This window comes from Hevea brasiliensis, chromosome 3, assembly GCF_030052815.1.
Source record: "Hevea brasiliensis isolate MT/VB/25A 57/8 chromosome 3, ASM3005281v1, whole genome shotgun sequence".
NCBI classification, from domain to species: Eukaryota; Viridiplantae; Streptophyta; class Magnoliopsida; order Malpighiales; family Euphorbiaceae; genus Hevea; species Hevea brasiliensis.
In genome coordinates this window covers 107,242,608-107,366,397 of record NC_079495.1, presented here as the reverse complement: position 1 = coordinate 107,366,397, position 123,790 = coordinate 107,242,608, and the positions used below count along the sequence as shown (strand labels likewise).

General features: G+C 33.6%; 12 protein-coding genes, 1 long non-coding RNA gene and 1 other non-coding gene across 31 annotated transcripts; 6 read left to right on the top strand and 8 right to left on the bottom strand.

Moving 5' to 3' along the window:
• The first annotated feature begins 20,578 nt into the window (after positions 1–20,578).
• LOC110668153 (probable linoleate 9S-lipoxygenase 5) lies at positions 20,579–24,466 on the top strand. 2 transcript variants are annotated; one of them, XM_021829280.2, is made up of 9 exons: positions 20,579–20,956; positions 21,075–21,367; positions 21,555–21,783; positions 21,881–22,201; positions 22,319–22,404; positions 22,494–22,601; positions 22,716–23,023; positions 23,114–23,377; positions 23,584–24,466. In XM_021829280.2, the coding sequence occupies exons 1-9, from the start codon at positions 20,752–20,754 to the stop codon at positions 24,332–24,334; spliced, it is 2,565 nt and encodes an 854-aa protein (XP_021684972.2). In that variant the 5' UTR covers positions 20,579–20,751; the 3' UTR covers positions 24,335–24,466. The 2 variants fall into 2 exon arrangements, with proteins under 2 accessions (XP_021684972.2, XP_021684973.2); XM_021829281.2 differs by having other exon boundaries at positions 20,605–20,956; positions 21,078–21,367.
• A 492-nt stretch (positions 24,467–24,958) lies between these two features.
• On the bottom strand, positions 24,959–31,141 carry LOC110668154 (protein PHR1-LIKE 1). Of its 7 annotated transcripts, XM_058144449.1 has the most exons (9): positions 30,986–31,126; positions 29,887–30,047; positions 29,070–29,679; positions 28,445–28,634; positions 28,278–28,354; positions 28,132–28,171; positions 27,753–27,810; positions 26,348–26,417; positions 24,959–25,678 (listed from the first exon to the last, which is right to left on the bottom strand). In XM_058144449.1, the coding sequence occupies exons 3-9, from the start codon at positions 29,649–29,651 to the stop codon at positions 25,310–25,312; spliced, it is 1,386 nt and encodes a 461-aa protein (XP_058000432.1). In that variant the 5' UTR covers positions 29,652–29,679; positions 29,887–30,047; positions 30,986–31,126; the 3' UTR covers positions 24,959–25,309. The 7 variants fall into 7 exon arrangements, with proteins under 7 accessions (XP_058000432.1, XP_021684974.2, XP_058000431.1 ...); XM_021829282.2 differs by lacking the exon at positions 29,887–30,047; XM_058144448.1 differs by lacking the exon at positions 30,986–31,126 and having other exon boundaries at positions 29,887–30,960.
• Positions 31,142–32,087: 946 nt separating this feature from the next.
• TRNAA-UGC (transfer RNA alanine (anticodon UGC)) lies at positions 32,088–32,160 on the bottom strand. Its single transcript has one exon. It is a non-coding gene; the product is annotated as a tRNA-Ala (tRNA).
• Positions 32,161–32,835: 675 nt separating this feature from the next.
• LOC110668178 (probable disease resistance protein At4g27220) lies at positions 32,836–40,917 on the bottom strand. The gene is made up of 6 exons (XM_058144446.1): positions 36,923–40,917; positions 36,042–36,557; positions 35,130–35,915; positions 34,017–34,673; positions 33,349–33,529; positions 32,836–33,091 (listed from the first exon to the last, which is right to left on the bottom strand). The coding sequence occupies exons 1-5, from the start codon at positions 39,806–39,808 to the stop codon at positions 33,527–33,529; spliced, it is 4,848 nt and encodes a 1,615-aa protein (XP_058000429.1). The 5' UTR covers positions 39,809–40,917; the 3' UTR covers positions 32,836–33,091; positions 33,349–33,526.
• Positions 40,918–44,956: 4,039 nt separating this feature from the next.
• On the top strand, positions 44,957–46,160 carry LOC110668157 (uncharacterized). Its single transcript, XM_021829287.2, has one exon. The coding sequence runs from the start codon at positions 45,033–45,035 to the stop codon at positions 46,158–46,160; it is 1,128 nt and encodes a 375-aa protein (XP_021684979.2). The 5' UTR covers positions 44,957–45,032.
• Positions 46,161–46,803: 643 nt separating this feature from the next.
• Positions 46,804–47,736, top strand: LOC110668158 (zinc-finger homeodomain protein 1). Its single transcript, XM_021829288.2, has one exon. It carries the CDS (start codon positions 46,966–46,968, stop codon positions 47,452–47,454), a length of 489 nt encoding a protein of 162 aa, XP_021684980.1. The 5' UTR covers positions 46,804–46,965; the 3' UTR covers positions 47,455–47,736.
• Positions 47,737–47,914: 178 nt separating this feature from the next.
• On the bottom strand, positions 47,915–52,205 carry LOC110668155 (F-box/FBD/LRR-repeat protein At1g13570). Of its 2 annotated transcripts, none has more exons than XM_021829286.2 (5): positions 52,182–52,205; positions 50,938–51,011; positions 49,057–49,874; positions 48,815–48,973; positions 47,915–48,716 (listed from the first exon to the last, which is right to left on the bottom strand). In XM_021829286.2, exons 3-5 carry the CDS (start codon positions 49,846–49,848, stop codon positions 48,354–48,356), a joined length of 1,314 nt encoding a protein of 437 aa, XP_021684978.2. In that variant the 5' UTR covers positions 49,849–49,874; positions 50,938–51,011; positions 52,182–52,205; the 3' UTR covers positions 47,915–48,353. The 2 variants fall into 2 exon arrangements, with proteins under 2 accessions (XP_021684978.2, XP_021684977.2); XM_021829285.2 differs by lacking the exon at positions 52,182–52,205 and adding an exon at positions 51,172–51,414.
• A 4,287-nt stretch (positions 52,206–56,492) lies between these two features.
• On the top strand, positions 56,493–60,185 carry LOC110668159 (hypothetical protein At1g04090). 2 transcript variants are annotated; one of them, XM_021829291.2, is made up of 3 exons: positions 56,493–56,861; positions 58,148–59,715; positions 59,811–60,185. In XM_021829291.2, the coding sequence occupies exons 1-3, from the start codon at positions 56,759–56,761 to the stop codon at positions 59,817–59,819; spliced, it is 1,680 nt and encodes a 559-aa protein (XP_021684983.2). In that variant the 5' UTR covers positions 56,493–56,758; the 3' UTR covers positions 59,820–60,185. The 2 variants fall into 2 exon arrangements, with proteins under 2 accessions (XP_021684983.2, XP_021684982.2); XM_021829290.2 differs by having other exon boundaries at positions 56,495–56,861; positions 58,148–60,185.
• Positions 60,186–62,169: 1,984 nt separating this feature from the next.
• LOC110668160 (protein CHROMATIN REMODELING 20) lies at positions 62,170–77,560 on the bottom strand. Of its 5 annotated transcripts, XM_021829292.2 has the most exons (27): positions 77,410–77,500; positions 75,722–75,832; positions 75,385–75,550; positions 74,853–74,915; positions 74,662–74,757; positions 74,482–74,574; positions 73,849–74,039; positions 73,525–73,771; positions 72,947–73,060; positions 72,193–72,276; positions 71,221–71,736; positions 69,734–70,023; positions 69,450–69,537; positions 69,147–69,362; positions 68,695–68,814; positions 67,894–68,060; positions 67,665–67,806; positions 66,324–66,473; positions 66,183–66,238; positions 65,799–66,099; positions 65,082–65,214; positions 64,516–64,577; positions 64,038–64,264; positions 63,700–63,903; positions 63,529–63,607; positions 63,195–63,451; positions 62,170–62,883 (listed from the first exon to the last, which is right to left on the bottom strand). In XM_021829292.2, the coding sequence occupies exons 3-27, from the start codon at positions 75,502–75,504 to the stop codon at positions 62,445–62,447; spliced, it is 4,455 nt and encodes a 1,484-aa protein (XP_021684984.2). In that variant the 5' UTR covers positions 75,505–75,550; positions 75,722–75,832; positions 77,410–77,500; the 3' UTR covers positions 62,170–62,444. The 5 variants fall into 5 exon arrangements, with proteins under 5 accessions (XP_021684984.2, XP_021684986.2, XP_021684987.2 ...); XM_021829294.2 differs by lacking the exon at positions 75,722–75,832 and having other exon boundaries at positions 77,410–77,560; XM_021829295.2 differs by lacking the exon at positions 75,722–75,832 and having other exon boundaries at positions 67,894–67,961; positions 77,410–77,560.
• Positions 77,561–79,307: 1,747 nt separating this feature from the next.
• On the bottom strand, positions 79,308–81,998 carry LOC110668169 (uncharacterized). Of its 3 annotated transcripts, none has more exons than XM_021829308.2 (5): positions 81,680–81,998; positions 81,505–81,598; positions 80,810–81,077; positions 79,814–79,958; positions 79,308–79,582 (listed from the first exon to the last, which is right to left on the bottom strand). In XM_021829308.2, exons 1-5 carry the CDS (start codon positions 81,685–81,687, stop codon positions 79,570–79,572), a joined length of 528 nt encoding a protein of 175 aa, XP_021685000.2. In that variant the 5' UTR covers positions 81,688–81,998; the 3' UTR covers positions 79,308–79,569. The 3 variants fall into 3 exon arrangements, with proteins under 3 accessions (XP_021685000.2, XP_021685002.2, XP_021685001.2); XM_021829310.2 differs by having other exon boundaries at positions 81,725–81,998; XM_021829309.2 differs by having other exon boundaries at positions 81,695–81,994.
• A 9,310-nt stretch (positions 81,999–91,308) lies between these two features.
• LOC110668180 (inositol phosphorylceramide glucuronosyltransferase 1) lies at positions 91,309–95,981 on the top strand. Of its 2 annotated transcripts, none has more exons than XM_021829332.2 (10): positions 91,309–91,782; positions 92,350–92,470; positions 92,988–93,173; positions 93,757–93,920; positions 94,331–94,438; positions 94,543–94,680; positions 94,774–94,890; positions 95,070–95,334; positions 95,419–95,542; positions 95,677–95,981. In XM_021829332.2, exons 1-10 carry the CDS (start codon positions 91,543–91,545, stop codon positions 95,810–95,812), a joined length of 1,599 nt encoding a protein of 532 aa, XP_021685024.1. In that variant the 5' UTR covers positions 91,309–91,542; the 3' UTR covers positions 95,813–95,981. The 2 variants fall into 2 exon arrangements, with proteins under 2 accessions (XP_021685024.1, XP_021685022.1); XM_021829330.2 differs by having other exon boundaries at positions 91,310–91,782; positions 95,052–95,334.
• A 2,544-nt stretch (positions 95,982–98,525) lies between these two features.
• Positions 98,526–99,393, bottom strand: LOC110668116 (uncharacterized). Its single transcript, XR_002497464.2, has 2 exons — positions 99,024–99,393; positions 98,526–98,868 (listed from the first exon to the last, which is right to left on the bottom strand). It is a non-coding gene; the product is annotated as an uncharacterized LOC110668116 (long non-coding RNA).
• A 2,928-nt stretch (positions 99,394–102,321) lies between these two features.
• LOC110668123 (bifunctional TH2 protein, mitochondrial) lies at positions 102,322–109,623 on the bottom strand. 2 transcript variants are annotated; one of them, XM_058144443.1, is made up of 6 exons: positions 109,160–109,623; positions 108,077–108,188; positions 104,951–105,241; positions 104,377–104,791; positions 103,975–104,238; positions 102,322–103,160 (listed from the first exon to the last, which is right to left on the bottom strand). In XM_058144443.1, the coding sequence occupies exons 1-6, from the start codon at positions 109,525–109,527 to the stop codon at positions 102,745–102,747; spliced, it is 1,866 nt and encodes a 621-aa protein (XP_058000426.1). In that variant the 5' UTR covers positions 109,528–109,623; the 3' UTR covers positions 102,322–102,744. The 2 variants fall into 2 exon arrangements, with proteins under 2 accessions (XP_058000426.1, XP_058000427.1); XM_058144444.1 differs by having other exon boundaries at positions 102,322–103,157; positions 109,160–109,622.
• A 3,631-nt stretch (positions 109,624–113,254) lies between these two features.
• LOC110668111 (protein CANDIDATE G-PROTEIN COUPLED RECEPTOR 7-like) lies at positions 113,255–114,730 on the top strand. The gene has a single exon (XM_021829210.2). The coding sequence runs from the start codon at positions 113,288–113,290 to the stop codon at positions 114,632–114,634; it is 1,347 nt and encodes a 448-aa protein (XP_021684902.2). The 5' UTR covers positions 113,255–113,287; the 3' UTR covers positions 114,635–114,730.
• Positions 114,731–123,790: the final 9,060 nt, after the last annotated feature.

Here is a 123,790-nt window from a genome sequence, read left to right as displayed (position 1 = left end):
ATTTTACATTGCAAGTTGAGACATGCAGCTGTTGACTCAGTTTGTTAACTGGTTTGCTAAAATTTTTAGTTTGCTAATGTGTTTGCTAAAAAAATTAGTTTACTAACCAGTTTACTGACTGCTACCATTATTTCATTAGTTTACTAATTGATCAGAGCTGCTCAACTTCGCACAAAATGATAAAATAACGGCCATTTTATCTTGGACAGTGTGTATAACGTTTCAAAAGGTTTTCAAACGGCCTAAAATGATTTGGAACTATAAATACACTTTCTTTACTTCATTTACACTTGATGAAAGCTTACATTTGAACTCCAACTTTGATTTTTCATTTATTGCTTTCATTCAAGAGCTTTAAAGTCTTTGAGCTACTATTAGCAAATCAACTCATCTCTTCTTTATAGTTTGATTTGTATTGAGTAAGAGTGAGTGTTACAACATTAAATTGCATTTAAGAGAGGTTGTGCAAGCACCTATTGAAGCTTGAGAGAGTAAGTGCTTGTGATAGCACTTGTGAAGGTTTCAAGCTACCTTGGTGAAAGCTTGGTGTTGAAAAGTTGTAAAGGGCTTTTAGTCTCTTGCCTTCAAAAGAGCAAATAGTGGAGAGAAGACTCAAAGAGGGTTCTTTGAGAGAGTGGATGTAGGCTAGTTAAGCCGAACCACTATAAAAATCGTTGTGTTTGATCTCTCTAACCTTAACCTCCTTATTTTTGTGCAATTTAGATTTTACCTTCTATACATGATATTGAATGTTGGTTGAATTGATTGAATTGATAAATTTGTGGACTTATTGAATGAGTTGAGAAATTAGTTATATATTGTATGATGTATGCTTTGTTAGATATTGCCATAAATATTGATTGAGGATTGAATTGCAACTTAGGAACACATTGTTGAAACACATATCACTATTATTTTATATAGAGAAGCATCTAGTTGAACAAAGCCACAATTTTTTATTAGGCTACAAGCAAGAGCCGAAAAATTGTTAAAATCCAATTCACCCCCCTCTTGGACTATTTTGGGACAACAATGTATCAGAGCCTGGTTCTCTTGCTTAGGGTGTTACAACCTTAGAGTGATCCATAATGGCTAGTTCATGTAGTAATAGTGCCGGTATACCCGCACCATTAGCTGAAGGCTACTCAATCACTAGACCACCACTCTTCAATGGCACTAATTATTCATTTTGGAAAGTAAGAATGAGAAATTTCATACAATCTATAGATATTGATGCATGGAGAATTATTAAAAATGGTCCACATGTTCCTCAAAAGAATGGTCCAGGAACTACAAAAGTTCCAAAACTTGAAGATGAATATGATGACAATGATTGGAAGAAAATCTCTATAAATGTTAAAGCTATTAATATTTTGCATTGCTCACTTGACCTAAATGAATACAATCGTGTTTCAGGATGTCAATCTACTAAGGAAATTTGGGATAAGCTTGAAGTCACTTATGAAGGAACTGATGTCGTCAAAGAGTTCAAAGCAAACCTTCTTATTCGAGATTATGAGCTGTTTGAAATGAGGCCAGGAGAATCAATTGGGAATATGAGTATAAGGTTTACTGATCTTGTAAATCTTCTCAAAGCGCTTAGTAAAAGATTTGAGGAAGCTGAACTTGTGAAGAAAATTCTTAGATCACTTCCAAAATCTTGGGAAGCAAAGACTACAGTTATCCAAGATACCAAGGATTTTAAAACATTCACTTATGATGAACTCATTGGATCTCTCATTGCACATGAGATGGTATATAAGAAAGATGAAGTTGAAGATGAGCAAAAAAAGAAGAAAAGCATTGCTCTTAAGTCAAACAAGGATGAAGATAAGAAGAAAGGAGTTGCATTCAAAGTTGACTCAAGTGACAACTCAAGTGCTTCTAGTGATGATGATGATGATGAAATGGTTATGCTTGCAAGAAAATTTAAAAGAGCTTTCAAGAAGGGAGGAAGCAAATACAAGAAATTCTTGAAAAAGTATACTCCCAAGGATAAACACATCAGAGATTCAAAAGAAGAAATTGTATATTATGAGTGTCACAAACCTGGACATCAAGCCCAAATGTCCATTACTCAAAAAGAAGAAGGAAAAGAAGATAGAAGCATATGGAGCAACAGTCAAGAATCTTCAAATGATGAATCAAGTGACAAAGAAACTGCTCTTCTTTGTATGATGGCACTTGAAGAGAAAGTCGAGAGTTCACAAAAGGAAGAAGAAAGTGACAATGAGGTAAATTCTTATGAATCTCCTAATGTAGAAGAACTTGAACTTGCTTTTGCTAGAGTATATGATGAGTATAGAAATTACAAGAGAAAATGCACTAAAATGAATTTAGAAATTGAATCATTGAGATCACAAAATATTGCCATGTCCAATGTGTATAAAGAAAATGAATTTTACAAAGGACAAATTGCCTTGTTTAAAGAACTAGATTTAGAGTTGAAAATCTCAAAAGAAACATGTGAAATGCTTATTGAGAAAAATAAAGTTCTTGAAGCTAAAGTAGAGTCTTTGACAAATGATTTGGCAAAATTTACAAAAGGAAAAGAAACTCTAGATGTACTTCTTGGAAACCAAAGAATTTCAAATGAAAAGTATGGAATTGGTTTTGATGGTTTCATGAACTATGACAAATATAAGAATCATTTCATTAAAGCATCTACATCTTCCTTGCCTAATGTTACATGTTATTATTGCAATAAAAGAGGTCATATGATTAGTTCTTGTGCACTTAGGAAAGGTCTTCTTAAGGTAAAGAAGGTATGGGTACCAAAGGGAACCTTACCTAAGGTCACTAACCCCCAAGGACCCAAAGTTGCTTGGGTACCTAAAGTTCAATGATTAAATTTCAGGTTTGTTTCAAAGGGATGAAGGAAAGTGAAAAATGGTATATAGATAGTGGTTGTTCAAAGCACGTGACTGGTGAAAAGGACAAGTTTTCAAAAATCACAATGAAAGATGAAGGATATGTAAAATTTGGAGATAAAGGGAAAGGAAAAATAATTGGAAATGGCACAATTAGAACCAAACCTTGTATTGAAGATGTATCGCTTGTTGAAGGTTTGAAATACAACTTGCTAAGTATAAGCCAACTGTGTGATAAAGGTTTTGAGGTAAAGTTTACTTCTTCTCTATGTACAATCAATAACTTAGATAATGACACATTGTTCATTGCAAATAGATCAAATAATGTTTACTTGCTTGACATGAATAATTTTGAAACTAATCATGATACATGTCCAGTATCTCTTGATAACTCTAGTTATTTGTGGCATAGAAGACTGGGTCATGCAAGCATGCATACACTCTCAAATTTGTCTAAGAAAGAACTTGTTAATGGTCTTCCTAAGATTAATTATGAAAATGAATTTCAATGTAGAGCATGTGCACTAGGAAAGCATACTAGAGCATTTTTTTAAATCTAAAAATATTGTGTCTACCACTAGGCCACTATAATTGCTTCATCTTGATTTATTTGGACCCGTAACTCCTACTAGTCTTGGTGGGAAGTCATATGCTTTAGTTATTGTTGATGACTATTCAAGATATATATGGACATTTTTCCTTGCTCACAAAGATAAAACTTTTGAAAAATTCACCTCTTTTAGTAAAATGGTTCAAAATGAAAAAAAGGCTTTTGCATCTCATCTATAAGAAGTGACCATGGAACTGAATTTGAAAATCATTTATTTGAGAAATATTGTGATAAATATGGAATCAACCATAATTTTTCAGCTCCTAGAACACCACAACAAAATGGGGTAGTAGAAAGGAAAAATAGGACTTTGCAAAAAATGACTAGAACTATGTTGAGTGAAAATAATTTGCCAAAGTACTTTTGAGCTGAAGCTGTTAATACATCTTGCTATGTGTTGAATAGAATTTTGATTAGACCAATTTTGAAAAAGACCCCCTATGAGCTATGGAAAGGAAGAAAACCAAATATCTCATATTTCAAAGCATTTGGTTGTAAGTGCTATATTTTAAATAACAAGAAGGATAACTTAAAGAAATTTGATGCCAAATCCGATGAAGGAATCTTTCTTAGGTATTCAACAAAGAGTAAAGCCTATAGAGTGTTCAATAGAAGAACCTTGGTTATTGAGGAAACTATTCATGTTTTGTTTGATGAGACTAACCCTTCTATCAGAAGGAAAAATGTTTGTGATGATAATAATGAGCAGGTTTTTGGAAAAGAAAATATAATATCAAGTCAAGAAATGGAACAAATTGATGAAAAAGATGAAGAAACTCAAGGAGAAACTACAATAGATGTCCATGATGCCAACGAAGATCAAATCAATGAAAAAATGCCAAATTTGGAAGAATTACAAGTAAATGAGCCCCAACATGAAGATTTACCTAAAGAATGGAGATTCCATAGAAATCATCCCCAAGAAGACATTATTGATGATTCATCTCAGAGGATGATGACTAGAGCACAATTGAGAAGATATTTTGGTAATGTTGCTTTTGTTTCACAAATTGAACCTAAATGTTTTGAAGATGCTCAAAATGATGAAAGTTGGATTCTTGCCATGCAAGAAGAATTAAATCAATTTGAGAGAAATAAAGTTTGGAATTTAGTGCCTAAACCAAAAGATCATTCAATTATTGGTACTAAATGGGTTTTTAGAAACAAAATGGATGAAAAAGGCAATGTTGTTAGGAACAAAGCTAGACTAGTGACTCAAGGCTACAACCAAGAGGAAGGAATTGATTTTGATGAAACCTTTGCTCCGGTTGCTAGAATTGAAGCTATTAGAATGTTGTGTGCCTTTGCATGTTACAAGGACTTTATGCTTTATCAAATGGATGTCAAGAGTGCATTTTTAAATGGTTATATTGATGAGGAAGTGTATGTTGCACAACCTCCAGGCTTTGAAAATCATGAGCATCCAAACCATGTTTATAAACTTACTAAAGCCCTATATGGTTTAAAACAAGCTCCTAGAGCATGGTATGAAAGGCTTAGGGAATTCCTTTTACAAAATGATTTTCAAAGAGGCAAAGTGGATACAACACTTTTTGTTAAGAAGCATCATAATGATATGCTCATTGTGCAAATTTATGTTGATGATATAATTTTTGGTGCTACTAACGAATCTCTTTGCAAGAAATTTTCTAAGATTATGCAGAATGAATTTGAAATGAGCATGATGGTTGAGCTCACATTTTTCCTTGGACTTCAAATTAAGCAAATGAAAGATGGCATCTTCATAAATCAATCAAAGTACATCAAGGATATGCTAAAGAAATTTAAAATGGAAGATTTGAAGAGCATGGGCACTCCTATGAGTTCAACAATTAAAATGGACAATGATGAAAAAGGTAAAGAAGTAGATACCAAGCTTTATAGAGGTATGATTGGCTCTCTTTTGTACCTTACTGCATCTAGACCAGACATACACTTTAGTGTTTACTTGTGTGCAAGATTTCAATCATGTCCAAAAGAATCCCATCTAAGTGCAGTTAAAAGGATCTTTAGATATCTCATTGGCACATACTCAATTGGTTTATGGTATCCAAAATGTGAATAATTTAATCTTGTTGGTTATAGTGATTCTGATTTTGCTGGAAGTAGACTGGATAGAAAAAGTACTTCAGGTACTTGTCAATTTCTTGGTCTTGCACTAGTTTCTTGACACAGTAAGAAACAAACTTCAGTAGCTTTATCTACAAATTGAGCGTAATATATAGCTGCTGGTAGTTGTGTTGCTCAAATCTTATGGATGAAACAACAATTGGAAGATTTTGGTTTAAAATATAATCTTGTTCCAATTAAGTGTGACAACACAAGTGCCATAAACTTGATCAAAAATCCAGTCCAACATTCAAGAACAAAACATATTGAGATCAGACATCATTTTATTAGAGATCATGTTCAAAATAGAAATATCAAAATAGAGTTTGTTGCCTCTGAAAATCAACTTGCTGACATTTTTACAAAACCACTTAATGAAGAAACCTTTTGTAGAATTAGAAGGAAAATTGGTATGTGTGAACCACTTGCTTGAAATGTAAGTCATAATAATTTCATGTTTTACATTTTGTTTAATATGTGTGTGATCTGTTGTAATATAAGTTTGCTAAGAAATCTTTAAAGAATATTAGATAACTTGTTTGTGTACTCGTAAAATTAGTTTACTAAGTTGTATGCTAATATTGCGTGACTAAAATTAGTTTGCTATATCATGTACTGTTCAAATTTCAAACCAAAAGGTGATTGTGCTTGAAATTCTCTGCGTGTCCAGCAATACATTTATCTTTTCGCATTTGATATCACATTCTCAGTGCTGTGTCAGACATGTAGAAATATATATTTGTGCATATAAAGATAGATAGACTTGTTTGAAATAATAAAAAAAAAAAGGAGAAAACAGGTTCAGAGAAAGTACACTGAAATAGAAAAGCGCGGGACTCAAGAGAACTTAAAAACCTCTGCCACACGAAACCGTCACCCTCTCTCTCCTCTGCTTCGGTTCACGACACCTCCAAAATAGACCCATTTTCTTTCCGGCAAAATTTATCCAAACCCATCAGACCTCTCGTCTCTCCTTTCTTCTCCACTCCTAACACACCGAAAAACCAGTGTTCAAATTCACCAACTTTTTTTTTCGTCAATGGCTCATGCTAAATGGAAGCCCTCTGTTGCTGCGGCTGCTTCGTCTTCCTCGTCAGCCTCCGATGACATCCCTACCGCGACATTACGAAAGAAATTGAAAGGGAAGAAAAACTTACCTGAATCGAAATCAACCAGTGCCTCTTCCAACCCATCCAAGGCTGTCGAACCTACTGCATCGGCACCAGATGAGAAAAAGAAGCGACATAAGTCAGGGATTGATACCCAACGAAAAATGCGAGCCGTAAAATCTTTGGGCTTAGTGGATAAAGCACTGTTAGATTGCAAATTTATCAAATGGGAGTACTTTAATCAGGTAAACTTTCAATTCAAAGACCTTTTTGAATTTCAAGGTTGGATGGATGTGTGTGAATGTACAAATGAGTATTACCCTAGGCTTGTTCAAGAGTTTTATAGGACCTTAAGAACAGTTAATGATGAGGACAAATTTGAGGTTGTTTTGAATGACAGTGTATATGGTGTCTCTGTTGAATTGATCGCTACGGCTTTAAACTTGCCTAATGATGGAAATAAAATTTCCACACATAAGGATGTTGCTAGGGTGGCAGGTTTCAATTTGGTTGAGTTTGAAAACGAAGTGTTCCCTGCTAACACTGCCACAAATGAAAAGTCCACTAGCACCAAAGCTTTCTAACATATCAAAATCATTCACAGTATGGTGAACTACATTTTCTGTCCTAAATCTGGTAGCTATGGTTATTTGAGTCATCTGGACATGTGTATTATGTGGCACATTGTTAACAAATTAAGGCTGAATTTGGCTTATTTAATTTTCAAGAACATGTGCAAAGCTTATGGGATTGGAAAACTGCCTTATGCACATCTTTTGACTGCTGTGTTTAAAGACCTGAATGTGAATGTCTCTAAGGAAAGCTCTAGGACTGATTTGATTGTGCTCAGAGAAATTCACTTTGACACTGACGGGAGAAAGAAAAGGTTTGAAAAGGGTGGTTCTTCCTCTGCTAAGGTTGGTTCTGATTCTGCTAGTGAATTTTTGAGTGAGATTCAAGGGCTAAAAGCTACTGTTAATGATCAATTCAATTCAACCCATCAGTCCATTGAACTTTTGCGAAAATTTGTGGATGTGGTTGACTACAAAGTGAGTCACCTGCTTACTCAAAATGAGGAATTAAAAAGGCTAATTGTGGATCTTCAGCAGGCCAAGGAATCTGGTTTCCCAACTAAAGTTGAGGCTGCTACTCAAGTCTCTGCTCATAGTACTGGTAAGGGTGAAAGTAATAAGGTTGATGAGTCTCCAGTTGCTATGGCACATGAAAGTGACCAAGTAGCTGAACCTGAGCTTGAACCTGCAGTAGAAGCTCCTGTTGACCATGCTAGTGAACAGGTTATTGAACCTGAAATTGGTCCTGCAACTGGTGTACCTACTGAGCATGATGGTGAAAAGGTTGTAGAACCTGAAGGTGAGCTACCTGTTGAACCTCCAAGTGCACCACCTGTTGAAACTACTGCTGCCCCTACGCAGCAAAAGGAAGCTTCTCTCAAGGATCACTAAGAGAGTGCTCCAACTTAGCTATCTGCAGTTGCTGCCCCTACAGCCAAGAAAGGGAGAAAAAGGACTAAATCTACTGTGTCAAATCCATACCAGTCCCTAGCTGCTGCTCTTCAACCACCATCTGATGAAGATGAGCCACCAAAGGATGATCAAGTGGCTAACCAAGGATCTCAGCCCCCTGTTGCTAAACCAACCAGGAAGAAGTTGGTGCCTTCCAAATCCACTCGCAAGAGCAAAAGACTAAAATGATTTCCATCTAATCTGGATTTTTAGTTTCCTATATGCAATTTTAGTTTACTAGTCTATTTGCTACTATTGGTTCTTAGTTTGCTACTGTTCCCCTTACTGCGTTTACATTTGGGCTAACATGATTCTTTTTTGTTATTTTCTCCTATTTCCTTTTTGATTGATGACAAAAAGGGGGAGAATGGACATGGATTTGGATATGTGAATATGAATATGTGTTTATTTGGATATGTGAATATGTGTTTATAGGATGGATATGAATGTGTTGATACTTATGTTGATGAATATGTGTTTATACTTGTGTCTATACTTGTGACAACTGGAAATGCTTTTTGAGAATATTGTGAACATGCCTTATAGCATAAACTCAGGGGGAGCTTAAAACTCAACTCAACTCAACTAAGCCTTTATCCCAAAAATTTGGGGTCGGCTATATGGATTCGCTTTTTCCACTCTGAACGATTTTGGGTTAAATCCTCAGAAATGTTTAATGCTTCTAAGTCATGTTGTACTACTCTCCTCCAAGTTAATTTAGGTCTACCCCTTTTTTTCTTTCTATCCTCTAACCTAATGTGCTCTACTTGTCTAACTGGAGCCTCCGTATGTCTACGCTTCACATGACCAAACCACCTCAATCTCCCTTCTCTCAACTTATCTTCAATTGGCACCACTCCTACCTTTTCTCTAATACTCTCATTACGGACTTTATCTAGTCTAGTATGTCCACTCATCCACCTTAACATTCTCATCTCTGCAACTCTTATCTTAGATGCATACGACTCTTTCAGTGCCCAACACTCACTACCATATAACATAGCCGGTCGTATGGCTGTACGGTAAAATTTTCCTTTTAATTTATTGGGAATCTTATGATCACATAAAACTCCCATGGCACGTCTCCACTTCAACCATCCGGCTTTAATCCTATGACTAACATCCTCCTCACATCCCCCATCTACTTGAAGGACTGAGCCTAGATATTTAAAGTGATTACTTTGGGACAGTAACACTCCATTCAAACTAACTCCTTCCCTATCATCAGTTTGGCATTCATTGAACTTGCAATGCATGTATTCTGCCTTCGTTCTACTTAACTTAAAACCCTTTGACTCTAGAGTACTTCTCCAAAGTTCTAGCTTCCTATTTACTCCTTCTCGTGTCTCATCTATCAGAACAATATCATCCGCAAACATCATGCACCAAGGAATACTCTCTTGTATATGTTTCGTCAGTTCATCTAAAACTAATGTAAAAAGGTAAGGGCTAATGGCTGATCCTTGGTGTAATCCAATTGAGATCGGAAAATCACTCATGTCCCCTCCCACTGTGCGCACAATAGTAGTTGCTCCTTCATACATATCTTTCAATACTTGTATGTACCTAATAGATACCCTCTTTTGTTCTAACACATTCCATAAGACCTCTCTTGGAACACTATCATAAGCCTTCTCCAAATCAATAAAAACCATGTGTAGATCTTTCTTCACATCTCTATATTTCTCCATCAAGCTTCTAATGAGAAAGATCGCTTCCATAGTTGAACGACCGGGCATGAAACCAAATTGATTGAGAGAGATAGAAGTATCATGACGTAGTCGATGCTCCACAACTCTCTCCCACAACTTCATAGTATGGCTCATGAGTTTAATTCCCCTATAGTTTGAGCAACTCTGTATGTCTCCCTTATTTTTAAAAATAGGTACTAAAATACTCTTCCTCCATTCATCAGGCATTTTCTTTGAGTTTAGAATCTTATTAAATAATTTAGTTAACCATGCCACTCCCATATCTCCCAAATACTTCCACACTTCAATTGGGGGAGCTTATGTACAGAAAATAGATTTCTTGGAATTTATATGTATACATTTAGGGGGAGCATTTTCGGCATACTATACTTGGTTTTACATACTCACATAAACTTTCACACACTTTTATTTTTTATTGTTGATTCAATTGAGTTTTGTCATCATCAAAAAGGGGGAGATTGTTGACCCCGTGTAGCTCAAAATGAGCATTGATTTTGATGATAATAAAACTCAAACAGAATCTATCTAACCCAACTTTAAAGTGATGTGTAGATTCTTTGTCTTATTCCTAAAGTATTTTTGAAGTTGCATCTAAGGAGAAAGGATACTCAAAGGCATTTCAAGACAAATCCAAAATAAGAAAAGAACAAGACTATGGAAGCCAAGACTCAATGTCACATCTTACCCCTCTGTAAGGCATAACATAATCCCGTAGAATACCTAATGAACTACCGAACTTCACCTACCGATAACTCATTAAGTACTCCACAAGGGATTTTAAACAATTTTCTTACTTTTGACAAGTGGTGAGCATTTTCTAATAGGTATTTAAAACATATGATTAAAAGTAAATCTAATTAATATTTTTGGTCCATTTTAGTTTTTCGCAAATTTTATAAAAATTTTGATAGAGTTCTGTCTGTATTTTGAGAAACCAGTTCTTCAAATACCTATAAAAAGCACTTCTAAAAATTTTTCTCAACAACTGCTTCAATTTCACAATCAAACTCAATCAATTTCACAATCATTTCAATAAATTTCTCAAGTTCAAAATTCAATAATCCTCAGCATACTAGCAATACATTTCATTTAAATTAAATAAAATAGTTGTACTCATATTTCATTAGAGACAACACAATTTATGTACATTCTTACAAAATTTACATCAAAAGAAATACAAACTAAACTTTATTACAAACTTCATACAAATTTTTGTACAAGCTGCTCAAGACCCATTTGCACGTCCATACATTTATATGCAATACATACATGAAAAGAAATATTTTCAATTAGGGTATAAATTATACCCGATGACTTTAAGCTGATAGCTCTTCACCTCAAGAAATACTCTGCTGCTCCTCTAGTCTCTCAGATGACAAAGAATAAGCCATCACGAGTACTAGGACTCAGTGGTGCACAACATACTAAAATGATCTTTATGCAGAATATAATCACATTTATTCAAAAATTTGACTAAACATAAGCATTAAACACAAAACATGAATTATGAAATTTTAATGCAAACCAAGTTCATTTCAAAGTATCAAAACACATTTCATAAAAACTCACAGTTAGATCATGCCATTCGAAACAAATAGAATCTCAATAGCCAGAGGCTAAAGAGAAATCACATCACAAGGCTAGCTAGCTCAAATATATGGATATCCATTCACATCCTCTTCTACTGACACACCTAAACACTTCTCCAGAGAAGGAATCAAAATTCGAAACTGATGACCCCCACTAGTCATTCTAGTGAGGTGTTCAAATATATGGTCATGACACTGTGGTTTCAAAACTTATCTTAACAATTTGCTAAACATTGTTATTTCAAATATACACAATAACTTTCACAGTTTAAATCAAAACATCATAAATAATGTCACAAATAAACTTTCAACAATTCAAAGCAAAAGTAAAATACATATTTCATTCACTTTATCAATGAATTTTAAAGTATAGTGATGTTGTGCACAAACCTCAAGCGAGTCGCCTCTTGGCCTTGACTCGGTTCCTCGGATTTTTTCCCGGTATTCTTTTCAACTGAAACACACAATTTTACAATGTTTCAGTACTAGAACTTAACATAAATCCAAAATAAATTTAGCTTCATATTTACCTAATTTTAACGTGTTAAATTCGACGTTCTCGAAATTTTTGTGTTTTAGGTTACTATTCACTATACTATTTAAGTCAAATAGTTGACTTTCTAAGGCTTAATAGGTATGGGAACTCCAACTTCACCCACATACCACATTTTGGTCACTAAACTTATTGGTTTTGGTTGTTTACTCAAATCCTAAGTCTTTTAGGCAAATTTGGTAAATTTTAGTTTTGGAGTCCTAAGTTGCACTGTTCCATTGGTCACTTTATTGTTGGAATTTGGCAAAACTTTCTTCATAGAAAATGTTCCCCATTGTCTTAAGTTTATTCTCCTTTTTGAATCACCCCAATTGGAGTTTTGTAGCTTAAGTTATAGCCAAAATACAGTTACTGTTCACGTGCATTGTTCATGCTGCAGATTTTGGTTCTGGTAGATTTTTTATCCAACTTCGTTCAATAATTTGATCAAGTTAAGTCCATAATTTGGTCTAATTTCCTTCATACAAAATGTTCTACTATGTCTTAGGTTTCCATCGGTTCAAGAATTGCCTAAATCGGAGTTTTCTAGAGAGAGTTATAGCCATTGAAACTTTACTGTTTAAATGGCAATTCTGCAGTTTTGCAGGTTCAGTAACTCAACTTTGCTCAATAATTTGATTAGGTTAATGGCATAATTTGGGTTGGTGTTCTTCATAAAAGTTTTAGATCTATATTTTATCTAATTACTGGTAAAATTTCAGGTCATTTTGACCTTCCTAGCTCGAGTTATGACCAAATGAACAAATATTGTTCATTTGGTCAGTTTATGCAGTGGCAGCCTGCACTTATCCAACTTTGGTCAATTGGTTCACTAGGTTTTGGTCAGTTTTTGGGCATGGTTCCTTAATGAAAATTGTGTCATTTTATGTCTATTTTCATCCCCAATTGGTGGCATATCAATTGGACTTGTAAAATTTCTGTTTTGGTCCTTCAAATTTGGCTTGGTCATGCTGCTAGCAGCATGACCATTTACCCTACGAATTTGACTTCCATTCTAACAATTCCCATACATCTCCTTTGGTCATTATTGACCATTTTTCACTTCACAATAGGTCAAACACACAATTTACTCACTTTTTCAAATTTTTGCTTCAAAACCCTAAGTCCCAAAACCCTAACTCACTTAATTTATTGCATTTTACTAATTCCAACCATACAAACACAATTCCTCAACTTATTCAAGCTTTCTAATATATTTCATTCAATCAAACTCATGCAATACTCACCCCTACATAGGCTGGACGAAAATTCAGTTTGGTCCTTCCCCATATTTTTATTTCATTTTAAGTTTATTTACAAGCTCTTGATGCCACACTAACACTAATTAAACAAAAAAAATTGAAGTTTATAGTACTAACCTTGAGCAGGATTTTCTTCCTCCTTTTCTTCAAATTTTTCTTTTCTTTCTTTCCCTTAGATCTTGTTTTCTAGTTGCCCAAACAAGTCTTATATATGGTAGACTATTTTTTTGTGGTAGGATTTTTAGTTCTTCAAGCTCACATTAGAGCTTTCATGGTGGTTTTGTGAGGGAGAGAAGAGAGTGACATTTTTGGGAGAAGATGAAGATGAGATTTTTCTATTTTTTTTTCTTTTGTTTTCTTTTATAATTTTTGCTTATGGAAGACCACAAAAGCTAATTTAATAAATAATTTAATTAATTTAGTTATGGCATCATGTATGAGGTCATGCATGATGTCATCACCTTTTTACTTTTTGATTTTCCTCTCTTTTTTTTTTTCTATTAGTTCTTTAATTTAATTCTCGATTCCGAAATTTTTTTTTCTCTGATTTTATTTGACAGTTAGGTCAGGAGTCAGCTCTTGGGGTCAATTGACCAAATTGCCCCTCGCCGGTTCATCCCGGTTTGCAAATAATTCTATATTTCTTCCGGCTCCCTGATCTAATTATTTGACTGGCTTAACAGTTCTTTTTTATGATTTTCTCTTTTCCACTGTGTTCATAAGGGTCCTAAGGACCGCAGCGTCACTTTTTACTGTTCAAAATTTGAGTTTAAAATGACTTCGCAGTCATTCTCGAGAAGGTCACCCATCGCTGTGACTCTCGGCTCGTTTAACTTCTTCTGTTCTGTTTTTCTTATTTATACTTAACTAATTGAACATTACTAATTATTTGTGTTTATGGCTTCTCTAATTAACTTAAGTGTGGTTCTAATCCCCTTAATTGTCTGGACAGACACCGGTCACCGGAACAGTGAAATATACCAGGTTATTCAAATAGGGGTGTTACACTCAAAGAAAATGTATGAAAGGCATAGTGTTAGAAATTAAGTCTTAGGTCTTTTGTGAAAACAATGGATGAGAATTTAGTCATATGGAGCTCAAAAATGAAATTTTATTTTCTGATTACTTTTTCTCATCATGACCTTGGACACTACTATTGAAACATTTTTCTAAGGTTTAAATTATTTTACATTGCAAGTTGAGACATGCAGCTGTTGACTTAGTTTGCTAATTGGTTTGCTAAAATTTTTAGTTTGCTAATATGTTTGCTAGAAACATTAGTTTACTAACCAGTTTACTGACTGCTACCATTATTTCATTAGTTTACTAATTGATCAGAGCTGCTCAACTTCGCACAAAAGGACAAAATAATGGCCATTTTGTCTTGGACAGTGTTTATAACGTTCCAAAAGAGTTTCAAACGGCCTAAAATGATTTGGAACTATAAATACACTTTCTTTACTTCATTTACACTTGATGAAAGCTTACATTTGAACTTCAACTTTGATTTTTCATTTATTGCTTTCATTCAAGAGCTTTAAAGTCTTTGAGCTACCATTGGCAAATCAACTCATCTCTTCTTTATAGTTTGATTTGTATTGAGTAAGAGTGAGTGTTACAACATTAAATTGCATTTAAGAGAGGTTGTGCAAGCACCTATTGAAGCTTGAGAGAGTAAGTGCTTGTGATAGCACTTGTGAAGGTTTCAAGCTACCTTGGTGAAAGCTCGGTGTTGAAAAGTTGTAAAGGGCTTTTAGTCTCTTGCCTTCAAAAGAGCAAATAGTGGAGAGAAGACTCAAAGAGGGTTCTTTGAGAGAGTGGATGTAGGCTAGTTAAACCGAACCACTATAAAAATCGTTGTGTTTGATCTCTCTAACATTGACCTCCTTATTTTTGTGCAATTTAGATTTTACCTTCTATACATGATATTGAATGTTGGTTGAATTGATTGAATTGATAAATTTGTGGACTTATTGAGTGAGTTGAGAAATTAGTTATATATTGTATGATGTATGCTTTGTTAGATATTGCCATAAATATTGATTGAGAATTGAATTATAACTTATGAATACATTGTTGAAACACATATCACTATCATTTTATATAGAGAAGCATCTAGTTGAACAAAACCATAATTTTTTATTAGGCTACAAGCAAGAGCCGAAAAATTATTAAAGTCCAATTCACCCCTCTTGGACTATTTTGGGCAACAATTCCCTTCCCTAAGGTCTGACTTGTTTTGATGATCCTCCGCCTGTTCTTTCTTTGGATATGCAAGGCCCCGGCCTAGAATAATTGTGTGCTAGTTGTTTTTTTCCCTATTCTTTCCAAAAAAAAAAATTATTAAAAAAAGTTGAGCTCAATATAATATGTTTTCTGCAAAATCATAATTAAAAAAAAAAACAATAGCTTAATTTCAAATTTAAGCTATGAACTAATACCCTTTAGGATTTTTTTTAAATAATTAATGTACCAGAAAAAAAAATTAATTTTTTTAAATAAATGTTTTTCTAAATTAAAAAAATTAAATTCTTTCACGCTTATCATAGATAAAACATCTTTCCCTCTATCTTCCCCCTTTTCTTCACTCATTAAAGCTCAATTACAGAAAGTTTAATTTAGCATTTTTTTAAATTTTTTGTTGAATTTAACTTAAAAATTTTAATTTTAATTTAATTTAGTTTAAAAATCAAGAAAATTAATACATTAAACTTCTTAAATTTTAAAATTAAATCAAGAAATTAAGAAATTTAATTTTAAATTTAAGAAATTAAATTTCTTAATTTTTTATTAATTTTCTTGATTTTTAAGTTAAATTAAATTTGAATTAAAATTTTTAAATTAATTTTTTTAAAAAATATAAGAGTTAAATCGAATATTTTGCTGAAAATAAATAGTAGTAGCGGCCATTGAATGGTGACCATAAATCGGCAATAGTGATAGTCTTTATTGTGATGAAACGTAAATGAAACAATAAAAATATATATATTTTATATATATTGATAATTATACTAATGAAAATACATGATATAATTAATCATTATTTTATTATATAAATAAATAAAATAATAAAAATATAATATAATTGCAATTATATTATCCTACCAATAGATGTACCCATATGAAAATTTTCACTAAAAAGAATAAAATTAAAGCATTACTATTAAAGAAAAGAAAAATAAGGGAAATATTTTAAAGTTCTAAAGGCAAAAGAGACACTACCAAACAGAGAGAAATAGAAAAGCAAACATGCAATGAGAATGGTAGTATACTAGTGAGATGAGCAATTTGTTGATATGGTGGCAGTAGAGTTGAGAGATCAACGGGAGTGTAGAATAGCACTGGAAGCAGAAGTATTGAGAGGCTGAGTTCGCTTCGATCGCGCGATGGAAGAAAATTAGAGAATCGAGAATTGTGCCCTAGTAGTTCACTGACTCATTTTGTCTTGGAGGCAAAGGTGGGTTCAGTATCAATCTATGCACCTTCACATGAATGTAAACAAGGTATGAAAACAGGAAATTGCTTTGAGCTTTGCAATGGAAGTGAATGGCCGTCTCTTTGGGGGAGAAGGGGAATGTTTGCTTACAATAATTAGCAGGTTTTTGTTTTGCCAAACACTTCTTTATGTAGAGTGTGGAACAAACAAGCACGTCTAATGGGACTTAAATCGCCTGATTAGAAAAGTTTTATACTATTTCGGCCGCGAGATTTGAATTGGGCCACATTAGACGTGGCCTAAAAGTAGGGGTGTGTAAAAGGTCGGTTCAGTTTTGAATCGAATCGAACCGATAAAATTAAAAATTAAAAATTTAAAAATTGAATCAAACCGATTAATAAGAGAAAATCGAACCAAATCGAATCGATAAATATCGATTTGGTTTGGTTTTAAACCGATCAAATCAAAATTTATAAAATTTCATATTTTTAACATTAAATCTAAATAATAAAAACATAAAAACAATAAAAATTAGAAATCAAAACTAAAAAATCTTAAGGTTCGGTTCGGTTTTCTTTGATTTCGGTTTGGTTCGATTCAATTCGGTTCAATTTTCTTTGATTTCCTATGTATATTAATAATTTCAGTTCCGTTCGTTTTTTTTTTTTTTTTTATGAAAATAACCGAACCGATTAATCGAAATTATCAAAATTATAAACCGAACTGAACCGATTGAATTTTAAAACTGAACTGATTGAACCAAATTAAATCAATTTGATTTGATTTTTCAGTTTAAATCGAAAACCGCTCTCCATGCTTACCTAAAAGTTCAGGAATGAGTTCAACTCCATGCCTAAATTTAAGCTAAAAACACGTCACAACGTGTAATGACAACAAATTGAATTTTTACAGAAATTATCATATTTTAATTTAATTAATATTTTTAAAATTTAAATTTATTTTAAATTTAATTAAAATTTATTATTAACTATCTAAATTCGTTCTAATCTTAAATATTATTATCTAAAAATACACGAACTTATTTAATTTTATATATTTTAATTAAAATATATATATATATATAAATTTATTTTTATTAATAATTTATATTTTAAAATTTTAATAATTCTATAAAATATTTTAATTTTATATTATATAAAATAAAATATATGAAAATTTATAAATATTCTTATAAAAAATATATATTTTATATTTAATTAAATATTTATATAAACAGATTTGGATAACGGATACCTAATATGTAAAATTTAAATTTGACTCGAATCCATCACGGATATTAAATTTTTGCCCAAACCTATTCTATTATAATTTGAACCAATCAAATACCTATAAAAATCCAATATGTTGCCATAACCATCTACAACCTTCAAGTCTCCTCAACCTAACAAAATCAAAACCCATAGATAGTTCATCCATGAAGAACAAATTCATAAAAACCATATTTTGACACTAATTCTCTAAATCTATTTTCCCATGTCAAATGTCGTGCTAGTAATTAAAATAAAATTTATACTTTTAAAAGTAAAAGTATTCATAAAAAAATTAATTAAGCTATGGATTTTAAAAAATGAGACTATTTTTTTTAGTGCAGATGCATTGGTGCACTCAATAATTTCCCCCATATTCCTTTATCTTCATTGTGTTAGCCATTGACCAATCAACCGCTTTGCCCTCTGCCTAATTATAGTAATGAACAAAATGGACCTTGCTAATCCCTCCCAGCTAAAATTTTGACTCTTAGAATCTCATGCATATATGTCATCACTTTAATTACAAGAAGCCAATCAGTGAGATTCTTGACATATATATATATATTAACAACAAGCTGAACTCAACCTACAGCAGGAATGGAGAATTTCTCAACAAAGAGAATACACACACCGAACTAGGATTTTGAAAATCCACTCAGGGTAATGTTTATCATTGACAAAAGCCTAGCCGTAACGATTGATCCTGTTATTTTGGAAGGATTCATTTGTTGAAGATGATTCTGGAGAGTGTGACTGCATGTGATGCTTGTGAGAATAGAAGGAATCCAGATCTTGCTGTTTATTACTACGAGGACTGCAAGTACATTGCACATATTGAATTTGTGCTCTCTGAACCTCACGTGAAGATAATGAATTTATCACGTGTGCAGTATACTTTCATCCACCAACCAGACTACACTAAGCAAATTGCAAAATTATTAAATGTTCCCTTGAAATGTTGAAAAAATACTTGTCATAGTTTTAATAGTGATTCAATCTTATCACTAATTTGACTATCGATTATATATATTCTTTTATTTGATAAAAAAAATTAAATTCAGAGTAAGATTATATATATATCTATATATGAAAAGAAGTAAAAAGTCTTATATGATTTTATAAAATAGTGAATAAATACAACTGGCAATGTATGCCATGGCAGACTCGGAGTCCAACGCGGCGCAGCACATGCTCAACTTCAAGCAATTTATCCCTATAAACAAATTTCAACTATAAAATTTGGAGAAATCAAAGCCATTGCCAGTTGTAATTCTTCATTATTTTATAAACTAAAATCATATGACTTGTTTTTTTTTTCTTTTCTTAATTTTTTTTATAGAAAATTGAGAGTTAATTTGAATTTATTTAATGAATAGTATATTTTCAATCATTTAATATACATAGTATATTCTAATATTGATTCACCTTAATTCTACATCACGAGAAATGTTATATAATTGAAACAATAAATCACATTAATTAAATTAAATTAAACTATATTAGCTTTCCTATTAATAGATTTGGTTAAGGACCCATTTAGAATCAAATTCTAATCAATTTAACCCTGAATTGAAACTTGATTGAAATCAATCAAAATAAGATTTATTAAAATCAAGTAGATCATTGCTGTGGGCTGAAACCCATACTGACACAGCTGATTTAATTGAAATTTTTGAAAACTGAGCTTATAATTGAGTTGACGACTTGGTTTGATATATCACATGGATGAGACAGATTTCAATTAATTTTTTTTATTTAAAACGATGTTGTTTTGCACTGAAATGGGGTCATTTTCTAAAGGGTAGAGAATATAACATAATATTTTTTTTTATATATATATTTTTACATCTCAAATGCGATGGTGATTACCATTGATGAAATTTATTATCGGTAAATTTAAATAAATGACTGTCTAATAAAATTTAAGTAATATTAATTGTAATTTATAAAATATTATTTTTATTAATTTAATATGCTAAATTACAGATTAAAATAGTGCTATACAATATAATTATCCAGTAAAAATAAAAAATAATTAATTATGGTAGAAATTAAAACAATAAATAATATTAATTAACCAATGTTAAAAAAAAAAAACCCAGCTTGAAAGTGAGGCAAAGGGGAGATCCCAATTTGTCGGTGGCTCAATGTTTCATAGGACTGGGAGCGGGGACTACTTTTAACAAATCCAACTTAATAGAATTTTTAATCGATAAAAAAATTAAAAATAATTATTTAAATTATTAATATATTACAATAAAATTATACATATATATATATATATATTAAATTAATATATATAAAATATATATATTATTCACATATTTATATTTTAAATTCATATAAATTTTTCCCATATCACAAGCCACAGCTTCTAAGTCTTGGCTAACTGCAGCTAGTTGCTACTTTCTTATCCCGAAATCACAAGCTCTAAGCTAACACTTTCTTCCTTCCTTCCTTATTTCTTTTTAAAAGTTGACGAAGACCTTATTTTTTTTTCCAATTAAATTGAAAAGGACAAATACCTTATCTGAAGTCATTCTGGTAGATGGATACAATTAATTCAGGACTTTCCTGGAAGTCTTTAACAAATGCAAATGAGTAGGACTTTCCCTGGTGAGGCATTCTCAGAGTCTAGATTAATTCCCCATAAGTAGCCAAAGCTTTGCTCAAATCAAATGCCAACCTCTCTGACAAATTAATCGTTTGTTTCTGAAGCAAAACAAATATGTCTCACAACATCATTCAAGTGGTTACTGGAGAAAATGGCAGAAAGAAAATGAAATGTGAGATAAGTCAATGCAGCAAGATTCAAGGCACTGCTATTGTTTTGATCAAGAAGAATGTTTTGAACATTCTTCATGATTTCTTTGATAAGCTGACGGGTAAAACAGTCTCCCTGCAGCTCATTAGTGCCATTAATTGTGATCCTGGTGAGATTTTCTTTTTTCCTTTCTATGTATTTCAACAAACTAGTTTCTTCTCTTCTCTCTTTCTTTCCTTTTCTTGGGAAACTTTCATCAAGTGAAGTTAATGTGCCTATGTATGCAGAAGATGGGCAGAGAGGGAAAATAGGGCGTCCAGCTTACTTGGAAAAGCGCAATACTACTATGTCTACTCCACTTAAAGAAGGTGAAGTGCAATTCCAGATTACCTTTGATTGGGAAGAGGAAATTGGAGTTCCAGGGGCATTTACTGTAAGAAATGATCACCATGATGAATTCTACCTCAAGACTCTCACACTTGAACATGTCCCTGGTCATGGCTCCATCCACTTTGATTGCAACTCGTGGGTTTACCCTGCCAAATTTTACAAAAAAGATCGTGTCTTCTTCTCTAACATGGCAAGTAAATTTTGCACTTACTGTTCATGTCAAATTGTATCTGCTGAAATAGCAGCAGATCTGTTTCTTGATAATGAGAAAAAAAAAAATAAAGGTGATCCGTTCTTTTTTTTCCCCAGTTCTGGGTTTATTGAAGCAGTAGATAGGTTTTATGTCAATAATGCTTAATTTTATATTAATGGTGCAGACATACCTTCCCTATAAGACTCCAATGCCATTGCGAAAGTACAGAGAAGAAGAACTAGAGATTTTAAGAGGAGATGGAAAAGGAGAGCTCCAGGAAGCTGACAGGGTCTATGACTATGCTTATTACAATGACCTTGGAGATCAGAAACATGCTCGTCCAGTTCTAGGAGGGTCTACTGATCACCCTTATCCTCGCAGAGTGAGAACAGGCAGGGGACCAGTGGATTCAGGTTAGAGCGTATAATTATCCTTTAAGAAAGCTGAGATTATTGTATCATTTTATGTTAATAACTTGGTCTTATAAAATTATAACATTTTCTTATACAGATCCTTGCAATGAGAGCAGGCTACCTCTTCCTGAGAGCTTAAGCATTTATGTGCCAAGGGATGAACGATTTAGTCCCTCCAAGAACAAAGACTTCCTTGTTAATTCATTGAAATCTATACGTCAATTGATTGGACCTGAGCTAAAATCTCTATTTGATAGAGAGTTTGACTCCTACAAAGATGTGTTAACTATCTATGAAGAAGGAATTAAGCTACCTGACGGTCCTTTGCACATCAGCAAAGGAAAAAACATTACCCTGGAAATACTTAATGTGATATTTGGAAGCGATAGGAAATTTCCTATGCCTCAAGTGATTCAAGGTACTATGTTTTGTTTGGCAGTCAAATTATGAAAAGATTTTGGAGTTTGATACTTGGCCCTTTACTTGGTTTTCTTTCCCATGCCATTTAATTGTAATGTTCTAATGATCGGAGCAGTGAATGAGTTAGCTTGGAGTTCTGATGAGGAATTTGCTAGAGAACTGCTTGCTGGTGTAAATCCTGTTAGCATTCGTTGTCTTGAGGTTAGCAGAAGCTGCCCTGGCAATTTTTCCTTACTCCTTTTTTCTGCATAGAAAAGCTACATACGTACAAGAGAAATTTGGTTTTGCAGGAATTCCCTCCAAAAAGCAAGCTAAACTATAAACAATTTGGCGATCAGAACAGTTCAATAACAAAAGAACATATAGAGAATAAATTACATGGAATGAGTTTAGATGAGGTAATGTTTCCCAATGTACTTTTTCCATAACAGAATTCTTCTATTTATTAGTCTGTGCATGCTTTAATCAAATGTCATAAACTAACACACCTGGAAAGTATTTTGATTGAACAGGCAATAGAGAAGAACAAGTTATTCATATTGGATTACCATGATGTGCTGATGCCATACCTGAGGCTGATAAATGAGGAAACTTCCACAAAGATTTATGCATCAAGAACACTCCTTTTCTTGAAAGAAGATGGAACCCTGAAGCCACTTGCAATTGAATTAAGTTTGCCTCATCCTGAGGGAGATCAATTTGGAGCAGTAAGCAATGTATACACACCTGCTGAACATGGAATTGAAGGCTCCATCTGGAAACTGGCTAAAGCTTATGTGGCTGTAAATGACTCAGGATGTCATCAGCTGATTAGTCACTGGTACGAGTTTCAGATTTTGAATAAAGCTGACCCGTGACATTATACTGATGCAGTTTCCAAATTAAAGAGTCTTTATGACTTGTGTCATAGGTTGAACACGCATGCAGTGATTGAACCATTTGTGATTGCAACAAATAGGCAGCTAAGTGTTCTGCATCCTGTTTACAAGCTTTTGCATCCTCATTTCCGCGACACGCTGTACATAAATGCACTAGCTAGGCAGGTACTCATTAATGCTGAAGGAGTACTGGAGGCTACTGTTTTTCCTGGAAAATATTCCATGGAGATGTCTTCTGCAATTTACAAAGATTGGATTTTCACCGATCAAGCACTGCCTGAGGATCTCAAGAAGAGGTAACTAAATCCAAGTCTAATCCACATTGAGAAAGGAATAATTCATGAACTTGCAGGCAACTGAGACAAACTAATAGTTTGATTTGTTCTGAAACATATTAAGGAAATTAGTGGATAGAATTAAGTAGATTGATATAAAAAAAAATTTCACACATATGTAAGGTTACGATTACATGTCACTCATTTTCTTGCTTTGATTTATTTAGAGGAATGGCAATTGAGGATGAGAATTCACCCAATGGTCTTCGCCTGATGATAGAAGACTACCCATTTGCTGTTGATGGGCTTGAGATATGGTCAGCAATCAAGAAATTGGTTAAACAATACTGTTCCTTCTATTACAAGACAAATGACATGGTTAGACAGGACTCTGAACTGCAATCCTGGTGGAAGGAAATCCAAGAGAAGGGTCATGGTGACAAGAAAGGTGAACTATGGTGGCCCAGGATGCAAACTTTTGATGAGCTAATTGAAACATGCACTATCATCATATGGATAGCTTCTGCCCTTCATGCAGCCATCAATTTTGGACAATATCCTTATGGAGGTTACCTCCCCAACCGCCCAACCATAAGTCGCAGGTTGATGCCTGAAAAAGGTTCTGCTGAGTACAGGGAGCTTGAGACCAATTTTGAAGAGGCTTTCTTCAAAACCATCACTGCCAAGCCACAGGCACTTCTTGGTATTTCCCTTGTAGAAATCTTGTCAATGCATTCACCAGATGAGGAATATCTTGGGCAGCGAGCCCCTGGATGGACTTCAGATACAGAACCATTGCAAGCATTTAAGAAATTTCAGGAGACACTGGAAGGAATTGGGAAAAGAATCTCGGACAGGAACATAGATACAAAATTGAAGAACCGTATTGGACCTGTCAATATGCCATACACTCTCCTCTTTCCAACAAGCGAAGAAGGACTTACAGGAAAGGGCATCCCCAACAGTATTTCTATTTAAAGCTACTCTGCAAGGCTTCTTGTTTTTACTGTTGCTTTAGTTTACCATTAGATGTTCTTCACAATGTGGATTAATAATGAAATGAATAATTGTTTAGCCACCTAATCAATTGGTCATCCTTATTTTGATTGATTTTTCACCTGTTGGTTTCGCAAACTCGTTAGTTTAATGCTGAAGTTTCTGCTAACAAATGCATCAACTGAGGTCCTGAGGATGATTCGGCTGCTAAATGCTTCAGCCTACCATTTGATTTTTGTGAGAACATTGGAAACGTTTGATAAGCTAAAGCATAGTGCATACTTCGCAATTACTTCATCCTCATCCATTTCAACGGTTGAGTTTAGAATAACTAGAATTTATCCTCCCTTGCCAATTTCATATCAAATTTTGCTTTCAATTTACCGTTATTAACAGTGAAGTGCTGACACTTTCATCAAGCTCAATTCAAAGTTATGCTTGCAGTAACAATGTATCCTTCACTACCATTCTCAGACCACAGTTGAAAGTTCCAGCTATGCATTTCCATATTATAGTGAAATTCAATTTTGAGATGCTTCAAAACGTTGAGAATGCTGAAAGATCTTGTAGCTCAATTCTATCTGAAATTACAGAGCACATAGGGCATAGAGTTAAAGTTCAGGAAATACATTATTCAATTGGAAATTACTATTGTTTTTTAACAGTCAACATTGCACAAACATTTACAACCTCCATCTTCCAGCACCAGTTCCTAATTCAAATTCCAACCAAGATTGGAAAGGTCAGTAGTCAGGAAACTCATTTTGCATCTTTTGATTCTAGCTAGATGGAAAATGAAGGCAAGACCTTGAGTTCCAAAAATTCTTTGATTCCATCAATGATCATGCCTCACCACAAGGCACATAACCGAATCCATTTCCAGGCTTAACAAATGACACATCTAGGATAAGTAAAATGTCATTTGTATAAAATGATCAATTAAATGCAGAGGGTTGATTATAATGCAGTTTCATCTGCTTTAGGTCGCTTTGTTGATGCGGGACTAGATTCATCATCTTTTGGGTCAAGATTATTGTCAGTTCTGTTTTCTAGAGCCTTGTGCTTTCTGCCTACACTTAGGGAGCTTTCTTCCAGTGCAACACCACCATCGCTTCTATCAACCGCAATTTTGGCATGATCTGGCTCTAAGACTTCCATTTTATTATTACTGGATGGCTGCACTGCATTTGACTGTGGAAGTGAAGGGTCATCCATGGAGGAGGAAGAAGCCTTCGACTTCTCATCCTCCATCTTTCTTTGTTTCTCAAACATCATTTGTAGATACCTTCCTTGTTCCTCAATTCTCAACTGTAAATTCCTCTGAATCTGTCAGGATAAGATAACATCAATATCAGCATATATCACAAAACTTTAGTTGTGGAAACCATGCATGCATATGTTGCTTTTGTGCATATATTTAAGTATTGTAAAAAATAATGCTCATCTAGTGCCAGTCATCATTAAGCTCCTTTCCGACCAATGTTAATGAGAAGCTCAATTTGAACCAGCAATCTCCACTTCTTAACATCTTGATTATAATAAACCAACTTAACCAGCTTTTTTGGCTGTATATGATATCAGCAGAAAGAGGTTAGAAAAGCTAGAAAATGCACCATGAGAGCTTATACAAAAATTAGTTCTTATCTAGGGTAAGGGGAGCATAAGAAGAAGCACAACAAATGTAAATTTTCATTGAAGATTCCTAGAAATAGAAGCAAAAGGGACAAGTGAATCCTATGAGCTATTCCACAGGCTAACTTGAACATGAAGCAAAGTGGATTAAAAATTTCATGGTTTACTGTACTTGAGAGCTAGCAGGCTTTACAGGGAGACTAAGGTACCCAAATTTTGATATTATGCAGGTTTTCAAAAAGAAAGGAATCCATGCCAAAATGCTAAGCATATGAATAAGAATAAATGGTTGTGTTGTATTGAATTAAGATACCGCAAAACTAGCAAGAGACAGAAATCGGAGTTCGAATATCAATAGCATACCTCAAGCTGTTCATGGAGTCGCTTCTGAACCTCCATTTGCAATTGCAATGCTTCAGTGATACCCATGCTCCTGTTATTGAACCAAAGTTCAGCATAAAATCAGCTCAAGTTCCATTGGCATACCAAATGAAATACAAAGAATTTCTAGAGTATCTATCATGACATAAAAAAGTCCAAATGCATAAAGCCCAATGTAACCAATGTTCAGCATTAAATATGCCCACATTCCATTAATATACAAATTTTAAAAAAAAATCTAGAGTAGCTATTAGCGCATAAGGGGTGAAAACATTTAAAAACCCCCTGCATCATTCCCACACAAGTAGAAGTAGACATCCATTTGAAAAGATCATGAGAGATTATCATGAAAAGAAAACGTTTATAGCATCATTGCCACACAAATGACTTGAGAAGAAACTGATTATGAGAGATGATCATCAAAAAATTAAAAAAAAAAAAGATGAAATAAAAGAGAGATGACATCAATAATAGAGAATGCAACATGCTCTGCAAGAATGAAGGAATTAATTTGAATGAGAAAATGGAATTCATTAAAGGGAGAAAAGGCAAGCATACAGGTCTTCTTTACTCGTCTCTAATACAGAATTAAGTATATGGTTTAGACTAGTTCTCTGGTTTGGGATGATTGGAAGGAAAGAATAAGAAATAGGAGGAACTGGTACTACTTCACTCTAGGTTTAGGTGAACATGTGCATGAGGAAGAAGGATATCAACTTTAATCCTACTGCTTAACCAAAACTCAACCAATCAAAAGTTCAAAAATTGGAGTGAAAAGGGCCAGAAAGCAGGTTTTTACTTTTTACCCATTGTACTAACAAATACACCCACGACCCATTTTTCACAACTTCCTCTATAACCAAAATGACTAGAAAATCATTGTTCTGCACATTATTCAACAGAGAAAAGGGAAATCAAAAGTCCTTCTTGCCCAACTCTTCCTTAATTTCTACCCATCCTCAAAACCTTCCTCCAACCATAAAAAGAGTAGAAAAAAGGTGCTTGGATCTCTCCTTGATTTTTTTTTCTTCACCATAGTATATAAAGAAAGTAATGAAAAACAAAAAAATTAATAAGCCTATTAAGGATAATCTAATAGACTAATATCAATTGTTTCTGCTCATCTATTAGAGGAAGTCTAGTTATTGTATGTAGAGGTACAGGCACATGGAAATTTTTACACTTGAAAGCAAAGTGTTAAAAACCGAAAAAATTAAAATGTGAAAGGGCCTTGAATCATCACACTTAATAATCTATAGGTATAAATTGCAGGCATATAGCTGAACTTCGATCATCACATTTTTCTCAAATAGTACATCAGTAAGTTTTTCAACCAAAAACAGGAGATGATTACATTGTGAAACTATCGGTGAAGGAAAGAACTTACGTTTTCATGTCTAAAGATTTCATTTCGTCAATGGAACTCAACTTCTTCTCTGAAGTTCCTAAAAAATGGAGAGAACAACCAGCTTCAAACAATTGCAATATAACAATAAAACTCATATGCAAACCTACGAAGGAGAGAAGGATCCCATGAAAATTAATGCATAGCATTCTTCTATAATATTATACACTAAAAATACAGTAAGCAAAAATAACAAAGAAATGCAAATATTAATGCATTACATTCTTCTAATATTACACACTAAAAATATGGTAAGCAAAAATAACAAAGAAATGCAAATATTAATGCATTACATTCTTCTAATATTAGAGGCAAGTAAATGTCACGTTAGAAAGAAGAAAAAGGAGCTAATCAGAGTTACCTTCAGATGATTCTGGTTTATATCTGGCCGTTCTGTACTTCTGAAATTTAAAAAATATGCTACCTAAATCAATAACCTTATAACTAGCTTCTGAAAGGAAACAGAAAACACGGTCAAGTGTTTAAGATGAAAGAAAATTCACATACCTGCAGGTGGCTTTTAACATGGTAAATGGTCAAGCCTTCAACATTGATGAGCTTTAAAACACCCTTTGGAGTTGCTCCTGTAATTTAAAACTCTTAGTCAACATGACAACAATTTTCCAGTCCCTAAGATTTGTAAATAGCATACTATAACCAGGAGAACTACGAACTTTCACTACCACCAAGCTTATTGACAGCTTCTACAAAAGCCTCATGAAGTTCTGGTGTCCAGCGCATTCGGGGCTTTGTTGAGGGTGCAGTACAAATTGGGTTAGAAACAGAATATGGTTCTCCATTATTTGCATGTTGATGCTGATGAATTTGGCGTTGCACTGAGATTTCAGAAGATGATTTCAGCACCTGATACATCACTTACAATTTTAAAGAAAAGTAACAAGAAAATGATATAACAAAGAAAAGGATGTTTGGCAGCTTAAAGAGCTGGTTCAGATGGTTATCAGACAATACTAAAATACAAAATGAACTTAAAACTAATCTTAGAAATTAACTCAATCAGTGGTCAAGCAAAATTTACCAAAACATAAACTCTAACAGTAGCCTTACTATTCACAGATGAAGTACTATATAGTTTCCCAAACACCTCCTAAAGTTGTTGAAATTTTATTTTATTTTGTTTTATTTTATTTTTGAGAGAGAGAGTACAGAGTAGTTCTACTTTATAACATTAGACACCATATAGATGGATGGAATGAGATGTATGCCTCCATATGCAAACATTAAATTTACTGCATGCACAGATTATATACAGTAAAACCACATTATAAAGAGGACAACCTTTTGTTTGACATCTGTTGGATTAGCATCATTAAGAAGTTCACTCCAATTTGGGTCCAGATCATCATCAACAGAGATCAACTGATCTGCCCACTCGTGCCAATCTGTTCTCTTAGAAAGATCCTCCGCTGTAATGACACCAATATTGCTTTCCACTTCACCATTCTCAACAGTTACATTTTCAGGAAAATAAAGCAAGTCATGAAGTTGATCCATAGACCAGGACATATCCTTATTTTCTTCAGAGTGACTAATCAGTGCTGTGGATTGCACTTCAGAATGGGCAGACTGGGTTGGTGCTACTGGCAAGGTTCCCTGATTCCTTGATGACTGAGAAATGAATGGAGAATTTTGAGACTGCCCACCTCGTGGTGAAACCAAAGAAGCATTTAATTCATTCGGATATCTCAAAGATGAAGAAAACAAGTGTCCAATGGTCCCACTATTTGGACCCAATGGAGATGCCTGTTGGATTATAGGGTTTCTTGTCAGTTCCCGTTCTGAAACAACCTGAAAAGAATCAGACAACTTGGAGTACTTATCTTCAAGAGAAGTAGGAAGAACTGAAAAAGATGAAGACATAGCTAGTCAATTTCTTTGCCCCCAATCCCTGAGTATAAAAAACACAGCACACATTCATTATGGCTGTATGCAGAGAATCAAAAACAGTGTCAACATCGCAACCACTTGCTCAAACTTCATGTGAACAACTCAAATGTAACAAAATACGAAACAAGTTGTCATGCATAGTAACGCATTAATAGCAGACGAACACCACTCAAAATTGGAATTTTGGCATCTGTGAGAAGAAAATTACAGAATCCAAAATGGCAAAAATGATGCTGCTCAAAGATGCTGATAACTGGAAAAATTGCTTGTAACACTTGAAAATTTACAAGCCCAACTTATTGCCACAACTGATATCCACTATTAGCCAGGAAATGGAGAAGCAAATTTGATAAGATGACCACATAATGACTGCCACAAGAGACCAAATTAGAAATGAAACAGTTAAGTCTCACATCTCAACATTTTAGTGCATTCAGCAGGTGATATATACCATATAAGATATCATTAGCCAAGGAAAATATTTTGTACGAATGGTAATTTTGAATTACATATATGTTTGAGAATATTTCTACTACAACAGGAATTAGATGAACCAGCCTTAAGCAGAAATATAACTTATAAAAGAATGGAACTGCGCAACAGGAATGATGGAAAGCCATATAGCTTAAACCAAAAACACTCTCACACAAAAACAATAAGAATACAAAATCGTATCCAACCAGTTCTAATTCTTACATAACTCCACAGCACACACACATCCCAACTATCAGGTAATTTAAAGTGCTCAAAACAATCACTAAAACTAACAAATTTATGCTGAAGCAAGCCCAAATTTGAACTTGTAGGATCACCATTAGAAATTCAAATCTATCTTTATCACCATTTAAGTCCAAAGAAGTGAAAAATGAATAAAAAACCATCCAAAAATTAACTTATGAGTAGATAAAACCATCGTGTTTAACACATCAAAACCACAATTTTTGCATCCAGCACACCACGCCAACTCCAACCACAAATTCTCACCCAATCCATAAAAAATATATAAAAAAAAAAAAAAACCCAAAAGACAGAACACCCTAAAGAACCTCAAATCCTTGAAGAAAACAACCAAAGCAACTCTACAATACAAGACAGATAAAATAGCTTATTCTCTATCAAGAATCAAAGCCTCACAAAAGGAACAAACTAAATTCACTACAAGAAACGGAAGAATGATTGGTGTTTTTAGGGGGTGGGGGGCATCCCAGGCAAGAAACCAAAATGGTCATATCAATCAAAATTATGAAAAATACGTGAACTTGAAAATCTGGAACTCAAACTCAAAAATGGGTAGCTAAAAAAGTTACCAAAAATTGCGAAAAATCGAGAATTGAGTATCGACAAGCCGGTGATTGGATAAGAACCCAATGTTTTGGACGCTAAAACGCAAGCAAAGGAAGAATATCGACTCACGATACTACTATTTCTAGCAGAATTCAGCAATTGCACGAATTCTGTGTCCCAATCTCTGTGTGCCAGCCAAGGCCCAAAGAGAGCTTCATGTGTCTCATCATCATTGATAGGAATGTTTTTGCACTTGTCAATTATGTACGATTAATTATTAGCCGCTGTTTCGTTCAGGCCCCCGTGAGATGGGAAATTTTAGTTATATATTTGACGGTGGTGATTGGAGTAGGAAGTGAACAAAGCATAGGTGTTGATGTGGGTGATTGTGAAAGGCCGTCAAAGGGATAGTGGGGCCCAATAAAAGTGGTGATTTCTTTTGGTACTCGATTGGCAATAGCATTTTTTCCAAATCCACGTGACCATTGGCCCATTGTCTTGCTTTTTAAGAAACTTGGTCAAATTTATTGTTATTGTTACGTCTTCAACCAGAAACTGAATTTTGCTTCAGCTGCCTGTTATTACATAATATTAGATTTTTATTTTTTTAAAAAAATCAAATAAGCATTTTTATTTTTAGTTGAGAATTAAATAAATTCAAAATTTTGTTTTAAATCAAATAAATTACTGTACTTTATAATTAAAGCTAAATAAATTCTTACGTAATAAAATTTATATTTTTTAATTTTTAAATATTAAAAATTATTTATTATTTGTAATAAATAAAATAAAAAATTAAAAAATATAATAAAAAATTATTTAATATTAAAATTATTATTTTTAATATTTTATTATTAAAAAATAATATTTTATTACCCTTAAAATTTAATTTTAAATTTATTTAAGTTTGATCGAAAATATATAATTTATTTATTTACTTTTTTAAAAAAAATTTAAAAGAGTGAAATTCGAGAAGATTTTTTTTTTTTTTTTTGCATATTACAAAATATTCTTTTTAATTCAAAGTATCAAGTAATATTTATTTCTATCCCATTTTAATTAAGTGCATATTGTTTGACGGGTGTCGATTGTTGACAACAATAAAAGAGTTGCGAATTAAGAAATTGGAGATGCAGGGGATCGAACCCTGTACCTCTCGCATGCAAAGCGAGCGCTCTACCATTTGAGCTACATCCCCATACGTGTACATGTTTAGACCAATAAATATATATCATGATGAGATTATTTTATCTTTTGCTCTCCTTCCTGCGGAAGATCAAATATGAGTCCAAGGAATGTTGGTTCTTTTGTCTACTTTATGGATGCTTGATTATTATTATTATTATTATTATTTTATTTTTTTTATGGAAGAAGAGGAACATATCCACTTTGTCATTTCATATATTAATGTGGGACTAACAAAAATTAAATCATAAGCTTCCTTAAAAATTCAATTAAAGCAGCTTATTTTTATATTCATAAATACTTGTGAGTCATAAATGGGTGTTTCAATATATTTGTGTGAGAAAAATGCATTATTTTCATACTTTTTTATATGCACTAAATACATTAAAAGGGGTATTTTGGAGGAAAGATGTGGAAGTAATTGAAAAATCAAGAATTTGTTACTTGAGATTAAAAAAATGGGTTAACTTCCTGTCATTAAAGACATATTACTCATCTTATTGAGTCAGGTTTATGTCTTCAATCCCCTACTTAAAAAAAATATTGACACTCTGAATATACAATAATTCAATGTCTTGGTGGAGTTTAACATTCTTACTAATTCCCTGTTTTAATTATCCGACAAATAATTGACTAAGCAACAACTAGTGGAATGAAGTTTTTATGCCTAGCAAAACAAAACAAAACAAAGACAAACCATGAAAAATTTAAGTGAAAAAACACATAACATACTAATACAATTTGGCAGGATTTTTAGACCCATTTTTGTTCTGTAACAACATCACAACAATTCAATCTGTTTAGCACATAAAGAAAACTGAAAAATTGGACGGAAGTTTCTCCTGCCATTATTCTACTCTCTCATCATATTCGACACGTACAGAACAAAGAGCAATGCTTTCCTCCAGCTCCAGTGCAACACAAATGCCGCTGACGACATTATTCTGCAGTAAATTATCACATGATATTGCATCAGACGAGGAAAGAACTCAGAAGTAGAACTTTATTTTTAATGAACAACCGTTGGTTGTCTCAACAGATCTTTATTTTTTCTTATCCTCACCAGAAAGGTTGATCTGCCTATTGGGGGTCAAAAAACTCTCAGTCTACTCTCAATAGTTAAGCCAAACACACCCTTGATCAAATCTAGTAATAGAAAGTGACAGAGTCTAGAATAATCCAGAATTAAATGGTGTCTCACCATTTGATCCCAAAAGAAGTGAGACACAAGTATTATAACTCTTTCAACTTCCATTGCTGGTGAAGAATGCAAGGTGCTCAGATTTTTTGAAAAACTATGCATGGGAAATTATTATGCTGCTTCAGAAAAAGAAGAACCTCATTTTCCTCCAAAATTTGAGATACATTGTCACTGTGGATTACTGCATATTGAAGAGAGAGAGAGAGAGAGAGAGAGAGAGACAGAAAGAGAGAAACAAAAAAACAAAAGATCATTAGAAACAGTTGAGCATAGCAAAGAAGAAACAATATGTGCGCTAGCATGACGGCGTGTGTGTGTGTTCTATCATTTTAGATGCTGCAGAAAGGCAAAGAAGCGAGAAAAGAACGTAAACTAGGTGATACTCAATATCTTATGCTATCTTAAATATTGGTCAGCAAAAATATCTGTTATTTTATGTAGTCCTGGTTAAAAATGCGGATTAAAGAAAAGGATAATATTTCTGCTTTTATGAGATGTTTGTTATCTACTTTCAATTCTTGACTTAAGCTTGCAAGGAAGGATTTCTACAAAGTTCATTGTGGGCACCTCTTGCAGCAAAGAGAGCAAAATACTAGCATTAGCAGCTATTTTGCTTAGATTGCACAAACTAAATGAGAAAGAAGGAAATACGTTCAATGAATACATACCAAAACAATGGCCAATTGTCCTATGGTGGCATCTAGGTTGCCCTCCCAGTGCCACTTATCTTCTTCTTCTGATATATAGACTCTATCTAGCTTTGGTGTATCAAGGACTCCCTTGCAGAAAGCTTGCATCTGGGGGCAATGGTTTACAATTACTTTTTCCAGCGACGGGAAAATCAAGGACTGGTATCCTGCACAAAAGCTTGTAAGGATTGGCAAATAATGAAGTTCCAAAGACTTGAGCTGACTGAAAACAATCTCATCTTCTGCCTCGCCTGTCTCATAATTGACAATTTCTGTCATCATTCTGCATTCACTTATACACATTCTTGTAAGGTGCATCATACTTGCAGCTGTTGAGGGCATGATCAAATTTGTCAATCCATCACAATTTGATACTTCCAGAGCAGTCAAAAGTTTGAATGAAACCGAGGATGGTACTAAAGATTTCAAGAGGCCACAATATGATATTTCTAAAGTTTCCAGATTTTGAAAAATTAGGCCTAGGCAAGAGTCTTCTTTCCATAGATATTTCAGCCTAGACAGCTTCAATTTTCTTAACTGTGAGAAAAAGAACTCTGCTAGAAACTCGCTATGCCATGTCTCCATCATTACACTGTTACCATCCAAGCTCAGTTCCTCTAAGTTCTGGAATGTATCCTTAAAAAAAAAAAGCAATGTAAAAAGATCGGAATGGATCTTTGTACTTCTAGAAAAGGAAAAAAAAAAAAAAAAAAAAAAAACAATATAAGGTAAATGCGAAGTCATAATGCCACATTACCAAGTTTCAATAAACTGGTATATGTGAGAATTTTTGCAACAATAATTATAACATAATTCTAGAATATGCAGCATACATCAGACTGCCTATCAATATGCAACTTATGTAGATAAGAATGCATCCCAGTGGCAAGATAATTATCTTGTACCAAAACACAGATCATAGAATGCAACATGTAGCAACTAATTTTTATTTGATGGTGTTAAGATTCACATCTTCAGAATGTAATATTATGTATATTTAATCAGATATCCTACATTATAAGCCAACTTGTAAATGTAAAATATTGTCAACTCATAATACGGTCTTTCTCTGAAGTATCTCTAGGCACATACCTTTTCAACCAAGAATAGAGGATGTGAAATTGGTATTTCAAAGTGGCCTGCCCCAAGCATTTCTTGGAAGCTATGATAATCCAAAGCGACTATTTCCACTTTATGACATCCATTCACTTCCAATTTTTTCAACGATGGCCATTCTGAAATATGTAGCCCAGGATAGAAACTCCTGAGTTCCGGTAAAGCTTGAAGTCGCAAGTAGGTTACATGAGGAAACACGAACCTAGCTGCTATTTCTAGTCCTTCTTCCTCAGCAACCAATTCATCCACCATGCATGACATTTCCACTGCTTCTTCCTTAGCAACAATTTCCTTTACAGCGCACGAGTCTATCTCCAGCTGCTTGAGTTGAAGAAGATCTTTGGCAACAGAGGCAGGAAAAAGACTTTTCAGGCTTGGGCAAATGGAAACACTTACCGTGTGTAGACTTGTATATGTAAGAACTCCCCCAGGATCCTTACTCCAAACATGTCTCAGTTTTGGCAGATGAGATAAATATAAGCTTCTTAACCGAGCAGCTGCCACAATATGTGTTTCCTCAACTTTCACGTCTTGCACTTCAAATACATTTTCTAGGGAATCACAATCAATTGCTGTCAGTGACTCAAGACTTTTTGATCTTCTAAATGCATTAGAAGGGAAAATAGCCTGTAGTTTCCCACAGTGCTTAACTTTCACGGCCTTTAATTTGCAAAAAGAATTTTCAGTGGCTTGGTTGCTCCAAAGCATCTTCAAGCTATGCAAGTGGGCGATTTTCATTACTTTCAAGGATGGAAGTGAAACCTGTGGAAAGAACTTCATTGAGTTATGTAACTTTGTTTTTAATCCGGATTAAAATTTGATTCTCAAAGAACAAACAGTCATGAACTCATGATAACAGAGAACAAATAGATGAAAGAAGGAACATACCTTTTCACTGAAGAGAGGCTTTATAGCAGTGTGGAGGTTATTCCCCATGCACGTTCCATCTAGTTCCTTTTCAACTGTTATGTCAGCAGTTGTAGGGCTGAAAATGAATTCCTTCAATTCCGGGCAATGTTTTATGTACAATTTGTTCAAGGATGGAAATACAGCAGAATTTCCCCAACAGAATCTTGTGACATGGGGAAGATCTTTTAGGCTCAAGAATTCAAGTTGAGGGAATGACAATGTCCCCATCCATGCCTCCCCCGATGTAACAAATATGTCTTTGATAGCAGTGCATTTGTGAACCTCAAGACGTTTGAGTTTGATAAGACTTACTGAAGCAGAGGATGATAACAGATAACTCAAATTATGACAGCTCTTCACACGCAACAATGTTAGGTTTTGGAAGCTGGATATTACTTGTGGGTATCCAGCAGTACTTCTCAGAGTTTGATCTTGCCATAACCGTTGAGAGCCAATTGCAATGAGATTCAAAAACTCCAAGTTGGAGAACTCAATCTACATGCACAAATCAGAAACTTAGAAATAAAGGTTTGCCTACTCTAAAGCAACTAGAAGTCATTTTGCAATAAGTTTAAGGAATGATAAAATTTAGCAAAAATCATATCTAGAGCATTTCACAATGTCATATAATAGTGCAAGGAAACAATTCGTGTATTAGAACTGAGTTCAGGTTTTTTCCATGTTAGATGCAAGAATGATTCACGAACCATTTTCAATTGAGTTTTACATGCAATTCATAAGACAAAGTTATGTGACATATTTTCCTCTCAATTTTCTTCTTTTCTATTCTGTTCATCTCGTGTTTCATTCTAAGTATATAGGAAATATATAAATCAACATGATCCTGACAGCAAGCATACCTTGTCACTGAAAAGTGGTGTGGAAGTATCTAGCTCATTCTGCAAAATTGTTTCTTCAGAACACAGGTCTTCTGTTGGTGTCTTCTTCCTCCATGGAGACACGGTTGCCTCTGTCACTTTGGAGCAGAAACTCGTGAGCTTGGGTAGACATTCTAGTTCCAAGGAGTGTAAATGCAAAAACTGAATCTCAGCACTAGTTTCCTTGTCATTGATATCCTCCTCTCCCTCCTTAGTTACAATCTCATGCATGACCTTGCAATCAGCTACTTTGATTTCTTGAAGTTGCACAAGGTCTCTAACCATGGAAAATGAAAATAGGTTCTTCAACCTGTCACAGTTTTCTACCTTCACAATTCTTAACTTATGGAAAGACATTGTTGTTAGCTGGCCATGGCATATCATCTCTAAGTTAATCAATCTGTGAAGAACCAATGACTCTAGGATAGGAAAAGCAGTGCAAGGATCCCCCTCCATTGAATCAATGAGATATTGAATCTCATTGCTGTTTTGAACATGAAGATGCTTCAAACGTGGAAAACCTTCACTGTCTAATTCGCAAACTACATTCCTCAGCCCCTCCAGTCCATCCAAATATAGATCTTCAGCGCTCTTCAACAGCATGACAGCTCGCCCCTGCTGAATGCTTGTATCAAGTTTGAGCTTCAAGGTTCTTGATGTTTCATTCTCACCAGACCAATCCCAGATATCACCAATAAATATTCTGTATCTTGTCAACCTTTCAAAGAGGTAGTCTTTTGGCATAACCTTGGCATCCGGAATGTGTACATCTAAATAGACCAAGTTAGGCAGTTGCTTCAACTCAGCAATGCTAGCATTACCCCTTTGAGTGTTGATTGGATCCTCCCATCCAACAAAGCTATTTGCCATATGTAACTCTTCTAATTGGAACAAGCTTGAAATGACATTGGGCGGTATGACTTTGAGTTTCATACAATTGCTCAAATCCAACAACTTTAGCCGAGTCAGTTGCCTGATCTCCCTTGGCAACTGTGTAATATCAGATCCAGCAAAGCTAAGAATGGCTAATTTCTTCAGCTCTCCAACTATCGCTACATCTCCCAGCACACATTGATGAAGACATAAAGTTCGGAGGCTTCCCAGAAAACAAAGTGATGAAGGCAGGGCAGGAAAATGCACTTTTGCAATGTGTAAGACTTTGAGTGCATTCAATCCCTTGAAAAAATTTTCTGGAATTTTCAGAGAAGGATCCTCACATCCCATATAAAAGAACTTAAGCTTGGGGCAGTGCAACCGATCAGGTAGCTCTCTAATATCGCAATACTGAAGAGAGATTGCAGTGCACTTGTTCAATGTATCCTCATCTGGCCATTCCACCAACTCAACATCATCTCTCACTACAAATACGTGATTTTCCCTAGATGCAATTGACATGGCAACATCACGAACCACATCATGCATACTAAAACCATCAGTGCTAGTACCATCTACCAACAAACATGAAGCCTTGAGATTGCGGACCAGCGTATAAACTCTGTCCCGCGCTTCTTCAGTTGTATAAACATCTTGTAGTAAGCCCAAACCCATGCCATACTTCAGCAAATCCTGGATAGAAGCATTATAATTCATCAGACCGCAAAGCAAGAAAGTTGACTTGAGTTCCTCACTTTCTAATTGATGGTAACTCAATTCTAGAGTTGAATATATGACTGCCTGCATTCCCCTTATGTTTCTTGAGTTGGGCCTTTTTAGTTGTCGTGAGGCGTTCTTCCACTCAAATGAATTTTTATTACGCAGTGCTCTTGCAACGGTTACAATTGCAACTGGCAGACCTGCACATTCCTTAGCTATCTCAACTGCTGTAGATTGCAGGTCAGGATCTTCAACAGAATCGCCTGCCATCTTTTTGAAAAGATCCCAAGCTTCCTGATCTGTTAATACTCCAACTGCAAAAGTTTTTTGGGCATCCATTTCAGTGGATAACACATCCAAACTTCTTGAAGCCAGCAATATCTTGCATCCTTTATGAGCATTTCCATAAGGAATTCCAACTTCCTCCAAATCAAGCCTTGCCCAAATATCATCTAGAATCACAAGGATTTTCTTCTCCTTCTTTAACCTCTCACGCAGATGACCTGCTCTTCCAGCGACAGACTCCTCATCGAATCTCAGGCCCAGCTTATCTGCAATTTCTCCTTGAATTTTTTTCAAGTCTGGATTCTGAGTAACAGTTGCCATAACCACATCATCAAATAACTTGTTTTCCAAAGCCAGCCTACCAAGCTCTTTAAGTAGTGTGGTCTTCCCCACACCTCCCATTCCATACACTCCAATTGTGGTGATGGATTCATTTCTAAATGCTGCCATAATCTTCCTGGAAGTTGACATTCTAGAGTCGAAGGCCTTATAACCTTCAACAGGCGCAAAACCTTTCCAACGTGGCGTGACAGAGTAGGAAACTCTATCAAATCTACCATCTTCCTGGAGTTCATCGACGATCTTCACCATTTCCACCGCCTTCTTGCTTAGTTGGTAGTGGGAGTTGAAATTAGGAAATAACCCACAAAAAATTCTCCTCTGTGCATTTGCTTCAACCTCGAAAAATCTGTTTGATTCTTCAATGATTTCACGCACACTCTTCAACCACTTCTGCACATCAGATTCTATCTCTTCCCCATTTCTTTCAGCTTCATCAACCATATGTTTCACCCTCTCACTTACAAGCATCAACTTCTCAATTTCTTTCCTCAGGCCCTGACAGTTGCTCTTGTAGTAGTAGATACAAGTAATCGCACTTGCAATGGGACCAAGCAAGTACTCAACAACCATAGGTCCAATGGGAGCAACTAAGTACTCGATCAAGTAGCCCGCAATCATGCATGCTACCGAAAGCAAGATACCAGCCATTTTCTACTTTGTTCTTTGCTGTTCCTTTTCCTTTTTTTTTTTTCTGTGATTGGGAGACCGAGAGCCAAATAACAAAGTAAAATTAAACTATAGTGATTTCAAGAATTAGATGGGAAATTGAAAGACCCTCAAAGGTTTCAACTCTTTGGAGATCAAAAGGGGACAGTAGGACAGAAGTGAAAAATGAAATCCAAAGAAAAATACTTAGCAGAAATAAATTGTTCTTGGATCTGTGTTGCTAAAATAAAAACCAAATCCAGATCTAGTAACAGAAAAAATTGACACCAACTGTAAAGGGAGTTTCTTTTTCTTTTCTTTTGGTAGGAAGTTTAGAATTCATATGGAAATGTTCTTCTTCGGTGGGTGACTGGTTTAGAAGTGTCTTGGAAAACTAGAATCGAATGATATTGGTGAACAAAATGAGTAATAGCAATGATCTGACAGTTAATATTGAATAGCAAATGGAGAACAAAGTGTTTCAGGATCAAACGACACTGTTGAGAAAAGGGATTCAGCCGATGGCAGCAAAAATGATAAGATACTAAAACATCAATAACAAAAAGAAATGTAACTGTTTAAAAATCAAATGACAAGTGACGAGAAGTTCTACAAGGGTAACTCTCCTTGCAAGCAACAAAAGAAGAAGAATTTGATTTCACCTTTCTCCCGGCTAACACTGATTAGCAGATAGAAGCTAAATGAAAGTAAATGAAAAAACTGCCACCTGCAACTGCAAGTATATGCATAGAACAGATAGTAGCCATGAATCTACCTAGCAAAAAATATAAATATTGGAAGAAAGCATAGCCTGAATATTTGGCTTGGGAATAAAGCAGTAATGCACGTTGTGAGACAAAAAGCAGGCAGCATGAATTAGGATGGGTAGCCTTAATTTTTCTCAATGACTGAGAAAATCAGGATCTTAGGTAACATCCATCAAGGACAGCTTAATCACAGCCGTGCATCATATTAAAATACACTACTCCAAATCTTGAGAATCGACTTCATGCCCCTCTCTACACAATCGGATTTCCTGATTTGATTGTCACTATAACGGTATGTGACAGGCATGTTATGCTACAATAATTTTTTTTTCTTTTCTAACTTTATTTTTCAGACCTTGTTCCAAGTCCACATGAATATATTATAATAGAGCAGACTGGGTGATCATGTGTTATCAGATGAATGGATTCCCTAATGCACCGATAGAAAGAAACAAGCCAACGTGGGGCCACATATCAAAATATGTCTGAAATTAAAAACTAAGCAATTTAAGTTTGAACAAGACTTGTTGGAGAGATATTCTCTTCCATCTCTAGAACTTTGAGCTTTTCTTAAAAATAAGCAATTGCACAAAAGATGATTTGTAAAGTAGCAAGACTAAGCACAAGAGCTTTCATGTATATTCTATAGTGTGAATGGAAGATTTGGGCCATGTGCTGCTGTGCCCTACACTAAACCATTCAAATGCAACTCTCTTATAAAATAATCTCAGCTTTAATTTTACAGCTTGTTGGGAGAAAGTTCTTAAAAATAAAAAATGATTTTTTAAAATGTCATGCTTAATTTTTTAATTCATTAAATTATTGAATTAGTAAATTTTTATTACCTTACTTTTCATTTTTATAAAATCTTCACTCACCTATCAAATAAATTTCAAGAATCATCCATAAATTTTAAGAGTTACAATAGAATTATCTTTAAACTTAAAAATATAATTTAAATCCTTCTAAATTTTAAAATTTTATATAATAAATTTTTTTAATTTTTAATAACCAATTTATGTAATTCAGAATAAAAATAACATAAATAATTTTTTCTCTTTTATATAATAGTGATAAAATTAACTATAATTTTTTTTATAAATTAACTATCAAAAAATTTCAATCATATAAAATAATAAAATACTAAATATATAATAATTAATTAAAGAGATTTTATGTAACACCCCTGATTTTTTTATATATTATTATTGGGCTTCGTGTAGGTATCCTCAATTCGCGGAAATTCAACAGCTTCAAATTTCGGAAAAGTCTCCGAATTGGACCGAGGTTTTGGCTAGCCCCCCATTGTCAGACGTCCCGAGTGCGTCTCCGAAGTCAGAATCGGCAAAGGTAAACCCGAACCTTGCTTTTTCGTAATTTTCTAGTGCTTAAATAGGATTAAAAATTCATAAAATATTCGTGGTAGCTTAGAAAATTACGATTCTTTTTGCAATAGCTTAGTAATATTGCTAAGGACCGCGGGGCAAAGTTTTATAATTTTTAGAGCTTGTTTGGGCAGTTTTTGCAAAAATAATCAATAATAAGGACTAAATTGAAATTTTTGCGTATTGTGATGGATGACTGATTTGATAGGCCCAGGAGGGGCTGTGTGATATGATTGAACTGTGGATATATGGATTGTGAATATAGAAGTGTGTTTTGAGCCATTTTGCAGGTTTGGTAGGTCCTAGGTATAGGGGAGATTCTGTCAGATTTTCGGCACGACTTAGGACGTATTGGTCTTTTTCTTTGTTTGTATTGAGTCAAATTTATTAAATGATTGTAATAAAATTGTCAGGTGAGCCGGGACAGCCTTCTTCCTCCGCCCAGCCGCCTCAGTGACCATTGTCAAGTCTGTGAGTAGAATATTAATTTTAATTGTAATTTCGATATTATTATATGTTCAAGCATGCCTATGCATCACTTATATGCATATATTTATGTAGTTAAACTCTAGGCACGATTTATGTTGCATTCATAACTGTTGATGTGCCATGGATGTTGTTGTGGTAATTTGGAGCAGTGTGCGTGCGTTGGCGTGCGTGTGATGTGGTGTGGACTATGGATAGGACGGGGTAGTCACGGCTTGAGTAATTCGCTGGGACCTGATCCTTCGAGGGGTAGTCACGGCTTGAGTAATTCGCTGGGACCCTCGATTTGGTTATTAAGTGGAAGTCCGAGCTTGAGTAATTCGCTGGCACCAGGTTGGATTTAAGAGAGTCAGAGGGATCGGCCATATGTTATGATTGATACTACAGGGTGTGTGAGTGCTCCAAATTACCTTTTTGATGTTATGATGTGAAAATGTTGTTGATGTTGCATTTCACTCTACAGGGTGCATTAGTTTTAGATAGTTATAGAGATTATGGTTAAAATTGATATTTTACTCTCACATCTGTTCAATGAGTCAATTATTCTTGTTTGTATAAACTTGTTAAATTAGAATTAGCATGTGTTAGAAATGTTATTTGATTTGGGTGCAGTAACTAAATTATTATTTTGGGACTTTAAACTTAATATACTATATGTTTGATGGATTGGATGAGGAGAGAAGCTCCATTTATTATTATGTTGATGAGTATGTGGAGGTGGAAGGGCCCCCAATTTGATATATATATTGTGTTTAATTAGGTGGTGAAAAAAAAACTCTGGTAAGTCCATTTTATGGCGGACTTGTCGTTTTGTTTTTTTTGATATATTGCCCAAAAATGGGCAGAATGGTGTATGATGAGATGAGCTTACTAAGGCACTACTTTAGGGTTAGTGGCTTGTCTGTGGTCCTAGGTCGAGTATAGTGGGGGTCGTGACATTTTACCAATAATAATAATAATAATATATTATTTTATTTATATTATATATTAACATTATTAACATACTATATATAAATAAGTGATTATTAAGAGTAAAAAAAATTATTATATAAAATTTTAAAATTTAAAAAATTTTATATTATATTTTTAAATTTAAATTAAAAATAACTATTAAAATTTATCCCCCACCTGTCTAAGTGTAGTGTTTAATGTCAGTATCAACTTGGGTCAAGTGTGAACGCAAAACAGATGACTAGACTGACAATTTTTTATGCACGTAAAGATGACAATCAAGGTCCACAGTTCAAAACCTGATTGCATAAAATATTAAATTTTTGATAGCTGTTTCTCTAATACCTTTTTTTTTTTTCAAAACCCATATAAACCTCGTACAATTATTTGTTTTTTCTCCGATCATGCTCAGTAGCATAGTGATCTTCCCAAAGCATTTAAAAAAAGGTATGCAGAAACCATGTCCATGATAGTGTCAGTGATGGCCTAACTTCCAAGTTTTTAAAATTAAATTACACAAACGTAGCTATGGAGTGCAGAAAATACATGATCACGCCCACACATCTAACCTTTCCAGAAATGCTTGAGGGAAGCTTTACTTAGGGTTTGGTAATAGGGGATGACCTAACATTGTCATCTGGGAAAATATGTATAAATAATCTAGCAGAAGTATTAAGCATTTAATTAGGCCATAGTTGTCGAAAAAAAATAGTGATAAAGAAGAAATATTTTATTAAATAAATAATACAAAATAATTATTAATATTTATAACTGTGTTTTTCGAATAGAACATAAATTTATAAATATATGGCAAAGATATAATTAAGAACTAATTATAGTTTATTTTTCTTAATTCTTGCTATTAAAATAAACTTTATCACTTTATTTAAAAAAAATTGATAAAATAAATTAATTACTTAATTTCTGTTTAAAAAATATTTTATTTAGTCCTTATTAGAATTTATAATTAAGGTGTAGCCGACTATATTTGATTTCATTAAATTTTGTCTCATTTATCATTTAAATAATTTTCTTTATTTGACTTTAATTGATGTTTAAACTCGAACACTTTGATGGGTGATATTTAAATGATATTAATTATAGTTATATGTAACAATAAAATAAAATAACTATAAAAAATCTGAATAAAAATTTTGACTAAAGAGAAGATAATTAATGAAAGGGTTAACAAAAATGTGTTAATTTGGAAGTGTTGAACCAAAGTAATCACAGGTTGGATGTGTATCTGAAATCTCTGGAGAAGAGGCAAAGCCGCAGAGACAAGTCTTATGTAGTAGTCATCATCCTTAAAAAAACATGGTCTAAAAGTAGACAAAACACAAGCAATACCACCCTTGCATTTCGCTGTCTTCTTCGTTCTCAACCCCAAACCCTTCTCCTCAAATTAATACTCCATACTCTTACGTACATATGCACCTTGCCCCACCCTTTCAGCTCGGGCGGCGAGTGGAGATTTTCTCTCCTCTTCTATTTCCTTTTTTTTTTTCTTTCAATTTTTTTTCACGGCCACCTACCACCCCACCACACCGCCGCTGCCCCAACAACCAACGTAACTTGATTAACGAACACACCAATAATTAACCAACGTTATTGTAGGAATAACGGTAATTAACCATCATGACTTGCAATGCACACCCTTTTCAGCTTTTAGAGATAAATGTTGTATCTGCTCAGGATTTGGCTCCTGTGTCCAAATCCATGCGTACCTATGCAGTCGTTTGGGTTCATCCTGAAAGAAAATTGACCACCAGGATCGATCAGAATGGCCACACGAACCCACAATGGAATGAGAAGTTTGTGTTTCGGGTAGATGATACGTTCTTGAATGCTGAAACCTCGTCTATTATGATTGAAATCTATGCTGCAGCTTGGCTTCGTGACGTGCAGATTGGTTCTGTTAGAGTTCTGATTAGCAACTTGTTTCCTTCGAATAATAATAACTCGAAAATGAGGTTCGTTGCGCTTCAGATTCGCCGCCCATCAGGGAGGCCTCAGGGAATCCTGAATATGGGTGTGCAGCTCCTAGACAATACCATGCGAAGTATGCCTTTGTATACTGAGCTCAGCGCTTCTGCTGTTGGGTTCAATGACCTTATCGATGCCAAGACCAATAAACAGAGCATCGAGGAGAAGACGTCGAATTTGCGCAGAACCAAGAGTGACCATACTGATTTCACTACCACAGCGGATGAATTTGGCGTGAAAGGAAGTCTCAACGCCAAGTCATCGGTGGTAAATGGTGGTTCAATGGTGAATTCTTCCACAATAAAATCCACCAGTAAAGAAAAAGATACTGGGATCGGCGGAAATGGCAACGGAAGCATGGTGAACGGATCACTTTGCTCCGACGTGGGGCCTTCTGCTTCTGTAGTAGCAGCAGCAATAGCAAAAGGACTAATTAAAACGCCAGGAAATGCAGGTAGTCAAAACAAAACCGGAGGAAGCAGCTCCATTATTGAGGATTGGACAGATAACGATAGTGTGGAAGGCCTAAGAACAAAGCTGGAAAGATGGAGAACGGAACTTCCAGCCATTTACGATAACGATGCTAATAAAATGATGTTAAAAAGCAGAAAGAAGCATCACCGGAGGAGAAGATCGGATAATCCGGGGTTGTTTACATGTTTTGGTAATGTTTTCGGATGTGAGATTTCGATTACTTGTGGAGGAGGCAGCAACAAGAAGAAGTACGGAAATAAAAAGGTTTGTCACTTAAGTTCTGTGGACAGTGAATCATATTTGTGAGAAAGAAAGAAAGAAATTGATAATGGGTCTTGAGCTTCCATCAGCTGGTAAACAACACAAGTTGAACAAAGCAGGAATTAATTTGCTGTTGCTGGAGATTGCAAATGCTGAGGATGTATACGGTGATCAATTGCAGGGATATTTCTTGGGTTTACTGGGGGAATATATATCACTGCGCATAGGTCAAGGGAAAGGGTGGAATCAGAGGATGCGCACTGGTGAGGAATGATGGGAAGATTATCAGAGTTTTTCTTTCTTTTTCATTTTGTACATTCTTTCCAGTAAATCATAAAAATTATAATCCCCGAATTGCATGGGCTACATTATCTTTATTCCCTACCCTGGCATTAATCCAAGCCTATTTGGAAGTTAGATTGACAATGACAAGAAATGCCATATTGTCAAAGAGAGGAGATTGCAAAAGGGCTAAGAAACCTGATCAAATTAATAATTCTCCTGGCAATGTATATATTTCTGTGAAGAATCAATTTCTTCATCAACCCCCTGAAGGTTAGACTGTCTAAATCAATCCAAAAGCATAATTTGAAAAATCTGACTAACGCTATCTAACTGTCGAAATAAATCCATTTGGCAAAATGAGACTTTTAATTATCTTTGACACTTGCATCCTGATTCCTTTACTCTCAACAAACCATCATCGCCCTTTTGTCAGCCATACAGGGAAGTAGGACCACACATAGAGACGATAAAAAAGAGGAACTCTACGAGCCAAATTGTAGAAGGCAACCCTCCACCCAACTCTCTCTCTCTCTCTCTCTCTCTCCTCTTTTCTTTCTGATGTCTCATGGCTAATAGTGAATCAGATTCTAAACAACTCAATGAAGAATCATCAAGGGAAACCACTGTTAAGTACAGAGAGTGTAGGCGTAACCATGCAATCTTGATTGGTGGCTATGCAGCAGATGGTTGTGGAGAGTTCATAGCAAAAGGTGATCAAGGTACTAAAGAAGCTCTTCTTTGTGAGGCCTGTGATTGTCACAGAAATTTTCATCGAAAAGAGTTGATCAAGAAAGGTACACCGCTTCTTGGCAGCCACCTTTTTCCTCCTCCATATGCACTGCCCTATCCTCTGTGGAAACAGAGGAATGCTTCTGGGTTTCATCCATTGCCTGCAGTTTCTTCAGAGCCTTCGCCTTGTCCTTATTGTCACCACCATTACTGTCCGCAAAATGTGCAGAGTTTGATCAGTGATGAAGAGTCGGTGATATATAATGGAAGCCAGAATGAGAAAAAGATGAAGGCAGGGAAGAGGCCTAAAAGGGAACATTTATAAATGCCAAACAACAAAAAGATGCCATTATGATCACCACCGCCAAATTGGCCTTTTAGTTGGTGTGGAGTCTCCAAAAAGACAAGGGGCTTTGCCCTTTCGTTGAAATGTCAATGGTCGTTCCCTTTCAGCTAATTGTGCTTAGGGTTGTGTGCGTGAAGCCTTTCAGTTTGGGCTCGTTTGCTTAGTTCCAATTGCTCTTTTTTTTTTTTTTTTAGATTTTTATTAAAGCCCAATTTTTCTGTGGCATGGAGGAAAGCACAATTTAGCATTACATTGCTCCAATTGCACTTCTTCATTTTTTTTTCACCCAAAAACCCAGTTCTGTAGATTTGCAGGAGTCAGTCCACAAAATATTTTCCAAGCTAATATCTCGGGGACTAAGATGTTATATTGAATCTCCATGTATAGAGATTTAAATGTCATGCATTCATCATTTAATAAAAACATTAAACCAAACGGATAAAAAATAATACTAGTCTTTCATTACATGGATATGCATTTTGCCACAAAAGAGGATAACTGCAAGGAACCTCTAAAGAGATGTTCTTCTTTATTCAGGCCCCAGTGCGGAGCTTAAGAAGGGGCAGACTGAGGGACGTTTGTTTTCCAGCAGTAGGTTGAAGACGATCGGGGCAGAAATGAAAGAATAGAGAAAGACAAGTGCATAATATGTGCAAGCAAATGCATTCGTCAACTTATTCATATAAACTTTAAACAGCAACAAGTAATGCAACTCTCTCCCTCTCTAACTCGATTCACTCTCCCATGTAATGCAATTCTAAGTTCAAAACCAAAGTTAATCTCCCTAAACGTTTATGCGCAAAAACTTGAGATCAGACGTCATTCTTTTTCAGCGTTGGCTTCTCCCCTTTGAAAATCAGAACAAGGATACCAGGAAACTAATCGCTATCAGAAGAGTATGAACTATTCGAGTTGTCATCGGAATCCGAGGAATAATCACTGCTGGAATCAGAGTTTCCTCCAACGAAATTGAATTTTGTTGGAGCCGGGCAAATCACTGCCAAATGTTCCTTTATTTCATCCTGGTTGAAGTCAGGATCCTTCATGCATTCAACAGTAATCTCCTCAAGCATAGGTGAATTTTCCAGCACAAATTCGACAAACTTCTTCTCAAATTCTTTACCATGGAAAGATCTCACTGTCACTTTCTGCAATTGATTCAGGGAAAAAGGAGAATGATATTGCTCTTCCCAAAATTGTAGAATAGGTTCAGAGACAGCTTCATTTTTGCAGCCACATGCCTACACAATAAAATGAGATCATCAACAGTTCTACAATGATCCAGAGGATGAGTGTTTCACAAAGAAATAGAGTTGTCATCTAGCTACTTTGCACTCACTTTTATATCAAGAATTTGCAAGTTGAAGGCACTTCCAATCAAAGAGAGGAGACTTGAGACTTCGTCCACCTTCTCAAAACAAAATGCATTTATTCCAAGGGTCCTCAGATGGCTATAAGTAGTTGCAACTTCTGTAAATGTATCACCTGCAGCCAAGAACTAGAAGCAAAAGCAGAGACTAACAAAATCAGCAACATCATTTTCTAAAAATGTGCCCAACACAATCTAAGAAGTTTTCTCACCTTCTGAAATTGACATCGCACAAAAAGCTCCTTAATTGCAGGTGGCAGACCACGGAATTTGAATCTTAGATCAAACTGGTTATTCTCAGAACCAATCCGATATAAATTGATAGACAAAACCTCAAGAAGTGGAGTGTCGAAACAAATAGATTTGAATTCTCCATCAAAGCAAAAATACTTGAGATTGAGGACATTGATGTGAAGATGATCAATACAGCTCAAATTTCTTACAATCAATCGTTCAAGCAGTGGGCAGCCAGAAATAAGCCTTTCAAAATCAGCAGTTGCAATGTTAACTTTGTTCAACTGAAGGCTAATAAGATTATGAAATCCTTTGAATGAATGTACCCATTTAATCTCAAAATGACGGAGGTTTAACCTCCTCAACTGCTGACAAGAAAACAAACCAGATGGTACTTCGTTGCGCCGACCTCTCCGGATAATAAGAGACAGTTCCTGAATTGACTTCTGATATAGCCTCCAAATCCACAACTTCAAGTTGTAACAGTCTTTCACTTTTTCAACAGACACAGAAAATTTCTCAATTTTCCCTTCATGTCTAGTAAGGATATAATTGATTATACCCTCAAGCTTCCGTTGTGACCTTTCATGAAAAAAGTTCTCATCAACTATAATATGCGGCACCGCATGCCATTTTTCCCTCCAATTCTTTGACAAGGTACTGGTCCTCACAGCATCTTTTAATGGCAAACATGCGAGGATGTGGTCTATTACATTGCTTGGAAGATCACTGATTCTATCTAAACCAGAACTAAGACCAATTCTCTCCATAATAGTTTATGTGCTAAAATCCAAGCCTGCAATTGAAACAGACCAAATCAATTATCTTTTGGACAGTTTTTCTTAGATGACACAAACATTGGCATTGCAGATTAACACTTTCATGAATTAGATCCCAAAAGCACAAAGAAAAAGAGACAATCATCATCTACAGGTTGTCCACAACATAGAGTGATAAACAATATAACATCACAACTTAGTTGTCAGGTCCTTCCACATTAACATAATTGGATTCTCTTCTCAAAGAAAAAAAAAATAACTAATTGGATTCGCCTAAAAACATTTCATCTTTCTTTGTCACAACTCCACTTACATGTTCAACTTGAATCTTGGTGATTAATTATTAAGTAATTTATCAAAAATATTAATCCAAACATTCATGAACAAAGAATGCAGCTGCAATCATAATAGCTCAGCTCATGTACTTCTTTCTTATTATTAGAGTTAGAACAAGAAGAAAACAAATTATCATATGTTTGAATGGCTCCCTCATTAGCTGTGTCTTAAAAGTGTTCAAAAGTTGCATCCAGTTTCCAATTTAATCAAGTCCGTCTTTCCTCATTGCTAATCCAACTACCAGATTCCTACAATACCAATATTTAATATCCATCAAGATATTAGTTACAGCATGCATTAAGGCACTAAATAGTTATAGTACGAACAGATTGTTTCCAAGAACAATATTCTTAAAAATAAAAAAGAAAAAAGAAATTTAGTTTTCCTGGAAAATTTTTCGTTTTTGACTTTCCAATGAAACAAGAAAGTGCGCGTACGGCAGAAAAATGCTTCTCATTATCCGAAAATACTTCCGCAGAAATAATCATCAACTCGATAACCATAAAAAAAAAAAAAAAGAAATGTTTAATTTCAATCAATTGAAAAGCTAAAGAGATAAGAACCCTAGAAATCAAAGTGTATCATGGATCTGATCTTTTCAAGAATGAAACCGAAGATAACACAACAACAGAAACATGCATCTTAGCTCTCCAAATTTGGTTTCTATCTCCAAGAATTATTTGGAAAACAAGCTCAAAATTGATAAAAATAAATAAATAAAATAAAATAAGATCATAAGAGTACCTGGATTATGTTCTGAAAATTTGCGGCTTTAAATGCCCCTAGTAAGGTCACTGGACTTGAATCGGTTGCTATTCCTATAACGATTTAAAGGCAAAGGCGAAAATGGTGAGTTATATAGAAGGGAATCAGAGCAAAGAAATTTCCTGATGCCCACACCACAAGGTGTTTGCAATTTCCAGGAGTCTTACTAAAACGAAAGTCAAATCTTTTTCAACAATATCCTCCAATACCCACCTCCTGTAACTGCTGATTATGAAGACAGAAACCAATACCCTCATCACGCAAATTCATTCGCACACAAGGAACTGTATAAGTCCAATAAACTATCAAGCAGCTCACTCACACACAAGTATTTGGTACTCCACACACACGCACAAGCAAACAGCGCACTCACACACAAGTATTTGGTCCTGCACAAACACACAAAGAACACAAATATTTATGTCGGTGGGAGGCTACAAGAAAACCTAATCATGTCTAGTGAGCAGTAATCATGCTTATCATTTAGATCTAAATTGTCGTTATGTGAATTGTTCTTAAATTAATGATCTTAATAGTTTTAATTTATTTTTTATTTATGATAATAATAATTATCTAATTATTATTAAATTTTTAATTATAATAATAATTAAAAAATTATGATAATATTTATTAAATTTTAAAATTAAATTTTTAAATTTATAAATTATCAGTATCAAATTTAATTACAATAAATTATAGTAAATATATTTAAAAATATTCTTTAATTTTTTTTAAATAAATTAGATTTTAATTTTAAAAATTAAGAAATGACATTTAGTAATTAATATTTTTTTATATTTATATTTATAATGATAAAATAAAAATATTTAAAAATTAAATAAAAATATATAATTAAATACTTAACATAAAAATAATAATTATAAAATATAATAATTTTTATATAATATATATCACATAACAAAATAAAAAGAAAATATTTTCGTATGATAAATTTTTTTTTTAAATAAAATATTATGTACCAGCGCTGCAAAAAAAAACTTTATATATACATATTTCAATTACTTCTTAAAAAAAATAAATAAAATCGTAAGAAAAACAAGGGTTGGGTTTTTTTCAAATAAAGTGAAATAGATGGCTTAGCTATGGCCACCCTCGGTGTGATTGAGCTATGGAGGCCATAAGAGAATGGAAAAGGTAAAGAGTAAGAATAGAAATAGAAGCCATCAAAGGAGATAAGGTATCCTATGGAGAGCTTCACTGACCTCTTCTTCCTCTTCCTCTTCCTCTTCCTCTTCCTCCAATGGTGGTTAATTCTCCCTTGTGTTTGTGCAAATGAAAATTGAGTGAAGATGGAAACGAGTGCGAAGTGATTTGCCAATTTATGGGGATGGGGTTAAAGGGGCTGCTTAGCGAGTAAGCTAATGGAAATTAGTGATTAGGCTTGGCTTGAAAGCTGGACGGTGGAGCCGGGGCCTTGGTGGGAGAGGGTCCAATCCAGTCCTTAGGCGGCAAGTTGGACTTGGAGAGGTGGAAATTTGTGCTCTCCAGATTTGAGTCCGATACAAACTTGTAGGCTATGATATGGCGGCGGGTTTAACTTTAAAAGCAAAATGTTTAATTTAATTTTTGTATTTATTGAAAATTTTTAATTTATTTTATTTTTTAATTTTATTTAAATTAATTTAAAATTTTTAATTTAAATTTAATTTAGTTTAAATATTAAAATTTATAATCTAATTTTTTTGAGTTAAATTAAAATTTTTGAATTCTTAATTTAAGTCTAAAAATCAAGAATTTCAATTTCTTGATAATATATAATTTATAAGATAAGATATTTATACTTTTAAAAAATATGTTATATAATAAATATTATATAATAAAGATATTTTCAATATAATAAATATTTTAAATACAATAACAAGTATTTTAATTTTATTTTATTTAAATATTTTATTTAAAATATTTATTATATTTGAAATAAATATATTTTATATATTTAAATATGATATATATAATTATTTAAATGATATATATATATATATATATATATATATATATTAAATTAGATCAATATCATATAAAAAATATTTTCAAGTAAATATATTTAAATTCAAATTATATAAAATATTTTAACATGCAAAACCCACTTCTAACTATCAACAGCAGCAAGGAAGGGCAATCTACATGGAATTATAACAAATCTACATGACAATCTAATAAGAAATATATATATATATATATATATATATATTTCAAAAATAATAAATATTTTAAATTAAATATTTAAATTAAATGAAATTAAAAATTTTATTATTATATTTAAAATGTTTATATTGAAAATTTATTTATTATATAAATAAATATTTAAAATATGTAAATATATTATCTTATAAATTATATTTGTTATATATGATAAATATAAAATATATTAACTATTTAAATATAAAGTTTAGAGCTAAGGAATTATTTTTGTAGATTTCACAAAATCTCAGAAAATAAATTGTTTCAAATCGAAAATAGAATTAAGGGTATTTTGATTATTTTACTTATAAGAAAAACTAATATGTGTATATATTCAAATTAAAGAGACTAAACCTATTTGTTGTTATTGTTATAACTGTTATTGAAAAAATTACTTTTTTAAATATATTAGTTAAAGAATATTAAAAAATAATTTAAAATTAAATTTAATAAATTTAATCCATGCTAAAATAAAAAAATAATTTTTTCAAGCTACTTTTTTTAATAATATTTGTATTCAAAAAACAATTTCAGTCTTCAAAAGCAGTGTCAAATAGGCACTAAATTATTTAATTTTAAAAATATAAATATTAAATTATAAATTTTATCAAACTTTAAAAATTGAATTATAATTTATCTTTTTAAGTTTTGAACATAATAATTAACTCTTAATTATAAATTAATTTGAATCAATTATATAAATTATTTTTGGCTAATTAGTTTTGCTTAGACATCATATTAATATCCAGCAAAATTTGAATGAAAACAACCACAAAATTCTTGGAGAATCGTTATCTCTACTTCTTTTTTTTTTTTTTAAGAAAAATTTGTCTAACCCAAATTCTCATGGGCCAATGTTGCACTCTTAAATATCAATGAAGTCAAGCTTCAAAGCCCAATTTGAATTTGGGAATATGAAAATCATTCCCTAGGCACTCTTTGGGCTTTTTACAATACAAACAACAGATAAAAAAAAAATTAAAAGTATTTTTTTATGATCTCATAAAAGAGCACATTTATGAATTTTATATCATATTAAATTTAAAATTTTAAAATAATAAAATTATTTTTTTTTATATAAAAATTTTATATTTACATATTTTTAATAAATATGTTAAATTATTAAATTTAATTTTTATATTATCATTAATAAAAAAAAATAAAAGCTTTCAAGACTCTTTCTGTTCTATTTCAAATGTCTTTTAATATTTTTGTATAAAAATTAAAAAAAATAATTAAATAACCTTATTTTTATAAAAAAAATATTAATGATTGATTAATGTATTTTTATAGTAAGTTTAGAATGCAGAAAGGCTATAAGAAATGATCAAAATAATAATAGACAGACAAAATTTAAAAAAAATAATATTTTTTTTAAAATTTTTAAAATAATAAATAAAATAATTTTGAAAAACTTAATTTCAAATCTCAAAATTTTTAAAATAATTTTATATCATTATTTATAATTTATATTTTTTTATTAAAAAAAAAGAAGAAGAGGGATTAAATATGAATTTTAAAATTTAAAATAATTCTTATTAACAGTCCTTTTCCCCGTCATGTTGCAATTGATGTCGATTCATGATTTCCACGTCATCATTAAATCTTAATCCACATAAAAAAAATAAAAAAAAATGTATTTTTCAAAATATTTATTGTGCAGGGAAGGAGGGAGGGAGGGAGGGAGGGTCGGCCCAAAAGTCAGGACCACAAAAGCCGCCCAATTAGACTTGGAAATGTCAAATTTTGTCCACGCATGGATATTATTTTTATTTTTATTATTATTATTTTGGAAACGTGGAGAATATTGCTATTAAATACTATTACTTAACAATAATTATGATTAAAAGTTCAATAATTTTTATATAATTTTTATATTAATTGTTATATTATTTATTAATATAATTAAATGGAATCTATGATTGCTATTATAATGATTAAATCTCATCAATGCTAATTTTTTTTTATATTTATAATATAATTAAAAAAATAAATTCTCTTTACTATTATTATTATTATTTTAATTAATTAAAAATATATACACACATGGGATAGAAAACACACACAATTTAATAAAATTATAGCAATTTAGTGAATAAACATGTTGATAAATTTCAAATAGGTAACACCCATAAATAAATTTTTATTTTAATTTTCTTGTATAATTAGGTCTAATTATGGATAACATTATTATTATTATTATAAGGATGGGTTGTCTAATTAATTTATTTAAATAATTATTTTCAATTAATTTATTTATTGGAATAAAAAAGGATTTCTTAATTTATTGTTTGTTTCTTTATTTCACGTGAAGGGCAAGGAACCAACCTTCTTCTTCTGTTCCTGACGATTAGGTTAGCTTTTTATTAATCGCGAGTGAAAAAAAATATATATAAATTAAAAAAAAATTGACAAATGGCATACCCACGCGAGTGCCAGTTGTTGACTTTTGCTCCCATTCACGAATTGGTGGCTTAGATTTTAAATAATTAAAAGCATACCTTCACCGAATAATTTCCTTGCATAATTTTATTCAAAAATTTATGTATGCATTTATAAATCTATATATACAAAATAATTTCTATAATAATTTATGTTAATAAAATATATATTAAAAATTTACAATTTAGTCATTGAATTTAATCTTATATTATGTTTTAATTACTAAATTTCAAAAAATTAATTCTTTAATCTCTTACTTTTATACTATATTACATTTTAATTTTTAAATTTTAAAAAATAAATTATTTAGCACCTTTAATTTTTATATATAAAATAATTTAATTCTTATAACATTAATGTTTATAATAATTTTATTTATTAGCATAAAAATTAAATTATTCAATATATTAAAATTTCAGTGATTAATTTGTGGTATAGTGTAAAACTTAAAACTAAATAAATAATTTTTAAAAATTTAAGACTAAATTGTCATATAGTAAAAAATTTAAGAACTAAATAATTAATTTTTTAAAATTTAAGAATTAAAGTGTAATGTAGAATAAAATTATAAATTTTCTAATAAATATTAAAGTAATGAGAAAATTAGAGGTGTAATGGTAAATTCAATTTAAAACTAAAGTGAATTAATAAAATTAAATCTTTAAAAAAATAAAATAAAATAAAAATTAATTTTAATAAAGAATTGAATTAATGGAATATAGATGTTGTATTAATGTTTGAATGTGCTATATAAATAAAATATTAATAGAGTAAGTGGTGAAGAAGTAAGAAGCCTTCCTTCAAGTGAAGGAAGATCACAAGCAGACAAAGCCTTTAGCGCCATTTACCCTCCAAAGAGGAAAACAAAACTAAACCAAACTACCAAACAAATAATTAAAACATCATTAACCATAACTGTTTCTCTCTCTCTCTCTTGTCTGGGTCTTGATTAAAGTCTCTGAGACTCGCTGGTTCATAAATAAATGCAGATTCATTGAGAGAGGGTGGTAAAGGGAAATAAATAAGCCTTCTTTGCTCTCTCTCTCTCTCTCTCTCTCTCTCTCTGGGTTTTCTTTGAAATTGCAACAGGCATTTGGAAAAAGAATTTTTTGGTTTTGGTGGCTCTTTGATTCTTTTTAGTTAGAGACTTGTAAGGATGTTTGGGTGTGATTGTTTTTACTGGAGCCAAGTTATTGATTTCTACTCACCTGAGCCTCAACCTTTCTCTTTGCCTGCTCCAATTCCCCAGTGGCCTCCAGGTATGAACTCTTAACCTCCCAAAAAAAAAAGCCTGCAGTTGATTATACTTTTCTCTTTTCAATTATTTTTTGGAACATATAATTTCTGGGTTTTGGGAGTTCTTTACAGTAAATGATTAGGAATTGCTTGTTTCAAATATCAGAACATCCCTGATGATCCTAACTAACAGAACGTCCCTTATATATGGTGTAGCTATATCCCCTCTCAATATCTCTGTGCGCGCGCTAAGAAAGGTAGTTAATTTTGGGTCATCTAGGTGGATCAACTAACAACCAAGTCACAGTCTCATATTTTAGCTATTCCTTCCCTCCCTCCCGTTTTCTCTCTCTCTCTCTCTCTCTCAATAGATGAAAAAGGTATCTTTGTTATCTGAAAGCTCAAAATTTGAACTTTAATGGCTGCTACTAATTGATTTGCTTTTATCTTTTATTACATCTTTGGTCAATATTGGCTGGCTTTGCTAAATATTTTTGGGGAAAGAAGTCGAATAATAGAGAAGACTCCTTAAAGATTTAAACTAAGTAATGGAATGCTATAAGGATCTTTTCCATTAACTTTGCTTGCCTCTGCGCATCAAAAGATTGCGATCCTTATTTTTTCCTGTGATGAGTTTAAATTTTTAGATTCAAGTTATTGTCTTGCCCAGGCTTTGGAGAAGTTTGTTCAAACAAATTCAGGAACTGTCAAATCTTAGAGAATCTGGCATGCCTTGAAAGCAGAGGCTTGCATGGCATTTGAAGCTTTGGAAATATAAAAATCATAAAGTGTATGCTGCTTACGGCACATATCCTCTTTCTTCTTTTTGAAGTGGTGGATTTTTTTTTCTTTTGATTTTTGGGTTTCCAAATTTTGTGTTTTTGGTTGTGGTTTAAGCAATGGAGGAACATCTATTCGTTTTTGGTACTTAAAAAGAAGAAATTTGATGTCTGTTGCATAGGGGTACAGCCTTTTTAAATGGAATGAGATGCTTTTGGGGAAATTTTTTTTCCCCAAAGTATGGAATTAATGTATTGTTCCCAAGGGCAAACACTATATCATCAATGCTTATTATATCTTTAAACATCCGTTGACTGGTAGTCTAAAGACTTTTTGCTCATTATGTTTACGTTTGTATTGTTGGTTGGCTTTCTTATGGGAAACACATACAGTTTCTGATTTATTTAGTCAATCATTTGATTAAACCATGAATTCAAACCTGAATTGGCCAACTATGCTTTTGATGCAATGATGTCCGCATCATTCAATCTTTCAATTCATACAAAATAACTTGCCCCTGTATTCCCAGGTCAAGGATTTGCTACTGGAAGAATAAACCTAGGAGAACTAGAAATCATCAAAATTACACAATTTGAAAGTGTCTGGAGCAGCAACCAGTTGCATGGCAAAAAAAATGGAGTCGCATTTTATAGACCTGTTGGGATCCCTGATGGTTTTTATTGCCTTGGCCACTACTGTCAGTCCAATGACCAACCATTGAGAGGGTATGTTGTCATGGCTTGTGACGCCAACGAGCAGAAACCTGAAGTTTGCCAGCTCTGTGACTCAAAATCAGGCTCTCCAGCTCTAAAGCAGCCCCTTAACTACTCATTGATTTGGAGTACCAATTCACATGATGATGATTGTGGTTACTTTTGGCTACCAAACCCCCCATATGGTTATAAGGCAATGGGTGTTGTGGTCACTAACAAGCCAGAGGAGCCTAGCATTGAAGAAGTTAGATGTGTTCGAGTAGATCTTACAGAAAAATGTGAAACTTGTGATTTAATAATTTCCACAGATTCAAAAACTTTCAAGAATCAATTTCAGGTCTGGAACACAAGACCCTGCAAAAGGGGAATGTTTGCTAAAGGTGTTTCCGTTGGGACATTCTACTGCAGCACCTACTTGAGTTCTGGTGATGATCTGCTAGATGTAGCATGCTTGAAGAATCTTGACTACACCCTACACGCAATGCCAAATCTAGACCAGATTCATGCACTCATTAATCACTATGGCCCTACTGTATTCTTCCATCCTGATGAAGATTACATGCCATCATCAGTACAGTGGTTCTTCAAAAATGGAGCACTTTTGTATCAAGATGGCAAGGATGAGGGTCAACCTATTGATTATAGGGGTTCAAACTTGCCTAATGGAGGTCAAAATGATGGGGGATATTGGATTGATTTGCCAAATGATGATGATGCAAGAATTAATATCAAAAGAGGAGATTTAGAGAGTGCTGAGTTTTATATTCATGTGAAACCAGCACTCGGAGGAACTTTCACTGATATTGCAATTTGGGTATTTTGTCCCTTCAATGGACCAGCCACCCTTAAAGTTGGGTTAATGAATATACCTATGACTAAGATTGGGCAACATGTGGGCGATTGGGAGCACTTCACTCTTCGTGTAAGCAACTTCACAGGAGAACTATGGCAAGTCTTCTTCTCTCAGCATAGTGGTGGCCAATGGGTGAATGCTTCTGATTTGGAATTCATTGAAGGTAATAGGCCAATTGTTTATTCGTCAAAACATGGTCATGCTAGTTTCCCTCATCCTGGTACTTACCTTCAAGGATCAACAAAGCTTGCAATTGGAGTGAGAAATGATACTGCTCGAAGCAAATACTATGTGGATTCAAGCACAAAGTATCAGCTTATTGCAGCTGAGTATCTTGGAGATGGAGTTGTCAGAGAGCCATGTTGGCTGCAATTTATGAGAGAATGGGGTCCAACCATCGTATATGACTCAAGATCTGAACTAGATAAGATTATCAGTCTCCTCCCATTCTTCGTTAGATTCTCAGTGGAGAACATCTTTGACCTGTTCCCAACAGAGCTTTACGGCGAGGAGGGGCCAACTGGACCTAAGGTAAAAGATAACTGGTTGGGAGATGAAATATGCTAGTTTCGTGGCGTCCAAATCCTGCATTGTGCTTATTACTATCTCTATTTATCACCGTCTAGGCATGTTGATAGATGGTTTGGCAAAGCTATGGATCTGCAGCTGGATCATCACCTATAGCTTTTTACTGTGCTGGATTGCTGTATAGAGGGCACTTGAAAATTATGATTTGCCTTTTGTGTTCACAAGAAGCAAGAAATTCTGTCTAGACTACAGAGCTAGAAGAGGTGTTCATACCACAGCCAAACATGAGATCAGTTCACAATTATGCTTCACTGAGATCAACAGCATTGATTGCCAACATTGGCTGAATTTTTATTTTTTATTTATTTTTTTTTTGCATCATTTGAAGTCTCTAGTGCAGTGTTTGCTATTGTAATGAAAGCTGTTAAAAAATGGAATTTGTCAATGAATTGCTTGGAAGAATTTAATTTAAATTTTTTAAATTTTTATATTTAAAAACATAATACAACTCAATTCAACTAAACTTTTATCCCAAAAATTTGGGGTCTGCTATATGGATTCGCATTTTCCACTCTAAACGATTTTGGGGGTTAAATCCTCAGAAATTTGTAATACTTCTAGGTCGTGTTGTGTTACTCTCCTCTAAGTCAATTTAGGTCTACCTTTTTTTTTCTTTTTATCCTCTAACTTAATGTGCTCTACTTGTCTAACTGGATCCTCCGTATGTCTACGCTTTACATGACCAAATCATCTCAATCTTCCTTCTCTCAACTTATCCTCAATTGGTACCACTTCTACCTTTTCTCTAATACTCTCATTACGGACTTTATCTAGTCTGGTATGGTTACTCATCCACTTTAACATTCTCATATCTGCAACTCTTATCTTAGACGCATACGACTCCTTCAATGTTCAACAATCACTACAATATAACATAGCCGGTCGTATGGCTGTACGGTAAAATTTCCTTTCAACTTATTGGGAATTTTGTGATCACATAAAACTTCCGTGGCACTTCTCCACTTCAAACCATCCGGCTTTAATCCTATGACTAACATCCTTCTCACATGTGATTACTTTGGGACAGTACCATTTCATCCAAACTAACTTATTCCCTATCACCAGTTTGGCCTTCACTGAACTTGCAATGCATGTATTTTGTCTTCGTTCAACTTAATTTAAAGCTCTTTGACTCTAGAGTACTTCTCCAAAGCTCTAGCTTTCTATTGACTCCTTCTCGCATCTCATCTATCAGAACAATATCATCCGCAAACATCATGCACCAAGGAATACTCTCTTGTATATGTTTCGTCAATTCATCTAAAAGTAATGTAAAAAGGTAAGAGCTTATAGCTGATATTTGGTGTAATCCAATTGAGATCGGAAAATCTCTTGTGTCCCCTCCCACTGTGAGCACAATAGTAATTGCTCCTTCATACATATCTTTCAATACTTATATGTACCTAATAGATACCCCCTTTTGTTCTAACACATTCCATAGGACATCTTTTGGAACACTATCATAAGCCTTCTCCAAATCAATAAAAATCATGTGTAGATCTTTCTTCACATATCTATATTTCTCCATCAAGCTTCTAATGAGAAAGATCGCTTCCATAGTTGAACGACCAGGCATGAAGCCAAATTGATTGAGAAATATAGAAGTATCACGAGTTAGTCGATGCTCCACAACTCTCTCCCACAACTTCATAGTATGGCTTATGAGTTTAATTCTCCTATAGTTCGAGCAACTCTATATGTCTCCCTTATTTTTAAAAATAGGTACTAAAATACTCATCCTCCATTCATCAGGCATTTTCTTTGAGTTTAGAATCTTATTAAATAATTTAGTTAAAAATGTCACTCACATATCTCCCAAACACTTACACACTTTAATTGGTATTCTATCGGGTCCACAGGCTTTACCCACTTTCATTCTCTTAAGTGTTTCCTTTAATTCTAAAGATCTAATTCTTCTAGTATAATTCACATTTTTTTTCTATCACTCTATAGTCTATATTCACGCTATTATCATTTTGACTATTATTAAAAACATAATAAGAGAGAAAAAAAAAACTTTTAAATTAAAAAAGAATTTATTATTAAAAAATAAAAGTGAGCGACAATCGTGAAATTTCATTCAATAAATGAACATGCCCTCCAAATTAATGCAGAAGTTAGATTTTTTATTTTTATTTGGCATTAACCCAGTTTTTTTATTTAGCATTAACCCCCAGTCATTACCTTTCCGAAAATCTAAGTAACTTGAACGCTTGAATGCTGATGACTTCCCTCATGAAGCCTTCACCAAATGAGTTCCCAAATCAAAAGGACTCAGGATTAACATAATTCTAGAAAAATAAATGAGATTAAAAAAAAAAAAGATGTAATTTTCATAAATCATGAAAAAAATTAGCAGGGTTAGATTTGTAGATTTGTGCAAACACTTTCAACCCATAAGAATAAGATTTGGCTTTCTTGACAACTACACGTTAAGGAAAATATGACCTCAAATTTACAAAGGCCTAATTTCCTTTGGTGTAAATTTACAAAATTCCCTATATTGCTGTGCCCCTCTACGATAAATTTAAGAAAAGAAAAGGATTAGACAGGATTTTAGCTGTCAATACCTACCAAAATGAATAAAATGGATACTACAGCGGCTGCCCTTTACAATCACAACAAATTACATTAGAATTAGCGTGTATGAACACAAGAGATGATGGCATTTCTCATCGTGCCGCCCTGCCATCTCTGTTCAGATCCTCCCAGCTTATCTCCTGGGCGCATTCCCCACATACAGTAGTGCAACCAACTTTTGTGCCCTGACTTCGGAGTGTCAGCAAGTGAGAAAGATTAGTGCATTTTCTCTGCAACATGCGACTCCTAAAATTGCCCTTGTAATGTGTAACGTTGGAATTAGAAGCCTCAGGTGCAGGAGGGGCCATGCTTGAAGTAGGCAAGCTGCTTGTCTCTGGTGCAGAAGGAACAACACTTGGCATGGGTGGCTTTCGCTCGAATGTGGATTCATCAAGAGAAACTCGTTGCACTTCCTCCCACTCTAATGATCTCCTATATACTTCCCAAGCCATGTCTTGCTCCTCCTTTGTTAGCTTTTCCTCTTCATTCTCTTGCAAAAGGGTTTCATGCTCATGGTAATTCGCAATCCACCTAAAAGGGAGTAAAAGAATAAGGTATTGTCTATAGTCCATCCCGTTTCCGCAGTCCAGCAGATTGTAGCACTAGGTGGTTCATTAAGAATCTAAAATATCTTAAATGAAGAATGAAAGCCACAACTAAAAACAGCATTTAATAATTGCTATAAATTCATAAGGGCCCTACTATAAATTCGAGAAATATATTCTTGCTAATAGAATACTACCTAATCCCACTTTCAGCAATGCGTGCAAATGTCCAAGATGATCCACATTGAGTTATCTAAAATCTAAATATTAAAAGGAAAAAAAAAAAAAAAAAAAAACCTTGGATGGTGCTTGCTGAGTAAGCTCTCCATTAATTTGTCTGAAGAGCAGCCGCCATGAGAAAGAGGAACCCTCTGTTTCAGTGAATCTCCCACTTGGCAGCTCATGTCACGGTCATCTGCTTGGCCAAGCTCAGTTAGAGGGTCAGAATTCTCATCATCACCAAATTCAAAAAGATGCAACATTTCTTCTTTAGAAATGGTCCTGTGTACTTGTTGTCTATCGACTACCCTTGCAGCAAGCCCCTCCTTTGTCACCTGTTCATAACACTCTTCATCAAAATTCCTTCCAGAAAATACAACTAATTTAATGATGCGATTTGTTATTCCATTACCTGACGCTTGTAGATTTTTTCTTCCATAGTTCCATGTGCCATCAATCTGTAAGCAAACACTGGTTTTTTCTGGCCATACCTGAAGAATTGGAAAATAATTCTATTAGCTTCTGTTTGATGTAAAAATGATGTTTCAATTAAGGGGGAAAAAAGACATCAGTCAAAGCTGACCTCCAAGCTCTATAAATGGCCTGAAGATCATATGTTGGATTCCAAGAACCATCAACAATAACTACACGGTTCGCAGCATGAAGATTAATCCCTAGAGATCCAGCTCGAGTAGAAATCAGAGTGCATTTGACTCTTTTATTCTCAGGATCATTAAACTTCTCAACTAGTCTTTGCCTTTCAGAACTCTCTGTTCTTCCATCTAGCCTGTTGGGCAAATCAAAATGAACTTCACAATTCTTTTCATTTCAATTACAAAGGACATCATGTTCATATCAAGAACTTTAAGCCAAAACTAAGAACCCCTGGGTGATGACAGGTTCATGGCGACATATGCCTACCTGTACCAATCTTTTCCTTTTCTCCAGAACTTTCCTCTTTTTCCATGTCGAGGCAATCTTGAAAGATAAAATTCAATGAGATCTAAAGTGGGAATGCTTTGGCTAAAAACCAATGCCTTATCACCCACATGAGAACACATGCTTAAAATGTCCATCAGCAATACCATTTTGCCACTGTAATCAAGCTCTTTAAAATTATTTTCATGAAGAAGATCATTCCACCAATCCTAGAGAGACAAAAACAACAATTATCCATCAACAGATTACCCAAAGAAAAAAGGAACCTATACAAAAAGGAAACAAATCATGATGAGATTCAAAGCAAATTGAGACTTCTGAATAAGAGTGAAGATATAAAATTAGATGATGATTAAAGGGGCACACCATGTGGATGCATCTCTTAACAATATAAAACAATTTTGGCAAACTGTAGGAGCATATATTAATACACTACAAGCATAATTTGTTGCATTTGTACCTTCTGAAAAAATCCACCATTGCTTTTCCCGTGCATAAAATCATTTGCACTTCTTGGCTTCTCTGTTCAGCAATAAAAATAAACATTAAATACAAATGCACGTAGAATTATGAAGGAAGGAGGAAAGAGGAAAATTTTTAAATAACAGCCAACAAGTAACATATAACAGAAAATAAGGCTACCAAAACAAGTTTTAATGTAAGCTATTGAGATTTCATAATATTCAGTTTTATGCTTTCAAATTAGGCTTATATCCAATTAAATAGTGCAGGCCAAATTAAAATCCAAACAAAAACTTGATATATTAGTTTTGTTTAGTTCTTTTTTACTCTTCTAGATAGATTTTTTTTTTCAGTTTAAATAAAATTCAAACTTCCATCAAATCACAAAAAATATAAAGATTAGCCAATGGTAGATTAATTCAAGAATAACTAGCAATAATTTGCAGCTGTAAAAAATAATTCAACCTACAAACCAATATGTTGACAACATATCTAATATGCACTACTATCAAGGCATCAAACAATCAAGAAACAAGAATGAATAGTAACAAAGTTAAAGTGTACCTCCAACAATATTATTGTAATCTATATTTTCATCACTAGAACTTTCATCTGCAATAAAATTCTCAACAGTTTCCTCATGACTAACGTAATCTCTATCTTTTCTCAATTGCAGAATCCCAGGATGGTTCCATATCTGGCAAACATGGTAAAACTTTTTGTTAAAGGAAGCAAACATAGATAAAAAAAAGCAATTATTTGAAAGAAAATAAAATGATGCATCAATATATGCATCAAGGACTAATCCAGCTCTTCTCCTTCATTTGTGATTACTCAATCATTTTCACAAACATCCACTTTTCATACACCCAAGAAATATATGGCAAAATGATGCAGATTTTATCAAATAGCAAATTTTTTAAATAAAATATTGTTAGATGAATTAATGCATCAGACGCCTTCATTCCTTCACCACTTGGCTAAAGCCCAAGCATGGTTTTAAATAACAATCATTTTGTATTGGTTTTTTGACCTACTGTTACTTTACACGCCATTTCAGGACATTGACAGGGGAAGCATGGATGAAACAAACCGTTAATCTTTGCCTGCTAGCATGTAGCAACTTCTTTTGCGACTTCCAGCTAGCTTTCTTGTATGTATGGTTGTATATGATAAATAAAATAGCAGACTCTTGACACTTTAATTCTTGAGTGCATATTATATTTATGGTGAATGAATCAAGGAGCTAAGACAACACAAAAAGTATAGTCGAGAATACACCTGAGCCAGTGCCTGGTATCCAGCGAAAAAACTCTTCCTAATCTTTTCATTGGAAATCTTATCATTTGTGAATCCATGCACAACAAGGAACCTCTTGTATAATTTCCTTTGCAATGGAGACAGCTTTACAGCTATTACAAAAACAGTTTTAGGTGGCAAGTCCTTCTTCACCACAGTCATGTCCATTCTTTGGACAAATCCTTTTAATTGTTCATAAAGGATATGAGATCTCTGATTCATAATTTTCACATCATTGGTAGTTGTATTAGTATGCTGTCCGTTCTCTATAGGGTTTTGGAACCTGCAACCAAGGGAAAATACAATTAAGATAAAACAAGTAAAAAGGACATAATAACCAGAAGAGAGTAGGGGAAGAAGTCTTGCCGGTTCCTAAACTCATGGCTGCTTCCAAGAAAACCTTCTCTTACAAAATCGACCATCTGTTTCAGATATAAAACTGATCAGAATCATAACAGTAAACTAATATATGAACAACTTGTGGAGTTACTCCGTTCAAAAACATACACAATAATACTCCATTAGATTGTTTTGAAGAGGTGATCCAGTTAATGCAATCCTCCTCTGGCATTTCACTTGCTTCAATGCTTGGGTTGTATCCGCCCTGGTGTTCTTAATCATATGGGCTTCATCACAAACAAGTATATCAGGTCCATCCTGATAATTGAAAAGAAATTTTCATCAACAAATCTAACATTTAAAAGTTTATGCCATGATTCATCATTAGTCTTGGTGATACAAAGTATCCACCCATAACAAATTACTGAAATCTAAGATTTATGAAAGTGATACTCTCTAATGAGGAAAATGCCATTACAAACTGATAAAAGATTCTTTTATGAGTATCTGGTGCAGTTATGAGTTTGATTCATCCATCAGATAAGATAATATCTGCCAATTCAACAGATCTAGTAGGTATAATCATTAAACTTTAAATAAAAAGCATTCCACAACTTTTTTAATCTTTTAAGGATTTCACAAGTCTGAGAATTATAGAAAAAGATTGGTTCCAACTTCCAATGCGTTTTGGATAATTTCTTTAACAAAGCCAACTATCACTTATGTAAATTCAGCATAAAATAAAGGCTTTACTTCTCTAGTTTTCACCTTTTCCTTATATGTTGTGTGTATTGAGTCTTGATTAGAATATGATGATCCTTTATTTCTTCCCATCGTAAACTTCTCTCCTCCAAAACGCAACAATTTTCTCCAACAATCTTATTCACAAATACTCCTCAATATTTGTATCAATAAAAATTCCATACTTCGAGGAACATTCAACTTAAATCCATGTCCTTTGGTCTAACAGATAATGCACAAAATCATACCCACTATATCATTAGTCTGGCTATCAACTGAAGAATATTAAAATTTGATTAACAATGACACCAACAAAACAACAAATTTTCTACTTAACACTACAAAGGCCATCAGAAAGCCTTATTCCCTCCCAATTTAAACTAGTCAACTACTAGCCTTTTTTTGGTACAATAGGTTTTGGCTGGGATCTCAAACTCAAGACCTCACAGCCTTTGAGATAACTTTAGTAACCACTGAGCTAATGCATAAGAAAGAAACAGAGTCACTATGATTTTCTCATATAATCATAAAGAATAACTATCCAAGACAATGCAATAAGCGTATGTAAAATCATCAAACAAAAACTAAGTTTTTCCTTTTTGAGCAAAAACAAACACCAAGCCGAATGAATTGATATCAACAAAAGTTTTGTAAGCAGAGGTTCCTCAACTCAATAATTTTGAATCCAAATAATCCACATGAATCATAAAACTTGATGAAAATCCTTAACTAATGCAACAACAGACGATTTCAGGGACTGTGACGAACCTGCAAAGCATAACAAATTTCCCTAGCCATGTTTCGATCCTTTACATTCTTTCCAAAAGATAAGTTTCGAAAAGCAGTGTAACCAATAAGAAAAACTCCGCCCTTAGCCCTCCATTTTGCAAACAATTCTGCTCTTCTGTCCCTAATGCCAGCAAAAGGAACCACATAAAACTTATTTATTCTTCATAAAATCGAATGGAAGAAGGGGAAAAGAAGTATATAATTAAACCTTGAAACGTCTTCAAGCATGAAAACACGAAGGGGCTTTACTTCTGAGGGCCTCCACTTCAAGAATTCCTGCCGCCAGTTATGAAGTACATTCACAGGGGTAACAATAAGTACAGTTCTTAATCCCAAATCAACATTTCTCATAGCAGTGTACAGGAACGCTATGACCTGGAGATAGAATTGACAATCAGGAAAATTGTATGTTGTTGTTGAATTAATAACACTATGATCTGCCATATGAGAATAATTTATAGCATTGCAAGCACAATAGTTAACTGCCCTCTGTTATTAATATTACCATTTACCAATAATAGTGGTTTTTATTAAGAAACAGGAGGTATTATTCAAAACCCCCAAAGCCATGGAGGGCATAGAGGCCGGAGAGACTGGGAAAGCTAGATGATGAGGCTTGGCTATTTTCTTGAGCTTCTTCCAGTACTTCTACTTGCCTCTCCATTTTCTACTCGCATTTTCATTTTGTCTTCTGTACTTCTTTCTTCTACTTTTATTATTTGAGAGGCTTTGTGGAAGGAGCTGGTGCTAGAACTACATTGGTGGTTAAATTAATTGGTGATTGATTCATATGAAAAATATATTTCAAGTTACGATAGCAGTCAATTTGCTTTGTTATAGTCATCTGAGTCTAGCTTTATTTTTGGAGTTGTAGATGCAATGGACCATGCTCTCTTTTTCCCTATATTTTAATTTTATTTTATATGGTCTTTTGTTTCCAATGCACATTCTGTTAATCCAAATTAATGAATAAAAACAGAAATGACAAATAGAGACGCTGAGTTAATACCTGAAAAGTTTTACCCAGGCCCATCGTGTGAGCCAAAATGCAACCAAGACCTCTATCTCCAGATTTCACTTTCCCAATTGACTGAATAATATTCTCCCACATGAATCGTATCCCTGCCACCTGCAATTTCAATTTTCAAATAAACTTCAGGGAAACAACATAACAACACCTTTATAACAAAATTAAAACAATGATCAAAGACTATCATCAGCAAAAAGCTTTAAATGTCAGTAATGGAGTTAGCACATAGGGATCTCCATGGAGGGGCTCATTCCCACAATCAAGCTCCAATAATTTCACATTCCAATACCAAACGTAATGAATGGCTTAATTTCTGAAATCACATACAAAAGAGGAACAGGAAACATTAAACAAAATGTGAAACTACTTGGCTGAACAACAGCAACACAAATATGGCTGTGTTGAGAACTCCATTAAAATAAAAAGAAAACCTGATGGGCTTTCAATTTGGCTGATATGCTTGGAGGAATCCTCACAGCCTCTTCACCTTTTTCCCTCACAACATTCACTATATAACCTGTTGCGGCATCACCAAGTACTTCAACATTTGCACCTTCAGGTAAGCTTCCATTGCAGCTTGCAGAGCTCATCATCTTGGATTTGTCAGTAAACTGTACTTTCAGAGACTTCAAACGTTCTTGACGTTCCTACGTAACATGGCAATATAATACATATGTTAGTGATAACATACCAGATTTGAGCATTTGGCTCAATAAATTACAAACGTAAGGCACCTTTTCGATTGCAATTTTCCTTTGGGTCTCTTCTCCTAATTCAGCATCATCAAGGATCCTTCGTATCTTCTTCTTCCTCTTTCTCTTACTGACAATACAAAAAAAAAAAAAGATTTAACAATTATGTCAAGAGACAAAGTTGATAACAAACCTTTGAATGATAAGGAAACAAAATGTTTTTCTTGGAAGTAACACACTTTATCAAATGGAATTTGAATAACTTATTCTCATAAATCTAGACAAAAGAAGAAAATAATAAACTACTGATATCAGTAATAATGTACCTGATTGCAACAAGGGTATCTGCATCTGAGTTTTCTGATTCACTATCAGAGCTTGAAACCATCAGATCTTCAGATTCCATGGCTTTCTCCAATTCTGATGTCAATCTTTGTAGTTGACTTGGCAAACAACAACAACATTGCCACCCAGAAGCTTGTACCTTAGACAAGAAATCTTCACCGATATTCCTCTTTATACAAGTGGCACAGAATAATGTTTTGCACGACTTGCAACTTACTAAGTCATTGCTTTTTCCACACCATGCACAATAGCATTCAGAACAATCAGGATCCTGCAACAAGTAATTAGCTCAACAAAACCTCCAAAATATTAAAAGACAAGAACTTTTATTCAAAAAACAAGTCACCAAGCAATCCATAGCAATGGAGTTTTTTTTATAGTACTTACAAGTACAAGCAATTACAAAAACAAAAAGAACAACAATGCACTAGTGATCTTGCACTGTTGCAATTAAATTGCACCAGGCAAGTTAGTCTAGCAGTTTACTTTGAAAAATTTCAATAATTTCACAAAATTTTGCAAGGATCAACTAAATGAAGAAAAGTCTGATTTCATTGTCCCCATTGATGCTCAACACTTATATAGTGAAAGAGTAGGAAAGATTTGGATTACTGTGGGGAAAATGATAATTGTAATCCAAATTCCTTTACCAGGCAAGATAAAATTTTGCAAAAGATTCAGAGTTAGTATGGGGAGGACTTTACCAACATATTTCACATAAAAAGAGTAATAGTTTTTGTTTCATACAAATGTCTTCCTATTCCTAGTGGAAACAATCTTTGGTGAAAATAACTTGAATGCATGTCCTATTCCATGTTTGGCATGCACAAAAAATTGTTATGGTTGTCGAAGCAGACTCTGGTTTTCAGCTACTTGAGATTGTAGCCGATAGTGATGGTTGTTGCATGACCATAATGCCAAAATAACATTTTCGGACATTACCCTCCATGAATTTCAAAAAAAGAAAACCTTTTGTTTGCAATCTCATGCTAGGTGTCATGAGTAGAAAACCCAAATAAAATTGCTCGTTTCCAAGTGTAACTGCTACACTGCAACCTCAGACTGCAGTCATATCATTTAGGTAAAGATTCATCCACCAATTATTGTTGAACTTAGTATCTTTGTCACTCTAAAAACAAGAATATTTTATTCCCAATATGTACATGAGTATTGTTGTTGGCTTTTCTTATTTTTAAATAAACTTAATATGGACCATAAATTGGAAAAAGAAAGAAAAAAAAAAAAACATATGAAAAGAGAGGCCCCAACAGAATTGGAATGGTGAATGCCACTCTTAACAATATTATAACATTCCAAAAGAAATTTACTTATAGAACAAAAATTGATGTATGACATACTTCAAATACATATAATAAAAATAATAATGTACTTTAGCATTCAATCATAAATCATTATGGTCTAATTGAATCAACTTAATTAAAAGATTAGGTATTATCAAAATCCAAACCTTCAATTGCATCTTGTCCTCTATTAAGCTTTTGCAATCCTTGCAAACAATTACTTTCAAAAGTGGATGTGAATGCACTTCGAGAGCAATTATATCACAGGCAGTACAATGAAACTCCTCATTCACACCAAGCACAAGATGGCTATCAGCACTAGAGTCCCCAATGTTTTCTTGCAAAATTGATTGATCCTCCACTTTACTGGCATTGCAAACTGATTGACGCATCCCAATATCAGCTTCATCGTCACTGTCTATGATAACTGGTCGAATCTTCTTAGCATCAATTTTTGGCTCCTCACTTTCATTTGCACGCTTAGACCTTCTGGATTCAATTATATCAGGCTCAGAAAACACTGAATTGCCATTGCTCATTGCTTGTTCCGCATCCAAGATCTTAGAAATTTCAGAAACATCTTTCATCAAATTTTCACTTGGCATATCTTCCCCATGTTCATGAGTTTTCTCATCAGAAATATCACATGGAGACAACAGACCATTGGCTTTGCCTTCCATCACCTGATTGATATAGACAAGGAACTAAACCTCAGACAATCACTTAAACCACCAGAACAAATACAGGTTTTTTTTCCCCTTTGAGAGGGGGAACCTTGAGAGTTTATATTTCTCTTATTTAACCTTTGAGAAAAAACATGAAATATTAAAACAAAAGGAACTAAACCACAATCACTTACAATGCCAAGACCTTTTTTGAACAGCAAAAGTTGGATATAAAATCATTCCAAAATACAAAACTTCATAACAGAACATCAAATTTGCTTTGCTTAATAGACTAAAAGGTGGAAAACATAAAAAAAAAAAAAAAAGAACCCAGGATTCTAGCAACATAGTTTGAATTCTATCATCCAACCACCCAAAGAGTGAACACTGAACAGCCAGAATCCACAATTAAAAAATTCAAATGGAAATGTAAACCAAATCAAACAACAAAATTGAATTGCACAAAATGAACACCTGTTTAGATCTCTTACGACGTCTCCTTTGCTTCAAATGATGATGAAGTTTCTGATCAATTCTTGCATCATCTTCCTCTTTGACCTTTGAATGTACAAAGATAAGAACCACACAAATTCAGATATTGTCTGTTCGTATGATCAGAACATTGACAATCACTGTGATGAACAAAAAAAATGAGTTTCATGAAGTCCCAATAGGTCTTAACTTTCAAGATCACACTTAGGGATAGTGCATGGAAAAAATGAAAAAGACACAAAAAGGTGAAGCCAAGGGGCAAGTGCTAAAAGCCTTTCGTCAACACCAATTGTTGCACATGTTACATTACAAAAGCATATGACGCTAAGCAGCTTACAATTAAACATATCAAAGCACCCATCACTTCCTTACAAGCTTTACAATTGAAATCAAGCAAAAAAAGAAAAAAAATTTGAAACCCAAGAGTTACTAGCAGCTCAATAAAATTGCTAATTCACTACATTACAAACTACCATCAAGACATAGATAAAAGGTCCAGCAGCAATCCCTATCAAGTGCTTGAATAACAATCCAAACACTAAACTAGACGAATCCCTAACAAAATCAGCAATCTTTTTTTTTTTCTTTTTTGGATAAGATGGAAAGTCTAACAAATTTAGTTAATTTGAAGAAGGCTTCAGATGATAGAAAAAATGATTGATTCCATATCCCAAATATTTGTTAGAAACTACAGGAACGATCAACACAAACATGGTGCAAAACAAAATTGACAAACCTTTCTATAATTTTTTCTCTGTTCTTCAGAAAGAATTAGTTCCTTTTCATTTGCTATGGCATCAGCAATGAATGGATCACTAGAACTGCCATCGATGTCTTCAATCTCCTCGACCTGAAAAACATCACATCTCAAAAAACTAGCAAAAGGAGAACACAAATTGCAACAAGTTCCTGATAAAAAAATTTTGTTCATTTTTAACTGCAGTACAAGGGCAATAAGAGGAGGAAAAAAAGACAGAATTAAGAAGGAAAAAAAAAGCACAAATACATAAGCCACATCACCACAACTGTTAAATATTTGTCAGTCAATCTATTCAAGGGCCTATTTCTCTTGTCATGTTGTTGGAAAAGAAACTTCTTTCCTATTGATAACAAAGGAAATAGAATAAAAGAGGATTGTGTTTCCAAGGAGTAACCATATCCACTGATCAAACTAAATCATATCCATTTGAGATGCATCCTCAAGTAAAGTTCATTAATCAAATTGCAAGAAGGCTTAAAACCCAACTATTGATCATCTAGATAAGCAGAAATGTCACAACATAGCAAATTATGCATCAGACTTAAATATGAGACCTCGTTGACTCCAGGAAATTTGAGTCCCATCTCTGCAGCTTCCTGAGGAGTGCTAGCCAGGTAAACAGCAGCCCAATGCTTACTACCAAATGAAGCAACATCCTTAGAAAGGCCACCTGAAAATAGTTTCTTGAGAGAGTCCCAATCTACGTCTCCATTTTCTGCTACATCTCCCTTGCTTCCATCTGTAGAAAGTTTTTTCTCCAGAAATCCGCTAGCACCCTCCTCCAAAAGTTTCCCATGCCGTCTGAAAGAACATCATGGATCCACTTCAATTAAACTTAAAAATTGAAGAATTCACCATATAACATGGGCAAAAAATACCTTCTCACAGGCCTGTGGCTCTGAAGATACTTCTCAGCATCAGCTACTACCTCTATGATTTCACTGGTCACGTGAGATCCTACCCAGTGTGCCCTTCTTTTCCAAGCTTCAGTCTGGCAACCATTTGGAACCTGACTTTCAATCCATTTATACAAGCTTGATAACTCAATACCGGCACCATCAAGTTGTTCCTGTTAAGAGAAGATTGCAAATGGAAGACATCAAGACATGAAAAGGAAAACAACAACAACAACAAACTATCAGAGACGAGGAGTTAACTGCAACTGACACAAGAAGCAAGCACATCACTTAACTTATAATTGCAACTTATATAACCACAAGTAATGAGAGTTTATCCTAATGCAAAGCTCATTATATTGACCCAATAATTGAATTCTAAAAGATGAAGTAGATGAAGAGAATTGCCATTCAATGCTGAGGACAAGGTTGGAAAGGGTTCATGGATAAGGTTGGACAAGATAACCATGATCCTAAATCTGTAGAAGTATTCTTTCTTAACATCGAGAGATGTTTCAATTGATATAACAAGAACTGCAGTCCCAAGATAAATGCAGGCATTGAAATTTATAATAAGAACCAAAGATTTTACTCAAATTGAAGGAAGAAGCAGACCAACAAGTGAGCACTTTCAGTCTCTAGCTCATCAAGCACAGCTTCCCATTCCTCCTTGAAAGTAGTCATCTCATTTTGAACAGCCGCCTCCAGCTAATGTTATGGATAACAAAAATGGATTAGTGACGCGAAAATTTGATAGAATCCAAAGAAAGGTAGACAACAGCAGAAAGAACTAACATCATCAGCATGAAGAGTTTGTGCCAACTCCTCTCTCACATCACTCTCCACTTTGAAAAGAGACTCCTTCTCAAGTGCTTCTTGAGCCTCTGCAGCCTAAAAATGAGTATCAGCTAACCTTCTAACATATAACCAAAATGGTACATTGGAGCTCAACAGCTCAAGCAAAAAAAATTTGTGATAACTGATACCTTGCTCTCAACTTCCATGAACTCAGCAACTAGCTCTTCTATTTCTTGCTCAGTCAAAGGTTCCTGCAAAATGGAAGCAAAAACAAACTGAACTCCAAGGAAAGGTCCATAAATTTTAAGCATATGTGAGTGATTAGTAATCGATATTGATTGGATGTAACCTTCATTATGGGTTTACAGAGTATGAGTATAATTGCTAGGTTGACCTTATGCTTATGCCATTATTATTATTATTGCTGCTGTTCTTGCCCATAGGCTAAGCCATTTTCTACGTTAATTACAATTTCACTATGCCAGCAATTCAGGATCATTCAGTAACTCCATATTGGTTAGGTTTGTAGTATTGCTGACCAAATATAGTATAAAGTTATTGGCACCTCAATCAAGTAGTTTAAACTTTCGGAATATGAATTGGAAGCTCTCACAGAAAGAATTAATAGAGCGTGATAATAAAAAATATATTTGATGCACTGTGAGCAGGAGGAAGTAGAAAAGAAAGAATAAGAAGAGGAAAACATCTGCAATGATATACCTCAAGATGTATTCCATCATCTTCTCCAGATGTAGATGGTTCGTCAACATCTGAATCAGCAATAAAAGAATCACTAGAAGCACTCTCAACATCTTCAACATGCTCTTGTTTTTCTTCCATCTTCTCCAAGTCACATCAGATAGAAAGTAGCACTCTAAATGAATACCTGCACAATGGAATTAACCGTATCAATTACTTAAACAAAGATAATCTTGTGTCATCTAACTAAGATCCTTTGCCGACACTTAGTGATGTAGAGCCCAAGTTCTCACACACAAAATACTAATTTAATTCCACCCTAGTGGGCTCTAGGGAGGATTGATGTAGGTAGCCTTACCCTTGCTTTGCAAAGAGACTGTTTCTTAGTTCGAATTGTGACCTCTGGGTCATAAATGGAGTAACTTTACCATTACAACAAAGCCACAAAAGCCACCCTCTAGGCTACAACCTTATATAGAGAAATAAAAATTAGGAATTTGCTAAATAGTCCTTCTAAAATATAAAACTTTGTAAACATTATTTATCAAATTTCTGACTACTAAAATAAGCATAATACAAATAGGAATTTGCTAAACAGTCCTACTAAAATATAAAACTTTCTAAACATTATTTATTAAATTTCTTACTAAAAAAACATAATAATTGTTAAGATGCCCTTTTCTCCAAGATTGGTTTGGATCACAACTAGGACTAAGACTAAACCTTTGGGGAGGAACTAATACTGCATCAATTAGCAAACAGGCAACCAAAGGAAACTGGAAAAGTACGTCATGCCCCAGAAACACTTCTGCACAGCCATTGACAAACTTCCATTTAGATTTTCAAAATGCCATCACTTTCTCATAGCATTTATAAAAAAAAAATAAAATGCAATCATGACCTCTCACGCACTTAATACTTAGAACCCTTGAGCAGAGTTCAACAGAGAATTAAGGCCCTACTTGTATACTAGGAATACGAATTAAAAACCAGGAATCAATACTTCAATTCCACTTCCCAGGCATTTGGCAATCTATTATTCATAAAAAAAGGAAGAGGAAACTAAAAGAGAGGGAGGAGTTGTTGTGGGGGGGGGGGCCGCCGGGGCGGTGGGGGTGTTGTTATTTGTTGCATGATTTTCATTACCACATTAGAAACTAGAATGGCCATAAGATATCAGTACTACTTCACTATCCCAGATTCTAGTTAATTGAAAGGGCCAAATCACTTTAAATTTTTATTAACCAATACAATCAACCACAACTTTACCAGAAAGCAATTTAAATATGGGAGTAAATTTAAAATAGATCATCAAACAGTCCATTATAAGGTTCTATAATCCTTGGTCGCATGCAAACAGGCTAAATTTAATAAGATTTATGTAAGCTCAATGAATCATGAAAATTACCCTATATTGAAACAAGAGAATAACCAATTCACCCCACAACACCATGACAGAAATCAAATTAAAATGCAACGCAAACCCCTTGTTATATCACAGTAAAATGGCAAAACTTAACCTCGGCAAAGGAGAAACTGGAAAGGCAAAACCGAATTCCATTTCTCTATATCTCTGTGAGCTTGCTTTTAAGTTGATGAACAAACTATTTGATTAACGTCCACAAAAAAACAAGAGCGCAAATCAATAAAATAAGCATTTAATTACCCATTTAAAGATAAACAAAATTAAATTGAACAGCCAGTGTCACACTTCCAAGCGCATTTTGTTTCTACTCTCAAAAACAATTAAAACATCACCACAAAAGCTGAACCCAGCTTTCCTAACTTTCCCATCTCTCGCTTAAAAAAGCAAGCAAACCCAACAAAATTAATCTAACTCATGTATCAAACCCCATAAAAGCGAAACCAGCAGAACAAATCAAGCGATTCAATGTTCCTAAATTTCGACTCAGCAATACTTTAGGCAGTTCAGCATCCAACAAAAAATTGAGGAAAATAAAAGAGAAACAGAGCACTTCAAATCTAAAATGACATGAAAATCGATGATGAACAGCAATGAAGAGGGATTTGGAGTTGGTGACTAACCTGGGAGCGCTAGGGCAGTATCGAATCGAGCCTGGGTTTTAGGGGGAGAAAGTAAGAAATTTTTTTTAATATTTTGGGATTTTTTTTATCAGAGAGAGAAAATCAAGGGGTGGATACTGATTGGGCACTGTAATGGGTTTGGTTATTCATTAGTTGGGGGGTTTGGTAATTTTTAAATTTCGCTGTGGGGTTTTTTGAATTTTTACGTTTAGTAGGAGGTAGTGGGTGCCAAATGTTCAGGTTGGGACCCACTACATGGCGAAGTGGGCCATCGTCCATCCTAATAACAAACAATTTTCGCGGCAAATTATATCCTCTATGCATGTATAATGGAAATTCAATATGTTTAAAATTCAAATTTCAATTTAAAAATATAATATATGCTGAATAATATAATATATATTGTGCAGGTATTTTCATATTGTCACATAAAATTACAAAATTATGTAAAATAATAATTTGTTTATAAAATATAATTTATTTAATTTTATTAATTTTATTAATTAGTTACTCAATTACTTGAATTATAATTAAGTTATTGATTTTTTAATTATGTATATATAAGTTATAAATTTTTTAATAGTTATTTTTTTAATATTATAATAAATAATTATTATTATAACATAAGTTACAATATATTAACATATATTTATTACATATACATGTAATTTTATATAGTATATATATAATTTTATTTCTTTTTTTCACTTTATTTATACTTTTTCATATTATTAATATTGCTTTTAAAAATAATACTAATATTTAGTGAATAAGGATAATATTTAAATATATTATATTTTTTTAATATATTAAGAAAATATAATAAAATTTTAATATCTAAGATATAAAAATAATCACTAATCAACTTCCAATAATTTTATATTTTTAATCAATTATTATATTAAATTATTATATTTTTACTATTTTTATTATAAAATCTTCATTAAGAAGTTTGACATTAAAGGCTGATAATCATTATGACCCTACGAAAAAATTTCTCTCTATCAATAGCGTTTGGTAATTAATGTGCCAAAAATTAAGTTAAATCGAGAACGATACCCAATTAATAGCTTAAAATTGAATAGAGAGATAATTAATACAATTAATAGCAACTTTTATAGTCTTGTGTATACAGCCCTCGAGAGCGAAAATTGGTATTACCTTAATTCATATTTGAATAGAACAATGGATACCATTTGGGTTGGTTATTAATAATGGTGGATAATTAGTAAATTTTTAATTAATAAATGTAATTACTTAATAAAACATTAATTAATTATTATTATTGTTGTTGTTAACAATCCTCATACCATTTCTTTATTTGTTGGATCTTGTTTTTCCATCTGCTCAAATTTGTTTTTGAAATTTTGAAGCTAGGACTTTATTCGCTTGTTCTCTTGCTTTGCTAGGAAAAGTTGAGAGAACAAGAACAATCACTACTGTGCTTTGGAATCGCATCTAATGTTGTGAGATTACAAGAATTTACCTTTTCATAAAAAAAATCTGGCAGCATCGTGATGTATAATCTCACATCATATGCCCGACCAACAAAAAATTGGCATGATTGATTGTATTTCATTTCTAGGCATCATCCAAAATTCCCAACAAGCACAAAGAAATAAGAGGGTGTTTCATAAACCCGACGAGAGATCCAACAAAACATACGAGCAATAAAGGGTTATGCAAGTGTTAAGCATCTCAGAATATAGCCACTTGAGTTATTATGTCATATGTATGTCAGTCATGAAACATTTTTGCAAAGAAAATTGCAAGCTGTCTTCGGTGGCCAAGCAGCAAAACAACACATTGCATGAACTATATTTTAGCATCTACTGTCCACATACAAGTTTTCAAAAGCAACAATTTACCAACTTTAGATTCAAAATCAGAGGTGAATATATGCAATTAATGACATAAGATGCTTGTATTTATTTGACTAGCCTCTCAAAGTAGAACCAAAAAATAAGTTAAAGACATACAAAATGCACACATCCATAACTTGTTCCTCATTGGAAGTTCATATGTTTAGAAGAATACTGCAATTGGTAGCACAATGAGATAAACATTCAGAAGGAAGCAATTCTAGAAGTTGCCACACAGTTATCTTACAGCAGTAGAATGTGAATGCTCCAAATGGTGGGCTGAATGATAAAATGAAGCTCAATCCTGTTCTCTGTTGAAAGGGATGACAGAAAAACATGACAATTCAGAAATTATTATTGCGTTGAACAGCTTTATGTTGTTAATTATTTTCTTTATCTCAAGTCACCTATTGGAGGACACCTCATTCTCCTCAGTATAACCATCCCCAGCATTTTACTTATTGATAAATTCATCCTTTATCTTTTGGGGAAACAAAGAGGAAGAAAAGGAGAGAACGTTTACTCTGTGTGGCAAAACTTACTTTGGTTTATCTGTTAACGTTACCAGAGATCTGAGCACACCAGGACTAATTTTGTCAGCAAGGGCACCCTTTTCTGAAATAAAAAAAGACTTCTCCTTTACATAGCTTTGTAGTTTGTTAGCCTCATAGTCAAGTCGTGCTTGATCTGCATTGCATCAAGGATAAGATTTGGGGAATTCATTATTCAAAAGTTATAAATTTCATGGAAAGAAATTTAATATGGTAAAGGAATTTTATTTACAAGGAACTAATGTTTATGTTTCGAAAATGATTGTTTCATTAATATTCATCAATCAGCAAAAATTTAAGATTAAGAAAGTCATATTTTCCAATAAAAATTTCAACAAAAAAAAAAGAAAGAGAGAAAGCAGGGAATTTAAAAAGGAAATATCAGTTCATGCTGAGAAGCTCAATGATTTGGAAGAATCTTTTATTACTTTCAATTTCACCAGAACATTGTTCAATTTTTTGAGCAGCCCTTGCTCAACAGCTATGCCAGAGATATTGATGAATGCCAGTCTATGGTAGGATGTCCCCAGTTCAAAAGCTCCCCTCCTTTTAGGAGTTGGGAGAGGATCAGCTATTGTACAGAGCCTTCCCCTGCTTTTTGCAACAGCTGTTTCCATGACTCATCTCCTAATGAATGCCAGTTACTGAAACTTGATTTCCATTTAAGTTTCACATAACAGAGCTTTTTATTGCTACTAAAAATGAGTAGCATTCCACAAGTAACACTTTCAGTTGATTTCTTAAAGTTTCACCACCTACAAACTGCCCAAACTCAAGCAGGAAGATTTGGGGAAAATTATATTTCCACGGCTAGCACATTCTACTAGAGTAATTTTAGCAGCAGCTCAACTATTCTGCAAGAGTATCCAGTCCCAGCACTATTTACAACTGAACTAAGAAATTTTATATGTGACAACGTCTTTCTAGTTAATTAGCATATTGATGAACTCACACATAACTGTATTGAAATAAAGTTCTAGAGACAACCTGCTTCCAAAATAGTGTGAGCAGCATGAAATGGTATACTAGCAAAGACATCAGTTCCTTGGAAGATCATCCATGTGCCCTCATCTGAATTGTGATTGCCACAGGTTGCACATACCTCGCTAACCAATGGCCTTGATGCAGACCTCCCAATATCCTTCATCATTGACTCAAAAGGAGAAGGAATACTGGTTTTGGTTGTCCGAGCCCTCTTCCTCAGTGCAGTAAGCGCTTCCCTATTCCCATTTCTCATTTTATCATTTTCAATCACCTGCACTTTCATCACTAAAAGTTACTGAAAAACTTGGTTTCTGACGAAAAAAAATTCTCAAAGAAAGAAGAAACATAAATAAGATATCTACAGCCACATGCAAAGTAACTTCAACAATTAGATTGAACAAAAACTTTGATTTCTCAAAATTCCTTATAATAATTGACCTAAAAAGTAGATGGCAACGTGTTCATTTCCCATCCTCACAAACTTTTGTACTCTGTGGTTTCAATTATCGAACCTTATTTTTCTTTACTTTCTCAAACAGGACAAATGTTTTTGGGGATGCATCACATAATTCCAATGGAGATTTTTCTTTTCCCTCCCAGTTTCTCGGAAAACAAACAAAATTGTTACATGTGAGATTAGACAAACATACACAAGTGTTATTTGAAGATACATAAGAGTTAAAAGGGGCACAAATGACCTGATGCCGGGCTAAAAGGAGGTGCTCAGCTTCGATTTCAAGCTCAACCAAGTTTTCCTGAAATTGCTTCATCGTCTCATCCATCTTTTGAATCCTTTATCAGAAACCTCAAATGAATAAATCATTTAAACATATCATAACTGCTTAAATAAAGCTAAGAAAACTCATTATTAACGTAAGCATAGCTGACTTGGCGGCCGGATTCTCGCCGGAAATAGACCTTCCGCCCTTCCTTCCCTCAAATTCTTTCTTAACTCTCGCCTCCGAAACCCTAGCGTCCTGCACTGCTGTTTGTTTCCTTGCAAAAATTTGTGAGTCAGAGGAGTGGGAGAGCGAGAGAAGCGACTGAAAAGCGGTAAAAGTCTCCTGAAGCTCGAAGCTCTTTCGATACTACAAAAACGCGTCGTTTGAGTACAATAAAACGGCATTGCATTGTCAACACTGCATGCCGTTTAATTAGCCCCATGGTGCCTGCACATTTGCGAAACGATGGTCGTGGTCGCGACTATAATCCGGGAACAACGAACCAAAATAATATGATGATGCTTGATTTTGATTATTATAATTATGGGTAATTTATTGTTTGATGTTTAATGATTTGATTTTTTTTAATGAAAATTTGATGGAACATAAGAATTTTTTGTTTTTTTATAATTACTTTTTTTTCTTTTATAAATAGTCTATATTATTCATATAGTAAGAGAGTGAAAAGGAAATCTGTAAGCAATTTTCTAAAATTTTAAAACCAAAATAATAAACTATTTTTAGTTTTTGAGAGATGAAAACCATAAACAAAAAATGTTACAGTTTTAGTTTTTATATTTTAAAAATTATGATATTTAATCTATTCATTTTATTTTAATTAAATTGTTTAATCATTTTATTAAATTTTTTTATTAGTTAATTAATTTTAATATCAGTCAAATTATCATTTAGTTGTTTTATTTTAAAATATAAAAATAAAATAATTAATTTTATTAAAATATAAAAATTTATAGTTAATTTTATTAAAATATAAATATTAAATAATAATTTTTTTCTTAAAATTAATATTAAATTACACTGTAATAAATTAGTTCCATTTATAATCATTTCTTTTAATAAATTTTTTTAAAACATTATCTATTGAATTTAATTAAAACTAAAATAAACTAAAATTATATTCAATACAAGATTAGAATTGAAAAAACTATAAGAATCAATTCCAATCCCTTAATCAATTCCAATCCCTAAATCATTAAATCAGATTCAAACTTGATCTTACCTGTCTCCGTTAGAATACATAAACTTTTTTTAGAATAAATTATATGTAATAAAATAATAAAATTAAATTTTCTGATTTCTATTTTATAAAAAAATTAAATTAAAATAATTTAATTATTTCACTTATTATTTTTCTAAATATTATAATTTAGAAAAATAAAATTAATTGAATTAAATTATTATAAACCTTTAATTTGCAAACAGGTTGAAATACTTCAATTCTCAAAAAAAATTAAACAATATAAAAAGAGTGGTTAAAAAAATATTATATTTTAAGTATATAAATGTATAAGTATATTTTATATTTAATTATTTGAATATAAATAATAAGATAAAACGGAAGGTAATATATTTAACACATAAACTAGATAATGTACATTAATGTAAATATTTATGTTTTATATAATATCAGAAAAACAATTATTCTTTTTTATTTGAAATTAATCACGTCATTTTATTTCTTTAAATATAAGATAATTGTTATGCTCATTTTATTACAATATATTAAATTTAATATATATATATATATATATATATCAAATAATATTTATATTTGTTAAAAATATTTCAATATCTTTTTTTTATTAATATTTCGATATTTTCATAGTTTAAAAGCCTCAATATATTTAGGGAAATTGATATTGAAGTCTTTGCTTATACTTCTCTTCTTTATTTACTTTTACATTCGCATAGCTTGATTTACACAGGAAAGAAAATAATGAGGATAAAAAAAAAAAGTAATGATTAATGAAGATAATAATCTTTTTATTTTATGTTTGAATTATGAGGTAAAATATTAAAAGGAATTTTAAATTTTTGACTAATAAAGTTATAATTCTATTAGTAAATGTTAAAAAAAAATCTAAAAAATATAAGAATAATTTTGTAAATTTTAAACATTTTCTTCTGAATTTCTTTTTAATTTAAAAAGGAAATAGGAATAAAATTTAACGTTTATCTTCTTTTCAAAATTTTCTTTTCTTTTTATTTTTCTCTTTAACAAATCATAGATTTAGTAGAAAATAAAGTTATTTTCCTTTCAAATTTCATTTTCTACCTTATTTTCCTTTAATTCAAACATAACATTAATGACTGCTTTATGAGATTGCTCATCATTATCGCTATTAATATATGAACATTATAATGACTATGAAATGTATCATTGGATAATAATAGAAGAACATATGATATGTGATTATATAAAGTAATTATTGTTTATATTCGTTTAATTTTATATATTCGTATAAAATAATATATTTTAATTAATAATTTATTTTTTATATTTTATTTATACTTATTTAAAAAATAATATTTAATAAATTATAATTATTAACGTAAATATATTTTATATTTAATTACTCATTTATATAAGAAATTCAAATAATAAATTTTCATTATATAAAAATTAAATTTAATATAATATTATTATTTATTTTAAATTATTTTAAACCTGATTATATATTTAAAAAATTAATTTTATCAAAATCGAATTGATCCTGAAAATACTTTAACCATTATTGTAGACATCATATTTTGACCGACCTTCGAAGGCAATGTTTTTTTTTAAATTGAAACTTTATTATCTGTTCTCAACCGATGTCCCGATCACAGGTAGCTTTTTTCAAACTTACTGATGGCTTGTCCCTGGAACAAATCGATCTCATGCTCAAGATAGATTGCTTTCCGATCCCTTGGTCTTTATCAGATGAGTTCGAGTAAATATTGGATCTCCGAACCATCCAATCTTGCCTGCTGTTGTTCTCCGATCTCTCTATGTACAAATATCGCAAAATTCCATTTGACTAATGTTGTAAATGGGCTTCTCACTTGAATTGCCTAAATATTCCTCAAAATAAAGTTAAGGTTTTTATCCGGTCTAATAATGGTTCCAACCTTAAAAGTTAAAGTCAGTGTCAAATCTTTGCAATTTTAATATTCTAAAGTTCCATTCGGTATTTGGTCATGGCTCCGTCCGATCTCATGTTCGCTTGTAATATTTTTCCAATCTCTTTGAGTAATTTGATATCTTTTGATTAATACTCGCTCTTAGGTTTAATATTCAACTGCATTCAATCAATTAAGTACTCAGACAATTTGGTTTGGATGCTTTCCGATCTTATTAAGAAATTGAACATAAAAGACTTCAATTCATTTCAAAATAAAAATGTACAAGTCATTCGGCAGGAGAGTTTCCCCTAACCTGCTCTCCGAGTACAGTATCAGTTCTATCATCCTCTCTCTCTCTCTCAGGCTCCTCCTCGCTCTCCTCTTCACCTCTGGGACATGATCCACCATCCAGGAGAAGTCTTTCTCAGGATAGCTCCTTACAAGCTCGGCCAGAAGATCGCCATGAGCATTCACATAAGCACCAGCTTTCCTCGCCACGACCTTTTCTTCTTTCACTTTGATCTCCTCGATAAGGCGATTGACATCGGCAGTTCAGTAGGCCCGAGCTTCTTCAAGTTCCCGCTCCAGTTCAGCTATCCTATCCTTATAAGATTTCATTCGACCCTCAATCTCAGCGATGTAGTCCTGAGCAGACAAAAGTTGAGTTTTGGCGGAAGTAGCGTCTTGGACCGCCTTCAGAATTTCTTGTCTCAAAAGATGAGCCTTTTATCTGATTATATGTTGATTCACAAGGCTCTCTACGCTCAAGCTCATCGTTTGAGCCAGGAGGTCGTCAATGCTATCCGGAGTCAGCCTATTCCGGTCATCCTGAAAGCAGATGTTGGCACCCAAAACCTTGGCTAGGCCAAGATTCCTCCGAACCGAGCGATTCTTCTCTAGTGAGTGGATGAGGACCTGGACACCTTGAGAGAGGGTCCTCACAGCAGGTTGGGAAGACCCTCCTTCCACACTTGAAGAAACCGGCGGAGGTGGTGGTTCATCTTGTCGAGGAGGGGAAGGAGCGATCTCTATCTCTGAGGTCGGCTGTCCCGAAGGTTGGGACGAAGAGCCCGGCACTTCTATCGAGTCTCGCCCTGGAGTCTGGGATACAGCAGCAATTTTCATTTCTTGCACTTTCCGGGCGACCTCCCTTTTTCCCTTACGGCTCTCCTTTGCGCCCTCGCCTCCATCCATACCTGCACAAAAAATGAGTTAGTGAGATCACCTAAATCAGGAGGCTAAAGATTTTGGTTATACCAATCCCGGGTCCAAGGTCAGAGAGCTGCAGCTCATAATCCTCATGGGCGATCATTTGCATTAGCCACCACTTAAGTTCGGCCATAACTGCATCTAAACATGAATACTTGTGAGTAGCCGCCTGACCCTTCAGCTCTTTTACCATGACATCCTCGTCTCTATTTAGGGTGATCTTCTTTGGAACTGAAGGGACCAGGTGCTGCCAACTGCGCGGGATACCCTCAAAGCCATTCGGGATCTTACTCCTCAATATGAAGAACCGATTCTTCCAATTCTTCAATGAAGAAGGAAGATTGGTAAAAAGCCCACAATACGGCTTGGCTTGGAAAAACCAATACTCGTCGTCCTTTCACCAAGTGAGCCTATGCAACTCAGCAAAAACCTTTACTGTAGGCTCGAGCTTCTTAGCTCGGCATAAGCCTCTGAAAGCCATCAGAGTCCGCTAAGAGTTCAGGTGCACTTAAGCTACACAGACATGATGGAACTTCAGAACGGCTCTAAAGAATTCATCTAGGGGGAACCGAAGCCCGGCCTTCAATTGTTCTTCATATACCATGAGCATATCATTTTCTTCAAAGAAATGGTCAACTCGAAGATCGCTATGACATCTGATGAGCTCGAAAGAGTCAGTCCGAAGGTTGTATTCTTGACTAATAGACTGCATATTGGTTTCCTTGAGGACCGACGGTAACTAATCCACGGGTAAGTTTTCTTTCCCTGAAGAAGATGCTTATTTTGACTTAGCCGCTAGATCGTAGGCTGAGACAGAGGTTGTAGAAGGTTCGGGTCGCCCGCTCAGCCTAACCACCTCAACTTCGTCTGATGTCCATGAGATATGAATGGAGAGAGGACTAGCAGCTCTCTGACCGCCGATACCGCTCATTTTCAGAAAACAAAGGTGAGAACCAACCAAGAAAATATCAAAACCCTTATCAGAGTATGAATCGGTTCTTGAAAACTTTAGAAAGAGAGAGGGAGTGTTGAAATCGCTAGGGGAAGGTCTGAAAATGACATAAGGAAACAAATGACTAACCTTTTCCCTATATATACCCGTCTGAGCATTAAATGCTTATGAAGTCTCAAGTGATGCATCGGTTAGAGGGATCGGGCTGCCTCCATGACACGTCACAAGAAGATTCCAGAAACATAGTAAAAAAGTCAGATAAATGAGATCGGTCAACAAAGGTCATTGGATTGAATAAATTTCCAAACCCACAAATCGGCGAATGGAGATTCATCTAGGGATCAAATCGAGTATATTTATCAGAGATTGAAAAATAACCAATGCAATAATAAAACAAAAACATTCAAGTAAAATTTCATTTCATTTCCAAACGATCAGATTACATCATTTGGGTGATCTCAAAAGATCAGATTACATCATTTGGGCGATCTCTCAAAATCAACACTACATTCTACCTAGCTTAAGACTACTCAGAAGCCTAGAATGCTGGCCTATGTCAAAGCCTAGTCTTGTGGCTGAATTAAAAGATGTGTTTGATATGAAAGCCAACAATAAATACTGGGCAGATGTACAACTCAGATGAGGTGACTATGACTCTCATGATATTGAGCGGCGTCATTGTTGATGTCATCGACTAGAATCGAGTTGCAGTCGGGACCCTCGAGATGGTAAAGAACCAAGTGAACTTCAAGAGGCGGTCACCGATATTAATATTGAAATTAACAGTCCTCTTGTCAGAGATCGGTCTACAAGCCATGCCGATGGGCCGACCCGAGATCGGTGCGGTAGTTAGTTTATACCTTGATCGGTTAATTAGTCTAGTTCCCTCACCATCATCGATTGACACCTTCATGAACTTCTGATCACCGGAGTTGCTCATTTTCAGGAAATGAACAAAGAAAGCATTCGAAAAAAGATTAAAGTGGCTGTCATGGGAAGGATTCTTGTTGGAAAAGCTAAGAACTGAAGAATGAAACATTGAAAATTCACAGGAGAAAGTTGTGAATATGCAAAGGAAAATCCCTCGGCATATATATAGGGCATAGGCATTTATTGCGGAACTCGAAGTGGGCTCATCAGTAACTGAATAATTTATTGTTTTGACCAATACAGGTCAGATTGAGTAGGAGGTTGGAAAATAGTGAGATCGAAAAATAAAAAGACCGGATGCAAAAGAAGATAGAGATCGGAATAACAATCTTAAGATGGGTCAGTCACAATATGATCGGAAGAAATAGGGGACGACCTATAGAGATCGGAGAATGCAAAGGGGTTAAATAACTTCCGATCAGAACTTTCAATTAACTCCCTTCACTGTCAGATCCGAGTTAGTTAAAGCATTGCAGGCATGATCAGATCCTCACCACACATCTCATTTACAAGGACGCCCTCCTAACCAGGCCCTCCTAGCCGCTATACGCCAAACGGTTAAAGCAGCCCTGTACATTCCAATCTACATCGTTGATTATAATTGTAAGGATGGATCTGGAGCCCTCAGCTTAAAAGCAAATGACAGATTCGGCGCCTTTTGTTCCCAGCCTTTGGATCCATTTCGTAAGGCGAGACCCTTGACCGTTGGATCAAGGGAAGAAAGGACAAATATTATGAATGGAATCCTGACCCTCCATTTTTATTCTCTTCAATTCTCAGACATCAGATTATATCCTTTTGAATCTAAGCCTTCCGTCTCCCCCTGATAAGATCCTGACCCTTCATTTTGAACACCCATTCCCTATAAATACCTACATGCAATACTATAGGAAGGAGGTGGTAATTATCGTGGAAAGACTCTGAACTTTGATTCAGTATTGCTGCTTGTCATTCGGAGCTTTCAAAGTGTTGAGAAACTTTGAAAACCAGTTTTTTGAAGTATTTCATTTCAAAGAGCTCTAAATCCCGTGATTTTCATTTTCAATACCTGTGCACTACCCTGTGAACCCATCTTCACTCCGCCTCATTCTCATCACTTTAATATCTGTGCATTGCCTTCTGAGCTCAACCTCATTCCACTTTATTCCTATTACCTCGGGTAAGCTCAAGCTCTTTGGCCGTCTGCTCTCAGCTCTCCAAGATTTGTGGATATCGGAATTGGCTTGCCTGCCTCCCCAACTTTCCACAGGTAAGCGTTTAAACTGTCATTTTGTTGAATATTCTTGGTTTCTTTTCTCAAGTTTTCTTTTAAAGTTTTTTTTTTATCCAGTCATACAAAATCTCATAATAGGTTATCTTAGCCTGTAGTTATTTCCTTTGTCTTCTTTTTATTCATTCGTAAATTTCATTTATCGTCACCTCGTTTTCATTCCTTTTGAGAGTAGATGTTGGAGTCATTTGTGACTCATAAATACTCTAAAAGAATATAGGTAGGAGTACTTTAACATGAGGGTTTTTGGTATGAATAAATGAAAAATGATAAAGGAAAATCGGTGTAGCAAAGGTCGAATAAGTCGGAAATAAGATTAGGTCAAACAAATAAGTTATGAGATCGGGCCTTGGAACGAGCCCAGACGATAAGACAACAGCTGGGGAATCAAGATGAGTTCAGATCTCGGACGAGCAACTAAAAAGAGATCGGATGTCACAAACTAAAGAGTTCTGACAAAACGATCATGTGGAAGATCGGCAAGGAGTTCGGCCTATCGACCGCTATCTAGTTATAAAGTCCCGTAGGCTAGGAAAAACTTTACACATGGGTTTCCTATGTCTTCGGTATTTCATTCCCATATAAAAGGAATCAAGAAAGACCCTTTGCCTTAATCCCCAGTTTGAAGTTCTTATAAAATGCCGTTCTTATCAATATATTAAGAGATCGAGGGAGAGTTCTTATTCGAACTCAGCCTAATTTTTTAATGCAATATATTAAGAGATCGAGGGAGAGTTCTTACTCGAACTCAGCCTAATTTTTTAATGCAATATATTAAGAGATTGATGGAGAGTTCTTATCCGAACTTAGCCTAATTTTTCAATGCAATATATTAAGAGATCGGGGGAGAATTCTTACCCGAACTCGGCCTAATTTTTCAACGTAATATATTAAGAGATCGGGAGAGAGTTCTTACCCGAACTCGGCCTAATTTTTTTATGCAATATATTAATAGATCGGGGGAGAGTTCTTACCCGATCTCAGCTTAATTTTTAACGCAATATATTAAGAGATCGGAAAAGAGTTCTTACCCAAATTCTTAGCCAAAATCTTAATAAAATATATAGAGGTCGGGGAAAGTTCTTACCCGAAATCATTCGCTTAAATTTTAATAGAATACATTAAGAGATCGGGAGAGAGTTCTTACCCGAATTCTCTTAACTTAGATTCAAATTAAAATATACTAAGAGATTGGGGGAGAGTTCTTACCCCAGCTCTCGAATTAAATTCTTAACACACCAAGGGATTGGCGAGAGAGTTCTTCCCAAACTATCTTGAATATTAGGTTGAGGCTCGATGGAGAGTTCTCCTCAAAGCACTCATATTTATAGGACAAAAATTTCCCCCTGAGAATATCGCAACTTCAGTATTCATATTAACCCCCTAAAAATCTATTACACAACACCTATTCACTGAAGGGTCATCTCATATACTCGTGTTATTGGGTAACAAAAAATAGTGAAATATCAAATATTCCTTTTATCCGTACAAAGGATTAACATCATCATTATAACCCCCAAATTATCAATTTATAAAGAGCACAACATTAAATCTGCTTACACTCGTTAAGGGATGAGGCGGGGTGCCTAACACCTTCCCCACTCGCATACGCACCCTGAACCTAGAATCTCTATTTTCAAAGTGATTTTTTTTTATTTTTATAAATAATTTTCTTTAATTTCCCTCAAATTAAAGTGACGACTCCTCACTTTTTTCACTTCGGTGAGAATCGTTTGGCGACCGCAAAATACTTGCGATAATTATTATTTCTAATGAAACAGGACAGAAATAACCATTATTAAAAGACTGTTTTCAGCTTAACCCTTTTACTTTTATCTAAAAAGGGTTTTTTTATTACGATTTAAAATCGAAACTAGAATTAAATTGAAATTAGAATATTAATAAGTATTTAATATAAGTTGTTTGACACTCTTATTTTTAAATGAGATCGATGATTCGATATTTATAAATTAAAAAAATATTTATTAAGAGTATTTTACCCTTTAATATGCAGACCAACGTGAATAAAATTAATCGTAATTTATTAAATTAAGGACATCTGTAAAATATATAAAAAAAATGGGAATTGGAATTATCAGTTAAATGCCTACTTGCTTCATTCTTAAATTCTTGCTGTTTTGGAACTTTTGTGTTATCAAATGTCAACAAATGATGAAGCTTCCTTGGGTACGGCTCGGGCCGCTCGGCCCACATTATGGGTAGAGACCTGAGAGCTTTTCTCTGCTTTGCCGCAGCGGATCATAAGTCATAGCCTTCTACTCTTGCAGCGGAACCGCGAAGACCGATCAAATAAGAGAAAAGTAAAAAACGACACATCGTCTAGAAGGGGGTAACAAAATCAAAACCATTTCAAAATATCAAATGCCGAAGCTCACAGGCATTCGCATTCTACTCCAAAAACCAAGAGATCATATATTTTCGGAACTTTCTCGGGAAAATCGCGACAATTTTCTCGAGAAAATCAAAGTTTTCTCTTTCAAAGTCATAATTTCTTTTTTTTTTTTTTATGATGGAATTATCAAAATTTGGAGCTCTGTTTGTGTTAGTCGCATTAGTTTGGATTCAATCTGGAGCTTCGCTTCGATCGCAGAGAACTGAACAGGCTTACGTGACGCTATTGTATGGAGATGAATTCCTGTTGGGAGTTAGGGTGTTGGGGAAGTCGATTAGAGACACTGGATCGAATAAGGACATGGTGGTTTTGGTCTCTGATGGTGTCTCTGATTACGCCATGAAGCTTCTTGAGGTAAATAATTGCGGTGATCTCTGTTTGTTTGGTTGTCTAGAAAATCCTGGTTAAGATAGAGTAAATTTTTGGCAATTGTATATGAATTTATTTTTCCATGTATTCTTGTTTGCTCCTCGAATTCAATGTGTCTTTGTAATGAAGAAAAGATAACAAAACCGTAACTCAATTAGTTAGCCGTAAGACTGGCTAAAAGGCCATTTGATTTCTATATTCATTAAAATTCTAGCTTTATTATAGGTTCTGTATGGATGCTAAGGCAGTACAAAGTGTTGTGATGCTAACTGAGTAAAATTTTTACGAAGCACTTTTTTGGATAAATGAAGCTGATTATTCAGTTTTTTATTTTTAATAAAAAGAGGTGTTTACTGAAAATGCCACTGATGCAGCTAATTGGACTAATTGAGGTGAAAATTATAGTTTTTGGTTTTACAAGAAGGGATACTGAGATACATTTTTGCATATTTTCCGAAGTTTTACTGTTGTGAAATTATTGTCTAAGCAAGGTATTGCTTAGTTTTAATCTTCTACTTTTTGTCTGGGTTTTATCGGTTGAATAATTCACAGGCTGACGGGTGGATAGTGGAGAAGATTAGCTTGTTGGCAAACCCTAATCAAGTGCGGCCAAAGAGGTTTTGGGGTGTATACACCAAGCTTAAAATCTTTAATATGACTAGCTATAAGAAAGGTAAATTTCTTCTGACCAAATTGCTTTGAGTGTATGGATGAAACTTTGCAAATGTGCATTTAAATATTCTAGATTGGTTTTTCCAACTAGCAAAGTGCTCCCAACGAAAGAAGGAAAAAAGAAAGTTGAAACTGGAAATAATACAATACTTTTTCATTATATTGGCGTGGATTTTGAAGTGCTGTTTTGAGTTTGTTTTATCTGTATACGCATGTGTATTTTGTTGGGATTCTAAATGCAAAAACTTGCGTAATATTATCTACATAAAGATTAAAGCTACTGATTCCTGCTACAAGAAGAAGATGACAATTAGTTAGAGGAAATTATGGTATCAGATTGTGTTAAATATTCAAAATCTGCCTCTGACAATTTGTTACTTTTGCTTTCCTGTGTCCTTTCAATTTTGAGTCTGAGCTGTTTGAGGTTATCTTTTATCCCTTTTTCTTCACTAACGATTGATGTGGCACTTGTTTTGATACACTTCTCTAATACATTCCTGGGTACTCCTTTTTTGCAGTTGTATATCTAGATGCGGATACTATTGTGATTAAAAGTATTGAGGATCTATTTAAATGTGGAAAGTTCTGTGCTAACCTGAAGCATTCTGAGAGATTGAATTCAGGAGTTATGGTAGTGGAGCCATCTCAATCAGTTTTCAATGACATGATGACTAAAGTGAACACTTTGCACTCTTACACTGGAGGTGAAGCATTTCATTCTATATCATTTCTAGTTATAGTCCAGTGCGAAATCACACTCATCAATTGTGATGTTTCCGTTAATTTAAATACTTCGTCTTTGCTTTTGTTAGTTGAGTATTTAACCTTTGGACCTTTAACTTTACTAAAGCCAAAGTCCTAGTGGACGTCTTTGGATTATTATGTTTGCTTCATCAAGAAGAAAAACCTTATTATTGGACCTGATCTATTACTGGGTAAAACTGGTATTTTCCTATGTGACAACAATAATGAATGGTGTCATCTTTAGGCACTTTTTGAAAATTGGACTGAATTATGGTTGCAAAGCACTTAATTTACTCAAATACAACCTTTTAGTCCTTTTCAGTTTCTATGGCTCAAGGTAATTCTCGATGCTATGTATATTTTTTATTTTATATATCCATAAGTTCATGCTGGCTACTGCTACTTCTTATGAAGGAGCTATCTAGTCTTGTTGATTTTGTTATCTTTACCAAAACCTCTCTTGTTATGTTTCTCTTTTTTATAGGTATTATCATTGAATTGTTTGGGATCTTTTTGCTTCTTTTTTTTTTTTTTTGATAACAGGAGATCAGGGGTTTCTGAACTCATATTACTCCGACTTTCCCAATGCACATGTTTTCCAGCCTAATTTACCCCAGGAAGTGTTGAATTCTAGACCTGTACCAGCTATGGAGCGACTCTCTACTCTATATAATGCAGATGTTGGTCTCTACATGCTTGCTAACAAGGTATTAGATGCATGCATATTGCAATGATTAATAACAGGTTGATAAGCCAGTTTCACTTGCCTAATTATTACTGATAGTATTGATTATTGCACCTTCGCACCCATGGGTAAAGGTGGAGTGCCAGCTGTGGTGCAATAACGTAGACTAAGTTGATAATTACACATTTTTCATTCTTCCTAGTAAAGCATGTAATCCTTATTACATAATATCTCATGGGTTGGTATTTCGCATAGAAATTTGTTAGCTAGCATGGATAGTGAAAATTTTTGTTTCTACTTTTATTTTATCAAGGGACTATTTTGTGAATCATGTAACCTTTATTTCAACTGAGAGAGCAATAATTCTACTTACTAATTTGTATTTAATTTTCAAATTGTATATCCTGACCTTTTTGTGTGTTTCATATGCAGTGGATGGTAAATGAGTCTGAACTACATGTTATTCACTATACACTTGGCCCCCTTAAGCCATGGGATTGGTGGACATCCTGGCTTTTAAAACCTGTTGATGTCTGGCAGGTTTTTACTCCTACTACCTCCAGCAAGTTAACTGTGTATTTCTCCTTTTACAACTATTTAAGAGGATTTATGGATTACCAAAATTTTCTTTGCTAATGCTGCAGACTGCCAGGGAACAACTTGATGAATCTCTTCCTGGGACTGGAGGTGGCAGAAATCCTAATGATGAACTGCTTGTCAAGTTTCTTTTTATGTTGCCATTATGTGCTGTATTCTTCAGTTGCTATCGATCATTTCTTCAGGTTAGTTGTCTAGTTATGCGTTACTCCGATGTTCTCAAGGAAGTTTTTCTTTTTTGGTCATTTGGATTTGATAGTGTATTATGTTCGGAGCAGACACGGGCATTTTGCAGAAGTTCATTATGTGATCATATGAGACACCTCTACTACAGAATTAGATCTAATGGATATGCTGGTGTTTCTTCATCATCTACCTTCAGTTCAGCCAATCATGTTAGTCTCCTCTTCCTTTCTTGCCAGTTTGATGGGGATGATTGCTCACAGCATAATTATTGTCTTAAAAATAATGGTCATGTGTGATTATTTTATGTTTCCTTTCTTCAGTTCGACAGTTCTTTATGGATCTTAAAGGTTTTTGTGGTGATGTTAAACAGTTCTCTAATGATGCGCAGTCAAAGGTGCCTGCCTGTTTGGGTGGTCTTTCCATCTGTGTGTGTTTTATGGCTGCTTTGGTGTCTCTTGCATGTAGCCTTGCAATTGTGCCTAGACAAGTGATGCCTTGGACTGGTTTGCTCTTAATGTATGAGTGGACATTCACGATCTTCTTCCTTTTATTTGGAGGTTTTCTTCGTTTGACCTATATTTGGGGAAAGATGACAGCTGCTCAAGTATCTCTTCCCTCACTTCCTGAATCTCTTGATTGTGATTCTGGAAAAGGTTTGTAGACCTGGATTACATATTTATAGCTCATTTGTTTCTTTAAACTGGTGAAGTTTGTTGATATGCTTGTAACTGTGACAGGCCATCTACGGCAAGGATCATCTTGTGATGTTGCTGCTTGGTATTATGGGTTAGGAATGGCATTTCTGGCTGTTGCTGCCCCAGCTTTGCCATGTATTTTTGGGATTACTGCTCTTTTTTTGAGGTAATTTTCTTGAGCAAAGTACTGAAAATGTCAATGCTTTGATAATCTCCTTCTTAAGAACTTGAATTTTTCTTTTGTTTTATAGAACCCTGGGAAGAAGGGAAACTGAAACATGGTATGTGATTTCTTTACAGGTTAGGCTTGGTGGCTGCTGGAGGCATTGTTTTGGCATCTTTCATGACGTATGCTTCTGAGCACCTTGGAATCAGATCATTTTTGAAAGGTTTTGAAGATAGGGACATAACACGAGCAAGGAGTATATGTGTCTGAAGCCGACTGGCATCTTAAAGATGATGAATGTTGGTGTACTTGTAATTTATGCAACATTAATTAATTGATTGAGATTGTCAGATTAGAGAAATGCCTTTATTCGAAGGGGGGTTTTTGTTGTAATATTGAACATGTTTGATCACAGTTTTAAGTACAATGCTTCATTCAATTTTGAGCCTTCCAAAATGAAACTTGCAAATGTAAATGTTTGAAAATGTCACTATGCTAATCACATATTTTCTGGCTTCTTTATGGTTTTTGATTATCTTTTGGAGCAGCAATTGATGCCATGGTTGGAGTTTTGGAGCAGCAATTGATGCCATGGTTTGGAGTACAGTGTTCAACCCTTATGTTAGTTGCTTCACCTTTTTCAGGGATATATTCACTTAGACATGGGCTTGGTCCGAGTTTGTACCAGAACTGATTGGGTTAAAATTGACTGAAATTGGTCAAATTCAGATTTGATCAGAATTATTTTGATTCAAACCATAATTGAATCAATGGAATTGATTTTGACTAATTCGATTCAGGTTTGATTTAAAATCGAATTTCACTTCTAAAAATTATCTGTTGGATTGGATTTAACCGATTGAATTGAATAGGAATTGAACATTTGAATCCGAGGGGTATCCTCCAATTTGATTCTGAATCTTTTGTAATTAGCCCATGGGGCCAGAATTACTAGTTCGATTTCAGCTCGAAACCAAACTCTGCCTAGGCTTATATTCAATGAGGAGCAACAAAATGCTAGCGTGCTCATCAGCCGTCAGGTCTGAGCTCTCGTACCTCTACAAAAATAAAAAATTTTACACAGCACTAGTCATTAGTTCACCTCACTGTAAAGGAATATAATGCAGTCCTGTTATGGCTGCTGAAATGCCACGTGAATGGACGGTGATGTATTTTAATGGGGACAAACAGTGAAAGCTTGCATGGAGCAATTGACTTTTGGCCCCCTTAATCAAACAAAAAGACACTATTATTTGTCATATATACTTCCTAAGCATTTCAAAGGAAAAACAATTACTGAGAGGATCCAAATCTTTTAAGCAAGCAGACCCAGTTGCCGAATATTTATGTGCCAAACTTATTGACTCCAACAAGACATAGAAGCAAATCCAAAATTTGATACCCACTGGGAGGAGTAGCCGAATGATAATTTACTGAGATTTTTCTTATTTAGTGTTAGTCTATCCTAAATTCAAGGTATAAGATGTAAAGAAATTTAGGTAAGAATTTATTTAGGTAAGAATTTCTCGGTCAACTGGAAGCTAATGTTATTAAAAAGGGAAACAACAAAATCTTCATTGATATTGGTAGGTTTCTGATATTGTGTCTGCTTATTTCTTTTTGAATTGAATCTTCTTCAATTTTAGTGAACTGTCACACTGAAAGTAACCCACCATTGTTAATTATGTATTGGCTTGTCCCAAAGAGTCCTTGATGAGTCATTGGCCAATAGAAAAATAATAATTGATAGAGTTAAATCCATCTTGTTTTTCTTTTTAGGTGTATGCCATTTTCCACAAATCAAGACACATGGCTGCTAACTCAAAAGGATATTTAATAAAGGGAGAAAAGGACATTATGAAAGTTGGACTTTCTTGCATTATCATCCTTATCCTAAAGTTTTACTATTAATTTCCCTTAAAAGTTGCAGAAAGCTACAAAATTTGTTCCCTGTAACGTATGTACAGCTTTTTACATTACAGAGAAAGTTGGCTAAAGAAAGATTGGTATCTTCTGATAAATCAAGATACCTACCGGTTTATCACCGTTTGAAAGCTTCTTCAAAGTTATTGAAATCATTTTCAAAATTATGAAGTTTCAGTTTAGAAACGGCCAATAGAAAAATAGATATTTATCGAAGAGACTTCTTACATTGCTAGTTCTGCATTGGATTTAATGAAATACTTAAATTAGTGTCCTAGTTAAGCCTCCCAGAAGAGTATCTGAGTTTATGTGCTTTTCTGATAATAGCAAACTGAAACAATGTATTTAATACATTATCCTCGTTTCCCATGTTCTTGGAGCCAATTGAGTTCCTCTTTTCATCCACTCTATCTAGGTTCTTGCCTCCTAAAAGAGCAAGATCTTGATTCTTGAATCCCTTCGCATATATATTGGCAAGAATCCCTTTGAAGAAGAAGTTCTCAAGCGATAATTGACAGAAAACCTCAGAAAATGTTACAGAATAGGATTCTGGGCATGATCACCTAGCTAGGTTTTAAAAGTTTACCAGTTACCAAAATATTTATATAAAGGAATTGCTAATATCATCTGCTAATCCACCGGAAAGAAAATTGTGAAGAACAGCGGCGATTTAAAATTTGTCAGTACATATTTATATACATAGTCCCATGTCATTGAAACTCCAATTCTTTATTAACAGATATTTTCAAGGCCTTGAAATGTATCCAAAAAACTCCAATCACTAGCATTTTCAGTCCCTTAAGAGCATATATGTGCCTTGTATAAACAGTGAAGACTATATCTTTATCTTTGTCACCATTATTGTTGTTTTTGAGCTAACAGAAAAATGGTTTTGGAGAAACCCATCAAAGTTGAGCAGATCATTTTCTAATGCAAGAATATATATATATATATATATATAGTCTCTCTTACCGTGTTAGAGCACACCAAGGCACTCAAAATAGTAAGGAGAAAATTATTTTGGTTGCCCAAAAGACAAAGAAAAAGAAATAAAATCATGTAATCTCGTAACATGAAATATATAAATATAGTTTTAGTTTCATTCCAGTTTTTCCTGGCAACCAAACAAGAAAAAAAGAAGGAAGAAAGAAAAGAGAGTTTCAAAGCCAAGTATCAGACTTGCCAAGAGGTTGGATTTCCTCATCAAAAACTCAAATTCAGCATCCAAGTTATGGATCTTTAGGCCACAGTTCCAAGCCTAATTCACTATACCAAGGAGTAATAATTCCCTTAAACATGGATGAAAGATGGCATCTTATTAGTGATCTTCTTCTCATCTTGAAAAGCACCACCATCTTCTTCCTTCCTCAACTCCAAAGATGACAAAACACCCAAGTAAAGTCCTTATTCCAAAAAAAAAAAAAAAGAAAGAAAGAGAATTGGATCAAGAAAAAACAGAAGAAATGGAGAAGACTTATAAATAGACAAGAAATATATGGAACTTCTTAGTTCTTGGTACTGAAGACGGAAGATACAACAAGTAAATTGAAATTCATACCTGCATCTCTTCGGCCAAGGTGTTTGTGCTAACTAATGGGATTCCCTCAAATGAACAGTTCAAAATGCATGATGGATTAAAGCAAGGAGATGGAGATCCTTTATCTCCATTCTTATTCAACAATGCAGTTGAGCCTCTCTCTCTCCTTATTTATAGAGTTTGTGATTTGGGTCTAATTAATGGATTATCTGTTGATAACGTGTCTAGTTCTTATTCTATATAAGCATAATCAATTTGCAAATTACACGGTTTTCTTTCTACCCTCAAATCAAATATTTATTCAGAACATTTCTAAAATTTTTGAATGATGTTGGCCTTAAAATTAACTTCCATGTTCATCCCTTTCCATAGTATCTGCTTTTGCTTTATGTCAAGCTGACTCAAGTAGGGATGACAATAAATAAAATATTTATAAAATTATTCTATTTAAAGTTGATTTTTAATATTTAGATATATTTAAAATTTATATATATTTTAATTAATAATTTGTATAAAAATATATTTTTATTATTAGTTTATATTTTAAAAATTTTATAAATTATGTAAATTTTATTTATTTGATATATAATATTTAAAAGTTCATAAATATTATTATAAAATATATATTATATATATAATTAATTATTAATATAAACAAGTATATGCATGATAAAATGTTAAAAAGTTTCTCTCTAAACCTAGAGAGAGAAACTTGCTCTCAAATTTGTTTCTGGTTATTTCTTCATCTCTCGGAATCGCTGAGTTCCCCTCCTCCATTAAAATATATATATATATATATATATATATATAATTTAAACTCAAATTAAATTTTATATAAATATTATTTTTTAAATTTAAATTCATCTTAAATTTAATTATTGAACTTATCTTAATGGAATTCAATTCAATAAAAAAGGATACCAAGCATGCACTTGCACAAAGCATTGATTTTTAAATGGTTATGGAGACTGTGGCTGAACACTTATTCAATATGGGCAAGATTGCTTCAATGCAAGTGTAATTTTCAATTTATTGATAGGAACGTAAACAAGGGCTTGTTTAGAACTCAATCATTGGACACACGAATAGAGAAACGGCCACCATCAAACATTTTCAAAATTTGGTGATTGTTGAGAGGAGGCATTGCCAATGTTTATGCGATACGTTGGAGATTATTGGGTGACAATTTCAAAGTTTATGGGACATGAAATTACGTTTGGACAGGAACAACTAAGACAAATGTCCAAAAATTAATGATATGTAATAAAAAATATGTCTAAAATTATTATTATTATTATTATTATTATTATTATTAAGAGTGTTTGGTTCCGGTTCGATTTGGGGTTTGTTTTGAAATCGAAATTTCAATACTGTTTCGGTTTGGTTTTTTATTGTTTTAATTTTGGTTAAGTACAATTCTCAGCTCCTTAGTTCCGATTCGATTCGGTATGATTCTGGTTCGATTCTTAATTCTTAAAATAATTTTATATAATTATTTCCTTAAAAAGTTATACTTAATTAGTATTTAAGTTTGAATTGGATTATTAGTACATAATATATCATATAATATATCTTTTAGTTTTTTCTAAATTATATAATCTTTAACTATAAGGTGCATATATAATCTAGGATTAAATATATTATATAATATAATATAATAGTGTAAGTATATCATATAATATATATTTTAACTATTTATTAATCACATAATATTTAATTATAAGATACAAATATAATTAAGAATTAATATATATATATATATAAATATAAAAGATAATATTATATTTATAATTAAATTATAAGGTAATTTAATATATTTATAATTAAAATTATTAAGAAAATATAAAAAAATAAAATATAATATTATATTGTATTTAATTTATAATTATATATATACATATATAAATATATATAATAATACTGAAACTATATAATACATCTAAAAAAATATAGAAAAACATATGCATAAATTTGATTTTCAGTTCGAGTTCGGTATGGTTCCTAGTGAAAAATTAAAATCGAATCAAAATATTAAAATAACTTCATTTCAATATTATTTTTATCAGTTCGGTTTGATTTAAAGAACCGTACACAGTCCTAATTATTATTATTATTATTATTATTATTATTATTATTGAATTTGATAGTCGAAATTTATTTCTTATTTTAATAATTTAGTAAATTAAGTTGAAGACACCTTAATTAATTAAACACCAAACTCCATTAGAAGAAAGGTTTACTGTAGTGATTATATATATATATATATATATATATATATATATATATATATAGGAAAACATGATTCTCTTACAAGTAAATTATTATTCTTATACAAGGAAGAAGAAGAAGAAGAAAGAAAAAAAAGAAGTTATTTTTGCAGAGCAGAGGATGATAAAAGTTGCAAAGTAGGAATGGTTGCTTAAGAAAATAACTTATCAAGAAACCCTTTTACATATTGTGTGGGACAGAAAGGAGAAATCTGTTTATTCAAGTGGAAGAAAGCAAAAAGTGAAGGGTTTAGTCAGATTTCCCATACCATTATTCATATACAAGCCTCAGCTTTTGCTGTTTGAATATAAATTTATTGGGCAAATTGCAATCTAATTTTTAAGTTTTCATAAAATTTATAATTTAATTATTATATTTTTAAAATTAAGTAATTTATTTTTAAAATTTAATAAAACTTACAAAATTTAATTCTTGTCATTAGAATTTCAGTTAAATTATTATTAATTTTAATAAAAAAAAATACATTTTGATTAAAAAAAGGCTTTTTCATTTTTTATTTTTTGATTATTTAGTAATTATCAATTTTTTTTATATGGCAGGTAAAGTGCACGCATAATAATTAAACCATAGTTTTGAGTGGATTTTATTAGATCTTTGTCAACTCCCTTGGATTAATATTTTGCATTTTCATTGAACCTTTACCAACTCTCTGCGGGAATCATTATTTTCTAGTGAGGATAAGATTTTCTCATCAGGCAAAACCTATAATTTAACATGATTAAAATCCTGACTCAATCAGAGCTTAAAAAAAAAAAAAAAAAAAAGAAAAACCGATTGAATAAGAGCTACTCAAGGTATTCATTGGCCAACATCCAAGCAGTAACAAAATAGTAATTTTGTGGATCATATCAACAAAATTTTCCAGAAACATTGCAGAAGGGAGAGTATCTATCTATATATATAGACAGAAAATGCTTTCATCAATGAATATAAGGTAAAACAATTTATCATTTTTTTCTTTTTAATGCCAAAAGAGCCACAGGATACAAACAATTTGCCAGAAGGAAACTAATCCTTTCTAGTACTGATGTCACAAAAATTCACATATTATCATCTCCAAATTGTTATCCCTGCCAAATATATCGTATAGCAGTGGCATCTGAATAGCACAAATGTATAGCAGTAGCAGTACATAGATCTGAAATATTCTTATGGACAAAATTCATAACAACTCAACTTATAATGCCATGCTTCCTACGGCCTCTCAATGCCTTGAAAAAATAAGGAGAGAAAAAAAAAGCATGATAATAAACATGGCAGTATAAAAATATTGCCATTGAAAAGGAGGTGACAACAAAATAGCAAGTTGAAATACAGGGGATTGTGAATACCCAGTTCTGTGGCCCCTAGTAAAATTAGCCACCAATTTGTATCTGTGTTCCATTATATATGAATAATTCCTTCCTTTGTCCTAACTAACTTGCAGAAGAGAGCATGAGAACCAAAACAGATTCTACCACCCCAAAATGAAGGCGTGTATTTCAGCCCAACCGGACACTGTGTATAGCGTGCCAGATTGTCCCTTCCATTTAGAAGAGCTTTCTTTGACGCACTCTTTCTGTTTTTTAATCAAACCAGGGTACAATGGTAAAAATGACACACCAAACTGACCTCCCACTCTCCTGAGGCTTGAGCTAGATCCAATCACAATGCCTACATCAGCCTGAAGCAGACAAAGCAGGTCACCAACTGAGTCTCCAATATAAACAGTCAAGTTCTTTTTGTCAGTGCTGTAGCTCTTTAAAATATTGTTGAAAGATTGAACTTTGTCTATAGGAGATTCCACTTTCTTAATAATCTCGCCAGTGGAAATTGAATCTTCAAAAGAGAACTCATTTGCATGTATATTCAGAACATCCAAACCCCCTGCTGAATCAAAAATGTAAATTAACAACTAAATATGGTACACAAACTTCTCATATGCTTAGACAGACAGCATTCTTTGTTATCAGGATTCAGGAAGGGGAAGAGAGAGAGAGAGAGAGAGAGAGAGAGAGAGAGAGAACAAAGATGTTTCAGCAAACCAAAATGCAATAATCCCAAATCAGATGTTCTTATTTCAATTCAATTTACGAACAAGAGGCCACAGTATCAGTGGGTCTGATAAACATTAATAGTTCAGGAATCAAATCTTTGAAGGGAAGGTACAAACTTTGCAACCACTGGACAAAGTACAGCATTTTGTGCAATGCATGATATTATGAGAACAAAACCTAGTGCGGAAAACGTAACCATTGGGAATTTGGGATTACTACTCTTTGTTGGGTGTGCAAAAGATGGCCAACCAGGTATTTCTGCAAAATTGGGGAAACAAAGTTATTCTTCTAATCTGGATTAATTATCAAAATAATCTAAGTAGTCCTCTTGGGAGCAGTGCCAACTCCATGGTACTTCAATTTTCTTGAAAGGGGACTGAAACAAGGGTACAACTTTTTTCAACTCCAGGATAGGTGCATGCTTACCATGTTTGTCAATATCAATAAGTTCATACATACTTAAGATGTAGCAGAGTTGCCTTTTTCTTCTGAATATTTAGAGAAATATTCTATTTCAGATAACAACGATAAATCAGGGGTTAACTTCAATGTCCAAAAATACTAATATTAATTAACATTGCCAATATGGATTTGCACCTTGGAAGCAGAAACTACAAATTCAGTAAAGTGACAAAAAGGGAAAATACCTGATGAGAAAGCAGATCTAATGAGATCAGCACACCAACAATATGAGAGCACATGTATATTAGCATTCAAATTTTCATTCTTCACAATTTTCTTAAAAAAACTAGTGCAACCATCTTGAAGAATCAGTCGTTCACCAGCTCTTTTAATGTCTTCAAGATTCAGACCCTTAAGAACTCCAGATTCAATCACTCTACTGTTTGCCTTTTGCTCGAAGTCTGAAAGTTGCTCAATTGCTTTACACAGAACTTCATAGTTAAACTCCACTGCAAAAACACAAAAAGTTCAAAACCAACTTGAGGAAGTAATATCATCCAAATGTTTTATCAACAACCTGTTTCCCCCCAAAAAAGACAGATTAATACTTCTGAGCACTATACAAGGGGACCAATTAATAACTATACCTTTTTCAGAGGGCAGAATGCTTTCAATGCATTGTTCATACTCTTCTGTATACTGTCCAGAGAGAAGACCCCACGTGTTCCTCAGCTCAGCTGATGACATCCTAGCAATTTGATTCTCAGGTTGAGCCTGATCAGACTTTGGTGCTGTTACAATTGCAATCTCTGCCAAAATGGCAGAGGAATCAACAATGGTGCATGTCAAATCAAAATCAGAAAATATCACAAGGCGATCTTCTACAGGGTTATGCTCTTTTGTTAGAGGAACCACAGTGGACTGCGCAAGTGGCTGCACATTGAAGAACTCTATTTCCAGTTTCATGGCTTGGTGATAAAGCTTTTCAATGATGTCAAGCTCTTCGCCTGTCAAAGGGACACTAAGTTTATCCAGCAAGTCTTCAGTTTGCAGAGCTGATGCCTATATTCATAGGAACACAATAACTGAGATGTTGGGGAACAGTACAGAAGGCCACTTATGTATTTCCTTCCAGACAGTAATCAACCAAAGGTAATCTGATCGACTCTTCCAACAAAAAAAAAAAAAAAAACAGCTACTGCTGCTCAAAATATGGTTTACCTGAAAACCCTCAGATGAGTAATTGTCAAACCACTTCTGGTAAGGATGACTACCATCCTCTGAATCTATAAGTGCTTGCAACTCCTTAGCAAGAAAGGCATACAGCCGCATGCAAGGTGTCATGGCACCAAGAGTATAAGCTGCAACTTTTGTTCTTTCAAAAGGAGTCGCAAGTTTACCAGGACCTTTAACTCCTTCAACCTTCCCAGAGGCAGTAGCCAACAAGAAATCTGTGTATTTTACGGTTGCAGAATTGATAGCCCCATCTTTAGAAGGGTCTATACCCCATTCCTACATAAATTGAATATCAGCGAATGAAAAAAATTCCTAGATGTAAGATGAAAAGTTCGTGTAAATAACTGGAAATTAAATATTATATAATTTCTACCACTGTATCACAAACTGAATTGTGTCTTTTACATATCACATCTTATGACAAAAGTCCAAGACAGAAGCTCAGGAAATGTGGAAGAATGAATCTTCAAGACAAATGAAATTGTGAAGGTGAATTGATGCTTGAATAAAAATTGCCATTCTATTGGGAAGAAAATATCTATTGCTAAAAATAATTCCAATTGCCTCTCAGTACTGTTTGATAAACTATTTAATCATCTACTCAGTGTAAACAAATTGAATATTATAAGCATCGTACAAAATTCTGGAGCCATCATGCAAAAGGTACCAGTACATACATGATAATCCTTCACTAATGCTTGATTATTGATTCTCTGAACTTAGTCCAACCAGAATTTTCAAGTCCAACAATAAGCATTAGCAGTACGGATGAAAATGAAATTCAACTGAACTGGTTACCCTGAAATTACCAAAATAATCACAATTCAGATTATCATTTGGTTTTTTGATTATTTTACTTGTCCTAAAACCTGAGTTCAATTTCCATCGAATGACCTTATTTGCTAAATGCCACAACAAAAGTTACAAAGACATTTACTAACTGACAAGTAGTTGGTTATGATGTTTTTCCTCTTCCTTCATCTATAAACAAGACATGTAACTAGCTTGTCTAGATAATCATTATGATCCTAAACTTCTTACTCTTCCCTATTTACCCTCCCCCCTCCCAATATACAAAAATGAAAATAAAGCTGCTGCTTGCTCCTCCCTCATCTAGGTTAAGTTCTTTTATAGCCAAATTACCATCATAGTTATTAAAGCTCAAGGCCCTAAGGCTCTGGAGCCTAGGCGCAAGGTGTAAGGCGCGTATCTGAGCAAGGCAAGGTGCCCAAAAAAAAAAAAATTATATGTGCATTATAAATTCAATTTATATAATGTTGTTATATGTAATTAATATTTATTCCATTATTTATTTTTATTTTATTACACCACAATTAAATTACATATATGAGTGAGAATTATCATTAAAATGCATTACATTAATTTATTTTCAATCAAATATAATATTAAAATGATCATTTTAATTTTCTATTGCATTATAATTTTTTAATTTTTACTATGTATTTAATTAAATAATACCTTCCTAAAAATAACTTAAAATTATTTAAATTGAATTTTATAAATTTATTATGAATAATTATGTATTCAATATAAAAGTAATTTATATTTTAAGTAATTTTTATTTAATATTTAATTTTTTTAAAAATAAAATTAAAAATACATAGGAAAAAACCTAATAACCACTGGCCCTTTTAATCTAACATCAACCCATTTCAACCATAAGCCCATTAAAAAACACTAGCCCCATGCCCATTATCATCTAACGTATTATTACTAAGTTGCAGGAAAAGACACCATAACACCACTTTAACAGGAGAAGAGAAACCAGGTATGTCTCGTCCTCCTCCTCTTCTTCTTCTTCTTCTTCTTCCCAGTCGCTCACTAATGCAAAGGAGCTAACCTCGCTTGGGCAGGCCTAGGCGCGCCTAGCACTTTGGTGACAATAATAGCTATTGCTAACAATCTCAGTAGCCATTTTATGCGTAACAAATGTCATAAAAAAAAAGGTTAAAGCAGAACATTGTTCCTTGAGACACCACTGGCACTTGAAGTAAGAATAGCTATATTGAAGGCATAAACTTCTTTGAGGATGTAAATGGAAGCAAAAGTTATGGATGCCTCAAAATGGAAACACACTCATAAGACATATTTCAAAACTATACTTGCATTAATTTCAATTTTAACTATAAATCATCAGAATCATTTTGCAAGGCTAGATAACTATTGGCATCAGCATCCCTAATCATAACTACACGGCCTTAGATCTCATAGCGATTTCATTTATTGATGCATGACTCATCATGCAGCCAGGACATAATTTATTATACAAATGTTTTACAAACAGAGGTAACCAATTTTTGTGAAAATTTTAGTCAGGTTAATTTATTGATTTTCAAACATTATATTTCAACGTCAATATCGATTTCATTATTTATCTATCAAAAATATCCTTTCTATAATTCCAAGACAGTTGGTCCAATAATGAACAATAAATAATCAATTACCAGGAACATTGAAGTCAGATACACTTGCAACCCAATCTTTATGATTTCTATTTTTACTTTTTTCTTGTGCGCTCTAAAAAAAGTATTAAACCACTGATGCCAATCATATGTACCAGAACAATAAACAATGCCTTCATCATTATTACAGGTGGTATTTTGCAAAAGCAGGTTTTCCCATGTTGCTGTTACAAAAACTTGACAAAACCCTTGCAAAAGTAACATTTGCCTTATTATTTAACAAATTAACATGCCTATTTCATTACATTCATTGAAACCACTATCTTTCACCTAAAATCAACTAAATCAGGTTTCATTGACAAATAATTCTCAATATTACATAATATATCCTACATTGAAGTCAGAATGTCATATTATAAGGACTTCAAGCACAATGCCCTGAAAAGCTATCTTCTTCAAGAATAAACAAGGCAACAAACTAATAATTCATGTGGTTTCCAATAAAAGGTCCAAATGGCAAAGATTTTGGAACTTTATATTTTACAAATTTCAGTACTTGAAGCCCTGGATGGGGGTAGATTAAGAGAAGCAAGGGAGAAAAAAAAGAGAGGGAGGGGGGGGGGGGGGGGGTTGTGGTTTGTTGGGTTATAATTTAAAAGGGTGGGAAAAAAAGAAAGGACGTTCTAACCTGTACAAATAAATTGTGCATCTTTAGCTCCTCTAAGACCCCCTTCCTCAACTTGGAGATAGCTAGCTTTGCATCATCATCATCATCAGCGCACTCTTCTGCCAATTCATATCTAAAATTGCGACAAAAAAAAAAAAAAAGCAAATTAAACATCCAAAAATAAATATCCTAATCATAATAGTGTAGATAATACCAGTCAAGAGATGGAAAAAAAGAAACTTTTATATGCATCCATGATCCATCATACATGGAAGTTCCAAATTTTGAGACTCACCTCAGGTAATGTAATTATTTTTTTCCCAAATAATAACAATCTAACCCTCCAATTGGTTACTGAGAACTGACAAAAAGAAAAGAACATAAAATTTAAAATCTTACATTTTATACTGGTTTTTCTATCTAGAAAGTAATAAATTCATACACCAATTAATAAACTATGCTTAGTTATCTGGGGGAATTAGCGAATCTAATCCTCACATTCTTTGTTTCTTCCCCACACCATTCTCAGCAACCGAAAGGAGATTCAACTTTCTACTATATATGTTCTTTGTTCAAAGACTAGAAGTCTAGAACTACTCAGACCCCAATTTTGCAGAAAACACTTTACCCCTGTCTGGAAACTAGAATTTTAAAGATTTCAATTCAATTAATTTCATTTGGTCAATTCTCATGCTTGAAATGAATTCAATTCTTTTTAACTTTAAAAAAAAATCACTTTAAAAGAAATAGAAATCATGACTGTTCAAATATTTCCTGATTTATTCCAAAGAAAACAAAAAATGTCATCTTTTTTTTTTTTCAAGAAACCAAATTGGCCAAACTAATAAACATACACAAACGTCGAACATAAATGCTCGAAATTGTTACAAGTTAAATGTGGAAGCGATTCTGTACAAAAAATATAACACCTCTTCGCCAATCTATTAAAAATAACACTAACAAAGCTCACGCTTGAACAGAATACGAATGAAAAACTATCTCACAAACACTTATTTCGCAATTAAATTTGAAACCAAAAACCAAGAAAAAAAAAATCAAAGTCATAGAAATGAATATAGAGAGACATTAATAAGAAACACTCACGCATGGGCAAAGGCTTTAAGGAAGTGAAAATCTTGGGCGATGTAATGCCTAAAAGTCTCAATCTTGAGGTTTCCAGCAGCCAAACAGACAACAAAGGGAGTGTACATAGCGAAAACAGTTTCTCGGCGGAACTTGACCCAGAATTTACCAGCGAGACCTTCCTCGATGCTTCCTGCAGCGGTAGTGGCGATGGAGGAGTAGGAAGAAGAAGCTAGCTTAGGAGGGATCGCCATTCTAGGAAGTGACGATCTCCGAGTTGAAAAGAATCTGGACGAGTTTACAGAGTTAGATCGGGGCGAGCTAGAGATAAAGAAGAGATGAAACAGTGGGGTTTTGATTGGGTTCGGAGAGAAGAAGGGTAGGCGCATCAAGAGAGAGAGAGAAAGAGAGAGAGCAGAAGAAGCACAAGAATAAGAATAAGAAGAAGAGAGAGAGAGTTGAGGAAAATGTGGGCGTGAGTTGGCAGTCGTGGGCTTTTGGGGTAGGGAATGAGTGTGAAAAGGGAGGGAACTTGGTTTTTTTTATTATTTTTATAATTAATTTTAATTAAAATTTAAATCTTAAAAAATTATTGTATTAAAAATCATTCATAATATTTTTATAATTTTATTAATAAATTTACTGTTATATTTATAAATATTTATTAAATATATTTATTTATTAATAATTTTTATTAAAAATAAAATAATTATATTTTTTTTGCAATATTAAATATATTTATATAATATTGATAAATTTTTTTTATAAAATTAAATTAATAATAAATAAATATATTTAAAAAATATTATCTGTAATCATTAAAAAATTGATATTTTTAATATTTCCATTAATCACAAGCGCACACCCACTGTGAGGTGAATTGAATTTTGGGTTATCCATGGAATTGGAATATTCCTTAATTTTTTTTTTCTCCAGAGAATATTTGCTTTCATGACTTAAGCAATTAGCATAATTATTTAATGCATCAAATCTGCTTTATAATCCTTCATAATTGAGTTTCTTCTATAATCTATTATTATAAATTCGATTCTCATAATTATTAATATTTAAAATTAATATTTTTTTTTATAAAATAAGACTCAGTTTGCTTAATGAAAAATATATATTTTTATATTTTTAGAATTTAGTGTAATTAGAGAAAAAATTAAATTAATTAATTAAAGTATATGTAAATTTAAATTTATTTATAGCTTTTTTTTAAAAAAAAAAGGTTGTGGCGTATGGGAATGGCAGTGATGCTGCGAATGGGAGTGAGATGAGAGTGGATAATGAAATGGATAAAGTTCATTGATGGAGAATTTAAAAGCCTAATGGATCTCTGTGTGTATCCACTTTCCACGACAATGATTGATTTTTATGTAAAGTCACTGTATTATCCTCTAAATTACACATCATATTCTTTTTTTTTTTTAATTATTCCATATTTAATAACACCATTACCTTATTCCTTCTGTCTTTACAATTTTCTATCATGAAAATAATTTAAAAATAATTTAATTTTAGCTATTAATTAAAAAAACTCTTTAGTTTGTGTAATTAAATTACTATTTAATTTCTTAATTTTAATAAAATTAGTTAATTAATTTATTTTTTTAAAAAATATTATTATTTATTTTCTTTATTTTAATAAAAATAATTAGTTGGTTTCTATATTTTGAAAAATATTTTTCTGAATGAAAATGTAAATTTTATTGTTTGAAAATTAAATCTGAATTTAATTTGTATTTTTTTAAAATTGTTCAAACTTGAGCATCATTTTTATTTTCCTTTTGGAATACTTTTCCTAGATTTTTTTCCTTAATTAGATATAAGAAAAATGATTAATTTTTTTGTATAAATAATTTATTCTATTTTCGATTAAAAATGAAAAATAAGGAGAAAAAAAGGAAAAAAAAAATAGTGTTGAGACAAGTAGAAAGGAACACAGAGAGAGAAAAAAAAATTAAAGAGTGAAAGAGGATTAAGGCAATTTGAGTATAAAAAAATAATTAAAATAATTAAATAGTTGATGAAATTAATTATTTATATTTTTTAAATTATAAAGGTCATCTAATTAATTTTATTAAAATAAAAAAATAGATAATAATTTAACTACAACTAAAATCTATTGATTAATCAATAGAAAAATTGATAGAAAAAATAAATAATAATTTAATAAATTACAAATAAAAAATTAAATAATATTTATTTTAAATAAATAAATTAAATAATTAATTTTATTAAAATATAAATATTAAATAATATTTTTTCCCCATATTTAACCCTTTTAAAAAAAAAATCATTAAACAAAATTCCTTGTGGGCAATTGAAGAGGCTAGATTTTGAGCGAATTGAGAAAATTTAACATGAGATTTTAATTTAATTACTAGCTAAGGATATGTATTTTGGAGAAAAAGGGACAATAAAATTACTGGTAGATAACAATTAGTATCATTGGTAAGGTATAAAATTATTAGGTGCATCTTTTAGAGGTTTCATATTTTTTTTTGAAAAATTTTAAAAAATATTTTGTCACATATTTTTCACTGACTTTGTCCATTAAAATATGTTGATGTGGCATTAAATATTTAATTAAATATTATTTTTATTATAATTATGAGTCCCACTTTTCAATTTCTTTCCATATGTTCTCCCTGCCCTCGTTCTTCTACTTCTTTCTAGCCATCTTCTTGCAAGCATAAGCATTGCTGTTTCACCAGCTTAGGAGGGAGATAACCATCTTCTTTTCAACTACATACTAACTAGAACCTTGTCAAGGACAAAGCTTGATTACTCATTCAGTAAAATCACGACTATTTTCTAGTCGAAGGGAGATTTTCAAGGAGTAGAGGACTATTACTTATATTAGCAAATCCTAAAGATGGTGAAGATCTATCACAGTCGGCTAAGTTAATCCTGCTATACCATTAGATGCAATAACATTAATAAGATTTCTCTAGTACTTAATGTGAAACACACCTCAAAAACTATGCGTTGAAAGGAAAATGTTCAATCATGGATCAATAACTCATCAAAGACCTTGTCGCACGCACAGTACCTAGCATCACCCATTTTCCAGAATTAATCAAACTTAACGTGGGTGTTTGCACTTCTTAATCATGCTTTGTTTTTCATTAAAAAGTATAAAAAATGATATAGGTGTTTTGAAGTAATTGTACCATAAAGCCGATAGCTATTAAAGTTAGAATCTTGACTGAGTTCATAAAAGTCCAAGAAACTCATTAACAATACTCTCTGGCCACCTAAAAATGTTACTCGGAAAAATAAGATTATAAGATGAATAACTATTCACAGTTGAAATGACAAAATTTCCATCTATAAATATCTCCTATAAAGTAGAATTCTATTAACATCAGATTGGATAAAAAGAAAAGGATAATGTGTTGCTTTCTCAGAAATATCAAAGTAAATTACTGTACTAGAATATAAGCAATGTATAATGCATAATTGGGGTTTTGTCTTCTTTTTTTTCGCGTGCGATTCCTAATTAAAAACACTATTTCTATTAAATTTTTACAGTTAAACATTTATGATCTAGTTGATACACTAATTTTATTCCATTTATGGTAATCAACATGCTGGACACATACATGGTTTTAAAAAAATATTTTTATTAAAAAAATAATTTTTATAATTTTTTTATCACACTACAAAGAATTTAGATATATTGATTTTTTACATATTAATACGATGAGAGATTTTTGCCTAAACCTAATCATCATGGACTCAAAATATAATCATATATGATCTATATATTTAACATGTGAGTGATATTTATATCTTATATCTCAAGTCCACTAATGAATTGGATTTAGATAAGAAAAATCATAAATTTTTTTTGTTTAATTAATTACCATCCTTCTGTCATGATAAACCTCTAGTTTAATTTGCACCAACTAGCAACATACTTAATGCAAAATCAACACATGTCCTGAAATTGTTCTTTCACCCTCCCAAAACTTTGGCACACAAATCGTTCCTCTTTTACTTTTACCACCACTAATTATTAACCATCTAAATCCAAAAATTATTCTATAGACAAGCTCACAGCAAGGTCTTGCATTTCTTTATCAAGGATCTTAATTAACACTTCCATTTTGGTGTACTTTCAAGCCTAGCTACTATCACATGATGAGGCTTTCCAATTTTTCCAAGATTCTTCACCATCACCCCTTAGTCCAACTTCTATATGCATTGTTCTTTATCTCAACCATTCCCTTCGCCTTTTCTGAGATCAAGAAAACTCACATTATCGATGATTCTCGTCCCATGATCTTGTTCGAGAGATTCGGTTTTGCAGAAGGTGGTCATGTGGCCATCTCCTTAAAAGATGTCTCATGGAAAACAAAACATCGCAAAGCAGAATATAACCCTTCTTTAATGGGATTTTTCCTAGCTAGAGACATTTCCTTTGCAAGAATCATAAACGAGTCACATTACACGCAGCCCTTCTGTGTTCTATCAAGCCGGTATGTAAAACTCATCTCCAAATTTGATGAACTCACCATTAATTCAACTTATAATGGTTTGATAGCTATTGACGATCCTGACGAATATAGTCTTGTTTTTGGAAACTGCGAGCCAGAATTTGAAGTGTCAATGTATGTGCATACTGAGATGTATAACCTGCAATATGGGGTTAAAGATTTCCTTCCTGCAGGCCAAACACTATTGCCTAAACTCTATTTTATGTTCTTCCTTATATATTCTTGGTTTTTCGGTGTTTGGATTTATATCTGCATCAAACAAAGGCCAACTGTTGACAAGATCCATGTGATAATGGGAGCACTGCTTCTTGTCAAGGCACTGAAGATGATCTGTGCCTCTGAGGACAAAATGTATGTGGGAAAAACTGGAACTCCTCATGGTTGGGATGTGGCATTCTACATTTTTGGATTCTTCAAGGGAATAATGTTGTTTACAGTGATAGTTCTGATAGGCACTGGTTGGTCTTTCTTGAAACCATACCTTCAAGAAAGAGAAAAGAATGTTTTGATGATAGTAATTCCTTTGCAGGTTCTTGAAAATATAGCATATGTTGTGATTAGTGAGACAGGTCCTGCAACTAAGGATTGGATGACTTGGAACCAAATGTTCTTGTTGATCGATGTGATATGCTGCTGCGCGGTGTTTTTTCCGATAATTTGGTCGATTCGAAGTCTACGAGAGGCATCAAAAACAGATGGAAAAGCAGCCAGGAACCTTCAGAAGTTGACCCTATTCAAGCAGTTCTATATATTTGTGGTAGCGTATTTGTACTTCACAAGAGTTGTAGTTTCATCTATAGGGGCTCTTCTTGATTACAAATATGAATGGATTATGAATGCTCTTGCTGAGGGTGCAAGCCTTATTTTCTATGTGTTTATATTCTATAATTTTCAGCCTATAGAAAGGAATCCATACTTGGTGATTGATGAAGAAGAAGAAAGTGCTGCTAGCCAAATATTGCAAGAAGATGACTCCTTTGAACTCTAGAAAAATTCTAAGGAATCATTTTTTTTTGTGTTTGTGTGACCACTAGATATACCTAGAGCTTCATGGGCAATAAGGATTTCCAGATTTGATTTTGAGTTCATGCTAGATCCTTAGAGTTTCCTATAATGCTTTCTGAACTTAATTAATTACTAGTTTTCTTTTTTTTTTTTTAAATGTGTCATGATTCTATGTATATATATAAAAATCCCCTTTAATTTGTTAATTGTATATGACATATATAGAAATGCATGGAAATAATATTTTAATTATTGTGACTCATATACTTAATAAATGGATTTTACTATACATCTTATATCTTGAGTCTGTATTAAATTAAGTCTAGCAAAAAAAAATTATGACACTAATTGGATTGTTATAATAATTTTTTTTTATAAGAGTTCAGATAATATATATATTTTTTTATTTAGGATAGATTTAATACATTTTTATTTTTATTTTGAAGGTGGGATTTGATTTATTGAATCAATGATCCTATCTTAAATTAAGTTAGATAGTGCATCACACTCTTTAAAAAAAAGCAATTACTTTATGAAAAATTAAATTGGATGGGTGTAAGAATTTCTCATAAAAAGAATGAAAAATTAATTGTAGAATTTTTATTTTGACCCTGGAAAAAAGCCATGTCATTCTGTGCTTGTAAGGCCAATAATCCAAAAGCTATCAACATAGAAAATGATCCATTAAACAATAATCCCGCAAATGGGAACTTACCTCCTCCTTCAGCTCTCCTTCACCACACCACCATCACTGCCACTTCTAAACCCTAACATATTTGCTTATATTACTTGGCAAATTGCCTCTACTTTCCCCAAGAACTCAAGGTCTACTTCATCATCAACTGGTTGGGTCAAAATTAATCTCTAAGATGAGCTTTACACCGACGGCGATGATCACTACGATGAGTTTAGGTTCAGTGGTGGTGCGAAGTAAAGAATTTGGTGGTCTAATGAGGACGACGATATGTAGGTCGATGATGATGAGGAGGATGAGTTCTGTATTTTCAAGGTGATAGCTTTTCCTTCATCTCCTCCTTGATAATTTTTCAAGCTAGGTTATTTAGACTAATTATGGAGATGTTATCATTGGATGTTGCTTTTCTTTTGCCCTTACTTCTGGATTAGCTTCATGGCTTGAATAGGTAGAGTTTAAGAAATCTGGGTTGTAATCAATTACTCTTTTAACTAGGATTGACAATAAGCTAATGTTAGGTAGGATTTGAACTCTAGCTTCAAATCCTTGGCAATTTGTTAAACCCCAAGTAAACATGGCTAGTGGAGCTTGTGGTTTTGAGAGAAATCTATAATATAGCATTTTTAAGATTTTGATTATGATCTCATGACCATCAAAAGAGAAAGAATAGGATGATTCTTGAAGTTATGAGTAGAAATGAAATCAATTTGAGGCTACCACTTATTGATTTGTAAACGGTGACACTTGAAGAAAATTTTTGGTGTAATTAACAGTGTCATGATATTTTCTCATTTAATGCAGGTGATTAGAGATTTTGGTTGGATGGTTCCAGCCATTGGTATATCGTTACTGCTGTGAACATGCCCTAATGCTTTATTGATGGCATTAGCTATTCCATTAGGACAAACAACACTCTCTGTTGTGATTGATAAGGTTTGGGGAAGTACAAGTAACAGACCTAAACCCAAAAATAGAACTAGTGTCACGACCCAATCTATGGGCCGGACTAGCACTAAGACCTGAGTCAGCCTAAAGCCCCCGAGGCTCATATTAAGTCTAACTATTTCTAAACCCAATCCTAAGGCCTATGGTGATGTTATCATTGGATGTTGCTTTTCTTTTGCCCTTACTTTTGGATTAGCTTCATGGCTTGAATAGGTAGAGTTTAAGAAATCTGGGCTGTAATCAATTACTCTTTTAACTAGGATTGACAATAACCTAATGTTAAGTAACATTTGAACTCTAGCTTCAAATCCTTGGCAATTTGTTAAACCCTAAGTAAACATGGCTAGTGGAACTTGTGGTTTTGATAGAAATCTATAATATAGCATTTTTTAGATTTTGATTATGATCTTATGACCATCAAAAGAGAAAGAATAGGATGATTCTTGAAGTTATGAGTAGAAATGAGATCAATTTGAGGCTACCACTTATTGATTTGTAAACGGTGACACTTGAAGAAAATTTTTGGTGTAATTAACAGTGTCATGATATTTTCTCATTTAATGCAGGTGATTAGAGATTTTGGTTGGATGGTTCCAGCCATTGGTATATCGTTGCTGCTGCGAACATGCCCTAATGCTTTATTGATGGCATTAGCTATTCCATTAGGACAAACAACACTCTCTATTGTGATTGATAAGGTTTAGGGAAGTATAAGCAGCAGGCCTAAACCCAAAAATAGAACTAGTGTCACGACCCAACCTATAGGCCGGACTAGCACTAGGACCTGAGTCAGCCTAAAGTCCCCAAGGCTTATATTAAGTCTAACTATTCCTAAACCCAATCCTAAGGCCCATTTTAAGCCCAATTTCAAGAATTCAACAGGACAGAGTCCGACCATAACATGGACCATTCAATGGGGAGTTTTTGACTTATCCGACTTGTAAACATAATATATATCAATTTGGGAAGTTCAACTCACCTTCCACATACTCATAAAGTCATAAAATCCAATGGGAGCTTAGCTCCCTCATCCAATCCAATCATACATGCATTTAATAGGCTTACAGATCCAACGTGGCGATTATAATACAGACCCAAAACGAATAAGGTACTTCTAACACATGTGAAGTTCTAGAAGTTAGTAAAATTATACAAAATATAACAGGTATTAATAGATTGCCTATGAAGGAGAAAGGCATGTTAGAATTCAACAAGAAATCTCCTGTATTCTAGAAAAAAAGGTGAACAGGAGTGAACGTTCGACTCAGAGAGTAAAATATTGATTTTAAGTACAATTTCTATAGCTATCTAAAGCTAATGCATCCTAAAGAGTGGAATGCAATACCTTCATAATTTTCATACAAATCACATCATAACAGTAAAAAGGTAATTTAGAGCACTCACGCACCCATATAATATGCAAACAGTACACATATGGGAGCTGATTCCCTATACAGCTCTCTTAATCTAACCTGTGTCAGCAAGTACATCTTAAGCCGAACTTTTGCTTAATAGACTAAATGCGAGGGCCAGTGAGATCATCTCGAGCCGTGCCTATCCCCGACTTATCCATAAAAAGATCGGGTCTCAGCAAGTCAAGCTTCAGTCGCGTCTACCCGTCCTGTCCATATCCAATACCACACGCACATTGCTCCAAATGACCATAAAATAACATCCATAGCATTTCATCAAATAAAGATGCGTTCCTAGTATTTAATTACATAAATATATATTTATAAGTGATGCATAGGTATGCCTGAACATATAGTAATATTGAAATTATAATTAAAATCAATATTTTACTCTTAGACGTGAACTGAGCTCACAGTAGCGGCTGGGTGGAGGAGAGAGGCTGTCCCCGCTTACCTGACAATTTCATTATAATTATTTAATATAATTAACTCAATACAAGCTTAAAAAGAACCAAAAACACCCTAAGTCGTGCCGAAAATTCGATAGAGTTTTTCTTATACCTAGGATCTACCTAACCTGTAAAAGGGCTCAAAATACACTTCTATATCTGCAAGTCACACAATCATTTCTCAATCACATCACATGGCCCCTCTTGGGCCTATCCAAATAGTCAACAATCATAATTTAAAAAATTATCATTTAGTCCCTATAAATAACCCTTTTGCAAAAACTACCCACATGAGCTCTAAAACTTTTAAAATTTTGCCCCGCGGTCCTTAGTAATATTATTAAGCTAATGCAAAAGAAATTATAATTTTTTAACCTACCATGAATATTTTATAGATTTTTTTAATCAAAATCAGGCCTAGATAATTAAGAAAAATGAGGGTTCGAGTTTATCTATACCAATTTCGATCATTAGGACGTATCCGGGAGGTCTGAAAATGGTGGGGTAGCCTACAATCTCGACCCAATTTGGAAGCTTTCCCAGTAGCCTGCCTGCCGGGCCCAAAATTACAAACCTGAGCAACTATCGAATTTCTGCGAAACGAGTGTACTTATGCGAAGCTCACAACACGGGGGTTAGTACATAATTTTACGAAATTTATTAAGTTCATTTAATGCTCAGAAAAATACTGCGAAGTTTCATGATACCCATCGAAAAACGGTGTCAAAAAATTTTGAAATGGATATTGCCACGAAACTCTCATCGAGGGAAGCACTCTAGTACTCTCGGATTTTTTGTGGGATTCACGGTTTGCGAGAAATCCAGCCCAAAAGTGGAAATGGGTCAAAACTTTTCGAGCAAAAATTGGACAAACTGCTCGATGGATTTTTGTGTTCTTAGTGTCTATGGAAAGCTCCTGAGGTGTAGATGGGTTTTGGGACAAGACCCGGTCCAATTGGTGGCCGGATCAGCCAAAATCGACCTAGGAAGAGGAGGAGTCGCGCAGCACGTTGAAGGGACTTCGCACGCGTTTTTCCAGCCATTGGAGCGGCGGTCGGCAATGGGGAGGTGTTCAGGTGAGGCACCAGTGATTGGGGAAGGGCTGGGTAGTGGTGGGGCAGCAAGGGGAGGAGAGAGGAGAGAGAAAAGAGAGAGAGAAGGGAGAGAGTAGGACGCATTGGGAGAAGGAAGAAGAAAAGAAGAGGGCCGATCTGATTCGATCGGTTCGACCTGATTTGGTTTGATTCAGTGAGTCTGATTTAGGATACCCGAAATTAAATTTTTACTCTATCCTGAGACAAAAAATGAGGCCTAAAAATTTTGAAAAATTTTCAGAGAACTCAGAAAAATTTGTAGAGTCTAAACATATTTTTAGTTTTGCCACTTGTTTTTTAAATTAATTTTTAAAAATCATCAAAGTTTCACATTTTTGAAAAATTAAACCCGACTCAAAATTCAGAAAATTTTAAAAAAATTCTCAAAATATCTAATACAATAATATACTAATATTTACGTATAAAATAATTTGTTTAAAAACTAGGGGTGTTATAACTAGGAGGACTAAGAAGGAACCATTTGTTAGGCCTTCCAAAAGTACAGAAACAAGTAGGAAACAAAAAAAAAAGAAGGTCTTAAGAAGAAAAAGGATATTATCAATCGTGGATGGCTGCAGATGCTGCTTCATATAAAAACAGTGGCAAAAGGGTGCGTAAGTTTGGTGGATGGGATGACCTAGATGATATTCACAAAGTTCCCATGGGGACAGCTAGACAAAAGGTAGATGAGCTCTCAAAGCAACAAACCAAAGGCAAAATGAGTCGGACAAGAAGAATCAGGAACACACTATTGTTGTTTTAGGTGTTTGATTGCTGTTTTTCCATTCTTGAGCCCTTGGACTAAATTCCTATTTTAATTTTGTTTTTCCTTGACTTGGGGAAATTATACAGCTTGTTTGCTTACAATGATTAAAAAGAAAATGATTAGAGATTAACAAAGTGAAAGCCTTTAGAGCATTTAAAGTTTATTCCCGAAGAGGAAAAACGAACTCTAACATAATGGAAGGGGAAAAAACAAATCCAAGAACTCTTTTTTTTTATCATAAAATAATGAGGGCTCTTCAGAGATGAGAGTCATATTCCCCTTAGATCTGAGACTCGGAGTCACCGATTGATGTCCTCAAAGAGACCTACCACCAAACCCGAGATGACACCCAGTAAGACGAACCATTGAATAACTCACTGCCTCCTCTTATGATACTTCTAAACAGAAATAATATTTAGTTATCATGCTAGTGTAAGGACTTGAACCAGAGTGGGATAAACCCATCTTACTAAGTTAACCACCAGATTACCATGCTCGGTGGTAATCAACAAGAACTCTCACTATACATTAATACATTAATTTTCATGTCAAAATTTCCTATGCTAAGGAATAGTAGAAATCGAGTGGCAATTTTGTTATTTACCTCTAAATTCATGTCCTCTTTCCATCAATGGCAATTTTGTTATTTCCTTCAAATTGCTACCCTCTTTCCTTTTTCTTTTGTGTACCGTCTACATCCCCATTCCCTATTTACACGCTGTAAACTTGAAACGATGCCGTTTTACATTGGGTGTTGCCATTTCGTTCTCCACCCAATTTCTTCTCCCCTTTTCATTACTTTGCTTCTTCCTGTGAGACAATTCCATTCACATGTTTGTTGATTTTCTTCTACTCATAGCTAATAGTGAATTTACTATTGCCTTTCACTTGCATATACCCATCAACTGATTAAATTTATCATGTTTTGAGTACCATAATTTGATGGCTAATAGTCAATTTACCATTACCTTCAAGCATGCTTTCAATGTAATGATTATCACAGTGCCCATATTTTTGTACAGTTCTTAATTTCTTATAGTTAGAGCTGATTTTTTTTTTTTTTGGTTTATTCTTTGCATTTGCCTTCCATTGAAATGCAGCTGTGGTTCTTTCCCCATTTTGGCAGGCTTATTGAGCAAAATAGCATCGTTCTTTTCTTATGAGTGTCATTTTGAGGTAGTTGTCATTTTTGCAGATCTTTGTTTGCCATTTTTTTTTCTTCCCTTCTTTTCTAACAGCTTTCTATAGAGTACGACGGTGTTTCAACGTGTTGCATGTCGTTCTAGAGGAGGGAGATGTCTTCTCCGATTTTTATTTGGCCTTTTTTATTCCTACCCTCTCAATTAGCATGCTAAATTTTAGCTAAAAGGTTAGTTGAGCTCTTAAGATTTCAATCGACTTAAATAGAAACATTAATATATATATATATATATATATATTTCAGTTCAGTTGGTCGTTGAGAAAATTGGGGATCATAATAGGGTTTTGAAATGAATTAGGCATTGATTAGATCAAACTGTTATTGGAGGCAATATGATTTGAGTATTCAGTATACTTTTGCAGTGTCATTGTTTTCTGGAGAATTGGGGAATGGGGATAAATTTTTATTTTGTAGATTGAATGACTTTTTGTATTTATTATTATTATTTTTATATGTAAGAGGGTGGTGTATAAAGAATTGAAGCTAATCATTGGCATTTAGGACTATCGCAAGGTGTTTTTGCGATCGCCTGAACGAACCCTCACCGAAGTGGAAAAGAATGAGGAGTCGCCACCTTAGTTTTGAGGGAAACTAAAGAAAACCATTTGTGAAGATAAATTGAAATAAAACCACTTCAAAACAGAGATTCTAAGTTCGGGGTCCATAAACGGGTGGGGAAGGTGTTAGGCACCCCACCTCGTCCCTTAATTAGGGTAAGTAGATTTAACTTCACACTCTTTATAAATTAGTTAGGAAGGGCTTGAATGAAAATGTTAATCCTTTTGACAAAAGGAATATTTGATTTTTCACTAATTCGGATTACCCAGATACATAAGTAAATGAGATAACCTTAGTGAGTTACTGTTGTATGTTAGTTTTGTTTGAAGGGCTATTTTATTAGAATCCAAGAATTGGATGAGAACTCTCCTCCGATCTCTTTTAATATTTGTTAAAATTTTTGGATTGAGAATCGGATAAGAACCCTCCTCCGATCTCTTTTAATATTTATTAAAATTTTTAAGCTTGAGAATCGGATAAGAACCCTCCTCCGATCTCCTTTAAAATATTTATTAAAATTTTTAAGCTTGAGAACCGGATAAGAACCCTCCTCCGATCTCCTTTAAAATATTTATTAAAATTTTTAAGCTTGAGAACCGGATAAGAACTCTCCTCCGATCTCCTTTAAAATATTTATTAAAATTTTAGATTGAGAATCGGATAAGAACTCTCTTTCGATCTCTTTTAATTAAATGGTAGTCGGATAAGGATTTTTCCGATCTCTCTAAATTTTACCTATCGAGAGGGCCTAAGGCTAAGGGTTCTGACGTTCAAAGATGCCAGGGGGTCTGTGCAAGACTTCTTTAACTTATTAGTACCTTTGGACTGGGCAGGGGATGCCAAACCGAATCCTCCGACCTTCCTATATGGTCGCCTCACCAGCATTTTTGGTAGCCGATCTATTCCATTTAGTTATCCAGGGTTTGGTTTTACTGTCTTATGACGTCTTGCCTTATGACCTACTGAGTCATCCTAGTGACTCAGCTTTACCATTTTCCAGGCTTATTATTCAGACCTTTCATTATTTCTAAAGGACTCTTAAGTTGTCTTTACCCACATCTCATCCAACCACTTATGTATCGCTTGGAACTAGATGACTTATGCTCAGAAATAATAAAGATTAACAAAGGTATCAACACAGAAATAAACTAGAGCACAACCTTTCTCTGTATCTTTCTGGCGTGATATGAACTTAAAGAAAATAACATATATAAAGAAAGAAGAATGGAAATGTGTAAAACAAAAACTAAACTTAATAAAATGGCAACATGAATACTGACCTGTAAGGAGTCGATTCTAGTGAACTAACCGAGAATCACAAAACGCAATAAGATTGCAAGTTGATAGCCCGTAGAATAAGATTCTCCTTAGAACAAAGAGTGCTTCACTAAATGCTATCGAGTCAGAATTATACCCGAGTTTAAACGAGATCGGACATGGACGGTGGAAGTGAATATAAAGATAATAAGGAACTGCAAAATGTGAACGCTGCGGGATGATGAACGAGCTGAAAATGGAAAGTTTCAGTGTTCAAAATCTTTTTAAGAAAATACTTCAGAAAACTGGTTCCAAAAGTTCTTCTTATGAAAGCAGAATAACGATCTGAATTAAATTTCAGAGTTCTTCTGCTATAGTAACTTCCTCCTTTTTTGTCCGTCCCCCCTTTGAACAGTTTTCATGCAGGTATTTATAGGAACCGGGTGCTCCCCATGAAGGGTCAGGATCTATTTTGAGGGAGATGGAGGGTCAGGATTTCGAAGGACATAATCCTAAGCTCAAGAATTAAAGAGAATCAGAATAGACGGCCGAGATCCATTTCAGAATATTTGTCTTTTTCCTCCTCTAATCTGACGGTCCCAAATTCTCTTGTCCGAGGCGATCCAAGGGCTAGGAGTGAAAGGCGCTGGTTTTGTCGTCTTCTTCTTTGATCCAAGGGCTCCGAGCTCCTCCTTACAAGTAAGATCAACGGTGGAGATTAGGATGTACAGCGCTGTCCTGACGTATGCATGTCAGAAATGCG

Bases quoted from the DNA above. Each gene is read 5' to 3' on its own strand.
- LOC110668160 (XM_021829294.2), bottom strand. From the start codon at position 75,504: ATGGAAGAAAAACAAGAGCATGTTGAAGATGTTGAGAGTGCTTCTAGT. The intron at 74,916-75,384 runs GTATATCATTGC...TCCATTTTGCAG, and splicing joins ATGATGGAATACATCTTGAG to GAACCTTTGACTGAGCAAGA. The intron at 68,815-69,146 runs GTTTTCTTTTTA...TTGAAATTGCAG, and splicing joins CCAAATTGAAAGCCCATCAG to GTGGCAGGGATACGATTCAT.
- LOC110668153 (XM_021829280.2), top strand. From the start codon at position 20,752: ATGTCTCACAACATCATTCAAGTGGTTACTGGAGAAAATGGCAGAAAG. The intron at 22,202-22,318 runs GTACTATGTTTT...TGATCGGAGCAG, and splicing joins TATGCCTCAAGTGATTCAAG to TGAATGAGTTAGCTTGGAGT. The intron at 22,602-22,715 runs GTAATGTTTCCC...TTGATTGAACAG, and splicing joins ATGGAATGAGTTTAGATGAG to GCAATAGAGAAGAACAAGTT.
- LOC110668159 (XM_021829290.2), top strand. From the start codon at position 56,759: ATGTTTGGGTGTGATTGTTTTTACTGGAGCCAAGTTATTGATTTCTAC. The intron at 56,862-58,147 runs GTATGAACTCTT...CTGTATTCCCAG, and splicing joins AATTCCCCAGTGGCCTCCAG to GTCAAGGATTTGCTACTGGA.
- LOC110668155 (XM_021829286.2), bottom strand. From the start codon at position 49,848: ATGGAGAGAATTGGTCTTAGTTCTGGTTTAGATAGAATCAGTGATCTT. The intron at 48,974-49,056 runs GTGAGAAAACTT...TTTTGCTTCTAG, and splicing joins TGCGATGTCAATTTCAGAAG to TTCTTGGCTGCAGGTGATAC. The intron at 48,717-48,814 runs GTGAGTGCAAAG...TTTATTGTGTAG, and splicing joins TGCAAATTCTTGATATAAAA to GCATGTGGCTGCAAAAATGA.
- LOC110668123 (XM_058144443.1), bottom strand. From the start codon at position 109,527: ATGCGCCTACCCTTCTTCTCTCCGAACCCAATCAAAACCCCACTGTTT. The intron at 104,792-104,950 runs GTAAACCATATT...CTATGAATATAG, and splicing joins ACTCATCTGAGGGTTTTCAG to GCATCAGCTCTGCAAACTGA. The intron at 104,239-104,376 runs GTATAGTTATTA...GTGTTTTTGCAG, and splicing joins CATTCTGCCCTCTGAAAAAG to TGGAGTTTAACTATGAAGTT.
- LOC110668154 (XM_058144447.1), bottom strand. From the start codon at position 29,651: ATGTCTTCATCTTTTTCAGTTCTTCCTACTTCTCTTGAAGATAAGTAC. The intron at 28,355-28,444 runs GTTCGTAGTTCT...TTTAAATTACAG, and splicing joins TAAGCTTGGTGGTAGTGAAA to GAGCAACTCCAAAGGGTGTT. The intron at 26,418-27,752 runs GTAAGTTCTTTC...GTTCAATAACAG, and splicing joins AAATCTTTAGACATGAAAAC to GAGCATGGGTATCACTGAAG.
- LOC110668111 (XM_021829210.2), top strand. From the start codon at position 113,288: ATGATGAGGCTTTCCAATTTTTCCAAGATTCTTCACCATCACCCCTTA.
- LOC110668180 (XM_021829330.2), top strand. From the start codon at position 91,543: ATGATGGAATTATCAAAATTTGGAGCTCTGTTTGTGTTAGTCGCATTA. The intron at 92,471-92,987 runs GTAAATTTCTTC...CCTTTTTTGCAG, and splicing joins TATGACTAGCTATAAGAAAG to TTGTATATCTAGATGCGGAT. The intron at 93,174-93,756 runs GTGAAGCATTTC...TTTTGATAACAG, and splicing joins TTTGCACTCTTACACTGGAG to GAGATCAGGGGTTTCTGAAC.
- LOC110668169 (XM_021829308.2), bottom strand. The intron at 81,078-81,504 runs GTCATTTGTGCC...ATGAAAGTGCAG, and splicing joins TCCTTTTAGCCCGGCATCAG to GTGATTGAAAATGATAAAAT. The intron at 79,959-80,809 runs GTTGTCTCTAGA...GATGCAATGCAG, and splicing joins TCACACTATTTTGGAAGCAG to ATCAAGCACGACTTGACTAT.
- LOC110668157 (XM_021829287.2), top strand. From the start codon at position 45,033: ATGACTTGCAATGCACACCCTTTTCAGCTTTTAGAGATAAATGTTGTA.
- LOC110668158 (XM_021829288.2), top strand. From the start codon at position 46,966: ATGGCTAATAGTGAATCAGATTCTAAACAACTCAATGAAGAATCATCA.
- LOC110668178 (XM_058144446.1), bottom strand. From the start codon at position 39,808: ATGGCTGGTATCTTGCTTTCGGTAGCATGCATGATTGCGGGCTACTTG. The intron at 36,558-36,922 runs GTATGCTTGCTG...TTGTGCATGTAG, and splicing joins CACCACTTTTCAGTGACAAG to ATTGAGTTCTCCAACTTGGA. The intron at 35,916-36,041 runs GTATGTTCCTTC...TTCTTTCCACAG, and splicing joins AGCCTCTCTTCAGTGAAAAG to GTTTCACTTCCATCCTTGAA.